We start from the raw sequence: 144,179 nt of genomic DNA on the forward strand, positions 1-144,179 counted from the left end.
AACAAATCTTTTATACGAGGTGTATGACGCACACCAAATTACTTTTACCAGCTATTTTAGCCACGTTAAAGACACCGTGTGATGTGTTGTGCGTAATCAGTCTTGATCGCCGTTCGTAAATTACGCAGAACACTTGCAAAACTCTGGCTGGTTCGATGCGTGACCACTGACCACGAATATAATTAATAGTTGGGTCATTAAGTTGGGCCACGCGTAAACATACTGAAGCCTGCTTTTATTGAAACGCGGTGTATCACGAAATTCTGAAACCTAATTATATCTTTGTTTACACTAAAAACAAAAATCAACGCCTTTGCATAACGAACTTCATCTGCTGCGATGATGTCTACCTTATTAAAACTACACCGATGGCCAGTTACTATGGTCACTTTACCAGCAGCTGCCTTTGAAGCGGTACTATAAACCGGCCAACTGGTGCTACACAAAGGCGTGTTTGAAAACAGGGTTTGGCTCTCCTTGAAGTGGTCATGTAAACTGACCCAATGGATCCTTCTAAATCTAAACATTTTACTTTGGCGTCTCGCTTCAGGGCGCGTTGGGTAGAATGAAAAGCATTCTGACCGCTGAATCCGACATATTTTGCACCGGTCACGCAAATACTTAACCGTCTGGGAGAAGTTGGGTTGAATGCACGCAAGCCACTAGAGCACGGCTTCCGATTCGATTGTAAGAGTTTCTCAGCAGCTATTGAAAGTGGCCATCTTTTTTAGCGATAATGCAACATGTGCATCGAGCCGATAACTTGAAACCCTAGAATTTAATACTGGTGGCATGGCCTAGTAATCTCATGTGTAAGCATGCGCGCCTCCATGTCGTTGATAGAAATCATTCGTCTCTTGAAACTATACATAGACGACCGAATATACTTGTCGTCAAATAGGGCTAAAAGCGAATTCGTGTTTTTGCTATAGAGAAAACAAAACGCGAAAAGATAGCACGATTGTGTGTTAAAAATAGCGCAACCTTTTTTAAATTGATGTTTAGTGATGCAGAGAGTAAAATATCTTACTCTGCGTCGCAAAGATGTACTGAGAATTTTACCTTCAACAATATACTGATTTTCTATAATGACTAACTAATTGCTTCGAAATAACACATGTGTGTTTGCACCTCCCTCTCTGTGAATAGTTTTCTAATGATGCGAAACATTAACGCAGTAGAAAGATGATAACTAATTACTCGGAGGGATAATTGGGGACTAATTGGAACGATATTAAATGTTACACATCGATATTTGTGACTTTTTTTGCCATATTGATTGTTACGTATACCGGACTGGCAAGGGTGTTGCTCAAATGCTTAAGAGGTGCTTACTTAAAAATGTTACAGTTTAGGCTTCCAACGAATCAAAAAACCCTTTACAATAGGGATGTATATAGGATGACACCAGGCCATGCTCTCCAAACTATATTTTAGGTCCGTTTTTTACGAATTGCCCGTGAACAGTTTACGTTGTTTATTTGTGCAGCCATACAAATGTGGGGTTATTGGTCTTCACAACTTGTTTTCTAAACACCTTTATAAATACTAAAATATTATGCAAAATGTGTTTCTTTTGTGTGCTAACGTTTCACATCTGAAATAAATTTTTTGTCAATTTAAACCAAAATACGCCTAAACATTTTTTCGCGTTTTTCGCCAAAGCTTTGTAGTTAGACTGCACGTCGGTGTCACATTTTCGACAGATAGCAACGGGTTTCTTTCAGTATACTTTTTTTTTTTTTTTATGTAAAACTAAGCTTCCCGAAGTGTATCTCACCATACATGCAGTATCTGCATAACCGCTTTTGCAACATGGTGGAATTTTGGTCGTCGATTTAATCTGTTTATCGGACGTCGTTATGTCAACGGGCTGTAACCAGTGATACACGATCCTTGTTGTTTGACTATAACTTAAAATTAATTATAAAAACGGTTGTTGTGGAAAGAAGAAACGTAGCTTAGATGTACATAAACAAAACAACTGAGACAGGACCTTAAAAGACATTAGCATACGTTGAAACGCATCTTACATTTGTTGCTTTAATTATATTAAAACACGCAAGTATTTGTCGCATGCACCCGTATGTTGCCCCCAACCAAACATATAGGTAAGACTTAAATACTAACAATGACATGCATTATACACTTTGTACTTGAAACAAGACAATAGAAAATGTTGCGGAAAAGTTTTACTGCCCTCTACTTAACGCAACAACTGAAAAGATCTCATAAAACGCGTTGCGTCAAACTTTAACTGCCAGATTTCTCGCGTTTACACATTAAAAGCAGATTATACGGCTGTCAGTCTGTTGTCACGAACTCATCGTAAAGTTTTCATAATTCGCCGTTTTTTCAGGATGCTTTAGTAGGCGGCCGTCAATTTTTATTCCCATTAATCGAAGCCAATTTATTTTCAATTTACCAGGATTTTAAATCTTTTCTGACTGCCAAGTTTGCATATTTTTGCCCAAGCCTACCTAATCCACGTTTATAGCCCTTGACTACAGCGCTTTCACTGACACCTCTCGTCTAAATATTTGCAGAGCAAATAAAAACTCAGAATGAGTTGACTATAATCCTTCTGTCGTGTGGCAGTTGGAAAACAAAGTGCTCAACTTTTTTCTAATTCAGCATTTTTAAAGGAGTTTTCAGATGGCAATTCTACTTCTGAGGTTTAAAGCCTAATATTTAAACGGCTTTAATTAATAAAAAAACAAGGGGACGCCTCCACGCCTTAAAACTAGATTTCCTATTTTTTTTATACTTATAAAATAGAAAGCTATTAGCACAACATTACTGCTTTAAAACGAAAGGGATTCAATGAACAGCCATATGTTGCAAACTACTCTCTGAAACCAAAAAAATCGTTAGGCCTATATATAGGAATTATTGCGTTGTTTATCTGTAACTAAAACTCTGGCACTTATCTAACTGTGACATTAGAGATTTGCAATGTAGCACAGCCTTGTTTCCAGTTATAGTTTCCTGTTTTGAAATGTTAAAGGAAGATTTTCGTACCAAGAACCCCGTAGGCCTTCTCCAAAACCCAAAGCATGAAGAACAAGAAAAATATATAAGCTATAGGCCTACGTTTTATTTAGGTAAATGTCCTATTATTGATGTTTGTACGCCGCACCGGCCAAACTTATTTTACCGAAACACCGTTCAGGACAGTTTTCACATACTTTCATCACTTACCGGTACCTGTAATCCATAGCCTGCATAGGCACTACAAGTTTAAATATTTCGGTTCATCCGAACGTTTTTTGTATATTACAGATATCCTATAGCTTTTCATATATTCAAAGCAGGGCTACGAAGTCGGTTAAAATAACCCGAGTCCGACTCCGGCCAAATGTGCGATTTCGGAAGATCCGACTCTAAAGCCTTTGTCTGGTGTTGGACGCAGCCTACTTTGGCGTTTAGTGCAAAGGTCTACAAGTTTAAATATTTCGGTTCATCCGAACGTTTTTTGTATATTACAGATATCCTATAGCTTTTCATATATTCAAAGCAGGGCTACGAAGTCGGTTAAAATAACCCGAGTCCGACTCCGGCCAAATGTGCGATTTCGGAAGATCCGACTCTAAAGCCTTTGTCTGGTGTTGGACGCAGCCTACTTTGGCGTTTAGTGCAAAGGTTTAGCAATTTTAAATTTTTTTTAAACATACTTAAATAAAAGAATAAACATCAGGAAACCTGCACGCGGACATCCAACAACAAACGTGTTTAACCACGCAATACTTGGCAGAGTTCGCAAAATATTGCGTTTATTGCATCAGTTTAACAGTAGGCATTTGTTTTTTCAATAAGGATTTTTCCCACGTTTGACGCAGTTTAGCACCGGGATTACGTATATCACGCTATCAAGCAGGTCTAAACAATTGCTGCTACAACCTAAAGTTTTACGTCTGAAAGTTATTCTCAATTGACAAATGTTACGGAGTTTCGTTACTTAAAAGATGTATGACATGCTTATCCAAGTGATGTGTGATATAGTCAATTATTTAGTCGTACCATTTCAAAAACATCACACAGCATTGTACTTTTGCATGTTAAATACAAAAGGCGCGCGTGCGACTTCTCGCAAAACATCTTGACGTATATGGGTAAAACGTTCTCAAACATTTATAGGGCAATAACCTGCGTGACCGTAAAAAAAAAAGTACATTGCCTTGGTAATAAAATTTCATGTGGCAAAATTTCTGCTTTATGTTTTATAGCTTTTTGCAGTTTGTTTAACCATGTAAATGGAGCCTAAGTTCGCATAATATTGCGTGTATTGCAGCGTTTTCCTCAATATTCTTTCATGAGGCATTAGGACACTTACACAGACAGCGTACAGGAACCCTAACCGAGTATAAACTACGCAACATTTGGACTGAGTTTGCAAAATATCGCGTTTATCGCAGCGGTTTGCACAGTAAGCAAATTTACTTTTCAAACGTTTTTTTTTCGTTGGATGCAGTGTGATATCTACCGGGATTATGTATTTGCTTGAATTTCGCGCAATTTGAAAAATTGATGCTACGACGTTTTTACGTTTGTTAGTAATTTTTGATGTCACTGGTTTTCGTTACGTAAAATATGCGACACGTGTTTAGCCAAGGTTGTGTGTTTAGTAGCCCTATTTTATAAAACGCAAACGTTGCAATTTGGTTTGATGTTAAATATATTTTTTTGAAATATCGACTATAACATACGGCTTCAGGAAGAGCTTTCAGGAAGCTTCAGGAAGAAGGTTATACAATGCTGGTAACACGTTATTAGTGATTAAATGGTCAGAGCGCGTTCGAGCCTTTCCTTTTAGTGACTTATTTCAGACCCAAAACGGCTTTTTATACGTTAATTTTTCATTTTTACACTGTTTTAATCAAATGCAAAAAATAATGGGAGTTTACAGAAGCCAAGAATTAAATCCTTAGAGCCACGCAGATAAGTCACATAAATAAATTAAACACGCCATTTCCGCTTTTACATAGGCTGTATAGGGTCTTACTCTGATTGTGGAAAGCATTAGGTTAACAGACTAACACACAATATGACATGATTTGAAACACATCACATGATTTGAAATTTGTATTTAGTCACACGCAGTGCAAACGTTTAGGCATTTAAGCAAATTTGTTATGACATTACAAAATTATGTTTGCATTTATGCCTCAAGCTCTCATGCTATCCGTAACATTATTTTGGGTATTTTCTGATAACCACATCTATCTTCCATAATCATGGGCTATAACATGAGGCCAGCAGTTTAACATGTTACAACGTAATGTGCAATAGTGATAAAGAGCAAACAGTATGATGGATTGTTTCATTTTATTCAACCAGACAAAATTCAGGTAGACTTCGTACATTATGATGGTTATTGTAGGTGTAATTCATTTTTAGCCAGTTAAAATAACTGATTAATATTATATTTAACCTGGGCAACGCCGGGTATTTCGTCTAGTACTTAATATTATGGCTATTATTCGTAGGCCTATGTGTAAACAGATACGACACTGTGAATTACGATCTGTTATACAAGATTCCCTAAATTACCCTTATAAACGGTTGTTTTCGTTAATCGCATCACTGCCGGTTGCAATTTGTTCTGGATTTTATATAGAAAGCAATATTGCATCAATAAATAGAACACCATTGCTTAATGCACGTATGCCGTATGAGCATTGTAGCCGTGCTGCATACCAGCAAACTATAGGTCTCAGGCATCTCGGTTAAAATGGTGACATTAGCCTGGAAATTCCACACTGCTATAAATGATTAAATCAAATATTTATATAAGTAAATTTTAATCATTGTCTTGTATTGATAGTAAATCACAATTTACAGTCTACATTAACAGAAGCATTAAGTAATTTCTGTTAATTTAATGACGAAAATGTGTACTCTGGTTATTCCCCTAAATATAACTAATAAATGGAGTTATCCGTGTCACTATAATAGTAAATATTTGATATTTAAAGTAATATTGATAATTTTAACCATTGAATAATGGATATTTTAATTTAAGAGTTTAAATTGTTATTAAAGTGATTTTAAATAAGCATAATATTATTTAAATAATATTTAATTTTAATTCAGGTGTTTGCAAACATTCTGTTATACTGGATTAAGGTTCCACACGTGTTTTGTTTTATCATGCTCGGTAGAGTATAGAAGTGTAGAAATAAATTTTCGGCGCTGGTCTAGAATCCTACCACAACGAAACACCATTTGGGTTAGGGTGCGGGTTAGCGTTTGGGTTAAGGTGGGTCAAGTATTATTATTAAACAAAGAATATAATAATACTTGACCCACCCACACCCAAACGCTAACCCGCACCCTAACTCAAATTTTGTGCGTTGATTTTAGAACTGTGGTAGGATTCTAGACCAGCGCCAAATTTTCTGTTGTTTTTAATTTAATACCGTAATTTTTTGCCAAATAATAATTATTTAGGCCATTTTTTGTATTTTTTTCTACGATTTATTTAACAAAATTTATACGATTATCAATCCAAGTTAGTTGTTTGGCGTGCAGACAGAATATGTAAATCCTACACCCCAATTTTTGTTTTGGGATACTGTTAAAATAATTGCGCTGGTCTCCAATCCTACCACAACGGGTAACACTAATTTACGGAATGATGAATGGTCGGAACGCTCACAGTATTATTATTAAATATAATAACACTTGACCCACCTTCATCCAAACGCTAACCCCCACCCTAACCCAAATATTGTGTGTTGGTTTAATAATTGTTTTAACGGGGTAACACTTAAATTAGTGAGCGTTCCGCCCATTCCGATCATTCATCATTCCGTAAATTAGTATTACCCACCACAACGAACATTAATGGTTTAGGGTGCGCGTTTGGGTATAGGTTTACCAATATAATTAAATAATAATACTTGACTCCAACACTAACCCAAATATTGTGTATTGCTTTAATAATTGTATTAACGCTGTGGTGGTATTTTAGCCTTTTTTTAGTGTTAAAATGCATGCTGCATTGGTTTATTGGTAAAGTATATCCATGCTCTTGTAAAACAACTTGATTACGGTATTATTTTGAACAGCACTATTGGCAAGTAAACAAATGTTGCGTTGAACATTAAAAAATGGAAATGGCTATTTGAACGGATCGCTCTTCGCTTGCATCAATCCGTGATTATTTTGGCCGAAAAGATGCGGGTGATCGGGTGCATTTAAGGTCAAAGAAGTGCACCCCAGGTGCACTTTCAATTTTCCGGATACACTTTAAAATTTTCCGATCCACTCTGTATTGCATACATTGCACTGTAAACATATGCCGCACAAGCATTTTACATATTTGGGTAGCAGTTCAGATTTTTTTTCGGGTTGCATTTTGAAAGGTTTAAAACAACTTGCAGGTGCACTTGCCACTAGGGTTCCTCTTTTTCCCGGATTTTTTCACTCCCGGGAAACGGGATTGAAAAATGAAACTTCCCGGGAATCCCGGGATCCCGACGAAAAAATTATACATAAAATTACGTCATTTTGAGGTTTGTATTTTTTTATTTTAGCTCCAAACATTTAATTAAGCTCATTTATGGGCGTTCTTTCACTTATGTACATGGAAAGTTATGCAAAAAAAACAAAAGAAAGAAATACTGCATACCGCATACCACAGGTTAGCGTTTGGGTGAGGGTGTGTCAAGTATTATTATGTTTATTATTAATAATAACCCTTGACCCACCCTTACCCAAACGCTAACCCGCATTCTAACCCAAATAATTTGCGTTGTGGTAAGCGGTATTTAAAGACCGTTTTTTTTTATTAATTTGTACGTTCATAACTGAAGGAGCGCCAGACCTTCTCTAATACGAGTCAGGACCGTTATTTGTGCATGCATGCGCATGCATGACGTATTTTTTTTGTTAGAATAAATTTAATTAGGTTTTTCCGCTGGTAAGCGCTAGGGATGTTCAAAGTAGAATCCCAAGGTATTCTAGAATAATAGGTTTCGAATCTAGAATAACGAATCCAGAATAGCGAATCCTAGTATATTTTTATTAAATTATTCAACCTTGATTTTGCTTGGGGAAGGGATTAATCTTAATCTACTCCAGAGGGCCCACAATCACAGAAATAAATTGCCAAACAATTTTCTAACATACGTATATGATAATAAAAAAATCTCCCATATGTTTAACATTCTTAACAAGTGTCATTTGAAGCAGTTCTGTAAACTGTAATATGTTAACTGTCGAGGTTGTTGTCAAAACTTATATTTTTGCCAATAGTGAGTACAATGAAACACTGTCCACAGAACTCTTTAGCAAATCGGTCCTGTTTTTTAAAGCATTGTTGGGTCTTAGTGCTTTTTTGACTAACATGATCTGTTATGCAGTCAAATAATGTACTGCAAAGAATACAAAGTTATTATTGACATAACGAATTCTTGACAATTACGTTGTGCATAACTCCATAACCTCGCTGAATATTGGCCTAAAGTTGACCTTAAGTAACCCTATAGCGCATTTTGTGGACGGTCAGCACGTTTTACAACGTAATATTACTTTGGCAACTTAACGCATTGCGAACTCCACACCAGACATTGCACGTTAATCGCTCGCCCAATAACGCTTGATTGGCACTTAATTATTAGACGAACGTTATCGCGAGACGCGGTAATTAGTCGCCCGAAAAAACGCTGACACTGCACTACATCGTTACATTTAAAGCAAGCGCCATAAATTGGTCGCCGCAACAACAGGCCAACTTACCACTATCTACAATTAGGCGCAACAATCGGCGGTAAAACATTAAATTATATCGGTTCCAATTACCCGAAATAAACGTCAGAATTGGATTCGAATCCCGTCTGGATTCGAATCCAAGAATTCGATATTCTACTTTGAACATCCCTAGTAAGCGCAAATAAAACAACTCAGGCAACGACGTTAACATGGTTGGTACTATTTTTTTATTTATATTAGTCAAAAACGGCAATATTTTCAAAGTTTTGCTAGGTTGCCGAATACCCGGGATTATAAAAAAAATTTCCCGGGATTCGGGATTGTTAATTCGCGGGAAATCCCGGGAATTTCCCATCGAAACATTCCCGGAGAGGAACCCTACTTGCCACGCTTTCCACAATGGCATGTTAGTGATCATATGTTGATTTGAACTACATAGTGTTTGGGTGAGTAGCCTGTTCCTTTGAAAATACAGATTTAATCCAGTCTGCTTTTATGAGACATTCATCAAGATGTTGGGTCTGCATCAAAGCACCAAATATTTTTGAAAGAGACTATTTATTTTTAGGGTTCGTCTGTACACAGAAACTTGAAATTGTGAAAAATACAAAGATATATATATATATATAAATCATAATGAAATAATTTTCTCAGTTTTACAAGTAAAATTATAAGTGTTGTAACCAAGTCATTTTGAAATGATTAAGTCCTGGTCAATTCATTTAGAAAAGTCAGTCCACGTCAAGTTATGTTCAAAAATAACAATTCAAGTCCCAGTCCCAAGAAACAAGTCATTCTAGGAAAAATAAAATGTTCAGCTAAAACAATGGTACAATTGTCTGATTACAAGCACTAACCAAAGAAAATTGTATCCATGCAATATGAGATAAATACCCCAATTTTACAAAATCATGTAAAATTAGAACACTAAATTTCAACCAAAGTCATTTCACAGAAATTTACATTTCATTTACCTTTCTCTGTTTTTTTGTCGGACACAGATAAGTTTACCCCACAGAAAAAAGAGTGCTAATAGATTTAATGCCGAATAATAGGGTTGTTTAAAGTAGATAACCCAGGTATTCTAGCGCCCAACTCAACTACTTCAGGTGGCTTCATATCCATTTAAAATCTTCTGTCTTTGGTTCTAGCAGAGCAGTAAATAGATTCTGTTCTACTGGTAGAAAATAGTATATCATCCTTTCATTCTACTCACGTTTATCAATTGGGCAATAAACATAATTTTGTCAGCAGTGGACGGGCCAGATTGGAAAGTTTGTTCACAAAAACAGCGTCTACCACAACAAAGTGAAACATTATTTCTTATAGCAGTTTGACAGAATCTGATTTAGAATAAATTAACTGTTTGGTACAACTTAAGTAGCAATGTCTAACATTTTAATTATTATATTTGTTTGTTCATAGGTAAAGTTAAAAAACCTAGACCACCCACAAAGTGTTTTGAATATCCTTTTATAATAGCACAATGGGGAAACCTGGTAAACTTAAGAGTGGCTCCAAGTTAAAGGTGAAGAAGTGGGCAAAAGGCAGCTCTTGTGTTTCCAACCCTGATATTCAGAAGCACAGAGAGAAGGCAAAGGGCCGTTTTTTTCACATGCAGCCTACAACAAAATCAAACAAAGGCCTTACCCTAGAAGCCCTTAAAATTCACGATGAGATGCAGGCAACTGGATCAACTAATGGAAAACAAACTCCAATGGATGAAGAAGGTAGTGAAGGCGGTCACACTTTTGGAACTTTTCTCAGCGGACTGTCTGACTGCACCAATGTTACATTTGGAAAAATACAGCGGTACTGGATGAACAACTCTGCACAGCACAAGGAAGTCTGTGCAGTGCTTGCTGCCATCACGGAGGTCATTCGTGGTCAGGAAGCTGTTGAATCCAACACAGCTTATTTTGCTGCCCTTGTTACTGCTTTGTCTTCTGTAGAAGAGACTGAGTCAGCGGCTGCTGTTGCTTACTTGCTTGCAATGACTTGCAAACAGGTTCCTGTTGCAGTATTAAGAGCCAAATTTGGAGAGGTTTCAAAGCTTCTGTCTAATATTTTAGTGGAGAACAGCACTGCCGATGGCAACCCTCCAACAGCTCTTATTCGCTCTGTTCTTTCATGCCAAGCAACAGTTTTAAGACAGCAGGGTAAACTTATTTGGAATGAACCTTCAACCCTAAATATGTTCCACACTATACTAACATATACTGTTCATGGCAAACCCAAGATTCGTAAAGCAGCTCACAATGCAGTTTGTAGTGTTCTCTTTGCAAGCTCCTTTACCGAAAATGACACTCAAACTGCCAAGACACATCCAGCTGCAGCACAAACATCGAAGTTCTGTGTTGCTCATCTTGAAAAATTTGGTGGGGTTTCGTCTGCACCATCTGTTTGCCACATGCTTACACTACTCGGCCGTGTGTTGCATACGTTTCCACAGCAATCACTAAAGCGCTGTTGTGAGACTATCTTAAGGCTGATGACCCTCAGTGAACCTGTCGTCAAATCTGTTTGCTTGCAAACACTGCATCACATGTTTATTAACCAGCCCATGGCAAGTAACTTACCAGCAGACTTAAATGCTCAAATTGTCTCGGCTTTATATGACTACTACCCAAACTCAGCTGACGCTCAAATGTGCCCTGCTTGGCTTGCTGTAATGGAAAAGGCTTTACTTCACTTGTCGAATTGGTTCAGCGGTGGATCTCTCCAACATGATGCCAATTCCCTTGCACTGGCCCATATACCAAAACTGATGATCACTTGTTTTAAGATGATGCTCTCCACCAGTAGAGTTGTATGTGAAAGTGCTGCCGGAACAATCAACATGTTACTTAAAGAATGTTCAACAAAGGTTTTGGATGGTGCCAGCAAAGTGAATGAAACAAAGTTTATTACCAGTTTAGTAAAACTCTTGGATGATAGTCTTAAATACAAGTTCCATGCTGTTTGGGATTTAATGTTTGGCATTATTCAAACTGCATTTAAACATGTTTTAAAAAGTAGTCATTTTGCATTTGTAAAAGCTCTCATTGTAAACATTGCTGACCTGCGAAACACTCCACAGTTTTTGTATAAAGCTGAACTAGATGCCTCATTAGGTCAAGTGGTGGAAGAAATGGGGCCAAAACTTTTTCTGCAAGCTGCTCCACTTAACATTGATGGGACAGAGTCAGATTATGACTTTCCACGTAGCTGGTTCATGCCACTTCTGAACAAACATGTTGTAAACACAGAGATTGAATTCTATGTTGATTATTTCTTACCCTTGGCTGGAAAGGTTCGTCAAAGAGCTGCTGAGCTTAAGGCACGAGGTCATAAGGTAGAAGCTACCACATATGAGACCATTCAACATCAGTGCTGGCTGCTTCTTCCTTCCTTTTGTAAGGGTGCTACAGATATTGCCAAGTCGTTTCCTAAATTAGCTAAAATTTTAGGCCAAGCTCTAACAGAACAGGATAATCTGAAGCTGTTGGTTTTAAAAGCGTTGAGGAATCTATTGATATCTTGCAAATCTTCAGAGGAAGACACAAAAGTCATGGCTAGATTTGCAAAGAACTATTTGCCACTGATGTTTAACATTTACACCTCTCCGGAATCCATGCCTGGTCTAGAAGCAAACACTGAAAAACAATCAATCATCGATGCTAATAAACAAAAAAGTCCAGAGAGACTTTCAACGTTGGAGACCATTAAGTTGTATTTAGAAATTACTGACCAATCAATAATTCAAAGCTACTTTGTTAAGGCACAAAATCGTGTATTTGATGGAGATGGTGAAAATGATGCAACCCGATTGGCATTGCTAGACCTTCTTATCAATATGGTTGCGAGAGTAACAGTTGTGGAAATTTTGTCAATCTACCAGGCTATGTTACCTATGCTTGGAAGTCCAAACCACAGCATGCAGAAAAAAGCCTACAGGCTTCTAGAGGAAATTTGTGGCTCCTCAACTGAAGAATGCCACAAGTTTATTTCATCACATTTACAGGAATTAAAAGCTTGTTTACTTGATGGTTTGGTAGCCTCTTCACCATCTTCAAAAGGCCCCCGTATAAATTGCATGGAGAAGATTATTCAACAACTAGCTGCAAACGGTGAAACTCAAAGTGAATGCATTGAGTTTGTACAAGCTATTATCCCAGAGGTTGTTATGTGCACCAAGGAAGCAAAACGCAGTCGCATTGCAGCTTTCAACTTACTTGTCTCTTCTGCAAAGATCTTTGTAAGTCTGCATAATGACAATGAAGGCTTGACTGTTTATTTTGACACACTGTTTAATGGCCTTGCAGGTGACCCAATGATGATAAAATCCACTATTCTTGCTCTTTGCAGGTTGGTTTATGAATTTAAAGACCAGTTACCCTCTCAGTTGTTGGATCAAACAATAAATAATATTTGTCTCCTGTTAGGTTGCAACACAAGGGAAGTGTGCAAAGCAGCTTTAAGTTTTATTATGGTTCTCTTTAGCATTCTTGATCGTGCCACATTGGCGCAGTACACTAAAAACATTTTGGATTCTTTACTCAACTGGAAGCCAGAAACCACACGCCATTTCCGTTTCCGGATTAAGAGACTCTTGCAACGACTTGTCCAAAAGTTTGGTTTCGAAACCATAAACTCTATGACACCACCTGCTCATAAGAAGCAGTTGCAGAATATTCGCAAAGTCAATGACCGTTCTCAGAGAACTCGGGAAGAGAGAAAGGAGTCTAAAAATGTAGAACGACAGGAGATGGACACTTTTGTCAAATCAAATCGAAAAGAAACAATTGACGAGATTCTTGCAGATTCTTCAGACTCTGAAGATGATGAACCAAAAACAAAACGTAGCAAGCAAAACAAAGAGAAAAGGGCATGGTTACAAGATTCTCAGGTTGAACCAATGGATTTGCTTGATCCAACCACATCTCAACAGGTGCTCGCAGTTAACCCAACCAACAGAAATCAGCAATCAAGAAAACCAGCGCAGTTTAAATCTGCTCCCGATGGTCGTCTTATCATTGGAGATGAGGCAACAGCAAGTGATGATGATGATGATATGGAAACAAAGAAACTGTTAACTGGTCTTGGAATTAACAAGGAAACTGCAAAGGTCGGCTTAAAACGTAAAATGTTAAGTGACAACAGTCGCAAAGGAAGTAGCGATGGATATCAGCCAGGTGGCAAGGGAATTCATAGAAAACTAAATGCTGAACCTGTGGGGTCTCAGTATCGTGCCAAGAAAAGCGGTGGCGATGTGAAGCGCAAAGGCAAGCCAGACCCCTATGCATATCTTCCGCTGAATGCACAAATGATAAACAAACGGAAGCAAAAAAAGCTATCTGGACAATATGCTGGACTTGTTAAAGCAGCGAAAAAGGGCGCAGCCGGTGGTTCAAAGCTTAAATCTAAAAGGAAAAGAAAATAAATCATTTTTTAACTCTTATGTATTTGGTGTTTTATTTGGCAAGTATTTCTTTATCTAATTAGATTTCAAAGTTTCATCTTTTTGAAAGTCAATGCACTAAAAACAGTTACTGCTACATACATTTACAAATGGTTCATTATAAAATATTTGCTCTGTTATGTCTGCTGTTTAGTTATTTATAGATGTGCCGAACCTTGCTACCATTTTTCGCCTTTTGGAAACTGCTTGTCATTTTTGTGTGAACAGCTGCTTACGCATTTTCTTCTTTTCAAATGGCATTTAAAACAATAATCATTATGTCGATTTAACAAGCACTATGTTGCAGCTTAGATTGTGTTAACATGAAATATAAGCTACTGATAATTGGATCGGGAGGAAGAGAACATTGTTTAGCATGGAAATTAAGCCAATCAAACAGTGTTTCGGAAATTATTGTATCGCCTGGTAATGCTGGAACAGCTAGACTCGGTAAGAGGTTCCATAAGTCCTGACCCAAATAGTATTATGTATATAAATTAATAATGTTATCATGTCAGAAATTGTTAATCATTTTACATATAGTTTTTTAGTAAAAAATAATAAACAAATTCTAAATGAATAAGGTTTTTTTTAGAAACTGATTTGTCGCAAACACGATATATTATAAACTTTGACGTGTCACATTAAACCACACAATTTCCTTTATAAAACAACATTATGATTGGTAAAGTTTGTTGTTAAGGTGTTACAAATGGCGTTGCATGCTCTAATCAGAAGCTTCCAATTGATGACTACGGGAAACTAGCGGATTGGTGTGCCAGCAACCATGTAGACCTCGTCATTGTTGGTCCTGAAGCTCCACTTGCTAATGGAATTGCTGATACTCTATCCAAAAAAGGTGGACAGCATGGAGATTTTTGCTGAAATAATTTTTTGTACTATATTTTTTAATAATAAAATTTATTTTTTTGCTTATATAAATAAAATGTAATTACATATATTATAATGCTTGAACATATTTGGATTTAGTTTTTATATTTTTGATTTGCCAGGAATTCCCTGTTTTGGTCCATCTTCCAATGCAGCACAAATTGAGGCCAGCAAACAATTTTCCAAAGAGTTTATGGAAAAACATGCAATTCCAACTGCCAACTTTAAGGTATGATCATCAAATTACATAATCATTAAAATAAGGAAGTGAGAACTATGCTATTCTTACATTGCCTCTTGAATTGAAAAAATACTATAATAATCTGCTAAACAGAATTGTCTTTAAAAAGCCTCATACATATTTTATTTTAACTTAGTATGAATTGAATATATATTGCAGTAAACCTTAGAGCAGGGGTGCCCAACCTTTTAGCTGTTGACGGCCACACTGACAGTCTTTACTTATTTCACGGCCACCAGTACAATTTTTTTAGAGATGACTTAAGATCACATGCAAAAATATAGAACTAAAGTATAGTCTAATCGCACGAAGCACTAATAAATTTGTATATTTGCTTTATGTCTGTGGTTTATGATTTAATCTTTTTTGTTTTTTTTCAATTACCGAAATACAGATTTTTTGTGTCTGGCTTTATAATCCTCAATGTATTCTTGCTCAATTTGCTAATAACATTTTAAGAATTACTTACACAATCTTATTGGGTTATACAAGGCTTTCTATAAAAACCACCTAACCTGTCCCATAGTTTTGCCTTAATTCCTTTCACAACTCGCATAACACATGTCTTCTCAGCTGTTAATTATGTATCATCAATTCCTATTTTATCTTTGTGGCATCACAATTAGGATTGTTATGCATCTTCTTACTGATTTTTGCATCAATCAATATATCAACTTGTTTCATCGCAGATTGATTTAATTAACTCTCCCTAAAGTCGTAAACATTTCTAATCTGCATTTAGCATATCAACCATAAACGCATGCCACGGGCACAGCCTCCATAACATGCTTATTAAAATAGTGTTAACGGCCTCACAATTATTCATCGACGGCCGCATGCGGCCGTACAGGTTGGACACTGTTGCCTTAGACTTAGAGTCATATGACTTTTTTCGCCATAATTACCTCTCGAACATACTCCAATATTCGTTGACACCTTCAAAAACACATTAGTAAACATTTCTAATATTGAATACTAATAATTCTAAAGCAGTTAATTGTACAAAAACAGTAAACGTTTAATTTGGTGAGAAAAAACTGTTAGGTACCACTATCACCCAATAACCTGCATCACCATGGTATTCTTGCTATTATTTGTTTAGCAATTAACCTAAGACAAGTTATCAGCCTAACTTAAAATGTTGCGCGTGCTAGTAAGCCAGTGCAAAATCTGTGTTTCATTATATCCATTTTTTTTTTTTTTTGTGTCAAAAAAGTATTCATTCAAGTTAGTAAACTTTAAATGCGTTTTTTTCCTTTTTAAGCAGGGGTTGTCATACTATGTTAGCTACCACAATTGTGATGTTTTTTTTGTATAGTGTATATGATGTTTTTGTCTATATAGTGTTGGTGCTACGCTTAACCTTATTATGATAAAGCTTTATAGTGTAGAGCAGCATTTCTCAACCGGTGCGCCGCGCCGCACTGGTGAGCCATGGAAGGCTCTAGGTGTGCCACCAGCAAAAGGAAAAACCTTGTCAAAACAAGTCCAAAATTAATCGAAAAAAATAAGACTTAAATGTACAAAATAACAAATAAAACTTTAATGTACAAAATAACGTTTTTAGTCCCAAACGTTTTACAAAATAACGTCTTTAGGCTGGAAGTTTTAAAAAGATATGCAACTATAAAACCCATATAATGTAAAATGCAGGCAATTTAAGAGAAATATCGGTACACCTCAAAAATTTCGCGCTCGCTCGTAAGGTGCGCAGCCACATTTTTATATGTCTCTAGGTGCGCCCCCAAGTAAAAACATTTGAAATGTCAAGGTATATGCACACAAAAAACATGACCAATCATATTCATAGTATGTATATGAATAAATTTATTATGTGCAGGTATTCTCAGATCCGATTGCTGCATGTGCCCATATCAGGTCGGCTGATTATCCTGCACTAGTGGTTAAAGCGAGTGGTCTTGCTGCAGGCAAAGGTGTAATTGTGGCATCTAATCAAGAAGAGGCATGCCAAGCGGTGAACACAATTTTAAAGGTGTATTTACTGTTTTAATTTTTTTTACTGAAACTAAAGAAATGCTACAAGCCAATAAGGATTGTTTTTCACATTTAATAGGGATTATGTATGTGATATATACAAATGTGTGTGTGTATTCTTTTGGTAAAATAACTGATAATTTACAATATCGAATAAGTTTTTCTTGAATATTTGCATTACTAAAAGTTTGAATGTGCCAAGCATGTTCCAAAAATTATGTTATACCACAACCCCAATGTGATAAATTTGTATACTTTTAAACAGTTAAAGTAATTTACATATATTTTATTTTAAATGTTTAATTTCCTTGGCAGTTAAAATATTTATGGGAGTTTTGCCTTTTGCAAAAACATCTTACATTAGGCTTTTTTAGGAACACAAGTTTGGCGATGCTGGGTCCGTTGTCATAGTAGAAGAACTTTTAGTTGGAGAAGAATTTTCTGTTCTTTGCTTTACGGATGGAGTCACAATTAAAGTGATGCCACCAGCACAAGACCATAAGCGACTTAACAACATGGACAGAGGACCAAACACAGGGGGAATGGGGGCCTATTGTCCGTGTCCACAGGTAAACATTTTGTTTTATGGAAAAACTATTTAGTTTAACTATAAATAGTTATAACAAGTCCTTCATTACTCGATTTGTCTATATATTTATAATCTCTCAATGAAGTAATGTTCGGTTCTACTTTTTGTGTCACAATCCATTTGAACCCTATCTGTCTATAGATGTACAAACAATTCTTAAAAGCAACAGGCTCAAATTTTCTATAAACTATTTTTTTCTTTTATATAGGTTTCAGATGACACCCTAGATTTCATTAAAAGAGAAATACTGCAAAAGGTTGTTGATAATTTGTTAAAAGAGGATTGCAAATTTGTTGGTGTTTTGTATGCTGGTTTGATGATGACCTCCACTGGTCCAAAAGTTCTGGAATTTAATTGCAGATTTGGAGATCCAGAATGTCAGGTAACAAAATTAAAATTTGTAGATATTTGTATTTCTTTGCATCAGAATGCATTTTTTTGTCATTTTGAAAACAGGCTGGCTGACGTCTTTCCAGTTCAGTAATCATACTATTAACTGTTATAAAAGCTGGCATTTTAAATAAAAAATACAATTTTATCTTATTTAGGAGTTATTGTTCTTTATCATATCTGAGCTTATTAGTTAAAAAAATAGTAACAGGGCTGTCTAAGGTGTAAAAAAGCATATTCATTTCAAGTAATAAAAGAATAGGCCCAGTGGGTTCCAAATAGGGATAGGCCGATATATCTGTTTACCGATAATATTGGTTGATATTCGGCTTCCACCGATGTATCGGCATTGATAAATATAGGCCGATACTTTGGGTACATAAATATGATCTAATTTTTCCTGTCAAACACATTATCCATTTTTGGATCAAAAAAAACGAGTTTTAGCTTCACGCCAAGTTAATATGCAAAATAATAGTTTAATAATTATTAAAGGTATGTAAACTAAAATGTTATTTGGATTTTAGTTTCAATTTATTCAAGTTTTGAACATTTCCCAGGTATTTCAAAAAATCTTATCGGTCTAAAAAAAATGATAGCAGTCGATCCAAACCGGGGTGTCATTTCTAATACTCAAGGGTGCCAACATTTGTCTGATTTTTTCATAATTTGGAACTCTGGTGTACGATTAGAATACAACAAACCAAATCATAATTCCTACATTGTGTTGAGTTAATGTGTCTTGTTTTAGTTGTATTTATTGCAAAATTATCGTAAAATAACTTACGGAAATTCTAGGTGTGCTAAAAGCCATTAGAGTTTGGGAATTATTGTGTTAAGACTATAACTATGCTTTCCATGTTCCAACAACTTTATTGTCATATATTCTATTTAGGTAATTCTTCCACTCCTTGAGACGGACATTTACACTGTGGTGAAAGCTTGTACTGAAGAAAAGCTTCACTTAATTGATATTAAGTGGAAAACTCAACTATCAGCCCTTGCTGTTGTAATGGCAAGCTCTGGTTATCCAGAACAATACACAAAGGGAAAGAAAATAACAGGTATTACAAAATACATGCTTGTTAAACTTTCATGAATTTGAGGCCGTCTAATTTTTTCAACTTCCTTAACATAGTAGCTTATTATTGTGCATTTATTTTTATTTTATCTATAGTTTGTTAAGAAATAACAATCTATGATTAGGTTGCTTATAGCTTAAAGTTGATATTACTGTTTATACCTACGAAGGCCACAATATTATGCAAAGCATACAATCCCTATCCCCCAAATTAAAAATGCAATTATTCCCTATTACAGCTGGCAGTTGAATTATGTTTTGATTTGAAGGTATTGATCTTGCGAATTCAACCCCGAATTTGCACATTTTTGAGGCTGGAACAGCATTATCAAGTTGTGGAAAAGAAACAGTGACATCTGGTGGAAGAGTCCTAGCAGTAACTGCTGTCAGTGATCAACTTACAAACTGTCTAGGCTTGGCATTGGCAGGAGTTAATCTGATCAATTTTGAGGGTGCAATTCATAGAACAGACGTTGGTAACAAGGGTCTTCAACATATAAATACAACAAGGTTTGTAAAGTATTACAACAGCATGGTCCAACTTCTTTTCATCACGGGCAAAAAACAATTTATTTTTATCTTGCGGGCCAATGTTTTTAAATAGCGATTCTAGGCTTATTGCGGACAAATTATACTTAGCCCATGGCAGGGTTCTTAACCTTTTTTCAGCCGCGCCCCACTTTGGTAATTTTCATATGCCTTTCACTCCCTACGAAAAGCAATTCGGCATTTTCAACTAAATATTGCTAAGACAACTTGAAAATAGCAAAGCTGTTGGCGGTCGCGCTAACCGCGAAAAAAATGAGTTTAATTGGTTGAATTGGCGCTAAACTGTAAATTCAGGAGGATTCTCGCATTGGGCACGCAATAAATTGCTCGTGCTCGACACATTGATTAAAACAGTACGTTATCTTGTTTCAAAAGATGTGACGACACACAATACAACGTCTATATTGCTAAAACATTATAGATTCAAACAACAAAGTTTGAGTCCCCCTGTTGCAAGCCTGTTGTCATATATAAAATATGGATAAAAAATAGTTTGAACGGGAGATGACTTTTATCGTTTATTTAAAGTTAGAAAAAATTGTAATTAAGTAGGGCCGTTATACATTCGATGATATGAAAACATGCCATGGCACTCAGATACTTTTGAAACATAGTCAAGAAAAGCAGAAAAACAAGATTCGCGCCAACGCAAAATTTTTTTGCAGTTTCAATGTTCAACATGGCAAAAACAGAGTTTTTGTCTACAGCGCTGTAGGAGTGGTGTAAAACCCAAACGAAACCATTAATATCATTGCAAAAAAGGCGTCCCCCTAAGATTTGCTTGGCGCCCCCCCAAATGATACATTAATTCAGTTCAACAAGACAAAACCAAACTAAAAAAATCGCAATAATTTCGCCTGTCTTGGGATGGAACAAACTTAAATTGAAACAAAAAAGTTATTTTTGGTAAATTTTCAACAGTCTACATTTTGGCAGATTTCAACATCAGACCTATGTTACCCGTATTTTGGGTACCACTGTTTTATGTGTTGATGCCATTAAATGGTATACGTTATGTTATAAAAAAGTATACCTTAATTTTCTAAATCATTGTTGTGTTGTAAATGTTGCCAAGCTTACCAACCTAATTGTATTCACTTTATGGTCCTAAAACGATTACAGTTAACTAATTTATAAAAATTTGCTAAAACGTTTTAGTGTGTTAACAGAAACCCAGAACTGACATATGCACAAAGTGGAGTGCACATAGCGAATGGTGAAGTACTAGTTGAGTCCATCAAATCAGTTGTTAAGCAAACGTCTAGACCTGGCAGCTCACCAGATCTGGGAGGCTTTGGTGGTCTCTTTGACCTATCTTTGGCTGGTTATAAAGATGCCATTCTTGTTTCTGGAACGGATGGAGTCGGAACAAAATTATTGGTAAGTTGACAAAAAATTTAGCAAAACACGTTCGAGAAATGGAAATTCCAAAGTAAGTTTTCTAAAGACTCATATTGTAAGCCTTTTGAAAAGCCACCACTGACAAACTAATCCGCAAATTTACTGATTACGACTGATTATTTCTCACTGTTTAAAAAAATAAAAAACACTGAGCATATGAAAGTCTTTAACTTCGCATAAGAGATGACTTTAATTTAATTTTTACGGTCACGAAAAAGCTGCGTCCAACGTCAGACAAACCCGTTATCTATTTAGAATAAAAATAGCTTACTATTAAAACTCCCGCAATAAACGCGATATTTTGAACTCTGTATAAATTTTGCTTGAAGTCTTAACCTTAAACGTTGCACTACATGGCGCGACAGCTACACGTTCGGTAAATATAAATTCCAATACATGGATTGTGATGTGCTTTTTGCGTTTACGTAGTATAGCCTATTATAAAACAGCAAATAAACTGGTCTTCCCTCCTACTTGACGCTGATTGTGTTTGAAGTGGGTTAACTTAGTCACCTTTTAAGGATAAGACCTGTATGGAAGCTGCATTGAATCGACTGGCGTGGTATTTATTATCGCTTATCTGCGTGACTGTAAAAATCAAATTTAATTCTTTGTCTTCTAAGCCGTGCTACCAAACTCCATCAAACAAAAAAATCCTGTTTGACAATGAAAATTGCTTTCTGTATGAAAATTGCTTTCTGTTAAAAGTGATGCATTAAACGCTGTATTTACCGGTTTAATTCTACCAGGTAAAGCACTATTGACGTTCTTCCGGCGACGTAAATGAGTTACAACCGCAATAAGCGCAATAGTTGGCGAAATTTATCTAACTTTTGCGTGGTTATACAAAATAAAATAATTCATTATACTTTGGGCTCTTCACTGTTGCTCATTACGCGTTGGGCTTCGATGTTGCATATTACGTTGTAACATGTCCCTGTAAATATGCTAGCATATTGAATTTTGCCTCGTGGATTGACCATGACCAGGGGCGTATCCAGAAATCCCAGAAGGTTTTTTTTTCAACTTTAGAATTCCCCTAATTTTCGTCTGACGTTCATTAATAATGATGTCATAAAATAGCGACGGTTATGACGTCATAAAATAGTGATTTTTAATGACGTCATCAATAGGAAAAAACTAAGTAGAAATCGCCAATAAACGTCTATCAAAAGAAAACCTTTTGACGCAAAGCAAACACGTGCGTCGTCAACCCTCCAGCCAGGCGCCAGCTGCGAAACCGCTAAGTGTGCAATCGTTAACTTCAGGCAAAAATTTAAATATGTGTGATTGATTTTGGTAGAATCATGTTTTGACTATCAACATCGCAATTGCCCAAGTTCCATCTAGGGGACTAATAGCGCTAAATTACAAGCACATATTTTGCTACCTGCAATACTCGGTTGTTATTATGCCACGATTAGCGCAACATCTGCACGGACTGTGTGCCAAGTTAGCTAAAATACAAGTCCGGTTTAGAGAAAATAAGTTGTATCAATTGCAAACTAAACACGTGGTCTTAGAATATGCCTTTTGAGATTAATTTTGCGGTAACCATTATTACATAAAAATGACGACTTTAAAACTCGCACTACAGCCACATTTAGACCACCTTTTACGAGAATCTGCTTCAGTTAAAAAGTGCAGTTGTTACACGAACATCAGATATTAGCGGAAACAGCAAACAGCGAACAATTTTAAATGCGCCTAACTCTAAACGGTGGTAAAGCGCTGATGTTAATGAGAGCAAATAGAAAGCAATCATTTGCAGTTAGGACAAGAGTATTTGAGGTTTTTACGCCGTTAGCAATGCTTCTGTTTAACTGTGTCCTTAAATTGACATACGGCTGCAGCATCTGTTAATAACTGCGTCAACACTTCAAAGCAGATGCTTGACGATGGCAAAATTGCAATATTACTTTCAAAGACCGTTACGCGAAGTTCACAGGAAACTTGATTTTTTACACTGATAATGGTAGGAGCTATTGTCGAAACAATTGATTTTATTTGGTTGATTTTATCAATCAATATGGCTTTGAGATTTTTGAAATTACCAAGAAAACCCTTTTTATTATGTTTCTAAGCAGCAATGAATATTATTACAAATTTTATCCCCGGGTCGCGTCGCTAGATTCTTTAAATTTTACATCAGTGTCGCGAGGAAAAACCCCTTTTAGAACCCTGATTTAACATAATAAAAAATCGATACTGTACAAGTATTAGCAAAGGTCCAGTGTCCAGTTAATGCAGTTAATTATTTTAAACCGTCAGATTGCAACATGTCTAGGAAGCGGTGGTTCTTTTTATTATTCTACTACAGACGCTTCGTTAAGCTGACCAAAATTGTAAAATGTCAGTATTTTTGAAAAGCTACATTCACGCTCCAAGCGTCCAGATGCCTACCGTAGTCCGCCTTTTGCGCAAAATGCTTTTGTCGCCATCTCTTTGAATGTATTTAGTCTTTCTAAAGATTTCTGTTGAAAGTTTGCGCACAAGACCTTCCGAAAACAGCAGGTCTGTTTAGGTTGCCTGTTTTATAACGTTACTTTAGGACGTCATCTTTGTACATTTTCATGCGTTCCGGGAACAAAATGATTTAGCTTTTATCCTGGTTGCCCATTTTTAGGCTCTTGTTCGTTGTTCCAAACATATACCGAAAATCTGGGGCAATTACAAAATGCCAATGGCCAAAACAGGAGGTATTTAATGTGAAACGAGGTCGATCTTTTTAATATTTCGTAATACCACAATTGCGAAAATACACCAATTTGCCATGATGAACACACCATACAAGAGTTAAACAAGGTGAAAACAGTTTATTTTTCTAGTTACACCCACCTGCCCTACACTCGTCTGGTACAGACATACTATAGGAAAATGTGTGTCACGCGAGTCCAGGATAGACAAGACCAGACTTGGACAACTAGGTAATTCTAGTTTTCTAATTCATTGAATTAGAGCAAAATGCGGCTAATTCTAATCTAATTTGGATTTTACAAAAAATGCTACTTTGTCCAACGGCATTTTTAGTCTCTCAGTTCAAAAACAGAATTTTAAAAAGCATTTTAGGTTGGAATGACTTGTATGTAATTTTTACAGTATAAAAAGCATAAAAACGTATAAAAATTAGCACACACATTTTTACCATTCACGTTCTTATAAGAAGAAATTGCGATTAAATTAAATAGGTCGTAAAAAATAAATCTGATTCTAGTTCAAATTCTAATTGAAATTTGATTTTTTAGGAATTCGGTAATTCTAATTCTACTCTAATTTGAGAAAACTCAAAACGATCTAATTCTAATTCTAATCTAATTTGGAAAAATTAAAATGCTCTAATTTTAATTCTAATATAATCTTAAAAAGCTAAAATAAATGTAGTTGTCCAACTCTGGACAAGACAGACTGTCAACCTGTTTTTCGCTATTTTGTAACGGCGTGTAGAACACTGCTCTACGTGATTGAAAGAGTTTCAAAATCGTTAAAGATGCTGTGGCGTTCAGTCAATCATGATTCCAAAAAATTGAACTAGTTTTTAGAAGAAGTTTCAAGCAAATACAAAAAGTTAAAAAATCGTTGTTAAAGACGTCCTTTCTCTCACACTGTATTCAATAACTTGAAAATACGACTGTGTAGTTTGTTAGTCTGATTTGTATTAGATGTTATGGTTTATGCTAATATTTACACCGCATTTGGTTTAAGTGACTCCAAGACTGTACGATTGTAAGTAGTGCAAATTCAGGGTTGTGTGTATGGAGAAACTGTATTATTTGGCGACCGACAGCGCAGATAGCGGTTTCATTAAAATGTCCAGAGTAATTCGGCAGTATACGTTCAACGCTTTTTTGCAGGACCAGTGCCCACTCGCTCTTCCAAAGAACACTTTGTTAAAAGAAAGTTCTAAAGACTTAATGATTTGTGTCAGGGTTTGTTGACAAATGTTTTTGAGACCTGTTACGCCTGGTGTTATCGATTAAGCATTTGGTACATGTTCAAAAAACGCCCTGAAACTTTGAAAGGCACTGTAGCCTTATTATGGAATCTCCCCTGATGTTACACCACTGCCCCCGTTTCGCGTGACCGGTGCCGACTGATGTGTGACCAACACCAAGAGCGAGCGGTCTCGGCGTTTTACGAATGAAAGCAATGTCAGACTCGAATCTGTCGATCAATGATGCAAGCGAGGCAGGTTGCAAAAACAACTATAGCGATGGCTTTCGGTGCACTGAATTCTCTCAGTGTCGTTTTTTTATGACTTGACTCGATTTAAGTCCGGAGGGCAAAATAGGTTGATAAGTCATTTTAGTTACATAACTTGAGTTAAAATAAGTGTTTTCAGTGAGTACTGTTGAATAAAATTTCGTCACTGTTATCTCAATTTTGGCACGTAAAACAATTTGCTGGCTATATGCTGCGTGTTTCTTATTTTTTTTTTGGTTGAGATATTGTTCATACACGGACGAGTTAAACAATTTAATGACTAAACGATTTATTTTCATGTCAATTACGTCACTTGGAAGTTGACCCAGATTGGAAACTTTGGATATTGCGCGCGGGAGACGATTTTGTAGCTTGAAATTGCGCGGCTGTAATAACGTTATTTGCCAAATTTACACGGCTAAATAAGAACTATCTTGACACCCCATTTGAAATCTCAGTAAACAATAATCACTTTTAACAGTTCGCTTGTCACCGACTCGAGTATTCTCATGCCGGCCTGATAACAAAAATATATTGTATTGGTGAATCAAACCGACTGAACAACGTTGAAAACAGGCGTGTAAGCTTTTACAACGTTCTTTTCAACAGAATTAATTTATTTTTCTCGTATCATCCCCGGAATAGTTGATATCCCGGTGTATATCCATTAGCGTTAAGTCGGTCAAGCGCTGTTCGCCACAGGTCGCTTTATTGAACGTTTTTATTAGCCTCAATCTCGTATAGGAACGCCCGAGCGTCTTGCAACATAGGTTAAAACGTAGGCGGACTATAGCTTCCCGCTAAACTTATAGTAAATGGCCATCTTACCATAACTTCAGTAATAAGCTATGTTTGTATTTTTCTCGCAAAATTACAGCTGAATAATTTACTAATTATACCGAGTTTAAATCGAGAGATTTAAAAGGCACGCTACGTACAATCGCCGAAATCACACTACTAATATCACAAAATATGTTGATAAATATGTTCGTTTTTTTCTCGCAAAGTTTCAGGTGAATAATTAATTAATTTACTAATTATACCGAGTTTAAATCGGGCGATTTGGAAGACACGCTTCGTACAATCGGCGAAATCACACTATTAATATCACAAAATATGTTGATAAGCATCGTTAATTTTGTTGACGACGAAGTGCACCAGTTTGACATTGAGACGTCACAGAGGCTGTTCTTACACCGCAATTCCATAGCGTTTCGCACACAATGAAACTACGTGACAATTGGACGTGGATGCATCGAGAGGTGTTTTTCTGGCGTATAAATAGACGATTTTAAACAGCCGTAAGCTTCTAAAAATCGCCGTTTTGACGTCTAGAATACAACAAACGTAATTTTTTTCTGTTCCGCCCGTACCCACTATGTTTATACCGTCCCCCAGACAACCTACATGATTTGAGTTGCTGATCATGTGACCCCCCTTAAAAACGGTCACGCTAGGCGCCTGAGAAAAATATTGGAAACCGTTGGCATGACTGAAGTTTTTCGCGTTAAAGGCTTTGAAATGCGCGGCTTACCAAGCACCTCGCAGGCCTAAGTTGCTATTCAACCAGGAAGTTTAGTCGCTTCAATTATGTCTTGACTGGGACTTTACTTGTTATTTTTTGCAAAATACTTCCACTTAATTTAAATTAACTTGGACTTAAATTAAATTAATTATTTCTCAAAATGACTCAACTGCTACTTAAATCTTTTCAAATTGACTTGTTTTCAACACTGGATTCTCCTTACTGGCGGCTTGAATCACTGTGTTAGGTTATTCTGTGTTCCGAGATTTAGTTTTGAATAAACTAAACAAGCAAGAAGCAATAACAACTGAGTAAATTAACTCTGTATAAAATTCGAAAGCTCAATGACAGTTATTTTTAGTGGCCTGCTTCTTCTTTGGAGTCTGATTATATATATATATATATATATTAGAAAATGTGTAAGTGAAAGACAGATAAAATGATGTTTTCTCATTTCTGTCTTAAATTAACAGCTTAATTTTTTTCTAGAAATTGGCAATGGAAGAGGTATTTTTAGTTGAAATTAAACAATTAGCAGGTGAACTGAAGTCGTTTTGTTATTTGAATGGACGAGAAAAAGATGTGCAAGGTTCTGCCAATGTTCTTCATCGTCTCGGAATAGCTTATCGCCAACATGCAGACAAATCTGCAGAAAGACAAAAAATGATATCTCTCATAAGAAGCGCCACCCTCTTTAAATGTGCAATTTTAAGAAACCCTGATAGCAGTCAAATGGAATCAAATTTCAAAGAACTTTGCCTGCATATTCTGAACACTGCCGGTTGCAAGATAACTTTGAGCACTTTTCAAGATGCTGTTATTTATTTTCAAACTAGAATACAAAAAATGAGAGACCAGACCAAAATGCATTTGCTTCAACTCGATCCAAAGACTGACGATGCAACCAGGGTACGATTAATCGAAGAAGTTCAGAAACAAATCTCCAGTCAGTATTCAAACCTGATGCACGATATAATGCAGTTTTGTATAAAGTCAAAATCACCTCCACCTTGTAAATTTGCCTTGATTGGAATGGGTTCGTTGGCAAGAATGGAAATCACACCTTATTCTGATTTTGAACATGCATACATTCTGGAGGAAGGTGTCCAATTTCAAGAAGAGTACTTTAAAACACAAGAGTATTTTAGGTGGATTTCTGTTATCTTTCAGTTGGTGGTTATCAGTTTTGGTGAAACCATTGTCCCTTGTATGTCAATACCTTTTATCAATGGTAAAGAGGCAAAAGAAAACTGGTTTTTTGATGCAGAAACTCCACGAGGTATTTGTTTTGATGGGATGATGTCACATGCCTGTAAATTTCCACTCGGACAATCAGCAACATCAGATAAACCACTTCAAGAACTTATTCAACCTGTTTCTGCTATGTTAAAATTAGCAGATCCCAAGAAAAACGATTACCGTTTGGCCGAAATGTTAAAGAAATCCTGTTTTGTAAGTGGGGATAAGGATGTTTATACCCAGTTTTGTCAAAATACCAAGCCAATTAGCTCCACAAACAGTTACAGGATAACAGATATGTTAACTGATTTTAATACATTTAATATAGGTCAAATTTTTTGGAAAATCCAGACCAAACAAATTATCAACATCAAACAATATATATATAGAACAATAACAGTTTTTTTAGCCCATCTTACAGATAACTTCTCTCATCATTCAACCTCATCTTTTGATAATTTGCGCACAATTTCATTTGAAGGAGATTTTGAAGTGCTTTGGATGGGTTTGAAGCAAGCAGATTTTTTACTTGCACTTGCTTTGGTCTGTGAGATTCGTTTGAGGCACTACAGCGAAAACTGTAGACAGGTTGACCATTTTGACTTTTCACCAGAAGGTGAAAGTATTTTCTTGGATTTTCTTCTGGAAAATTTTGAGTTTGACACCATTATTAGATTTTCTTTATTTGCTGTTAAGCTTCAGTCTATCTTGCATGTTATATTAGGGCTAGATAATCCTTATGAAGGTGATGAAATAACAATATTAAAAGTATTATATGTATTATGTCGCTACAGCAAATGTAAAAGAAAATGTTCCTTGTACTTAAAAAAAAAATTCAATAATACTTTGAATTTGGACTTTGCTTTGGAGAGTTCCATCAAACTTTTTTGTAAAGGTCTAGTACATGTTGAACTAGGCCAATTCCTGAAAGCATTAAAAACGTTTTATAATCTGGAAAATACAAATTATGTTGCCGCAGTTTTAGCAAAAATTGGATATATGATTTTCTACCAAAAAATGGGAAAATGGGAAAAAATAAGCCAAATTTATAAGCCCAAACTTTGGCACATTTATTTTTTATCCTTATTTAACTGGTTGTTACACTGTGCACCTGCTTTTTCAATTTCACATGTATTCAAAGAGCAAATATTTCCAAGCCTTGTGCTTAAAACAGCACAATCAGTTCGGATAAATGGACAACATTGCCTAGCCATTAAGCAACTCAAAAGCCTTAAATATTATTTACCGGTAGATAATGATTACATAAAACTGCTAACCCTTTGTATCATTTCATTCAGTGAATTTGAACTTGGACTATATCATGAATCTCTCAAAAATAGAGAAGTGTGCTTGGAATTATGTAGGAAATTGACCTTGGATGAAAATACGAATTGTAATGTTGCAGTCTTCTTTTTGGGGTCGGCCAACTGTCTTTTAGGTTTAAAAAAATTTAAGGAAGCACAACAGAACTACCAAATCGCCTTGCAAATATTCGCTAAAGCCCAACAACGCTCAACATCTGATATAACTGAATACAAGGCAAGTTGCCTTGCATTATTGGGGAAAATTGAATTGGAACAGAACAACTTCACAGTAGCTCTGGATTACCTGAACAAATGCCTTAAAGAATTAGAAACCCCCAACGAAGGCTTGCAAGGAAAACAGAATAAACACGGAACTTTGAAGATTTTTGATGATAAGTGCTTACGCAGACTAAATGACCTCAAGCAAGCAGCAAAGTCACACAGCCATAAAAGCAAAAATGCACATGCCTTTACTGCTGCATGTTACTGTGCATTTGGGAATGTGTTTAAATACCTGAAACGATATTGCCAGGCTGCAAACGAGTTTAAAATTGAACAACAAATCAGAAAGCTGCTGCCCAAGACATCTGTGAACCAACATAAAATGGCAATGTGCCTTTTGTCTTTAGCATTGTGCTACATGAATTTGGAAAAATCAAATGAAAGTATAAAATTTTGTAAAGAAGCAAAAGAAGTTTTTCCAATAAAGGAGCGTTTTATGGTAAAATGTGATGTTGCTATTGGAACGATATACCTTCATTCCTGCAATTACAAAAAAGCTCTTCACTACTTCAAGCCAGCGCTAAAAAACATTCAATCATTTTCCCAGAACGTTACTGAGGATCCAGATATCGCCATGTGTTACAAAAGTTTGGGAGAATGCTACTTTCAAACACACAGCTTAGATGAAGCTCAACAGTGTTTTTCAACTGCTCAAGAAATTTTTTATGCCACAAAAAATCCCAGATGGAAAATTCAAATCACTGATTGTGAACATAAGCTACATGAAATACACAGCCCTAGTATATTGAGCCTTTTTAAATATGCATGGATTGTAGTGTTGTTGTTGTTGTTGTCAGTCATTATTTTTTAAATTTTAGTTGTTACTATTATGTTTTGACGATATAATGCATTTATATAAATAAATTTAGTTGTAATAATTAGTATACACCAATTTGTTGCTTTATCTGTAATTATGACATTAATAAATATGTTGTATGAAACACAGTTGATGATTGTTCAAAATACATGACAGACATCTGTGTATCAGAAATAATATTTATGATATAAAGTCGATTGTAAACAAACACCAAAACCAAATTGTATATTTTTTACAGGACTAAAACAAATCATCGGCCATACTAGTAGGGGATTAAATAAGTGTAGCATTTAGGGCCATTTCAGGTGTTTGTTGAGTTGTGTATTGTCAAATGTGTACTCTTTCACACTTTAAACTCCACTTAATAATGTCAGCGATGTGTCACTTACCAAACAGCTTCCGCTGTCTCTTGAGAACAAAACATCCTGGTTTTTCACACATAATAAATGATGATTGTTCAAAATACATGACAGACATATGTGTATCAGAAATAATATTTATGGTATTAAGTCAAATGGATTTATGGTATAAGAGCAGTCAATGGATAAAGTTATAATTTGACACATTATTAGTATGAACAGTGGTGAAGATAGTCATGGGTTGAAATTAGGTTTAAGGTTGTTATTTCTGAGTCCAATCTAGTGATGTTGATGTGGGACTTTTATGTTATAGTGCCGCGATCTTCATTTTGTTTAGCAAAAAAGTGTAATCGTAATTTAATATTGTAAGATTGACTATTCGTTAGTATTTAACTTGCAGCCAAAGTATTTAGGTAGTTTGTAGGCGCAATTTTGCCAAAAAATGACAATTTTCAAGGCCGCGGTCTCTTAAAAATTAGTTATCTACTTAAACTTACTAATATGCCTTGACAATGAACTGTTTTTCGCCATTTTTTGCTGACTGTTGTTCGCTATAATTCAGTTTTTTTTATATCACGATTTTACCCCTACAAAAAGATTTATTGCGTTCTAATTAAGACATTGGCCTAAGGCAAAAAAATGGAAATCCCAGGTGATTTTTCACTTAGTGGGACTTTAGAACGATGTGTATATAATAAAGCAATTTTCTTCTTCAGCTGGCCCAGTCCTGCAACCGTCATTCGAGAATCGGCTTTGATTTGGTTGCGATGTGCGTCAACGACATTCTCACGCACAACGCCGAGCCGCTTTTCTTTCTCGACTATTTCGCGTGCGGCCGCTTGTCGCCAGATGTCGCTACCGAGGTGGTTTCGGGAGTAGCTCAGGCGTGTCGAGAAGCGGGCTGTGCTCTTATTGGTGAGAAGCAAGCCCTGCTTATTTCCACATCGTTGGTCATTGATTCATAGTTTGTCCTTAGTTATTGATGATGGTATTAAACACCCCTACCACTCTTAGCACAAAATATTTGTCTCTCAAAAACGGTATATAAGATTGCCGAATCAGTATCAAACTGTTGCCGAATTAAGAAATCGTTTTGGCTAGACATCCATAATACGCTTCTACTCGATCAATATCACCTTGTTGAAAATGAATCTATGAAAGTCAATTTGTTATAAATTCAACTCGTTTACCAACTTAAACGATTGTATAATGAACAAAAAAGATATTTGAAACGTTTAAAATGATACCTTCTTCTGTACTTCTCCTTCTTTCTGTTCTTCTGTATGAGCTTTAATATTGTTTTTACGTCTTACTACAACCTCCAACTATTATGCTCCCAAAATATCACCTTGTTTCAAAGAATTTACGAAATTTAATTTGTCATGAATTCACCCCATTAACCAACTTAAATATTTGTTTAATAAACAGCTATATTTTTGGATTTTGTTTTGGAATTAATGGTTCGTTGGCTAGTATGTTAGGTTGGACTGCCGTACTTTTGTCTAATGCTGTGTGGGTATATCTCTAAACAACTTTCGCCAGTTATATGCATCCTCCAAAATAATAACAAAACGACCGACTAAACATTTAACTTTGTGTATTACGAAATAATCCGCCCAAAAAACATGTTTTACGAGCAATGATGACTTCATATCTCGTTAATCCGCATATGTCATGAGGAGAAACACTTCCATTAAATGTGTCTGAGCTCGAACCTTTATTTTGCACTGATTGTGAGATGTTAAAAACCTCATTGGCGCTTGAAGTCAAATGTCAACCTCAACACCTCAAACCTTTTATTTATGTCAAGATGTGGTTATGTTAGTAGTTTGCAATATATTGCTCAACTCTTACTCGTTTTTGTAGTTCAGTGCTTCTTAAACTTTTTTAGTTTTGTTCACCCCGGCTAGCATCTACCTCCAAATTTTATTCACCCGTGTCTCATGATATGATAAAACTGTCTCGTTTATATATAACATCACAAAATTACTTCGGTTGTTTCGCAAGCTATCATCTATTTCTGACAGTTCACCCTTGTTCACCTCTTTTGGTTGGTTTACATCCGCAAAACTACATCCGCAAATCCGCAGAAGTTTATTCACCCTGGAGTGAACCATTCACCTGATTAAGAAACACTGCTCTAGTTCCCCCAACCCAATCTTATTTACCGCAGTCTGAATAAAAGTATAAGGTGATTTTCGCAGAGCAGATTCAACCATTGTTTTATTATCGTGTGTCTATAAAACACCTACAGGTGGCGAAACAGCAGAAATGCCGGGGATGTACCAGAGCGGCCACTATGACCTGGCCGGGTTCGCCGTCGGCGCCCTGGAGAGAGGCCGGGACAGTCCCTTGCCCCTGGTTGCCAAGGTTACCGCCGGTGACGTCGTAATCGGCATCTCGTCGACCGGAGCCCACAGCAACGGATTTAGCCTGATAAGAAAAGTCGTGGAGAGGTCCGGTCTAAGTTGGACAGACAAGGCCCCCTTTGACCAATCCAAAACTTTAGGTAAGCATAAGTGGCTTGTATATTAATCGTTGAAATTTTGTCTTGTATATAAATCGTTGAACTTTAACTTATTAGTTCCAGTTGTTCTCACAGAAACTTGTGATGTCACTGACATTAAAAAAATACCCTTTATTGTCATAAACTTATAATTTGCCAAACTTAATATTCACGCTGGAAACCCTCTTTGTCATTTACACTCAAGGGCAATTCTTTAGAGTGTTTCTTCACAAAATTCACGAAGTCCGTTAATGTCAAGCTCGGCTAACTGTCGCGTTTTATGTGGCGTCTTGAACTTGTTAACTGCTTGGGCAATGATGAATATATATCTCGTTAATCCGATTGTATTGTTGAGGAAAAACAACTTCCATTGACATATTCTGAGCTCATTTCATAGGATAATAAAAAACTTCTGATCATTTACTGCTGTAGCTTAATTCTTTTACACGTTTCGGTGTTTAGCCTAATATAGAATACAATTTTTTGCTTACTAACCAGATCAAAGCTTTGATATATTCTTACTAGGCCTAACCAAAACCTCCAAACATTATGCTCCATATGTTTGCTTGTTTTAAAACGACGTCTGTTGGCCGTAGTCATGTTACTTTGGTATATTATATATTTGTTTCTGCGAAAAGCTCGTGTTTGTAAAAAAGCATTATTCAACTGAAAATATAACATATATAATTGTTCTGTAACTCGGCGCGCCGTCCATTATTTTGCTTGAAATGGTCAGTGGCGAATAACTGCTAAATTACGCGCGAGGAAACCACGAATGCTATCTGTCTTCACACGGTCAACCGTAATATTAATATAAAGTAATGTAAGGCTATCTCTAGCAATGATCTGTATACCGGGTGCCTTCTGAAAGGCTAAAACCGAAAAATAAACTGGGCTGATCAGGATTGTAGTTCCAGCAAGCAAAGCAAGAAAAAAAATGTAGAAAAATGTAGCCTGCGGTAAGTTTCGAACTCGCGCACTGGATCTTACCGGCCTTAGCTACCAAGGCTCAGTGGGAGCCATTGGTCCCTATGTGTCCGAGGTCGTGAGTTCGAACCTCGCCACAAGCTATTTCTTTTGCCTTTTAATTTGCACTACAATCCTCATTGGATCAACTAAATTCAGTAATAGCCTTTTCGAAGACACCCGCTATATTACCATAAGCATGTCGTAAATTTGGTCATTAGTAACTTAGTCATAAATTTTGCAATAATGTATTTTGTGTTAAACAAGTATTGTGATAAGAGGCGATCAATTTTTATGGTAAGGGAATTCCACACCCGACATATTACCATGAGTAGTTCGTATCGTTGGTCAGTAGTAACTTAGTCATATAAATTTTGTTTTGTATTTTGTGTTAATGATAATGAGGCGATCAATTTATATGGTTAGGTGATTCCCTGCTGACCCCGACCGCCATCTATTGTCGCCCTCTTCTCCCCATCCTGCGATCCTGCGCAGGAGTCAAGTGCGCAGCCCACGTCACCGGCGGCGGTCTCACTGGGAACTTGCCACGGGTGATTCCCCGGCAGCTTCGTTTCGAGCTGGACGCCCACAAGTGGCAAATCCCACCAGTGTTTAAATGGCTTGCAAAAGAGGGAAATATTTGCGCAGGTGGGTGTCTAGTTTTTTTGTATGTTTTTTGAACATTTGTTGCATTATAATGTGCCTGTTGCCGTTATTCAATGTTAAGTGCCCCAAAATGGCAAATTTTGTGTTTTATTGAGCAATGATGAATTCACATCTCGTTAATCCGAATATCCGTGAAGGAAAAACAATTTCCATTAACATTTCTGAGCTCAAATTATATTAAAGCGCAAAGCAATAAAACAGAGTCCGTAATCATACCTTTTTGCCCATTTTTTCGTGCTATAATATCGCCGAAAATGTACCGAAAATAATTTTGACCTGTATACCAAACCATTTAATTTTTTTATTTTCGACTGGTGTACTTGGGTTTGTACAATCTGGGGAAGTAACCAATTTAAATTATTTTATGTTGACGTTCACCTGCAAAAAGTTCCCTAGCTTATACTTTGCTGATTTGTAAAAGGTAAATTGATGTTATGCACAACATTTCTTATGAAATCTTGTTTTATTGCAGCCGAAATGCTTTCCACGTTCAACTGCGGCCTTGGCATGTGCCTCGTGGTGGCGCCCGAGAGCGCCGAGGAAGTGCTGTCACGTTGCGTGACGTCACTGGCTCCGCTCAACCTTGACACCAGAATCGTCGGCTCGATTACACCCAGGCGTGAACACCGCGGGAATTCCCCGCAGCTTGTGGTGCGTCACATTAAGGAAGCTCTACAGTTTCCAATTGAACAGGTGAACTTAATATCTAACTCACCCCCTTACGAAAGTTATAGTTTACCTATTTGAAAGCTAAACTGTCTTGGTAAAATTTGTATAATTTGTTGGTTGTGTTTTGTTATTTTGTTCAAATAACTATCGTTACCTGGTACAAGTGTCATTGTAATGCTTTTTGAAAACTCACACAAAAAGTAGGTTTATCCAAATGTTTCAGGGTTGCCAAGTCTTTGAATTGATTTGCACTTTGAAAATTCAATAAAAGTTTTTAATAGTCTTCGAATTTATTTTATTTGCAGCCTAATTTAATGTTTAGAACGTTCCTTTGTAAAACAAACTTTTAAACTGATTTGTTATTGTGTTTACCATGGCATTTATACTGTTTGTTTTCGATTTGTATTTAAAACGTCGTGATTTAAGTTTAGGTCTTTGAAAACAATATTTTGCATGTCTTTCAATTTATTTAATAAAAACAAGTGGCAAGTGGCAACTCCTGCCAAAGGCATAGTTTACTTTTAGGCCGCCTGCCAAAAGTCAGAATTTACTCTCTTGCTTTTATCACTTGGGCAATGATGACTTCTTATCTCGTTAATCCGAAGAAAAAATGTCGGACAAAATAATCATTCTAAGTTCTGAGCTCAATTAGCGTGCCTTCAGAGACGTTTATTTGTTATTGTTAAAAAAAAATACGTTCAACTAAATTAAATAACATTAGCTTTAAGTGGTAATAAAAATATATTGATTTCATTTTGTCAATGGTACAATGTTTGATTCTGCACTGTTTTGATGGATCTTATATTTTACCAGGCTGGACAAATCGCGGCTAAAAACGGATTGTCAAACGGAGAAAAAGGATCGGGAAAACCTTTAAATCCCAAAAAAGTGGCCGTACTAATTTCAGGAACTGGTTCGTGCATAAATTGTATATTGATGCGTGTGTTACTAATGTAAACAAATGCAGATTTTTTTACTGATTTTTGCAGTGCAAAGGTTTATATTTTACTCTTGGCTTTTTATGCTTTAAATTAGTGGTCCCAACCTTTTATGGCTTGTAGCACCTCAGAAATAATAAATAGATTGCAAAAACCCTTCTTGAATTTTCGTAAAACTTCTAGAATTTTCGTATATTAATTCACTATATACTATAGTGTCACAATAAACGGACTGGAACAACACATCAACTCATACATACTGTAGGAAAATATAATTTGATTTATTGTACTGTAACAGTGGTCGGCAACTTTTTTTTTCACGGGCCCAAAGTACTATTTTTAGAGCTTTTGAAGGCCCACTACGAAAACAGTGGTGCATTCAGGATATTTGTTTTTAAGGTGAAGTATTACACGGCGCCTGCTTGAAGCCAAAAACAGTGCCATGCCGTAATGTAAAATATAGTAAAAAATGAAGAATATACGCGCGGAACGCGAAAAATTTTGCGTTTCCATATAGTTAAAGTTGGCGAAAAATATAGTTTGACAGGTACTCAGGACCACATTTGGCACGTGGGTCTGAACAACGCTGGGACAACAAAATGCAATAAATTTACGGCTATCACGCGGCCCACAATTACATAATAAAACTAAACTGTTCAAAAGTGACTCGCGGCCCACAGTTTTCCGACCACTGTTACTATAATATAATCGTACACAAAAAGTTCTATGAGGCTTATCAATTGAGAAAAAATCAGAGACGTAAAGATTTCCAAATATCTCTAGGCACCGTTCAACATTAAAAATGGCACACCTAGGGCGCCGCAGCACCGAATTCGGGAACCACTGTTCAATATAGTTACCTATTTTGCACTTCTCTTGACGTTGATTTTTTTGTATCCCGATTCGTACTATCAATGATTTTTTTTCACCAGGAACCAACCTACAAGCGTTGATTGACCACGCATTCGACCAGGACAACCCGACATACCAGATCAAACTGGTTATATCCAATCGTGATCACGTGACGGGCCTGAAGAGAGCTAAAATGGCCGGAATTTCTACTTCGGTAAGGCGGCTTAAACGAGTGGCATTTTAGTTAAATTGATAATGAAGCATCGTTTGTTACCAAAATAGTCGATGTTGTATCAGTTTTTAATTGTTCTTGCATTAGTTTTTATAAAATGTACCAACGTTTAGATAACCTACCCAGGAAATCTTCATCGGGGCAATGCAATGAGGAAAAACAATTTTTCAATTGATACAATGCCTGGCAGCGTCAGTATATAAACTTATGTTGTATCATGATTTCCTGGATTGCTATAAAGTGTTTGTAGCATGTCACGTAATTATTTTTTTACTTGTGGATTAGAGAAACACATTTATACCAATATACCACTCTGCTCTACTTAAAAAAAAGTTTGCCCACAACTGGTTTAAAAGTTGTACTAACAGTAACATTCGCTATCATCTTTTTGTGACTCGCTGTACAAACTTGTTACTACTTTGGAGCCCTGTTAAATCGCATTTCTTACATGTGAAGAATTGTTGTATTACAATTTGAGCAATGATGAACTGATATCTCGTTAATCCGAATTTTTCGTGACGGAAAATGTTTCCATTAACATGTTCTGAGCTCAGTTCAGTTCCAATATTAATTATGTTTCAAGCTTTACGTAGGAGATCGTTGTAACTACCACCAAATATACTAGATCAGTGGTTCTCAACCAGTGGGCCATGGCTCAATAGTGGGCCATAAGAACATTTGAGGTTGGCCACAGACCAATTTAAAAAAGCTAGATTTAGTTTCATTTGTGTCATTATATTTAATTTTACAGGAATAATGGCTTGGGGAGGAATTAAAAAGGAATGTAAATTTATTGTTCAGCCGCAAGTATCTCACTAATGCACGGTTGAATAAATAATATGTTTTGAAATATGTTCTGCTGTGTTTTGTTCTAAACCTATTTTAAAGTTTTTTCTTTCATAAAAATTCTATAGGGCCACAGAATTTTTTTTACAACGTAAATGGGCCACGAAAAATAAAAGGTTGAGAACCACTGTACTAGATGTTGTTTATTACACAGGTTATCGATCACAAGGCGTTTGCGAGCCGCGAAAAGTTCGATGCTGCATTAGACGAAGCTCTAATCGGTGCCGGGATAGATTTCGTGTGTCTGGCTGGATTCATGCGACTGCTTTCAGGTAAACGAACACAACTTTGCACAGTTGATAGGAAAGCATAATAAAAGATTTGTCCAAAAAAGCTAAATCGTTTTATGTTACAACCGTAATGTAGTTTTGCTTTTCAATTCGAATGTTTACGACCACATTGCAATAGAAATAAATTCTAAGTTCTATATTAATAAACTTTACAAAAAAAACAAGGTTATTGTTTGCAAAACCACCCTTGCAATCGCCATAAAAAACAAATTACATAATGCGAAAACCGAATATAAAGCAGCCACGTAATAAAATATTTAAACACAACTGGTGTAAAAATACAGTTTAAACCAGTAGTTCCAAACCTTTTTGGCTTGCGGTGCCCTACATGAAATACAAATAGTTCGTGTCACCATAACAAGATGAAATACAGCACAACAACGGTTCACAGAAACCTTCTTGATTTGTTGCACTTCACTCGTACATAAAAAATAGTACCAAGAATCTTACTAACCGACCAAAACTTTGAATCCAAAAGAATTGGAAATATCTCACGCCACCCTTGAGCGTTAGAAATGGCATTGAGCTGGTTTAAACAAACTACTTTATTTACCTCCAGGCTGGTTCGTGAAAAAGTGGCACGGGAAAGTAATCAACATTCACCCGAGTCTCCTTCCCTCCTTCAAAGGAATGGACGCCCACCGACAAGTTCTTCGGGCAGGAGTGCGGCTAACCGGCTGTACTGTGCACTTCGTTTCGGTGCGTTAACTCTTCGCGATTTTTGTTGTTTGTCGATTCTGTTATGTCGTTGTATTTGCGACTTTCTTTAAAGTTCAAACGATGTTATTGCTAGTAATTTTAGCTATATGCAGGATACTGCCCTATTCTCTTCATTAAGAATAAATTATATAGTCGTTAAGTGTAGGAAAGACAGCCGATTGCATTTGCCTGGTAATTTGCCAAAAAATCGATGATAAACAATTTGATTACACAGAGCCCTTACGTTACATATTACACACAACCATAGGCGCCGAACGTTGGTGTGCAGAGCGTTTTAGACGCCCTGGATTTTCTCGTAGGGCGTCAAAACTCCCTGGAATTCGACCAAGTTATCAATAAATGTGCAAATTAATTTCTGTATAGCACAGTCTTGGTTAACAAAAAGTGACAAAAACTTTCCTGAATTACCATAGGCACGAGGCCGTGGAATTTTATTTCAAATTATTGTTTTGTGTCGCTTTGCCCAATTCAATGGAATCTTTTTTACCCTAAAGGTGCGAAAATAAAGTTTAATAAGGCTAAATGGTTGGTACAGCGATAACAGGCAACATCTGTCATCTAGGAGCTCAACATTTTTTTAAACTAATTTATGACCAATTTTACTGTCTAGAAAATAACGCCGTGGTATTAAAAATTCGTTGCTCGTTGTTTATTCCCTGGTAGAACGGATGGGCTTTGTTTAATATTCTGTTTGCTGAAATACCATGTCTCACATTAAAAGTCCTATTTTATCGTGATCACAGGAGGGAATGGACGAAGGTGCGATCATTGCCCAACAATCAACCGCAGTACTTCCTGGCGACACGATAGAAGATCTACAAGAAAGGGTGAAGAAGGTAGAGCACAAAACCTACCCTGCCGCTTTGGACTTGTTGGCGAGTGGTCGGGCTGCGTTGAACAAGACCAAAAATACAGTAATATGGAATGACGCTGAACGCAAGCTTTCCAATGGAGACCACGTAAATTGACGGGCACTGTACAATGTAATTATCCATTTTGCCTTAGTTGTTAGCCATTTTGCCTTAGTTGTTATGTACATATTACGTGTCGTGGCATACATCTCAGTAATTGTAATTCTTTTCTCTTCGTTGTTTAATTTAATTTTTTTACATACGTACTACGTAGCATACTGTTTCATCTCAGGATTGCAATTTTTGCTTTTTGTTGTTTAATTTGTACGTAGCAAACTGCTTTATCTCCGGAATTGTTTAGTGTTACACCGCTAGTGTTTATTCTGTGCAAATCTGCCAAGCAACTATTGTAGTTATAAACTGCATGAAATATACCAATACTAAAATCATGTTATGACAAAAATAATCTTAGAACAGTAGTCCTCACTGTAATAAGTACTACCCGATTTAATATTCCTGCTTAAAACCCGTTATTTTTTTCAACTGAATTCGATGTTTAACATTGATATATTCGATTGTGTTATAAATCCTGCAATGTTTTTTTGATCACTGTATCATTTCATCTAACCACTTCATTGTTGCCTAGTTTTCACTGTGTCGTTAAAACGATTAGTACAAACATACTGCCAACTTTATGCCATTAAAATGGTATTTCATTCATATACTGTCGACGCATTTCTCAATAAAACCCACTTCGTGTTTATGTTTGGTTTACTGAAAAATATTAGTGTATAGCACGAGAATGCAGTTTCAGTAAGGACGCACGATCGCACGTGTTCCTATTAGTCATGTCAATAAAACAAGCATCAATGATATTATATCCAGATAAACTAAACAATTTAGAGATTTTATTACTGATTTTAAACATACGTTAACCTTGTAAGTTATGACGTGTCGATTTACAATTCTTGACACTCGTTTTTGTATTGCTTTGCTCGCGCTGTGTTTACGAATGGGAAACCTTAACCTGATGAAAGAAAACAACTGAAAACACGTACACCAAAAGTGAGTATTTTTGTTACTGTTTGTAACCTACGCAGCACAGATTATCCCTTACGACTAATAATACCCCTGGCCAGTTGCGCAAATTAGCCAAAGCGCAGCAAAAAATCTATCACTTAGCCGGAAAATTTGCTTCTTGCGGAATCATCTGTCAAAATTTAGAAATAAAGTAGTTCCATAAATCCCCAAAAATTCAACGTGCAATCAATTCGCATTCGCATACAATCGTGCACTTGTTAAACTGTATCAGGTATTTAGGAACGCTGTTTACGAGCCTATTAATCTCCTAGATTGGTTTATTCGTGTCTAAAATGAAATATTTAATAATGGTTGGCTATCTACGCCCAACGTGTTGTTAATTTTGTATTAGTCTGCTGTATTATAACTGACCATAAAGACATATGGTGCAGGCGAGGTAAAAAGTGTTTTTACTAAAAATAATTCTGATTCCTTTCTACATGGACAGCATATTTCATTAAAATCTCATTAAGGGTTGGCTAATTTTATCACACAAATATCGCTACTAAAAACATTTATTTAAAAAAAAATTGATGTAGCAAAATAGTATTGTTATATGCGCCGAAGCCAAGTTACTCTCCAGAAAACAAAATGGTGTCTAAATTTCAAAAGGAAGTTGACATCAAATGAAATTCTTACTTTGATATTTTATCGCTAATTGAGCAATCGTTTTTTGCGCCTAAAGAAGATAAATCAAAAATTTTTTATAGGCTTTCGAATGTTTAGTAGACAAATGCCTGAAACAATTGTACACTCAGTAAAAATCGCAAGCAAAAATACATGAACTCCTGCTGTTTTATGGTGGCTCTTGCTAAAATTAAAGTGATACCGCGTAGTAAACATAAAGACAATGCGTTTCCCGAGACAATACAGCAACGTTATTTTATTACCTTTTCTTCTTTAACATTTATTATATTATGATTAAGCCGACTTGGTTCCCGGCAAAGTTTAATGGATGTTGAAGGTGCATGACTGTAGTGTACCGGTTTGTGCTTGTTATAGTTTCAGTAATATGACTCGTTTTCTTGAATTAAACTGATTAAAATGACGACGTTCATATATACATTGACTCTAAACTAAATTTTATAACACAACTATTTAACGTTAGCCAATTTTATTACCTCTCGCCATCACAAAAACTTGTCAGATACGCGTAGCATTGCTAAAAGTAAGCCCGTTCCTGTAAAAGCGTTGTTGTGGACCAAGATCGGCATGATATTTGAGTTACCTCCTAAATCAAGTAAGACTCAAGAAACCTACTCATTCAGGTTAAACATATGCGCAAATATATAACTGAATTATTGTACTGGTCGTGGACCCCTAAATCTAGTCCAAATACCCCAAGGATTTCATGGCTCAAAAATAATACAGCTACGATTGCAAACACGTTGTCGTTTATTGTAAAAAATGATTTATAAGTCAGAAGACCAGACGTTTCCACGCTAAACAAAGGACAAATCGTAACGGTGGAAAAAGCAATAGTACAATACAGAAAAGTTTTCACAGCACGGTGAGATGGAAAAGATGGAGTCAGAACAAAGAGTAAATATAATAAATAAATAAAGCACCGAAGAAAAACAACAAATCAAAAACAATATTTAGGTTACATTGCTTAGACAAATTTTTAAATGTTTTCCTTTTTTTAAATTATAAATGGCAATCTTGTTGCAAAGAGGGCAAACTTTTCTAGTTGTTTTTTTTTAGGCTCATATATTAGTTCCGCCTTAATAATTTTTCGGTCGACAAAATCCTTTTCTTAAAACCTAATAATAATCTTCGTACTGCGAAAATAGTTTGAACATATAACCCCAGCGTGTTTACAGACTAAAAGATGTAATTGGCAAATGATATTTCCTGTGCTGTACTTTGGTGAATGCGACAGTACGGCAAAAATTGTTCCAGGATTACTTTCCAAAAAGCTGGGCAAAACAATACAGAACTATTTTAGCTGTAGCAATTTTACGGAATGTTCGTTACCCAACACCCAATGGGCCAGATATGAAACTCATAGTACTTTGATACGTGAAGCATAACAACCACAACAACTACGAGCGGCAAAATAAATAAACTATCTTTAGGAATGCCTGCAAATTGACTTTGACGATTAATACAAGTGTCTTATACAATTCAGGGTAGTTATATTGCATGGTTATTGTGCTTCATAATAGATCCCAGTTGGTACAAAAAAAACTGCAAGATTTACCAAAAATGCATCTGTATTTGTTTGCTTGTCAAAGCAGCTCATATGGAGAGTTTATATGACCACATCTGCAACTATTAATAAACAGACCAAAGTTTGTCAAAAAAAATACGTACAATGGCGGAAAACGAAAAAAGATACAAAGACCAAAGGAATGCAACAGCAGGTGTCAGGAAGTCTCGTTTTTTGGTTTTGTCTGTTGCTCGTGCAGCTTCTTAATAATAGAGTCGATCTCCTTGCGCTTGAGTTTGCACAGGTTGGGGTCGAACCAGCGCTGAAGGTCCTTAATCGGCAGAATGAAGTTGGTGATCGGGTTCTGAAAGACGAATACAGGTTAGTAAGTGGATTGACTTGACTTAGACGAAGTGTTTTCATTATGCACCTTTTTCATAAAATTGGGCTATTTATCTCTAGATTTTGCACGTAAAACACTTAGCTTGCTATATATTGCGTTTTCGTCACTTTTGAGTTGAGTTATTGCTCATAATCGGACGGCCAATTTTTAAACGATTTATATTTATCACAATAACTTGACTTGCTTGAATTATGACTAGACTCTCACTCGTTTTGGGCAACTGATGACTTGATGGCAACTGACGGACTGGGACTTGACTTGTTATTTATTAAAAAAGACTTCACTTGGTCGTAATTCATTTTAAAATGACTTGTTTACAACACTGGTTAGTGGTGTCACCGGAAGTCCCGACGTTTGATGATTCGGGCGTTTTCCTTACTTATGATAGCAACGCAGAAAAATTGCGGCCGAATACATTGAGCAATTTTCTTTTGCGTGTACAGTTCTTTGAGAATTCACTGGGTTTGGATTACTAAATCTGAACGGCAAGCGATTAAATTTATATCAGAAAGCCGAAAAAATTCACCGCGTGTCGCAGAGTTTAACTTTTACTCCACTTGTGATATTCTAATCCAATGACATTAGTCTTACTTTGCATAACAACGCACTTTATACAACAAAATTACAAACGGCAAGAAACACAAAACCCTTATGGTCTTGTTAAGCAAGGCTTAGTGCGTCGAAAAAAATCACCAAAATATTATTTGTAGACAAATTTAGCAAAAGAAAAGCCGTCGGCGAACAAACCTGGAACATTTGCTGTACGTACTGCAGCAGGAAAAGACCACAGTCGGAATAGTTATCCTGCTGTGGTACAACGGGCGTGTTCATTTTCATGGTGTGCTTGTCGAACTCGCGCGATCCGCACTCGGCCGCCTTGCGCGTCTTCCATTCAAACTTGAGGTACCTGGTTAAAGGGGCCGTTTAGTGGCGCGTATAGGTGTTTGTTAAACACACGTAAATGAAGCAGTCGATGTTTTGTGAGATGGCCTGTAATGGCCTTATGCAGGCTTTTGGCTACTTTTGGCGCTTGAATGCCAAAATAAATACAAATACCTAACAGAAATACATCATTATGTATATTAGCTATACAGCTTTATAGTGCCTTGTAGTTCGGGCATACCAACTAGAACAGGACTTTTGAATTCGGTTTCGTCTGTGGGCCACGATGCCTATTCAGATACCCGAGAAGACTTCTTCAACATTGTCGACAATAGGAATGCAAAACTGTACCAAAGTGACAATTGCTCCACTGATCAGCAACAAAGTAGATTGATTTTAACATAAACATTGAACAATGAAACATGCAAATTACACCTTTTTAACTTATCTTGCGATACTGGCTTTATAGGCTTGGTTTTCCAAAATATAGTTTAACACAACGTTCAACGTCGCACATACTTGACCGATTCACAAGAAAAACTTACTCTCGCAGGATGAGCGACGTACGCGACCGAGTCGGACCTCGAAGGGAGTCGAAAATGAGGATACAAGGCTCGCGGTACTGCGATTGTTTTTTCCTTCGTGCGGAAGGGACTTCTGCCTTGCTGGAGGGGGTGCCCCCGGTGGGTGAGGGACATGGGTGCGGGGTGAGAACGCCTTCTTTTCCAGGATTTACCCCAGGGCCAGTGTTTGTCGCAGTTGTCTCGCGAGTCGGTGGTATCGAGACTGCATTGCTTTGGTCCGGTTTGGTGGTGGGAACTGGTGCGTCTTAACAAAAAGTTGCAGACAGACTATAGGGCGAATATTTTTAACGTGGCAAAAAAGTAAGCATTTTGTCAAAATTACCAGCGTATTTTTTGGCATTTTTGCAGTTGTTTGTCTTTGAGATTAGCATTTTTTTATTTATTTTATTTTTTTTGCCCTAAAAAAATACCTGATTTGTTGTATTCGACCGGTCGTCAGTAAAAAATAAATGACTGACGACGCCAAGTTATTTAAATCGATGTTTTACTATTATGCCAAATTACCAGCGTTTTGTTTATCTTGGGATTTTTATAGTTGTTTGTCTCATTGATATGCCAAAAATGACAAGTAAGCATTTTCAAGAGATTTGCATTAACCCTAAACAATAACTGATTTGTTGTATTCGGTCGTCAGTGAAAACAACAAAAATAAAAGATTGACGACGCTAAGTTGTTTAAATCTATTTTTTCCTAATTTGTCAAAAGTTCAAACTTTAATCTCATAGGTCATTTTTCTAATTTTTCTGAGTCATACAAAACTCATAAATTGAATCATTTTAGACTACTTAATATATATATTTTTAAACCTAATAAATGTCACGGTTTGCGTCATTGTCAGGCTATAGTCGTAACAACTAAATCTGGCCTGCAGGGACGCTGGGCGAAATATGAACCACTGAACGTATACAGATCAGAAAAGCACGTACGTAAAACCTACCGCTTTTCGGAGAATCGACTTGCTTTGGCGCTGGGTGCGCATGCTTCACAAGCACCGACTTAGCTGGGACGGTGACGCGGATTTTTGCGATCTTAACTTGCAAAGTCTTCATGTGAGCTTGCGAACAGGGCGAGTTACTCTGAACAGCCTTCGACTTTAGGCAATCAAGACCAGAAGACTGTTTGATATTTCCCGAAGCGCCAATGAGTTTCGCGTCGCTAGGATTTTTCTGGACTAGGTTGTCGTCGACCGTTTTTCCGTTTTCGGCGCTCGGCTGATCCGATTGGCTGCCGGAGGTGGGAGTGGTGGGGGTGGAGGCGGTGACTTGGTCGTCGGGAGTTGGCGAGATTGCCTGGATCCTTGCGAGAGCCTCTAAAAATTTTATTAACATTGGAATAGTTTGACTTTGTTTAGATAGCTGTGGAAATTTTATATCAAAGTTTATTATTCTAGGCTTTCTGTCCAATGTCCAAATTCGTAATCAGGTAATTGATAGCGAACACGTTAACACTGCGGCTTCAACGGCACGATCAAAGAAAAAACAAAACTTCGTGATATTTACACCAATCTACCTACAAAATTCGTTTTAGTCCCTCGGCGGCCCAATATTGCCTTAATTAAAGAAAGGTATAGCGCAAAGACTCTTAATTAGTCAAAACATTTTTATTTTTATGAGCTTCGAGATTTACTAATACTAACATAATTTAACCATGTAGTCTTGTAAACAAGACATGCGTTTTCGACATATTAAAATGTATGTACTTTAAATGTTCACGCTTCTTTTTCAAACACAAAATTTACAGCCCAAGAATAAACATTAAAGTAGAACATCATTCTAAATCTAAATTTTGCGGAACCTCCCACAATGTACACCAAAGACCTTCGACAGATCAACCGAATCAGTCGGTCAAGATGCAAGCAAGTCAGCTATAAAACACTAAACCTTGGTGATGTTCGAACTTTCGGCCATACTGGAACTGTCGCCCTGCCAACTGAGCCACACAGGTTTAGAACAGGATGTAGCACGCCACGGTGTCATAGTTGATCATCGAATATATCCCCTCTGAGCTTGTGTAGCTCAGTTGTTATGGCTGGAGGTCAGGAGTTCGAACCTCACTGAAGGCTCGTTGCTTTTCTAGCCTTCCTTTTCGGTAAATCTGTCGAAGGCCTCCATTGTACATTATGGGAGGTTCCGCACTTTTTTTAGGTTTAAGAATGATGTTGTACTTCAATGTTTACTCTTAATCTGTAAATGTATGATACGCAAGCCGTTATCGTTGATCAAATAACGCTTTCAGAAGGGCTAGATCACAGTGGTTAGCTCCAGTAATGGTTGTCTTTCCTTACCAGACATGATTTGCCCGGTCTCTGCGTCCACCAGCTTTCCTCCAGTCTGACCGGGAAAGCAGACGACTGCGATGTACCAGTGCGACGCCTCGTTGATCGGAATGAAGACGAAGTCCTTCGCGAAGATGTCGACGCCGCGCGTCCACTTCATGACGCGGCGATGGCGTCGCTCGGCAGGGCTGGAAAAAAGCGCGGGAGGCTATATGACGTACTAAAAATGAACTTCTACGCTCAACAAAAAGCAGATTTATACATTAAATGGATATTTTTAGGGCAAGTAAAACGCCTAATTTGAAAGATCGCATTGCGTTTTATATTTTTTTTTTTTTAATTTTGTACTATTTTAACGCAAATGTTACTAACAAAATAACACTAAAGTATTCCTACTTGCAAAACAGACAAGACGAAAAGTTGCAAGGTAACAAATCTGGACTTATACCGAAAAATCGTTGAACATCAAATCAATCCGTAATGCTTTATTCGTGTAAAAACTTGCAGCACTGTGTTTTTAAAGTTATACAGTGGCGCAAACTTTAGAAGAGATCAGTCACTTTATGGGTTTTCAGCTAAAGGGCTGGACTGCCGTGAAGATACGATACGAACTCCCGAACTACGATAACGTGTGCCCAGTCTTCCGCTGGCAGATTTGCACCAGAATAAAACTTGCAAGAAATGAAAAGCCTTCACGTAAGTTTTATTTAAACAAACGAAACTTGGCGGCCGACTCACTTCAGCGACTTGTCCTCGCAGTGGTGGAGTGACGCCAGGTTTTGCGTAAGACGTTTGTAGAAGAAACAGCTGAATACGTGCGATCTTTCGCGGTCTCTGGCGCTCAGCATCTGTTCCATGATGTACCTGAAACAAATAAAAAAATATAAAAATTGTCAAGGCATTTATAGTTCCGGCCAGTCTTAATGAAGGGAATGTATGATGATGATATGACATGGTATCGCGATAACAGATTCGCCGTCTTCGGTATTAGCGTGTAAAATTGTTGCAGCAGTTTGCGTTAAATATTCGTAGGCATTCGAATACCCTTTTGGCACTACCGGAATAAGAATCTATTTACGGACGGGCAACCAATTTCAGTACGATTTTCAGTGCCTTAGGTGTACCTGCTGTTCTTTTAGCTTTTGGTACCTGTTGCCTATTGCAAGCTTGGTATAAATGTCACTGTCAGTTGGTATAAATTTTAATTTAGACTTGAGCGCAATGGACTAGTTATGGCGCTTTTTTAAAAAGTTTCTCCCAAACGGGGATTAAAATAATACAAATGCAGAAAAAGCGAAAAAAGTTTGAATTGGCGCAATTATTATTAACAACAAAACATAGTTTGCCAACCGCAAAATTCAAGCAAACTGTTTATCCGACAGTCATAAAATAATCGCGGACTGGCGGTTAAGACCACTGGTTTAGGTCAGTGCTGCTGTGCTATTTAAATAAGTTAAGTTAGGGTACAAAAGAGCTAGAACCTGTTTTAATTTACAATTTATTAGATTTTACGTAATAGGTACAAAAACTATTTTTCGCCAATTTCCGCATACCAAAATCACAAATAGTGCTCAAGTTATTACAGTTAATGCGCATTCGGATGGAATTGATCAATTAATTGTGTTGGTAGTTTTGACGTCACATTTTATTGTTGGCCCTAAAATATTTTTTCGAAGGAAAAAAAAATTGAGCTGTGACTTATTTAAGCTTATAAAAAACAAACGACATGACGCAGGTTTTGGCCAGCATGTTTTGTAACGTCCAAATTAACAAAAAATTATGTAGGACCAAATATTGACTTTTTGTAAAACAAAACATAGTCAGACCCGTATCTTACTTGAGGTAAAAGTCGATAATAACGTCGTTGAGGAATTCGCCGTCGTTTAGGCAGTATTGATCTTCGTTGGTGATGCAGATGCCACCTTTAGCGGGTGGAGGAGGGTAAATTGCTAACCTGGTGGAAAAAGGGGAGTGGTTTAAAATGTGGTGAGTGGGGTAACGAAGTGGAATTAATTAATTATTATTCGCGGGCAAAAATATTGACTAAACGGACTGTACCCACTCGGGGCTCTGTATCGGTCTTTGCTTGCCTTTGTTTTAGACAAAATTAGACTAAACACACGAAGATGTTTAATAGATTTCGGCTATGGAGACGAGGATAAAAAAAATTAATTAAAAGCCGAGTTGAAATTGAACGCAATGGTCAAAAAGATAGCATACACTTACTATGGAGTCCTGTAGCCAGACTTTGACAACTGGATTTATTTTAGTTTTTTAATATTAAAGTAAAATTAGAGCAATTCAGGTTGTCCAAATTAGTTTAGACATAGAATTAGATCATTTTGAGTTTTCTCAAATTAGATTAGAATTTGAATTACCGAATCCTTAAAAAATAAATTAAGATTATTCACAATCAATTTTGTTTAAATCGAGAAGTATTCTAATAAGAATGTGAATGGTAAATATGTGTGCTAATTTTGACGCCTTTATCATAGCATATGCTTTTCGGACTGTGAAAATTACGTTTTAACCAAAATTGAATTCAAATTATTCGTTTTGACTAAGTAACTAAAAATGCCGTTGGACAAGGTAGAATTTTTGGTAAAATCCGAATTAAATTAGAAAGAATTAGCCGCATTTTGCTCTAATTCGTTGAATTAGAAAACTAGAATTATATAGTTGCCCAAGTCTACCTGTAGCCAAGCAGTTGTAACTTTATTAAAGAGTTTAACGTGATCTAGAAGAGAATTTTGTGCCAAGCAAGACTTCAACAACCACCCATACGGAAGTCACTTACTGCAATCGGGGTCCGGAAAATGGTGGGTGAACGTCAATGCTTTCCGTCGCACTCTTAGAGCTGGGGTTGTGTGAAGTGGTGAACCCTGGGGCACGTGAGCGGGTGAGACGGGGAAGCCCCGGATTCGGGGTGATTGCGGCGGGCGAGAAAGAACCCTGTTGCACATGGGTGCCATTATACTTAGTGACCGAAAGTATATTTAAAATATTATGCCGTGTATTTTAAGTGCTTAAGCTCGGAAAGTAGAAAATGTATAAAAAAAATTACTTTAAACACACTAACGACCATTGAAGTTAAATTTTAGCGCGTCACAACACAGAAAAATAGAGTTGCCGTTTTAAGCTGATGCTTAATATGCTAACACAAATAAGTGACATACTTCCAGTTAAAAAAAGGTTGTCTTTCACTTTAAAATTTTGAGTATCTGTTATTTTTATAATTTACTTATTTAGGATTGATTACGTATCTTATATCATATTGGAGACATCCATCATTTCAGGACAAAGGGGCGATATGTAAAGTGACATGTTATTTTTATAATAACACGCTTTTCGTGAATTTACAGCAGAAAAACTATACGACTACAAAGCCACAGGCACATCAGCTGTACTTACATTAAGTGGGGAATTGCACGTTGTAGGTGGTCGGGACAGAATGTGACCGGATAACTGAGCCGGCTTCTGTTAACAACGCAACGTTAAAGTTGAACAAAAATAAAACAGCTGGCATAGCGGCAGTATTACAACGCACCCCCGCAATTGCGTCTAAAATAGAAATTATTTACTTAATTTAGAAGCTGGTGCAACCTTAACAAACAAAACCAAATGAAATACTAGTAGTTAGCACAATTTAAAAAGCCACCAAAAATTTTTGATGTTATTCGTTACTGTGTTAACCATCTGAATGTGTCAAAATCATTTTCGGTTACATGGAATTCCGATATTTTACTACAAAGATATATAGTCGTTCGTAAAAATCAAACAATTTTTTTATTTTTTTTTGGCAAAAAAATCTTTGTTTAGCAACATGCTTTGTTTAGTTTAGCAACATGCCAAGTTATAATGCAAAATAATAGTTTAATAAACGTAGGTAGATAAACTAAAATGTTATCTGGAATTATTTTTCAATTAATTCAAATTTCTACCATATCGGGTATCGGTTGGCAAAAACGTAAAGAACTAGGTATCGGTATCGTTGATTCTGTAACTACCGGTTACCCTTAAAAGTTTGCCGCTGTGTGAGGGCTGCACTACTTTACCTGCAAAGTTAGCTGTTTAGAAGCTTGTGTTTCCGGCTGAGTGGCTGGCTTATGAGGCGCCAGTTCCGCGCCGGCGATGGACATCTGCCTCTCGTCTGCTTGCTGGGCCGTCATAACTGATACAAAGTCCTGTCGACGCGAAATAAGAAAAAAAAACGTCAGGGACGAAAAGCCTTTTACTCGAGGAAACTTAAAATATAGTGTTGTATTCTTGATCAGAGCAGTGAAGTAATAGGCAATGAAACGAAACCAACCACGGTATAAGTAGCAAAGAAATCAATTAGCATAGCAGCACAATAGCACTGTAATCAATCAGCAATCAGCACAAGAATGCGAATAACGTAATTAAGCCGCAGGGTGCGAAACGACTACAGTACATGGCTCAAAATGCGTAATACTTAACATCTCCCCAACAAAATTACAAAGCTGCGCAATAACAATATCACGACATTAACAACAAAAACGTTGCGGAGGCTTGCGGCGTCGATTAGACCGTCGCGGATTAGTCGGACCGTACTCGGTAGTTGTCTGGGATGATACCGGTAAATCACCGGAAGGCCCGTCATCGATATGAGCGTCATCATTCACCGGTGTTGGAAGTTCACCGGGATTTTCATCTTCGGGAGATGCGTGTCGCGGACGTAGCTGGTCAGGGTATCACCTTCACAGTGACCGATCGGGGGCCGTGAACTTCCGTCACAACGGCTGGAACCCAGCGTGGGTCATGGTTGTGCTTAGGTCCAGCACGGCATTCCAACCTTGTACGAACTTTGTGCAAAGCGATGTTTTTTAGCGTTTGCGCGTGACGTTTCTCTTGATAACCGTCCTTGGGCAATGTGTGGCGGTGAAGGAAAAAGTGAGTCCACCTTTGTGCGCATCTGACGGTTATTGAGAAGTTGACTAGGAGAATACCAGTTCCCAGTCGGCGTCCTGCGATATTGCATGAGAAATTCCACTATCGCTTGCTTCGGAGGCATTCCAGACTTTCTCAAAGCCTGTTTGAAAGTCTGAACAAGACGTTCAGCTGCGCCATTTGTCGCAGCATGGTAAGGAGCTCCAGTAAGGTGAACCATTCCCCTTTCCTTGCAGTAAGTTTTGAACTCATCAGATGTGAACATCGGAGCGTTGTCAGTTACTATCGTATAGGGATACCGGAAGTGAGAAAAATCAGTCTCTAAAAGATCCGCAGTCGATTTTGCTGTAATAGACTGCGTCATATGGATGCATGGATACTTTGAATAAGCATCGATCATGACCAGCCAATTGTGGCCCATAAAGTTGATGGCATGATCCACATGTACCCGAGACCAAGGTTTTTCGGATAGAATCCATGGATGCAATAAAGATTTTGGTGGAGCATTTTGATGCTCGGCGCAACTATGACATTTGCGACAAATATCCATGATGTCTTTGTCAATATTTGGCCAATAAACCGCTGTTCTGGCCAGTTGGCAGGTATCACCAGTCGACAGCCGTACAATAAACAGCCGTAGCTGATGCTTAGTGAATCCGCAATCTGACTGTAGCGATACAAGGGATCTCCAACATCAAAATCTTTATGTGGCCACCCTTCTTGTGTATGTCTCATCACTTTGGAGAGAACGCAGTCCTTTGCAGTTTCCTTTACAAGAGCCATAGCATCAGCGGGTTTCACTTGACTACTCAAAGTAGTGATTGCACAAACCGTATCTGAATCTACGGTAGTTTCCTCCTTATCAAAAGTTGCATCTTTTCCCGCTGGTAGTCGACTAAGGGCGTCGGCGTTATTAATGTCGGAGGTTTTCCTGTACTCAATATCATAACTGAATTGGTTGAGAAGAAGCGCCCACCTCGCCAAACGATTTGCTGCGAGCGTTGGAACAGCCTTCTTTGGACCGAAGATTGTCAACAAGGGTTTGTGGTCAGTGACCAAAATGAACTTTCGGCCGTACAGGAACTGAAAGAACTTGCGAATAGCTAACACAATAGCCAAAGCCTCCTTTTGGATCTGGCTATACTTCCTCTGGCAGTCAGTCAGCGTTTTCGATATGTTGGCTATTGGTCTTTCACTTCCATCTGCAAGACGATGAAATAAAACCGCACCAATTCCTACGCTGGACGCATCGCATGCTATTCCAATGGGCAGAGTTTGATCAAAATGTGTTAGGACATTGTCTGACGTTAGGAAGTGTTTTAAACGTTTAAAAGCATCTTCCTCTTTCTTTCCCCAACTCCAAGTTACAGTTTTCTTCGTAAGCCGGTATAACGGTTCTGCAACTGTTGAAAAATCAGGGGGTAAGAACTTGCTGTAGAACTGCACGGAACCCCAAAATGAACGAAGATTTGACACATTTTCTGGTGGCGGCATATTTATGACATCATCGACTTTACTTCCTTTGGCAATGCCCTCCTTGGTGAGAACATGTCCAAGGTATTCAACTTTTTCTTGCGCAAATTTGCATTTCTCCAACCGACAACGTAGACCCTTTTGATCAAGCCGTTGAAGCAAACGACGCAAATTTTGCAAATGATTCTCTTTAGAAGAACCGCTGACCAAGATGTCATCTAAAAATACCGCCACACCTGGTAAATCGTGAGTGATGTCGTTCATTAACTTTTGGAAATAGCCCGGTGCAGAAGAAATTCCGAAAGGTAACACATTTTGAAGAAAAGCGCCTCGATGAGTACTGAGGGCTAACCTCTTTCGGCTTTCTGGGCCCAAGTCTGATCTGGTTGTATGCATCTGCCAAATCTATCTTGGTGAAACCGTGACCTCCTCCAAGTTTCTGCATTAGATCACTTGGTAACGGTAGGGGCTGGCGATGTGTCTCGAGTTGAGGATTCACAGTTACAGAGTAATCGCCGCATACCCGAACTTTACCAGATGTCTGTCCTGGTAATGGCGCCTTCCGCACAGGCACCACCGGTGTACCCCAATCATTAAATTGCACAGGCGTCCATGTGCCGTTTCGAACTCCTGCCTCGTAACTTTGATTTAAACCCTCGAGCAGAGCAAACGGAACGGGCCTTGGCTTGTGATACACCGGAGTTGGATTATTCATAAACTGCACTTCTAATTCGAAGCCTTGTAAGGTTCCCCAATTCTTTTAAAGAGATTAGGAAAATCCAGACAAATCCTCTTACATTCTGCTTGGAAATCTTTGGATGATTCAATTGCAGACACTGATCTGGAAAACGACTTGGTGGTTCCATACATAATCTTGTCCAGAGAAATTTTCAAATCACGAATGGAATCTCTTCCCAGAATGTTTAAATTGCTTAGCTTCGTTACGTAAAACGTGAGCATGCTGGTGGCATGTGAGTTAGGAACATTGACCTTCAAACGACAGCGACCAATAATATTAAGAGAATGGGCGGAAGCGGATCGATAAGCAACGCTCGTGTCATCAAGCTTCGGCCGCCCAATACTTCTCCAAACATTGGTTGACAAAATGTTGCCACCTGCAGCGGTATCGAGTTCTACGTTGACCGATTTGGAGTCGACGACTAGTGTATAAATCATTTTTGGCATAAGCTGGCAGTCAAGAGATGCCACTGACCTTACGCTCGAAATCTGCATTTTCTTGCGACATACTGCTTGCAAATGTCCTGTGCACTTACAAAAATTACACCTCGGGTTTTTTAAAACGACAGGTTGTCGCAAGATGTCCAGGCTTTCCGCACCTATAACACTTCAACAACGGTTCCTTTCGCGAATCCTGAAAACCGGACTTTCATGCCTTCTTGTGACTTTTGAGCTTGTTTACTGAGGGATCCATTTCTGCCGCGAAAACAGTTTCTTTGGCAAACCGAGCAGCATCTTCCGTCTCCGTTGCAATTTGTATAGCCCGCGAAAATGAAAGTTCGTCACTTTTTACCTTGAATACAGCCTTCAGGATAGCCTCATTGCCAACAGAACAGATGAAACGTGTCCGTAATGCTTCGTCCAAAGGGTCGGTGATAGATGGAAAGTCGCAGGTACTAGCGTCTTGACGAATACGTGCTGCAAGTTCCTGGATAGATTCCCCCGGCTTACGCTTCATATCGCTCCAAAATTTGAAACGCTCTCTTACCACGAAACGCTTGGGGTCGTACTGCTCATCCATGAAAGCTTTGATCTCGCCCAGCTTTAGGTCATTAACCTGTTTGGGTGGAAAACTCTGCGATGCCAAATTGGCCGGAAGCTTGTATACAGTACCGCTCTGAATCGTCAGAAAAGCTTGCGCTTGTCTCGTCTCGGGAACTTCATGGGCCTTGACAAAAGTATAAAACCTTGACAAATAGTCTTGCCACAGCTCCACTGTAGAATCGAACGCGCAGAAATTAGGCGTGGCTTGGGGCACGCTGTTACGGGGTGAAGAAGAACTTTCATCTAAGGATGTCTTCTTCAGTAGCGCCATCATAACTTCCATCTGTTCTTGTTGACGTCTTTCTTGAACTTCCACTTGCTTTTGCATAAATTCGAAAAACTTTTCCATCGTCAGCCTTGAAGAAGATTTTCAATAGCGTGGAGTCGAACAATGAAAGATAAAATATCCTCGTCGCCAATGTTGTATTCTTGATCAAAGCAGTGAAGTAATAATGAAACGAAACCAACCACGGTTTAAGTAGCAAAGAAATCAATTAGCATAGCAGCACAATAGCACTGTAATCAATCAGCAATCAGCACAAGAATGCGAATAACGTAATTAAGCCGCAGGGTGCGAAACGACTACAGTACATGGCTCAAAATGCGTAATACTTAACATATAGTGTTCCATGTTAAAGGACCAACCCAATGCTCCAATATAAGTGGTAATACGAGAACTAGTCGATGCCATGGTGTGGTCCTATTAGTACCAATATAAAATAAATACCTTGCGCATTTCACTCATTGTTCGCAAATCAGTAAAACTGTTTTCTTGAACAGAAACATTTTGGGAAAAAATGACAATTTGACAACCTTGCGTATTTCCCCATATAAATTGCGTCATTTAACATCGGAATGAAACGGGACTTCTCTAACATAAAATTGCTAACGTGATTTAAAACAAAGTAAAATGATTAACCATCTTCCGTGGTTAAGTTAGGGGTTTCGTAGTAGCAGCTTTGTACTAACTGTATTTACCACGCTACAAAAATTCTTGCAAATCGAACATTTCAATTCTTACCGTTGGTCGTTTCAGCTTTTTCCTTATGACCTGAAATTTGTCCATGAGATTTTTCCAGTTCATTTTGTAGAATTTCGGACACAGGTAAAATATAATATATTTGCAGTCGTCTGTGAAAGTTTAACATTAAACACTGTCGAACAACTTTTATGTTATGTTTTCTGTTTTGCTACATGTAATGTAGGGTTAAACAGGGGTGAAAATACTTTAAAAATGTTGGTCCTGCAATTGTTGTAAATAAGTCACTATGAAATGACCTGAGTCAAGGTTAAGTCGTTTTTCACTTCCAAATTAGTTGCCGTCATAGTTACAGTAAAAATATTTATTAAAGGAGTACGGTAAAATGCCTTTGAATGACTGGAAGTTCAAATAAAACCTATTTATAAATCAAAAAACAGCTCTTCTGGTAAGTGTAATTGTTAGCCAACGTTTCGGCAACCTATACAAGCCGCCTTCGTCAGGGTGAATGACACTGAACGCTCGTACAATAAATGGAAAGCAAAAAAAGCAGAAATAAACGCAAGCAACAAAACGTTAAGAAAATAATTAGCGACTGCCTCTAGGCCTTCAGCAGGTGCTTGTAGCATGCAGAAAGCATCACGTCAGTTTTGACGTTCATGGTGTTACCCTTCTTATGAATATTCCACGATTCCAAAAATAATCTTTTCCTGTAGTCTGATTCTCGTGTTATTATTGAAGCGCCACCAAAATCAATTTGGTGGCTTCGGGAAACAGCATGGTATGAGAGTGCAGACTTCTTTGCGCTGAAGGCCTAGAGGCAGTCGCTAATTATTTTCTTATCATTTTGTTACTCGCGTTTATTTCTGCTTTTTTCCTTTTTTTGCTTTCCATTTATTGTACGAGCGTTCAGTGTCAATCACCCTGACGAAGGCGGCTTGTATAGGTTGCCGAAACGTTGGTTAACAATTACACTTACCAGAGCAGCTGTTTTTTGATTTATATTACCATGCCTGGTAGCAACAGTTTATATATTAAAACTTGTTTATTAGAATAACATAATTTCGTTTTTTTTGGACTTGTGTCTAATCAAGTCTTGTCGATAAAATTTGAAGGGCATATAAGTCACTGCAAATGACTGCTTTGCTTATTTTTCGCCAAGAATGTATAATAGTATTCAAACTTATATTTGTTGAAGCAGAACTAATTCTATTTCGCTTACAAACACTATTTATTTCAACATACTGTAAGAATCCAACAATAAGCAGCATGCAACAGATCCTCACAATTTGCAACGGTAAATACCTGTTCCCCCAGGATCAAAGTAGGGAATTTTTCCAGGTTCCATTCCCAGTTGACTTCGCACATTTGGAACAAATTCCGACGCGAGGGTAATAAACATGCAGGGGTGCAAATCTTCAGGACAAATTTCCACTTCAACAATGGCAAACCAATCGATTTGAAGGATTACCTCATTAAGTGACATTGCAATTCGTTTTCCAGAAAACTAAAGAACAGATTTAACAACATTAAGTTTATGTACTAATACTATTTTTGTGCATTTAACCTTCTAAATATTAAATGACTGAAATTTATTGTGAAGCGTATGCTTCACTTTCATTCCTTAGGTTCTTCTATCTTGTTTTTACATAAAAAAAATTGTCATCCGGAGGAAGTATGCAAAATGTAACAACAAAACTGAAAACACAAAATGAAAAAGTTTTCGGAAAATAATCTTTATACAAGTGTTTACGCAATATAAAACGTCAACTGTCATCAGAAAACAGTTCTTTATTTATATGCAAGTTTTGAGGGCAATGACTATCAAATAATTAAGCAATATTGTCAAGGTATTTTTAATATCCTGAGAAACGAAATAGTTTTAACGTTTTGCAAGAAAAGTTTCTTTTTATAAATGTAAAAAAACAATAGGTTATAGGATAGCAAATAAATCGACCTGTCCTTGTGTGACACCACAGTGATGATATTGTCCCACTCTCACTGAAGTCATGGTGACTGTGATTGCCTCGTACAACCAGTGTTCAGAAACCGGCACAGTGATTGGTAGTTGTTTTGGGGTGGAAGTCAGCAATGGAGAACATCCGTTTTCCTGCAGCCCTAGGAACAACAAATACTATTCATAAATTTAAAAATTGTTGCCAAAAAAATTTGATCAAACTTTATCACATATATTAAATTATGATGCAAAATGCAGTTTTTGGCATCATAAATATTCCATTATGAATTATGATGGTACTTTGCCACAATGAATTTGACTAGTATTTTTAACTACAGGTAGTGTCAAATTGACACTGTCAATCTAGATAGAAATCGATTGATACAGCGAAGCAAAGCATTATTTTTTTTAGTTTTCCATTCTTAAAGCAGAATACTATAGATCACAAATAATTTTAAACTAAAAACATTAAAATTGCACTTTACAACTTACCATTTTGTGTAACAGGACTTTGTTGTTTTAACTTCTTTAGAGGAATTGGAGAGTCATCATCTAATCTGAAAACACTGATGAAAAATGTTTCTGTTTTAAAATACACAACATAACAAATGTTATAATTTTGTTTTGTGCATTACTGTAACTATAAATAAAACACCAAAACATAATATATTATTTGTCAAATATAAAATGAAGTTTTAATTGTGTCACTAATAACAGGCCAACACAACATGTCATAATTATAATACTCAAAAATTACTTGATTATAACCTATGTAATTACTTGGAATTGGACTTAATTGAGTTGTTGGAAGTGTTTAAAAGGCCAATCATATCTTTGTCACCATTTGTTGAAACTGCAACAAAATTACAAGGATTTGCATTGCACTTTACAACATTAGCCTGAGAGAATCTAGTAAAACTATGCGTCTGCGTTCTACTTCACTTCTACATAGTTGTAAATCAAGTAGTCCTGTTGATTGGCAAAATGGTATTTTTTAATATACAAGCTTTTAAAAGTTAAAAAAAACATACTTTACTTTAAATTCTCTCACAAATGGTCCAAAAAAGATTCTAATTTAAAAAAAATACCTCTACGTTTATAAAAAGGTTAATAAAATTATTCACAGTATGACTGGATGAAAAAACATTTGTGCTATCCAAGATAAAAATTCTATGTAGAATTTACCCAGATCAGGTGATAATTGTGCAACTGTTTCACTTTCTGATTCATCACTGGAATCCGATATTGTTATAAATTCTGAAGAATAAATAATAATACAGCATAAAATCAAGAGTTTGCAAACATACTTCATATTTTGTTGGTGATGTATAAATATATACTTCCATACAAATATAAACTGGGTAATGCTCAAGAGTGAAATGCAGTGGATGCAGAGATTTTTTTCTTATAAAACTGTTAAAACTTTACCAGGTTTATTGTGATGAACTGCGTCAGATGGTAGCATCATTCTGCTTCGTTTAACTTGAACAAAGTTTTCAGCCTAAATGTGAAACAGATTATATTGACGTAAAATCTAGCATATTTTCGAAAAAGTGGTAGCTTAAAAAATATAAAATTTTAATTTCCAGGCAATTATATACAAAAAATCTGAAAATTAGTAAACCTGAATTTTGGACAAAGAACAAATAATGATTTGTCACTACATTAAAGTCTTCAACTTGAAAAAACAGACAAGATTCTATTAGGAAACATAATATAGTAGAATGCTGACTTATTTCACCCATTAAAAAAATCCAGTTAAATCACCACACTTTCCCTATATATCACAGATACTAAAAGTAAACAGGTACAAATTTTGTTCAGCTAATGTATGTCAATTGCCCTTTTTTATTGTTATAGGAGAAAAACGACATACTGTACCATAGAGGCATGAAGAAAATTCTGAAAATCTTCAGCTCCTTGCCCGTTGCTATAAAACTTTTTGGTTTGGATTGATGAGCTGGATAAAGTGATGAGAAATAAAAACTGTTACTTCAAACTATAACATGTAACTATTATATATAAGTGTGGTAAAAGTTGACTATTACTTAATACAAAACAAATGATAAAAATAATAAAGTAAACTTACAAATGTAAAGAATAGAGTGAATTTATTGTTAACTGGTTATTGGTGCATTACCTCGGGGAAAACTTTTTATGCAGACTAGAATATAGTACCTTTTTTTGGTTTATTACTTCAAAGTAATATGGTATTATATGATATCAACAATAAGATATTAGTAGTCTGTTCCATTAAATGCGACCTTTTATGGAGTTGGTGGTAATATCTTTCGGGGGTAATTCTTATTCAATCATATTGCATGTATACAAGTTATAATGGTTTCATGTCTGTTGGTTTGCGGCTTGCGTTAAAAAGTTTTTCTTGCTGTAACCCTTGTTCCATTTTAATTTGTTCAGGATAGATTAAGAAAGCTGGACTGTTAATCTTTTGGTAGCCTAAATGAAAGACAGATTTACGTGCTAGTTGCAGGCAACTGCAGTTTTACTGTTTATGTTTTCTTTAGTAAATAGCAGGTATTGCAGAATTTATTTTACTGTGTGTTAACCAACATGTTATAATATTTAAATAAAAAATTGCTAATACAGAGAAATGTTTTCACACCTAAATTTATAAATATTATATTTAATATAATACTATTGTTATTCATTGTGCAATTACCTCAGCTTCAGTTGTATAATAACACTGGTTATTTGAACAGCAAATTTCAGAAGATTATTAAATTATGAAATTACATTATGCTGTAACTCAGGGTGGTCAAAACCCAGGCCCGACATCATTGTTCATGGCCCGCGAAGCACTGTTGAATTATTGTAATGCGTATAGTTAAGGGTTTAATCAAAGAAATAGAAGTGACCAACGATCAGCAAGCATAGGCCTACTGCAATTATTCGGTTATGATTACATTTTTCCGGTTACACTATTAAATAAAGCAGATTACTATCGCTTATCAAGTCCGAATCCAGGGGGTGACAAAAAACGCCTAATTTTTGTGATGTATTAAACCGGTTTGGAAGTCGCACCATGTCCTATATGGGACTTTTTTAAATGGCTGTTTTGCGAACTTATAAGTTATATTTGCTTTTCGTTTTCCATCTTTAATATGAGCATAACATAAAAATACAGCCCAATATAAATTACTATTTCTGCCACTTCAAAGTAAATGAACAATAAAATATGCCGCGCTTCTGGAAAGTATTGTTTTACAGCAGTGGTTCTTAACCGGGGTGCCCTGGCACTCTATAGGGCGCCATTATTGACGCTCAAGGGTACCAAAAGATATTTCAAATTCTTTAGGATTTAAATTTTTGCTCTAATAGTAAGCTACTTAAAACAATTTTTTGTGTACGATAAAAATTCCAAAAATGGGTTTTGTCAACCTTGTTGCAAGGTGCTGTTGCAATCTCGTTTATTGTAACGTTACAATTAACCACTCAGCAAAAATACGAGTAAGGGTCTGCGAACTATTTAAAATTTCTGTAGTGTGCCGCAAGCCAAAAAAGGTTGCGAAACAGTGTTTTACAGGTTTTCACTATGACTAAAGGCTGGCGCTCTCCGTGATGCAATTTTAGCCAAATTAATCTAGTTAAAAAAATTATACGCTTATAAATGCAGTAAGCTTCTTCTAAATTGAATTTTTTTCAAATACGCAATTTTTTTTCGTGACGCGCGCACCCTTTTGCCAGTTTCGTTGCCACTCGCTTCCATTTGCATACAAGTTCAACGATAGTAGCAAGTTTGTGGTCCTTATATGCCTTCAACGTTACTTTTTGACGATGCTTTGCGGCGTCATCGTTAAACTTTTCATATCCCGACCAAACGAAAATGTAAACTGCTTTATGTGGCCCGCCAAGAGTATGCAACAAATATTGTGGCCCGAGATGCTGTCCAACTTGGACCACCCTGCTGTAACTTGTAAGAGATATATTTAAATGTGGTATTGCAAATACTTATCTGTAATCGAGTTTTAGAGAAAGTATTTTTACGGCAGACAGCATGTAGGCTATTTCTTTATTTTAAGTAGAAGAGATCGTTACCATACCTTAGTCATTTTACTACATGACAGAGCTTGAGATAACAAGTAATGCAATGTTTGTTTAAGTAATGATATGTCAAAGTGCAAAATCGCTTTGTCGGTATAAAAAAAAATATATATATACTTTGATCTTTTAGCTTGCATAGATGATGATCCCTGAGCTGAAAGCCGATTTCGTCCGAGCTACAAATAAAAGAAATCAACATACATAAAAAAATATTTTGAAATTGTGCTGCAAGTTATATCAAAGTGAAAAAATATTAATAAAATTTGTAGTGAAGTTTCATAGACAATTCCATTCATCTGGACCCAAATTAGACCAATTAAAACTAAAATTTAAACCACTCTATTTAAAAGAGCATTTCGTATAATAACCATTCAAATGAATTATTAAAACCCAACATACAATAACACCTAGCAGGATTAACCAACATAAATCACTAAATGGTAGAATTGGTTGCAGTCAGCCACTTACAAGTTTAGGTTTTTCAATTGGTCTAAACTTTCCGCAACATCGTTGTCCCACCAATTTGGATGTGACCCCACAGTTTCCACAGAGTTGTTGTTGTTGTGGAACTTTGTTTGCATATACAACCTTAATCAAATAAAGACAACTTTATCTTATGAGTTAACACACAAACATTCATACACATATATGTAGAGCTGTGATTTAGCCTTTCAGAAGTCATTTCTATGGTCAATTTGAATGACATGCATATGATAGTACACAATGAGCCTCCAAGGGGCCAACTGAAATGTGAAATCAGTCGACAATTTTTAATGCAAGCAAAATCAAGCTAACAACGATTTCAAAGGGCTAGAATGATTTGTATCCACATGACAATTAATGTTTCCATGAATTTTTATGGCTCTGTAAATCCCTTCCATATGAAGTAATGCATATGATAAGGATGCAGCATGCAATATGGTTGTTTTAGATATGGCAGAGGTCTTTAGTTTAAACCTCAACATAATCTGGGCTAAATCTTTCAAGTGTTCATTAAAATCCTCCATTGATGACTGATGGTGTACATACATATACACAAAATTACAATACAAATAAATATAAACAGAATGTGTTTGGGGCAATATATATATATATATATATATCAATATTAATGAACTATTTATTTCGCACATTAAAATTTTACATAAAACAGTGACAGTTTTTCAAACATAATTTTATTAAAAAAACAAGCTACACTATTGCATTTGCCAGGGAGTAAAACCATTTGATTCCGTTCAAGTTAGGTTCAGGTTTAAGGAATTTTACGGAACTTGGTTCAGGTCCAGTTTCACTTCGAATAAATTTAACTATGCTGGTTCAGTTCCAGTTTGAATAAATTCATTTTAAAATCAGTTTTTAAAGTTCATGTTCAGATACATTACTAGTTGTTTTAAACCTTAAATTGTGGGTCAATAAACATAGAGAATATTATTGACTCCCTAAAGTTGGCATAAAATTACATATTGTAAAATCTTGAAATTCTTACGGGCTTGACAACTGTTATTGGCGATTGGTAGATAACCACGGGCTTGACCTGCACAAGTTGCGGTCTTGCAACGACATTCACATTAGGTTGCCCATGGTTGTTTTGCATTGTTGGAGAAGCAGCAACTTGTTGTCCATTAACGACATGTATAACACTTGCTGAAGGTAAAGTTATGATGTTGCAAAAATTACTTGAACAAATTATGTTGGAAGGGGAAAGCTGGTACTGAACAGGTCGAGGAACTGGCGGTCCTGTAGAATAAATGTATATGTGGTTCAACCTTAATCTGCATACTTTAAATTGAATGATATTGTCAGAAAACTGCGAACTTTAAATCTATAAACACAGGTCAACCCAATTTATTTTAACTAACCAAATTCTACAATATCCAATAAATGTATGCTTTGAATCATACCATATGCAAGAGTTTGGAAGTAAGAAGTATTTTTTGCAGATTATAGCTGTTCCAAGTAAAGCAATATTTTTATTTGGATGTATACCAAAGAATGACCTTACCTACAAGAACTTTAGGTGACGAAATGTTGCATTGATTCTCGTTCATATTAAGCAAAAATAATTTGAAATTATTTTTCAAATCATTGAAGAACACAAATACCAGTGCAAAGTCTTGAATGAAAAGTATTGTAATTCACAAAGTTTGAATTACCTAAGTAAATGCATTCAGTAATCTAGGAACACAAATGTAGTTATATTTGAGATATAAACTAATTTATGTATATATTAGAGAAAGACGAGTCTTTAATAGGCCACTATGAAAACTATGACAAGTACAACCGTGAGTTTTTGTCAACAAACAAACCTGCAACCCAATAAATTAATATGCACCTAGTTTTTGATTTTGACAATAAAAGACAAACCCTACTTTTAAGTTTACAAAATACATTTTAGGAAAAATAGATTTTTTTTGTGGAATATAGGTGTGTAAGTCAATATTTTAAGGGTGCACACTAATTGCTTTAAAAAAATCTCAGGTGCCGCAGAATGCAGATGGCAAACCGGTATAAAGGGCAAAGAAGGTTTAAACAAAACATTTATTAAATTAGAGAAGTGGTTCTCAAATTGTGTGCTGCAGCACACTAGTGTGCCTCAAGAGTTTTTAAAAGTGCCACAAAACTTTTTGTGCTTTTTGAACATAACTATTTGAATACAAATATGCATACAGGCAAGCATGTAATACTTGAATACACCACATGCACTTAGAAACTGATAATATTAAATGCTAGTTACCTATAACCTTGACATGTATTAAGGGTGATTGTAAAGTTTTTAAATTATTATTTTGTAGAAATGTGTCGCAAATGCTTTTTAATCCTTAGTGTGTCGCAAGCCAAAATACTTTAAGAAACACTGATTCGAAGTTTTGAAACACGCAGTAAACTTTGGAAGACACTCTTAGCCCAGCTCACTCATTTACTGAGCTTCGAAGTTTGCACTACTGTAACCGGATCTGCAAAAAACACGATTTATTGCTAAAGCCGTTTACATTAGTGGAAATTTCGAAGTTCGGTAAACAGCTTTAGCAATAAATTTTGTTGTAATTTGCAGATCTGGTTACAGTAATGCGAATTTCAAAGAAGAATGATGGGTTGGAAGACTTTGGCGCTGGTCTACAATCTTACCACGATAAACATTATTTGGGTTAGGGTGTGGGTAGCGTTGAGTTTTTGGTTAGGTTAAGCAATATTATTAAACAATAAATACAAAAACTTGATCCACCCTCACCCAAACTCTAACCCAAGGGTTCTTAACCCTTTTTTCCTTATTACCCATTTCTGTCCGGATCAAAGTCCCATTACCGAACATCTAATTTTATCTATTTTGCTATTTTGCCATACTAAAAATATAAAACAACGTTAATCAACAAAAACAACATTTAATGTGAAGAACGACTTCAATAGTGTCAGTGAGACATTCAATTCTAAAAATGATAAAATATCACTTTGCATGTTTAGTTGTTTTAAACCGAGTCAAAACATCAAAAAAAGTAACAAAGAACTTTCCACTTACAGCAGTGACACTGTTTGTTACATCTACATTTCTAAATATTCTGGTTCAGCTGATTACCCACCCGCTACCCTGAAATTACCCACATGTGGGTAATTACCCATAGGTTTTGAACCGCTGCTCTAACGTACACATTAAGCCCGGGTTTCTTAACCATGGGTGCGAGAACTGTTCCAAGGGGGTGCAGGGATGCTGGATCAGACCGAAAATGTATTACTGTAATTCATTTCTTTGCTCAGTTTATTGTAAACTAACTCACATTTTGGAATAGTGTTATTGTGTTATCAGTTACTTGTATTAAAATAAAATTACCATGGTTTTGTTATTTAAGCAATTCTAGAACGGGGTGCAGGAATTGATGTGCGATTTGAAAGGGGTGCAGCAAGGAAAAGGGTTAGAAACCACTGCCTTAACCCAAGCAATATGTTATGCAAAATAAGGTACTTCTTTGTTGCAAACTAATTCTTTAGGTATAACCGTTTTCACAACTTCAAATTTCGAACTTCGGGGTACGGCTCATTCTTTTTTATATCGAAAATGGATCGGTATACCAACTTCGAAGTTCAGTTTATTTTTTATTAATAAGGTAATCAAAACGTTTATAACTTGTTTCTGGAAAATATAGCTCACTCACAAGTCACAACAGTTTGAAACGATGTGAATAACAATGGACTCTGTGTAAGAGGGGGATTTACCTTTGATGGAGTTGGTCCACAAGGGTTATTTATTATGTGTCTTGTAAGCAAGGTAGACTCAGTGTGTGGCACTTAACTTTTTTAGGCACTTAACTTAACACATCTCCTATAGACATGTGTTTATGTTTTCCTGGTTCATATGTTGATTGTGATTTGATTTTACCGAACATATGTTGCGTTACAAATAAATATTAAGTGTGTCTCTTGTAGCGTCACGCAGGATTGATAACGTCAAAATTTAATTCAATAATCAATATTGTTCAATTTCAAAAAAGTTACAAAATTAGATAAATGTTACAAAATTAGATAAATGTTCTTCTTCTTGGTTATCTTCGGAGATCGTGTAGAGGTTTTGGACTTTGGAATTATGACAGCTTGTTCCGCTGGATCGCTTATTCAGTCTGGCCGGTTATGACGTCATGACGCCAGCCAGTGCATATTTATAAAATTATCATTATGTTGCTAAAAGCGCTTTGTCAATTGTTTAGACTTTTCTGTATTTTTGTAGCGTGTTGTCACGAAATTTAATTACCGCCAGCTGATATGCGTTATTTAAGCGCTGGCATTTGAAGCCTATTTAAGCGCTGGCATTTGAAATAAGCAGTCCTTTCAACTGTTTACTCGCCAGATCGCGTACGTTACGATGGTAAATTTATTGTACAATTGTAAGTACCTGCAGAGTACCGTTTCTCGTTCGTTTGCAATAAATATTCTTTTATTGTCTAACCCAACCTGGGCAACATAAGGCCCGCGGACCGGCCCGCCAAGCAATTTAATTCGGCCCGCGGCTTATTTCCTTAAAATACATAAGCTAAGCGAAAACAAGGGCGAGTTTCTAAATGTTTGGTTGTAAAACACTTTTTCCAGGAACGGATCTGGTCATCACCCCGCTAAATTCGATTTTTAGCCTGTTTCATAGAATACAACGGAAATTGTATTAGCGCTTCGCGCGAATCTCTTCTGTCTTTGTATGTTCCATGCGATTTTTCGGCAACTTTACAGACAAATAGCGTCCTATGCACTATGGCACTCTTTCCAAAGAAAGTTCAATTAGCCCAATATTTATTTTTTTCCCGCTTCGGTCGAAAGAATTCCGTCTTTAAAATATGAACGATATCGATGCAGTGTTGTAAACAAGTCATTTTAAAACGACTTAAGTCCCAGTCGAGTCATTTGAAAAATAATTTAAGTCCAAGTCAAGTCATTATGAGAGCAAGTCAATTTCAAGTCATGTCTTTGACATAAAATTAACTGTTAAACTACTAAAATTGGTAAACTCGTCCGATCATAAGCATTAATTTAACTAAAAAATAACACAAACGGGCGCTAAAAGTGTTCAATGATACAGCGCTAAAAGTGTTCAATGGGCAAAACTTGAGATAAATGTTAATAAAAAACACTTAATTTAATCCAAAGTTATTTGACAAAATGACTCAAGTACAAGTCAAGTCATTTGTCCAAAAGACCTAAGTCAAGTCAAGTCATTTTGGTCAAAATACTTAAGTCAAGTCAAGTCATTTAAAAACTGTGACTTAAGTGCACTTAAGTCAAGTCAATGACTTAAGTCATTACAGCACTGTATCGACGTTTTTCTAATATACCGATTCACATATTTTGTCAACCTAATTTAGGTAATGCCATGGTATAAATTTCTCCCGATTTATATCGTCTTTGCAATATGGCCGCTGCACCGCAAGTAACACATCTGTCACTAAAGGCCTCAAAAAGCAAAAAAAAGTTTTCTGTGCGAAATTTTTACGTTTTTTAACCTTAACTTTTGTGTTAACACAACTTGATAAACGCCAATATATCAAACAATGTAGGCCTACACTTTTTGACTGTGCTCAGTGCGTCACACCTCCCTTTAAATCTAAATTAAAGTTTGCATTGTATTTTTTTTATTTTAATTTTTTTATTAATAAAGTAAATAGCGAAAAAACGAACAAGAAAAAGCTCTCAAGCAGCTAACGTTGGTCCCGGGGGTCCGTTTTACCCCGCCTTCCCCTATAAACAAGTCGACAAATAGAGAGAACATCTTAATCGAAAACTTTGTGGTAATTATAAATGTTTCGCGGAAAACTTCATTTGGTGCTGGTTGTAAAGCTTATATATTCCTACAAAGTGTGCCAATTAAGTGTTAGGTCAGAAAACCTAACAACAGAAATGATAGTGTTCACTCCAAGAATACTTTCTTTAGTGTTCGTCGTGATTCTGCAAAGATCCCACCAACAAAAGCTTATATTAATATAGCCTATGTCTTAGGCTATTTGTCTTTCCCACGAAAAAGAAAAACAAATATTGTTGTAGAACTTATGCCCACATAAAAACAGTTAAGGCCCTCTGGGAAGGTGCGTAATATTTCACGGCTCCTAACAAACGATTTGAAGAATGAAATTTAGTTAATGCCTTTCAAGTAGCCTACAATAGTTTTCAAAAGTGGCTTTAGTCAGTAGACTACTGCTTTGGCACTTCCATTAGTAGCCTACTTGAAATAAGACCTTCACTTTTTTCGAATTTTATGGCACTCATTAGGGATGTCCCACAATATTCAATCGGTGATCAGTTTTTGTTACGATACTCGGGTGCACGGGGCGCATCCAGGGGGAGCCGCGCCCAACCCCAACCTGTATATAGCTACTTAAATGCAAAAAATTTCGCGCTTCGCGCCAATCTGGGTTGCGTAAGGTCAAGACATTTTTTAGAAATTTGTTTTCGTCCAAAGGCGTCGTGCGTTTCATCACACCATCAAAAATGGGGAATTTGGCAACTGAAACAATATAAAGGCGGTGTTTCGCATTGCGCCAATCGATAACATCTTTGTAATGTAGGTTTTGTACGTACTAAAACTCACATATGCAACTTAAAACTTTTAAAGTAACACCTATACAATCTAAAATTGTTAACAAGTGAACGAACTGTAGGCCTATATAGGCTAGTGTTCCAAAGGTTACTTCTTTATGACGCCGCGTTTAGATTAACCTTGTGACGTCACGTTATGACGTAACTTTGTGATATCCTCTATGAAAAAGTTTCATGACCATACTCAAACAAATATTTTTAATCCGCGCTTGCTTGGGTGGTATCAGTCCCGATCCGATGCTAGGTTTATATGGAAATTTGAGCAATGATTTGCGATCTAACGAATATAATTCTTCCTTCAAAAGTAATTTCGTGCAAAACCAGAAGATTTAGAAGCAAATTTCTACTAATAATTTGGAAAGATTAGCCTTCATCTATTTTGGTTTTGTTATCGGAACATGGTAGTTTAAGCCAGGGGTCCGCAAATACGGGGTCGCGACCCCAATTTGGGTCGCGGGACCATTCAGTTTGGGTCGCGAAAGCCATATTAATAGAGGCCTATATTTTGTGCTTGTTAATAGAGGCCTATATTTTAAGTTTTCTAATTGTTTCCATTAGTTGATTAGTACACTGGATTGTAGGCCTATACAAGATAGCCGTCTTACTTTGAGCGCGACTAAAATTGTCAGCCCCGTAAAAAAGTCGTGAGTGTTCGTTCGATCCAGATGATGGCAAAGAGCGCTTGCAATCCAACACTATTTTGGCCATTACCACTCCAAACTGATCTGCTTACCGCAATCTGGGTTTACTTCTTGGTATATGTTTTTAAAAAACTTTCTTTTATTTTTTATCCCGTTTCTGTAACCAATGCGTCGTAAGCACGTTTATTGTTCTCTTCGTTACATCGCGTCTTAAAAGAGGGGTCGGCAACCTTCGGCCCGCAGGCCGGATACGGCCCTCCAGTGAAAATCAGGAAATTTAATACGGCCCGCCGAGAACTTGCTGAGTTTGGTCTGGTCCGCGACTTGGTAAAGGTTGTCGACCTCTGTCTTAAAATTTATACTGCCCAAAAATCCTTAGATGCGAGCCTTATAATGTTGAGTTTCCTAAAACGATTGCGACGAGACGTCGGGCATTTTTATTGATTCGCGTCAAAAAATCATTACACACCTTAATTTGCCAGTAATTATTGCACTAAGAAAGCGCAATAGCGGACGCGGGTTGAAGGGGTTATGGCGGGGAATTGGTGGGGCTGCAAGCCTGCAACCAATATTGGTTGCTAAATCATATTTGTCATCCGAATGAGACATTAAAAGTAGTAAAACTCAAGGCTTCTTTTCAGTTGTGTTACAGAACCTTTTCTCTTTAAAAACGCATTACATATAGATCTGTATTAATGAATAGAAACACAATAAATTACTGTGTTTTTTTAGCAAAGCTATTTTGTTAAAAAAAATCGAAGTATTTGGGTCGCGAGACCTCGGTACTAGAAATTTTGGGTCGTGCCAAAAAGTATTTGCGGACTTTAAGCAACGCCTTATACAGGCGTTGGTTTAAGAATATCGGGTATTGGTAGGTGATGGAATGCAAAGTGTTGTATATTTTTAGCTTACCTTGGTTTGTTAATAATAAAGCTTTGGCGGTGGCAAATTTGGTTGTGTAAAAACTAATTGATCACTCAAGCTGCAAGCATCGCACGACGCACGTGCGTTTTGTAAACCATACGTCAAAAAGCTACGGAGGTAATAAAATGATCCAAGATCGCGAACACGAGAAAAATCCTTCTAATCCAAGAATTTAAAAGCGATATCCTGATCAGTGTTGCCAGATTGGCTTTTTTGACGCCAAATTTGCCAAATTTGGCTCTTTTTGAACATGGTTGGCGTCAGAAAATTCACTTAGCTTTTTGGCTTTTTTTCTGGCTTTTTTGTAAACGCTTGCTAAAACTAGTCAAATTGCATAGGCCTACTTTTGTACTACCAAAACTTTCGTTTTGTTCTAAGATATTTTGGGACTCTTTTTCTTTTGTTTTGGTACGTAGAAAGTAACACAACAAAAATCTACAAATTATTTGGGTTAAAGTGCAGATGTGAGTTTTTTGGTGGGGGGCAACTTGAACCAAATCACATGATATGTGTTGCGATATGCGGTATTTCTAGATTTTGCGTTACTTTCTACATATTAAACCGCAAGAGCCCCAATATTTTACACATTTGAGAAAATGGCTCGTACTTAAATTTGAAGTATTGGTCGCTTAATCCGTTCAGTGACAAGGCCCGCTTTATTACTTTTTAGCAGACAGCAAAGGGTTTAGAAATTCCTCACTTTAGGGTGAGATCATTAAACGAAATATTTTTCAATATCAAACTTGTCAAAAAAATATTAAATTTTCAGCCTAAAGGTTATAATTATGATATAACTTAGCTTTTCCAAAAATTAAAATTTTTATTTTGGTTGGTATGTTGTGAACATGGTACGTGTTGAACCTAACAGGCTATTTAATATCATACAAATCAACTTATAGTATTATTTATAGCCTTTTATGTGTTTTCAATATATTTAATTAATGTTTGGCTTTTTCTGGCTTTTTTTCATCCACGGTTTGGCTTTTTTTTATTTTAATCTGGCAACCCTAATCCTGATGAAGTGATGATATAGTTGGGGTACTTTTTGAAACAAAAGTTGTGATTTAATTTGCGAAAATCCCAGGGTTGCCAGATTGGTATTTATAAGGCCAAATTCCTCAAAGTCCGTTGGATTTGGGTTTTTTTAATTTACTATAAAAAATGCATAATAATCAATATTTCTCATATATCGTATAATCTTACAAGATGAAACCATATTCACCATTGTTTAATACATGTTCTATACTGGTTTTATACTCGTATTTTCAGACTGCGCTTACCCTCTAAGCAAGCTTAAAACTCATCAGCTAGAGTTTTTTCACTTGCTATTTTTCGAGATACTTTCAGAATTATCTTTGCTACAGTTTATTAAAATTCCTTACAAGTCGTAAAATATTGATAAATATGAGTATTATAGACATTTTGTTTGAATTATAATGTCAACGCTCAAAACTAGGTATACAGAAATGTAAAGTGTTTACTTTTGTTTGACCAGTAGTCTAACACAACCGCAGGGCATGCTTTCAGAAATTCAGTTGTTGAGCAATACAAGTGATTTGTGGTTGTGCAATTTGGTTCCATTCAAATTCGGTTATTGTGATGCTTTTTGAAGTTATGAGTAAATTTATGATTACATGTCCTCGCGGCCTTTTTTGTCTAATATTTTCCTTGTTTTGGCCTTGTATTATTTAGCTTAAAGACCTTTTGATAGTCTGGCAACCCAGGAAGATCTTCTTATATTGTACGGCTGCAGTTGACTCTTTTATTACTTGGGGAAATGTCGGATCATGAAGATGACTTTGATGGGTAAGTAACATTGTAGTATATGTGATCCAGATTTGAAACTGGATTTTTCGCGGGGGAGACGCAGCTTGAAATTGCGCGGCCGTAATAACATTATTTGTAAAATTTGCACAGCTGAAAATGGAGTACTATACTGAAAACCGTTAGCGCTAAGAGTTTTTTTTGCTTTTAAGCTGACTGTATTTTATGTTGATTTTACATAAAATGCGCGGCTATGACCGCAGCAGAGCTTGTAAAATAGTCACAAGTTTTTTGTTCTGTAGTGCTATATTTACTGCCGCACAAGTTTTAAAAGTGACCGTATTACGTTAATTTTTTTTCACAAATTTTAGCATCATAAATATCTTGTTGGATAATGTCTAAAGTTTTTATTCAGGGATGACTGCGTCAGCGTATATGCTAAACAATGAGGATGCACTGTCAAGTGACAGTATATTGGATGTCTTTCCATATTAGTTTTTTTAATATATATTATTCTGAAAATTTAACTTTGCTATAAGGAATGTATTTAATGTACACTCTGTTTTTGCTTTTCACTGTGCAATTATGTTTTGTTGGTTTAGGGTAACAGTTTTTATTCCATAGTATATGTTTATTGATTTATATTTGTATTTAAATAGCATGCTAATGATAACACCAGTAAAATATACACAATCTCACCATTGAGTAAATAGTCCTGTTGAACTCTTAATTCTACCACTTTGATAAACATTTTAACAATTTTAATCGTATTAGTCCTGCAAAATTAATTGATTCACTTTTAAGTTTGTTTAGTTTTTCAAAACTCAGTTAAGTGACAAAAACATTCAAGCGATGTTTGTATATATTTTTGAAATTTGCAGCTAATTGTTTCATTGGTTGACTTGAGTTGTGTTATAAAGATATGCCGATGATGGAGGTGATATGGAAGATGTAGGCGAAGGAAATGAAATGGAAAATGCTGACGGCGGTGAACAGAGAGTGGAGATTATGGATGCACATGGTAAATTTTTTTCATTATTATATTGAATATTGTTTTTTTTAGTTTATGACACAGCTGATTTAAAGGTAACATTGCTGTGCCAGTCATGTCAATGATGCATTTTGCTTTGTCTTTCAACTATGTTGTTTAGTTATTCATATCTTAATGTCTGGTGAATACATTCACTATGTCTACTACAGGGTTATAAAGAGTGGCAAATAGCCTTAGAACAGGGGTGTATCCAGAAATCCAAAGGGGGGGTCCCGAATTTTCAACTTAGGGAATTACCGTTTTTCCGTCTGACGTTAATGACGGCCTAATATAGTGACGGATATGACGTCATAAAATAGCGATTGTAATGACGCCAAAAAAATCATCAGAAACAGCGGATTAACGTCCAGCAATTAAGCGAACCTTTAGATACAAAGCGAAGATGTGTGTTGTCCACACTCCTGCCAGGCGTCAGCTGCAAAACCACTTAGTGTACAATCGTTAACTTCAGAAGAAAAACAAAAACAAGACCTTGAAATATATGTGATTGATTTTGGTAGATCCAAATACGGGACTATGTTAAATTACAAGTATGTCTGTCGCCAAAATACAAGCATGACTTACACCATGGGTCAGCATCCTTTTTCTAGTCGAGGGCTAAAACCAAACTCAGAAAGGTATTTGTGTGCCGCACAAAGTGTTAACTAAGGATTATGTTATTGAAATGTTAGAACAACTGTGAATCAGGCGGGCCTCACATTTATTTTGCGCTTAAAAACGTGTTTAATTACAAGGAGACAAGTGTTGGCTCAAATGGTAATCTAGTTCAATGTAAGTTAACCTTTTTAAGTCGGGGCACACCTGACAAGGGAAGCGAGCCCAATTTTTTTTTTGCTATAACGGCATTTCGTTTAAATTTCTTTTAAGTTTTTATTACATTGCCGAAAAAATATGTCCAATATTTTTGAATACATTTCCGTTTGTCCACAACGCACTTGGCAGCCTTCCACGACACAATGGTAAAGAAGTGCTGATCTAGTTTAAAAGACAGCGTCGCATTAGTTTAAGACGCATGACTCAATTACATTAAAAAAACACGCATCTTCAGACAAGTTAAAAGCAAGTTAAACCCTGACAAAAACAAACAAAACAACGATAACGTCACTTACAAAAAAAGGGGTGGGACCCAACCCCCAACCCCTGGATACGCCACTGCCTTAGAATAACTGTTTGAAAATTAGGAGTATTCAAACGTATCAAATCTAAATTTTTTAATATTTGTTGGCAAAATGTTTAAAAGACCAACGTTCCAAGGCTATTGTTGTTTTACATAAGTGATTGTTTATAGATATACAATCTACTGTTTTGTTAAATTCATTTGAACATAATGTGATATAGAACTGACAGAGTGTACCTAGGTAACTAAAAGAAAAAAAAATATATTATTACTGTTTTTTTAAACAATCTTATCATTACTTTTTAATTTAAACCAGACTTTGGCCTGAGATAAAATCATAATTAGCATTAATTTCATATTATAAATGCAATATGAGCAATATTGGACTCAAATCACTCACTAGGAAATAAATCGAAAAGGGTCTATGACTCATTTTGCAAGTAATATCCATTTTTAAAACCTAAAAACGTATATATCTTAACATGATCTGTGTGCTTACTTTGAAAATGGTAAAATTGTCCATGAATTGAGGCTCCTATATTCTGTGTGCCAGTTTTAGTTATAATATTTATAACTGGTTTGTTGCAGTTTTCTATTTAAAATATTGATTCAGTGTTTTCTTTTTAATATAGAAGTTGGAGCCATTGCACCATCGAAAAGAATAACTACTCCTTACCTTACTAAATATGAAAGGGCCCGTGTGCTTGGGACAAGGGCCCTTCAAATATCGTAAGTTTATTAGTATATTACTAATGATATACAAAAAAGTTAGTAAATTAAGGTTTTTCTTTTGTTAGCATGAATGCTCCTGTAATGGTCGAACTGGAGGGCGAAACCGACCCGCTCCAAATCGCAATGAAGGAATTAAAGTAAGGAATTATTTTTAAAAACTGATTTTCTAAATATATTTAGTAGGAGTTGTAGAAAATGTGTCTTGTTTATATTATATCTTGTAGAGGCCCTTAACAGTTTAAAATTGTTAGAACAAACCCAACTTAACCTAATTCAAGGTGAAAGATATCACTTATAACAGTATGCTTTTTAATGAATAGAAATATTTTTATACTATTAAAACATGTCTTAAGTCGAATGTTTTTATAGTATAATGTCCATTTATTGAAAAGTGAGTAATTCCAGAAAATAAATTTTTGTATTTTATGTATTTTTTTTTTGAACTGCTACCACTAGAACCCAGTACAAAGTTTGCAAAGAAAATTACAGTTGTTTGTTCCAAGCAAGCCTCATTTATGTTTGCCTGTTTTCAATATTCAAGGGAATTGTTTATCTTTAATGAAATTTTTAAATATGCTTTTAGCATTTTGGGCATCAAAGACAAAAAGCGCCCTGTATATTGTGGCACACTTTAAATGAAAGCATTGTAAACTTTTTTATTATAAAGATGTATTTTGGCGTTCGATTGAATGTATACCATCTCTAAAATATGCACACAATTTTAGTATAACGATTGTTTGTAATATTTCTTCACAGTGGTTCTCAAAGTATGGGTCGCGACCCAAACATTGATCGCGCGGGGTCAAAAAATGGGTCGCTCTATGGTGATTCAATCCTGCGCAAACTAACTTTTTATCTTTCATTTTTCAAATATTTTCAATTCAATCATAACTGAAATATTGCATCATAAACTTTTCACGTGGCTTCAAATTTGTAACCTAGATTATTGCATCATAGGTGGTTTTATGAACGTTTTGGTGGCAGCCAGCTACAGTATCGCCATAGCCAACTAGACTAGCTGCTAAGAAAGCTTTTAGTCACCAAACAAGCCACGCTGATATTATAAAGCAAAAAATTCAGTTTCACCAATTACACTAAAAATAAATCAATCATTTGTTTGTAATCATTCATTGCTTCATATAACTGTGTACTACATCATAGAACTGTGTACTACATCTGGTTGTCTGTGTCTTTTTCTATTTCGTGCATATCAGAAAAAATACATTTATTTTTTTGAGGCTTGGGTCGTTAGATGCTCCTAAAACTCAGATTTGGGTCGCCCTCAAAAAAGTTTGAGAACCACTGTCTTATTACATCCCCAGTCACGATTTTCCCCATTTTTAATCCTCATTTTTTGTGTTTCGCCCGTTTTATACCCCGTCTTTTTCCAATATGCCCCTTGTATCGTAATTTCGCAAGTAACGCATTTGCAACTTAAAACCAAGGTTTTGCTGCTTGAAACCAAGACGCTCGCTCGAAGAACTGAAAAAATTACCATGCCAAGTTTTTTATTGCTATTTGTTTTGCAGGGCAAAAAAGATTCCAATAATTATTAGGAGGTACATGCCCGATGGAAGCTACGAAGACTGGGCGATTGACGAGCTGATAATAGAATAAGAAGCAAGGCCTTGTCCTCAGGACTTCAAACGTAATAAACCCAAGTGCTGTTGTCGAGGATTCCGTAGTGGATGTACGGAAAAAACAGTTTTACGCGCGATGCGAAAAGTAGTACTTTAAATAATTTGTACGCGATTTGATGGTGGATACTTCTTTTCAATGACCGCACTGCAGGTTGTTCTGTATGTTTTTGTGTCACATTTGTGATTTTTCGAAATGTTTCAGTCGCGCAAAACATCTATGAGAACTTTGATTGCACGCTTGTTATTTTTGTATCAGACAATATGTTTTCTTAAATGCTTCAGGAAGGAATCTGTTTTACTAGAAGCACTCTTGCAGACTTGCTTTCCATATATAATTTATTGTGTCATGACACAGATATAACATTCGTCTTTGATACATAGTTCACATTTGTTTGCTTGCATGCAAACCTCTTATTCATCATAGATAGGCAAAATTTTGATTTCACTAAAAATACCTGCAAAATATTTTTTTGTGCTATAGCGCTGATTCCATAGGTAATGCAATTTATTAAGCTGCCTTTTCAAAGAATATCGTTTACTTAACGACTTCCAATTTCTAGAATAGCATCCGGCTTTTGCACTTTGTCACCGGCCAGCGAGCAACACGGTGCTGCCTTTAAAATTGTGAATCCAAGCTAATCACCTTCTTCTTTTACTATTTAAATTACATTTAAATAAATTTTAAAGTGACTTAATTCGGAAAGTTTACAGCAGCTGCGACGCACATCCCTCTGTGGTCAATCTATTAGTCATTTCCTACAGTTAAAAACACCACGGCTTACGTAGATGCGCAAGCGTTTGCTTGCTTGCTGAAACGGGCTTGTGTAGAGTGCTACTGCGGATAGCCAAGCTGGATGAAGGCAAGTGCAGAGGCTAATTGACACCGAAAAACAGCCATGCTGAAGTATGGCTACAACTCTGAAGGTAAGACAAGCTTTCGTTGCTGGTATGATTCATTATCTGTGTTTCCGGTGAAGAGGGCGCCCTCCTCATGTTACGAAATGTAGGTTATTCCAGTATACATGTTATTTCAGGAAGGTGTATACTATGTTCAGGTTTTTGAAAAGATTTATTTTTGAAACCTGCGAATATAGAAAGAACAATGTTTAAGACGTTTTCAAATATTGACTGCATTGTTTCAAAGAAAGCAGAAAAGTTTGTTCGATGGCTGTTCAATTCAATTGTTGCCTGTTGGGAAACACGTGACATGACGTCACACCGGCTGACAGCAATCAAAATAGCTCGCGACTCGAGTTAAAGTATAGACTTAGTCTTCCGACTTTCGTGTAAGTGTAACTGACAAAAGTTGAAGTGGTCCTAAATTATTCGCAGAAGCGGAAATATTGTACCGGTACCTCGCCAACACGAGAAACGTGCCTTCAATGATGCGAACAGCAATCGTGACAAATCAAGTTTAGACAGTTCTTCTGAGTAGCCATCCATAGATGCACTAAAACGCAGCATAGAGACACTAAAAACTACTTTTATATTTTAAGCAGTATTTAGAAAATAGTGATTGTGTATGCTTACCCTAAGATGTGTAGAGCTGTTTATAGCTGGTGATGTCTACCTACTAAGGTTAAATGTAAATTGCATGTCACATGTCACGAATCGTATAACCGCAAGGTCAGTTTGGTAAGAATGTTTGACTAAATTTTTAGTATCAGGTCCACTATATTCTTAGGTATAAACTTAAATCGTTTCTTAAGAATGAATGTTCGGTTAACGTTTATTAAGCATGATAAATCCATTGCTTAATTATCTTCTTGAATTTTAATGGCTCAGTAGGCCTAATCGTAGCCTACACTATTCTTTGCCCAAAAAAACGATCGTCAATCAATTTGATTGCCAGCTTATACATTCGAGTCCGTGATTTGGCACTATGAGGAAATCAGACACGCATTAATCTTCAAAACCAAGAGGTTTGAATTAGTGTTTGTATACCAGCGGGATGTCAAACTAAACTTGGCTGGATACTATTCCAATATTGTAAAAAGCAACTCTAAAGAGGTACAAATTTTTCGACTGGTGTGGCGAGAGTTTACGTATAGTAATGTTTTGGTTAGGATTTTCTTTACCAAGTAACAATTAGAGAATGTGATTGGTCTCCAAATGTGAAAGTAGACATAGCAAAACTTTGTTCCCATTTTGCCAGGGCATCTATAATCGATTTCGTACTGCCGTTTTTCGAATCTGGACGCCAAGTCGAGACGAAGCAGAATCAGAAAGCGACGACGACCCCGAAAACCCTTTGCAAGAAATCTCGTCGCGTTACGAAAGTACGGCGGCAGGCCCGTCAGTGCCAAGGCTGCAGCTAAACGACAACGACTTTGCAGACGACTGTACATTGGTCGCCAGCACCTCGTCAGCTACGTTGCCCAGCGGCATACTGCGTATCAGCAACGGCAAGTGGGAACACTCCGACAGAACCTTCTTTCGACGCGGCTTCTCCAAGCTCCGCAACAGCACCGAACAGTTGCGCAAAAAGTCGCCGAAAAAGATGGCCGACATTCGAATGAGCGACAACAAGACTATTCCGACGTGAGTAATCTGTCTCTATGGTTTTGTGTAAGGATTCTACACAGATTTTAAACTGTGGCCATATAGACGTACGACGTACGTAGGTAGAGCACGGGCCGTCAGCCTGTGTCATATCTACACTAAGGATTTTATGTGATATAAAAGCAGCTTTTAGGTAGTTTATTTAGTTTAGGAAATTACACGTTAGATTAAGCTATTGCGTCTGTGGCAAGTTATATTCCCTCTTTGTCCCATTAAGTCTAACTATAATATACCAATTGGAAATAAGAATCAATGAATTTGGGTATTTTATAAAATAATATACGAGACGATTAATTTAAATGTACTTGGTTAATGGTCTGTATAAATATCACTTCGCACAATTGTTGGTACTCAGTAGACCTTGTAGCCTATGCCAGCTGTGTGGTAATGTTGTAATAGTAACAGTCGAGCCCACAGCATAGTTGTAGCCAAAAACACACATTGTAAGCCAACGCGGAAATGCGCAACACGTCACTATACGTTGCAGCTGGTTTCGGCGACATTTTCTATTCACACTAAAACTTTTGCGCGAGTCATCCCGCGTTTTCAATGTAAACTTTGTCGTGATTTTACTCATTAAGCGATAAGAAAGCTATTGAGGAAACTTTACATGCTCCCTTTTTGTATGTCGTGGATAATGTAGTTGTTTATCTCATAATTAACGAGCCGTGGGCTTTCTAAGAGTAGACAAATGAGACAACCAGACTCCCATAACCCTGTGTCAACATATATCGCTTTCGCTTTATCTGGCACCCCATAAACATTCACATCCTATCTATTCCCATGTACGCCGGATGAACTAACGTTGTATGAACAGATAAACGCGCCTCGAGAGAGCTCACCAGACTTGAATAAACGAAGAAGTAAAGACTTTCGCTTCAAAAACTCTGCTTACTGGCTTGACGAGCCATTTCGTAAACGAATGGTATCACATTTAGTCGATGTAGAGACAAATTGATTTGCTAATTCGTTAAATGTAAGTTTTTTGCGTTTGGAAATCTCTCTTTTTATTTCTTTAACGGACCGCGTGACTCAGCCTTAAACAATGCAACCAAAATATATTTGTATTATGCCTTAACATGAAGCTCTTGAAAGGTATGGTTCGATTCCCTGTATTTCAATATTAAACGTGGTTTATGCTTGTGCTGAAAATCCTTCGATTTGTTGCGCACAGTTCACTGATGAGTTTCCCCTTGCGATGACGTTGCAAAATGCCTGGTCTAATTGATCAGTTTCCCAAAGTACTTAGGCTGCACATGGCCATACGACTTAATTACAAGTCCACTACAGCAGTGCTTTCCAACCTTTTTTGGTTTGGTGAACCCTTAAAGTTTCTGTGACGAACTCATGCACCCTGTTCACTTAAAAGGTAACCTGAGGTAAAAAGCGATCTGAACAATCATTATTCTTAAAAATGTCATCATGTTAATTAAACCGAGCGGAGTTGCCGAAGTTTTAATATTGTCTTTGAGAGTTTCGTACTGGTGCACACCATGCATATTTTGACGCACCCTAGGACCTAGGTGCAGCGTGCACACCGGTTGAAGAGCACTGCATTACAGCCTGATGCAACAAAAAAACAAAAAAAAAAAAACACGCCATATGTTTTTTTCTGATAAACGGATATATTTGTTCGCACAGGGAAAACTTTCTGTCAAGATTAAACGACTACAACACGTATTGCGAAGGCGGCCCGGAGAGATTGGCGAAGCGGCAAAACAGAAAAGGCGAACTTGTGGTGGAAGGACTGCTTAATATTTACTGGGGATTGCGAACCGCTATTCGACTACAGGTAAAAAAAAAGCTTCTCAAAGGTTGTTCTCTTTCAAAACTTCTCTTGACTTACGGCTCTGGCATTTATTGACATTTTCATCAAACGACGATCTAAAAAGAAGCATTAGTCTTGTAGCCTTGTTGAAGTGTTTCAAAATGGATAGGTTTTTGTCAACGCATACTTTTGGCGTGCCAAACTGGTTTTTAAATGGTATCAAGGCTGAGAGGGTAATTGATAGCTTTTTGTCGTGATAGGGTATCTTCCGGGTGTATACCGGAAAACTGGTTGTTGTTGCGATTTGTAATCCGCTTGGATATTACGCTGTTCGGCGCCGACGTATCAAAACTTAAAATATTTGTTATTTTTCCGCTAATATTAAAATTGGGTAAATATTTATTTTTTGGGCGATGGTCCTTTCCTCTATTATTATTGACCGTTGTTATTGGCCCTACTATAGTTTTACAAACATCCACCACCTAAAGCATAATAATGTATCTATATGCAAATTAACCTAGACTAAATATTACTGCCCGTACATTACCTTCTATGGTCTTTCTGCGGTTTACATATAGTTGGCATTTGCAAGGCACGCTTTTCGCGTACCGCAAACCGCCAATTAAATGTCATTTAGGCAACTGACCGCGACATGCAATTAGCCTAACAGATCTTCTTTCGTTTAGAAAATTCTTAGGCGTTTACCTACGCCAGTGGTCTCCAACCTGTGGGTCGCGACCCCAAGCGGGGTTGCCTGAAATTTTTCTGGGGTCGCCATAACTTACCATATTTGTGCTGTTTTAGTACGATTTACGCATATTTTTTTTAACGACGTCACACCAATAAACGTGACCGAGTACATAGCATAGACAAGCTTTTCTTTCCTCTTCATCCGGGATTCTTAAACTGGGGTCCATGGACCCCCTGGGAAAAATAAAACGGTTTTACAATGACTATATTAAGACTCCATGTAACTTTCACATTTTTGGACCGAAATCAGCAGATTTATGAAGTCTATTTGTATTGTGACGTAAATTTATAACGACACTTTTAAAATTTATTTGCCTTTTATTTTTGCCTTATACAAAAAATGTTAGGGTACCGTGGTACAAAAAGAACCCCTGTTCTACATAAAATAGGTGTTTAGCTCTTGAGAGCTGCTGAAAAGATTTCTGCAAATGAATATTTAATTTTGAACTTGGATGCAATTAATTTACCCGACTCCGTCCAATTTTGTGAGTTAACTACACTCTTCCCGTTTTCAACCACATGCCCTTGTTTAACGAAATTCAGCGCAATGAGCATATTAAAACCGAAACGTCGTAATCGCTTGGAAATAGAGCATGAGGGTTATGTTTATGCAAAGTGGAGCCGCGTTTTCAAAAATTGGTGGATATCATGCAGGTGCAACAATCACGCTAAATGCAATTTAGCGTTCAAATAAATTGAAATTTGTTCGTTCGTGTTCTAAATTCAAAGTCATAATTTAAATAACACTTGCTAAAAGAAATCATTTTGGAGCACACATATTCGCTTGATTTTTTAAAAATCATAATGTAGAGATAACCGAGTTTCGCGCGAAGCGTGAAATATTTTTGCATTTGGGTTGATAAAATAGGCAAGAAATTAGGCACAGGAGAATTGATACTGGACATCCTAAACACTGTTCCAGGATTATTTAAAATATTTTTATTCCTATCTGAAAACTAAAGGGGGTCGCAATGTAAATTGTGATTCCATTTTATTTAAATTGGGGTCGCTTATTAAAATGGCTGGAGACCACTGACCTACGCGCAATCACCTAACTTTTTTTCTTCTTCATATAAAACGTATAATAAACACTTAGTGACCTAAAAAATCTAGGCAGCCATGAGGAAACAGTGTTTAATTTTTGACAGCTTGCCGACGACGACGAAAAAATCCGGCCTCGGATTTTCGGAGGAGGAAACTCGTCTGGTGGCGAAGGGTAAGCCATGATTTCATTGTTATTGTGAGTCTGGCGTATATACTATCGAGACATTATGAAAACAGAGCAGTAATTAATATCATAATACTATTGGAGGTAGAAAATTGTTAAATTTTCATTTACAATTTAAGCTATATAAAGGGCATACAATGCTATATACACACTTTTAAAAATGACTAAACGTAATGATTAAAGATTATATTTTTTCTAGAATTGGTGAAAACGGAAAGGACTCCAGTGGTAGTAAGTGTTTCATATACACCATTACATTTCACGTAAACTCACGGATCATCAAGTTAATTTTCGCATTACATTCAATTTATTTTAGTGAAGACAACTGTCAACCAAGCTTATATTTTATACCGTTATTATACCTATAGGTTTAGATCTGGAAAATGCGATTTGGGGAAAAACGCGACAACGACGAACTGAAAAACGTCGGGGTGCATTGAGGTTAAAGGTGCCAGACTTGCATTCGACAAAAGGTTGGTTTACGTTAGCGTTAAGGCGTAATGAGGTTCGTTACCGCGGCTCTTTTATGCTATTCTGTTGAATTAACAACAAAACATTGATAATTATCGGCGTAAACAGCAGTATAGGCGTAAAATTTCACATTTTCCATGTGATTTCGTGTCGAGTTATAATGCTGCATTGGTATTGCTTGTATTTTTCCAACTTGAAGAGACAAAAGTCGTAGGTATTTCCAAAGGACGCGTTTTAAGTGGCTACAACCAGTAGAGGCTTTATTTTTAAAGGTAGAGCTCTCTAAAGTTTGGTTGCAGTTAAAACAATGTAAGAAACTTTGTTTGAACTTTTGTAATGGGTAGGCTTGCCATACGTCCCGGTTTAGCTGGGACAGTCCCGGTTTTAAGGCCTTGTTCCGGTGTCCCGCCCGGTTAACCAATTTGTCCCGGATTTTTCAATTTGAAATTTACAAAGAAAAAGTAAAACACGTAAAAACTCTTGAATTAGTCATTTACCAATTCTTTCTTAAAACTAAGTAATACTTTTTACTTTTTTAGTTTTTAAGGCTGCCAAGCAATTTTTTTTTAATCTAAATTAACTATTTTTCGAGCGGGTCTGTTACCGCGGAAAATTCAGATAGAGTTTGCAAAGTTTCGCATTTAATGGGCGGTTTTAATCGAAACCAATTTTCAGTTTCAAACGAGATTTTACTTACGTTGGACGCAATATGGTACAGCGATTACGTATCTACTTAAAGGTTTTACGTTTGTGAGTGGGTCCAAAAGCCTACATACTTTGTTTTATTGTATAAAAAAAACTGTTTAAAGATAGTGATTAATCTCACAACACTAAGAATTGAATATGTTTCTTTAAAAATTGCTTTTTGGTTACATACTTTGTTGCATTGTATAAAAAATATTAATAGCAATTATAGCTGCGTGGAAATAAAAATCAAAGTAGGTATATTGCCTTAATTAAAGTTAATTTCTTTTAGGTTTAAGAACTTCTTAAAGTATGTTACTGCGCAAAATTTAAGTAGAGTTTGCAAAACGTCGCCATTTAAAGCGGCGGTTTAAATCGTAAATCAATTTTTTTTAATATTTAATAGTTTTAGGAGGCCAGCTTGGTGGAATCTTACATTTTGTTTAACCTATGCTTAAGAATGATTTGGTACGGGGAATTCGAATTTGTTATGGAGACAGCGCCGTTGCCAACATGTACGGCCTAAAATTGTTGCTGCTTTCACGAGTGCCGCATCCTACTTTAATTGTAGAAAGTATTTACTGGACTCATTGTATTCACAATACAGAGCATTTCGGTTACAATTTAAATTACTTGACAAACCACCCTTAAAAATACCCCCTGACAAAATATAAAATAACCTCAACCCCGTTAAGTTAATTAGTTGCATTAAATTATTTTGTATTAGGTCTACATTCCGGATTTACGTTTCTAAAAAATGGCAAGCCTAGTAATGGGGAAATTTACTATTGGCTTAACATCGTGTGTTTCGAAGTCAAAAATTTAGGCTACAACCCGGAAATGTCACAACTCTACCATTTCTAGCTGTTAAGTTTGTCATTTGCATGTTTTCCACTGTACGTCCGTTGCATTAGCACACACCATTGCATGGTCACTATTCTTTGATGACAATTTCGGTATGTATTTTACAGCCAGACCACAAAACTGAATGTACATGATTTGATGGATCTGTTTATTTAATGAAGCTGGTTACAAAGTAACAACCGAGAATTTACAAAAGGTTAAATGTTTGTTCAATTGCCAGAATTGATACAAATACACTATTGTTTGCTTTGACAGGTTGTACATTACTACAATGTTTTTTTAAAAAATCACGAAATTGTAATACAGCACTCAATCTAATAACAGTATAACAACCTTTCACGAATTTAGTAAACAACAACGCGCTTTGATGATTATAAGTTTCAAAGTAATATTATAATGTTGCTTCCACTGTGATTATTTTTTTTATTTTTTCTGCAACATATTTAGTTGTTAGTTCGGCCCTTTTAAATACCAACCTCGGAAGGAGTGTTGCTTTTGGGTTCTTTTATTTAAAATTAAAATAGTGTAAAATTGGTTATCATTCAAGTATCCCATGCTTTTCGTTTAGCTTAAGAAAAACAAAAATCAAATTGTAGTTTTTACTTTCTATCAACAATTCCCTCCACATTAGGGATAACGTTTTAACACAGTCTTTACTATTTTCCTCATGTTTAATTATTTGGGTCCGGTGCCTATATTTTTGGCAGCCCCAAAACTATCTCTTTGCCACTTCGAAGTAACGTGGTCCATTTAGAATATTCGTAAGCAAAATAAGCAAAGTTACTTCTTGAAGATCATGGGAGTGGAGATGAACCGGAAGTAGATGACGTCGAAGGCGGTTTAGCTCGCACAAGCAGCGTCATCATGCGGAAGAAAGGAACGCGGAATTTAAGGCATCGAGCCTCCATTAACGGACACGCGTACAATTACAAGGTTAGTGTTAGTTTTACGCGTGTAGATGATGCTATGCCATAACTAGAAACGAATTAGTGTTAATTAGGTTTACTTGGTTCTGTCGAATTTAAAAGTTCAATGATTGGTTACAATCTGTTCCGGTTCTATACTTACTTGTTATTTAAATTGGCGAAAGCAGTATTAAGATAACTTTAATTTTCGTTTAAAAACGGGAAAAAATGTCCTTTTTACTCGTAAAACCAACCAAAATCAGTAATCTAACTTTGTTGTAGCGAGGTACCAAACGTCGCAACATGCATTTCTAAAACTCAAAAAATAAAATAAACTTGACAAGCCTTCATCTACCGCCTTGTGTTATGTTAGTTTGGATTAGGAATATAATATATGTTGTTTAACATTTTTCTCTAATGCTAAGTTTACATAAATGACAAGTCCATGTTAAAAAATATTAGGGCTCCTAACATGGACTTAAAAGAAAAGAAACACTTGTCTGAAATAATCTCAAGAAATAGGCTTAAAGGTCTTTTGCTTTTCCAGACTTCAGTATTCACTCCAGCCTTTGGTTCTGTGACGAAAGTTCGCGTGACAAGCCAAAACAACGCGCAAACCGTGATCGCGAAACTCTTTGCCAAGTTTCGCGTCGAAAATTCTTCCGAGGACTTTTCGCTTTACGTGGTTAAGGAGACGGAAGGTATATATATATATGCACCTGCTCCGGTTTTGCACGTTTTTGAAAGTGTGTCGACTGTTTTCATTAGATGCACGGCATTTTTCAAGTCAAAAATCCTGATCACCGTAAATTATAAACCTATATACAAAAACTTTTGTCTACAGTACATATCTTAGAACTGCATTTAAAAGTTTTGAACTGCGTAAATGATAAAAGTCTAAAAATTATTTCTTATTTGGCTGCAGCAGTTTTAACTTCGCATTAATTTTTGTGTTATTTTAGTTGAATATTCGAGCCTCTTTTAAGTTCAGGCATATTTTAATTTAACCCAGCTTACGTGTGAATGACGTTAGTCGTCATACAGTTTTGTAAAATTGGCTAGGATTTCTTGTAAGTTAAAATTTTAGTCTGACAGCAGTGTTGTAAATAAGTCATTTTAAATTGACGTAAGTCCCAGTCAAGTCATTTGTAAAACAACTTAAGCCCAATTCAAGTGTTTTTGAATAAATAACAAGTCAATTCCCAGTCCAAGTCATCAGTTGACAGTTAATAGAGTTGGATTTGCTGCGAAAATAAATTTAATAAACATCTATAACTATAACCATAAAAAAAACATTAAAAAACACTTTTTTTAATAAAAGAGCGTCGTGAGCTGCCCGGCGACGAATTTCCTCTCATCAGCCGAGTTCTGGTCGGACCTAACGAGAAGCTGGGAAAGATCTTCCTGCAGGAAAAGAAGATGCACAAAGAGATCAGCCCGGAGGTATGACGTAAATATGATTTCAATGAAGACAAATGTTCCTATACGCCAGGGTTGATATTGAATTAAAATTTGCACTTGTCAGTCGGGCTGCGGAGTCGGACTCAGGACTCGATTAAAACCAAATAAAACTACCCGCCCCGAGTTACAAGCCAATATTGAGTTTGCCCAACTATTAAATGCGTATAGGACTTTTTATCATGTTAAAACAACTAAAACTCGTTTAAAAAACGAGTGAAAATGTATGAACAGACTTCGTAAAAAATATATATTGCATATACTATGCCTAAAACAACGGGTTTTTAACTTTAAATTTCACTTTTTATATACATGTCAGATTGTCAGTGGAGCAGTGATCGACAAGCACAAACCTGTTTCTATTGCAAAACGTCGTTTGATGCATTTCATTTTTAACCATGTTTGATACGCTTTTTTAATTCGACTTTGTAGTTTCGTGTAGGCCTACTGTTATATATTTCGGCAATAGTTATATGGTTCAGTGTTTGGCATTTGAGATCATTTGTCGCAGTTAAAATCGACTCCAATATACGTCTGATAACAACAATTAGCTTTAGCTTTTAGCTTTTTTAGTCACTGGCCAGTCGAGCAATTGGATGTTAAAAGCATTCAGAATCTTAACTCCCGGTTCCTGGGTATCAAAAAATATTTTCCCTGTTTTCGTTTAACTGTTTAAATTCGCTAGACCAACTTTTTTGAGCCATGGAACACTTTATACAGGGAAATAGTTTTGCGGAAAACTTTTTACGAAAGTTTATAAATAACGGTTTAAATTAAACAACGGAAAAATATTTTTTTAATTCCGTTTTATTAGTGCGATATCTAGACCTGTTTGGATGAGAACAAAATATGGCATTGTGGTTGTATTCTGGTTACTTCCGCAGCAACAGTCCCTCGTAATAAAAATCCTATATTATTACACACCGAGTATTACTGTTACGCAACAATAAAAAGGAAATCACGATTGAAAATTCTAACTGATGGTGGATAGTTACTTTTATAAAACATAACTTATTACGCCGATTGTTTAAACCAGTAACATGTGATCCCTATCCAATCATTCATTATTTTTGCGGAAAACCTGACAAGGCTGAAATCTTTCACTCAGCACTAGTGTTTCGCGAAACAACGGTTGAAAATCACTGCACTATAGAGTGACTAATTGTAAACCTATTTTGAAATAGTGTGCATCCGTCTTCAGATGAGTTTAGATATAGCAATAAATTATGCACAACGCATCATTTTTTTAAAATGCTGCTTTTGTTCTTTACCTCGCGCAATGCTGTACAGCCATTTTAACTGCTAATTTACTTCAGGTGGCGCAATACATCAAGCTCGACTCTCGAATCTTGGGAGTCTTTCTTACTAAATTCTCGGAGGAAGAAGACGCTCAAATTAAACGGATGAAGAAAAGGTATTATTGGAAACTTTTTGACAACACCCAATGCCAAACTGATTTTAGAAATGTAAACGTTTGGAAAATACACTATGCTCCATTCGACTGTGGTAAATCATAAAGCAAAAGCAAGACAGGTGTTTTCATATTCAATGTTGGACTGATCACGAACCACGCCCATTATATTTACCAACTATAGCTGCTTTTTGTTTGTTGTCGTTCTTATCACTTTTTAGTTTTGAACGTTGTTTCGCGCATTCTAACTCTTTTTGGGGGAGGTCATTTTACTTTGCGTCTTGTTGGCCGTGTGTGTCATTGCCTGATAAAGGCTTTCTGAATAGTTAGCCGAAACGTTGGATAAATAAATAGATACCAGAAGAACTTATTTTCAGTATCTGATTTTTAATACAGTTTTCATTTTCAAATTCTGCACACTTTATTCTCTTATTAAATTGTAGCATGTATAAAAATTAACAATCAACAATATCCTTGTCAGATAAGGCATGTATCGGCATTAGAGATACGATAAATGGTGTTTCGTGCAGAACAATATTATAATCTGTCATGTGCAGCACCAATGTTTAAAAATGTCGCCTTTGTGCAGATTTGATTTCTACCGCAAGATGCTTCGCAAGCGAATAAAGGAACTGAAGCAAGAACAGCAAAAGTCCTAATCCACCGCACCGTGACGTCATATGTACTCTTGCTTGACCTTGAACCTGGGGTCGAACTTGGAGATGACGTCATGATCTTCGGGTCGTTGTTGGCGTGAGCCGACGATCACAAAGATCGAACCGATGAACCAGAGCAGTCCGAACGCCAGACAAATCTGCGACGATCAGACAAATGAAAGCTACTTTTATTAAGTGAAAGCCTTTTTTTATTTCGCGAAAAATGTCTAATAAGGGTATATAATGGCTGTTTGCCGTGCGACTGCAAGGAAACATTGAGATTTTAACACATCTTTATGTCCTGAAAACAACAGGGCAGTAAAAATCGAACACATCATTTTAGAAACTGTGAGTAGCAAGGTCTGCTGACAAATGTGTTTAAATTTCAAGAAAAAATGCGCCAAATAGGCAACGGCTTCGTTTCTTACACATGTTTATTACGCAGATTGACCCACATAATCGATTGTACAAACCCTGAGCGATTTAGCCACCCCGGCACTCAAGGTAGTTTTACTAACCCTTTCAAACCAATTTTCAAAGGCGAAGTGCGAATACACACAAAAATTATTGTAATATGGGCCTACAAACCTGTGTAGCCTCACTGATACTATAAGCCAAAACGTCATTTCTTGGACCAATCGGGGGTGGAGAGGTCATTACATCTACCATGAACCAGCACGCAGTTGCTATAGTGCACATGGCTGAAAAACAAACACTTTTACTTTACATCAGTATAGTTTATACTTATATTATTGAACTTAATTCTTTGATATGCAATATACTCTATGACCTTTATTTTTTTAAATCCCGTTGCTTCTTCTGTGCTATTTGCAAATCGTTTTTACGTTTGAGTATTTAAGTTGCAACATTTCTGTACGGCGTTTAACGCAACAGGAAAAAAATATCTCGGCGAACATTTTCTATTGAAGCCATCTTCTTTATTGTTTGCGTGCAAAACAACATACTAATTTACTGAGAAATTTTGCGTATTCTTCAAGTGCGTGACTTGCTGTTATATCGAAAGAATTAAATCTACGAAATAATATTGGTGGTGTAAAACTGACAAGTGGACTGATAACTAAGTTTACCAATGGCTGGATTTATGTCAATGTAAAGTTTTAGTGTTGTGGTTACTGGTATGGATAACTGATTTCATTATTTTGCGTTTAAAATTTTACCGATCTAGTTCCTTGTCCCTGCACTATCATTAACTTAAACAGGATTATCTAACTTTGCTAGCTTCTTGGGCCACAATAGTATTCGCAGATTTGTCGTGGACAGGGCTGGATTAACCATTAGGCAAAATAAGCCTGTGCTTAGCGAATCCAGGGAAAGGGGGCACCATAAAACAATTATTGTCGGATTTACAATAGATTTGTTATATATACTCTAATCATTTTTAGATGACAGATTTAAGGCAAAATAAGCGCAAATTCATAATTTATACAACTGTTTTTAAAAACTAATATTTTTAGTTGTTAAATAGTTCAGAACTTTAGTAAAATTGAGTTTTGAAGATAATCTGATTCAAGGTGGAAAAATGTTTTTGATCTTATGTTTATATTTAAATGAGAGAAAAACATTTGCGCAAAGCACAACAAAACACATTTGTATAGAGTTTGTGTGGAAAACTTCATTAGAGAATGCGAAGTGTTACGGCCCTTCGAGCCATTCCCTCAAAACGATCTAACGCGCACCTAAAGGTAAGCAAGATTCGCGCGAAGCGCAAATGATTTTGCATTCCAGTTTAGTTAAAATACACAAGCAACAAATAGTTTCGGGGGACATTGTGCTTGTACCCGCCTTTTTGATCCGTCCATGACACTCGTAAACAATTAAATACGACAAGCTTTGGATCACGACCAAATAATTTAACTTTATACATTGGCTGTTCATAATTTATTAGGCCTTGATTAAACCTCTTAATACTAAAAATATTTAGGAATCACTTAGTTTAATGATGCTCGTGGGCCACAAATAATGATGCCGCAAACCAGATGGGTTTGGACCGGCCGAAACTAAATAAACTTTGACAAATAGATAAAGTTGCTAAAGTTGCCACGATAACAAAGAATACACTTAAAAAATCAAATCAATTCCAAAATCAAATCAACAGGCAATTTACGATGTTCGGTCGAATGATTTACTTTTATTCACTGATTTCGCTCTAAGAATAATCACCATGCGACGTTTGTCGGGCATTCTCGTGGTTATTGCATAACAATGCCTAAAACAAGCAGAGGTCAAAGTTGGATTGTAAAGAAAACATGCCTTCGAGCGCGTAACTAAGGTAACCCAGCGTGTTTGTAAACTTATCGGTTTGCACGGAAGGCCGCTTCTCACCACTGTTGTGCTCAAAACGCACGGCAAGCGGTGGTTGGAAGTCTCGGAAGGCAGCTATTCCGCCGACGCGTCACAACAAAGCGTCCTAAAACAGCATACGAAGGCGCAAAGATAACACGGGGCAGCCACCAGCCGTCACATTTCAAACAATTTGGCAGGGAAATGATCTTCGAGTGGCAAGTGCGTCGCCACGTTTCGGAAAAGCCCTCAAGGCTTCTTCTCGGAAGCCGCGTTTTTTTAGTCCTTTAAATTTTATTGCCACTTGTTGTCTTTGCTCTTTTTGTGTCGCCGACGAAGGCGGCTTTGGGTCATATGCGGGTAGGCACGACCCCTGGCCCTAAGAGCAACTTTCGAGCGATAAAGTTGTGGTTATGCGTATTAAATGATGCGCAGCAAATTCAGGTGTGGTGTACTTGACTTCATGGTAAAACTATTTCCGCTTTTATTTCATAAATTACCTTAAAACACTAGAGAATCTAAGGGCGACTGCAATCTGTTCCAAAAGCTACAGAAAAACTCTCCAATAAGCGTTAAATGCGACAAAATTTTCCAAATTATAACATTACGGCAAAGCTAAGCGATTTTTCCTAAAATATTTTCTCCATTGCTGATTCCACCAGACTAAACAATATCCCATCTCATGCGGGTGATGTAAGTGTTATATCTTCGAAACCGCGTGTACAGCAGGGCCCTAATAGCAGGTTGCATAAAAGGCAAAGTGCGTGTAGTAGCAATATAACGACTGTGCGAAATAATATTTGGGTAGTGTTTCTCTATCTACCTGACACGAGGAACATAACCCCGCTTAAGGATGCCAGTTTCTCCTTGGTCCTCCTGTTGTCCGGCCCAATCTCCGTGCACTTAAATCCAAGCAGCGTGAGAAGTCCGGCCACAAATCCGTTGAGAATGGCGAAGACAAGCAGACTCCGACAGGCGACGATTACCGCTGGTGAAACAGAAAGGCAAAGTCTTTCGGGCAGTCTGGATTAAGTCAGACGAATCAGCGGGAAAGCCGAATGTGGGCCATAAACAATCAGTCAATGCGCCACGCCGTGCGGCGACTTAAAACCACAGTGCACGATAACTTGTCCTTTCTCAAAGGGATTGTTTGGTTTATCCGTCTGGATTGGCGGGATAAGTTTATGGGTTTAATCGGTAAGAGTAAGAGGGTTGGGCAACGGTTAGAAAAGTTTAATTGGACTGGGTAGACTGCAGGCTGCCGCTGGACGCCGCAGTCTATGCAACACATGTGTCGAAAAACTTATTTTAGTTATGTACTAAATAAATGAATTTATACTGACCCAAAAGCTATAAACAATCTATTCTATAGACTGTATAATGTGGGTCAATTCCAATGCTTCTTCCTAATACGAAATGCTTTAAATTGCAGCCTTTCCCGACCCATGGTTACGACTGCAGTAGTTCACTTGGATAAATCTATTGATTTTTAATCTGAGCACGATAGTTTTCAAATACACAAAATAAAGTCGCATAAACAATATGACGACGCGCCTAATGTTATACCCATTTAAACTTTTATTGTGTCACTGTCTTATATTTTTGGGGAGGGGCTTACCAATAGTTGAATGAAGAAAATCGGGTCGGTGTAAAGCCTCATTGTTATACTTACGTTTAGTTTTGGGGTCGCCACAAACAAGTGTTTGATAAACAGTGCTCTGTTGTATATTGAGAAAATCAATATTTCTTATAAAGGTTTCGATAGCCAACTTGGACTTTGAGTTTTACGAAGGTGGCGTAAAATTGCTTGACCAATTGCTTTAGATGCGAAACTTAACGTCTTTGGTCTAGGTATCTTAGAAAAACGTGCAAACTCCTAAATCCCAAAATTACACAATTCTTAACTTTATTCGCACACTAGATCTAATGTGTCGGTTCCATGAACCCGTCCAAACAAAATGCATAAAAAGTAAGCGCAATATACTTTAGTCTTTCTTGTCTGAGTCAAAATCACAATCTTTTATAAGTTCTAGTCATTAATAGAGAAATATATTTCTAAAAAAGGATGCTGGATTCACGAAATATATTTCTTTATTAATGACTAGAACTTATAAATGACTGATTTCGACGGAGACAAGTCATCATTAACGTGTAAGGGCGAGGAGATATCTTCATATTTTACAAATTCAGTTTGCCATACTAAGCGCAACTCCAAAACTCATGCTACAAGTTACAAAACTCATGCTACAAATAAACCAACTCACGACTGAGAGAGGACAGGGGCCCAGATATGGGGGTGCACTGCTTCTGCCCGGACGGCCAGACCTGGCAGTTGTCCCACAGTCCGGCTATGTTGCTGATCGTGTCCAGGGCCGAGTGGTGTAGGCCCTCCTGCGAATTGGATTTCCACTTGTGCGACAAAACCACGCCCACCGCGGCACCCCACGAACCCATGCTGAGAACCCAGCCTGGCAAATTGACATAAGGGTTAACGGGGACGCTTCTTAACCTACGGGTCAGGCCTAAACATTGATTCAATGTTTACCATTAAAATATATAAAAAACGAAACCATTTATAAGCCATAAACAGTGTTAAGAAAATTCCTTTAAGTAAAATGTGCCTTAAGATTTACCATAATATGCGTTTAGCAAAAAAATATTTAAAGTTTAATAACTCCTTCCAAACAGGAAAGTCTTAGTGCAACAACTTTTTGAGAATATAAGTCAAAAATGGTTAATTTTGAACATCTCAGTACAGAAGCTGTTTCAAGACTTTTACCATTACCCCTTCAAGGTCCTATAGCAAACAGTTAACCGTAAATGTCTTTAGGAGCATTTTTTATTAAGATAATATGTTTTGTAAACTGCTATCCACCTACGATACCCGAAAATGACAAACAAATGCATCTTTATGACAAATTTACGACGCCCAAAAACCACCATATCTGAAAAAATTTAGTATCACTAGAGAAAAAAACACAAATCAAGTTTTAATTAAACCACCTTCGAGAAACTAACATCATTTAAAATTTGAAAAGTCGAGGTAATAAAGAAACGCTTTTAACCAATGCTTTAACATCAACATAATAGTGAATTGTTATTTAGAAAGTAGACATTCTCACCAATAGCTTGAATTATTGTTTTTGCCATTTCTTGTCCGTCGCTGACACCACACAAAACTCGACAACTAAACTTTCGCTCCCTTCGACCAATACGTTAAAAGAGTTCAAGCGTTCTTCTTTTCTCTCTGCAATAGTGGAAACTATAGATATAGGACAGTCGATATTATGTGGTTCTCAACCTTTTTTTCTTTCGTGGCCCAATTTCGATGCACAAAAATTCTGTGGCCCAATAAATTTTTATTAAAGAACAAATTATAAAAAAGGTTGAGAACAAAGAATAGCGGAGAATACATAAAAACATATTATTTATTAAACCGTGCATTAGTGAGATACTTGCTGCTGAACAATCCACTTACATTTCATTTACATTGCTTCTCAATACCTCCCCAAGCCATTATTCCTGTAAAATTAGGTATGGTGACATAAATGAAAATAAATTCTTCAATAAATCTAGCGGTCTGTGGCTAACCTGAAAGGTTTCCATGGCCCACCAGTGAGCCATGGCCCACTGGTTGAGAACCGCTGATCTCAAACTATCCGTAATGTTCTACTACAAATTTAACATAAAATAAAGATATAAAGTGTTGCCAACAGACATATTAAAAACCAAAAACAGCTTCTCTTGTAACATTGTACTACGAGCGGTCGACGTCATTCACCCTGAGAAATGCGACTTGAATAAGTCACGGAAATGTTGGAGAAGAAATTTAATTACCAGATGAGCTGTTTTTGATAGATGAAAAGCAGAATGAAACGAAAATATCAGTAAGTCATTTTATCGCCATTGTTATAAAATTTTAAGTTTCTGTTTTGTGCAATAACAGTTTTTGGGCCAGACATTTCTTATCCTGTCCAAATATAAGATACTATGGTAGTATTGGTATATATAACGAAAATATATCTCACCGCTATATTTTTTCACTGCTATCGTGGAAGTCGGAGACTGATCAGACAATTCGTTTGTTAGTTAATTAACCAATAATTGCAAACTATGTTTTCGCTACTGTTGTAAAATCTTACCTTTGTATATTGCGAAATAATATTTTGAAATAGATATCCGTTTGCTTGGTCCAAAATATATATAGCCTACAATTATAGAGATGGTAATTAACGAAACAACTATCGAAACAAAAGGATGGCATACTGCCACGTGCAGTGCCCATTCGGATGTGTTTGAAGGCGTCTCGAGACACTTACAAGGAAGGGGCCGTACGCTATTCCTATCCATAACGCTCGCTCTATCCATCGCGTCTACAAGAGAACATTTCGGGGTGGGAGGTTGGCTCTCGACCGAGCGCGAAGCATCGGGAAAGCATATGTGGACGTGCGTTGTGACGTAACTCCGTCTTGCGCGTGTGTAGATTCACCTATCGAAGTAGATCCGCCAATCAGCGATCGAATACCGGACAGAACGAACCATCTCACACATCCACTGGAAACATCTGTATGGATGTCTTTATGCCGAGGCATTACCAGTATGTTTTTATTTGTGGCTTTTACGAAACTTAATGAGCCATAAATCCGCCAACAATACACTGAATTACAAACTTAAATGATAACATAAACAGACATTATTTAAATAATTGCTGGATTTTGATTTCGGTCGCTTATAGACATACACAATGTTAATCAATATATTTATCTCGCCCGTCGCTAACACCACACAAAAACTCGACAACTTAACTTTCGCTCCCTTCAAGCACCTCATAAAAATGGTGCAAGCGATTTTCTTTTTTTCGATGTTATCGTGGAAAAACTAGATAACTAAAGGACAATCCATATATGGAACTGCAATTTGTTTTTTAATATTTAGTTCTTTTCGCACTACTAAAGTAAACTCAAATATTCTACTTGGCTATGGTTTTAACAAAAAAACATTGTAAAACGAAAACACCGATGAGAAAATTAGGTTGTTAGTTAGATAGATAACCAATATTATTAAATTATTTTTATAGTTTTATTCGCACTTTAACTACAGTAATCTGTAATGCCCAAATTAATAAATTAATAATTTTGAGCCAGTTTTCCGTTACCTGCATGGTACATATATAAGATAGTTTATACTCTTTTAGAGATAGTAAATAAAGAAACAATTATCGAAATAAAACAAGGGCATACTGCCACGTGCAGTGCCCATTCGGATGTGTTTGAAGGCGTCTCGAGACACTTACAAGGAAGGGGCCGTACGCTATTCCTATCCATAACGCTCGCTCTATCCATCGCGTCTACAAGAGAACATTTCGGGGTGGGGGGTGGCTCTCGACCGAGCGCGAAGCATCGGGAAAGCATATGTGGACGTGCGTTGTGACGTAACTCCGTCTTGCGCGTGTGTAGATTCACCTATCGAAGTAGATCCGCCAATCAGCGATCGAATACCGGACAGAATGAACCATCTCACACACCCATTGGTAACATCTGTATAAAGGTCTTTATGCCATGGCATTACCAATATGTTTTTATTTGTCGCTTGTACGAAATTTAATGAGCCACAAATCCGCCAAAAATAAACTGAATGCAAACTTACACGACAACATGAACAGACATCTTTTAAACTATTAGCTGCATTTTGTTGTCAGTAAACTAAAAGACATATTAAATTTTATTTAAAACAAAAAACAAAAAAACAATCAATTAATTTATCTCATCCGTCGCTGACACCACATCAAAACTCGACAATTAAACGTTAGCTCCCTTCAAACAACACGTAAAAATCGTGCAAGCGATTATGTTTTTTCGCTGTTATCGCGGAAAATGTAGAGAGCTATAGGACAATCAATATTTAGAACAGCAATATGTTTTTCAATATAGTTTTATTCGCACTTTAACTACAGTAATCTGTAATGCCCAAATTAATAAATTAATAATTTTGAGCCAGTTATCCGTTACCTGCATGGCACATATATAAGATAGCCTATACTCTTTCAGAGATAGTAAATAAAGAAACAATTATCGAAATAAAACAATGGCATACTGCCACGTGCATTGCCCATTCGGATGTGTTTGAAGGCGTCTCGAGACACTTTTAAGGAAGGGGCCGTACGCTATTCCTATCCATAACGCTCGCTCTATCCATCGCGTCTACAAGAGAACATTTCGGGGTGGGGGGTTGGCTCTCGACCGAGCGCGAAGCATTGGGAAAGTATATGTGGACGTGCGTTGTGACGTAACTCCGTCTTGCGCGTGTGTAGATTCACCTATCGAAGTAGATCCGCCAATCAGCGATCGAATACCGGACAGAATGAACCATCTCACACATCCACTGGGAACACCTGTATGAATGTCTTTATCCCAAAGTAGTTGCAATATAATTTTATTTGTGGCTTGTACGAAATTCAATGAGCCATGAATCCCCATAATTCCCACCTATGCCAAATGACGTGGTAAGGTTGCTGAACACTTACAAATATTCAACTCATATATTACTCAAAACAGCTTCTCTGGTAATTGTAATTGTTAACCAACGTTTCTCTTTGTGATTTTTCAAAATATTCGTGTATTTGTTGTTCTACATGCGTTTTAAAGTTTTGTCCGATAATACCTTATCGGAACCAATACCCGACGCGTGATAATTTCGCAACTTGATTTCACCTTAGAAGGTGAATTTATCGAAAAAATAGCAGGTTAGCAATTGACGGTAGACAACTTTCTCTGGGCTTGAGGACTTTCAAAAACAAATACAGTAGTGATGATCAGGTCAACGACATCAAAACAAATGAAAGTGAACCCGATCGCACATTGTTAATGACCTTTAGACTTTGATTTATTTTATTGTTGTGACAACAGTTTAGGTAGTGAAAAAAGATAAAAAACAACAAGACAACTGCTATAGTAAGTTTATTAAAATAACATTATTTAATTTTTTTGTAGGTTTTGCAGTGGTACAGCTTCAGTACAGCCACTTGGTTTAACAACAATAAATGTAAGCCTAATGTTTTTGCGCAGAACAATGCCAAGTATTTGCTGCATCCCTTTTTGCCAGAATAGGCCACCAACACATACCATGTTTGCTGTGCCGAATAAAAAAATGTCATGGAACAAAGAATTGGCAGAAAATTTAAGTCAGCGTGATAATAAAAATATCAAACAACCTTACCAAAAGCACTTCACAAAAGAGGATATTATTAAAAGTTTGTATAAGCTATATATATATTTTCAATCAGACGGTTATTTTATATCATTTGCTATTGTTACCATAGTCTTTCTCAGTGGCATTCTGTTTATATGTCGTTGATCAGGTGTAATGCGAAGCTCTATAAATTTTAGGAATGTATTGCACAAAAAATGAACAAAAATAGAATGCAAAGTAGTTTTACGCCTAATATTTTATCACTTCTTCTTTAAATTCGTATATTCACTATGCCAGAAGCTAATAACGCATTATATGCAAATTGAGCTCATGGGCATTCTGCAGTGTCCTTGGAAGACCATTGATTTGCCTTACTTTCTTAAACGGGGACGTGTTGTTACCCTACCATTATCTTCACCGTTGTACTCACACAAACCACAAGAGATAGCTCGAAAGAAATGCGGATTGGACATAGTCAACTCAGGGTTGCCAGATAGTAAAAAAAAATGCATGTAAACAAATGCAATAAATGGTCATGCTGGTACATGTTTTTTTTTTAATTTTTCGCTTTTTGATATTTTTTTGTCAGTTTTTCCGTTTTTCTGTTAGTTTAATATAACACTTTAGTTTAATATAACAACCCAAAAAAGCCTAACAAAGCTAAAGTTCATTTCGATTTTTTTTTTGAAAAAATAAAATCCAAAGGGGTTCAAAAAAGCCCAAATTTTCAAATTTGGCTTTAAAAAATCCTAACTGGCAACCCTGAGTCAACTCAAGAAGCTGAAATAGAAATGTGTAATGATGAAAATTGTATAATTATGCAAACGTGTTTTTGGATCATACGGGGTACAAAAGGGGTACAACGGGTACATAAGGTATTATATGTAATAACCTTTGCAAAATAGTGATAATGTGTGCTTGGCAGAGTTGACAATTCGTAGAAAAACCTATAATGGCAATTGTAAATTGGATTGAGGTATTTACCTCTTTTAAAACTATCCCTATTGTTGAAACAGGAAATTAAGTAGTTTTGTTATGCCGTTATTTAAAAAAAATGTTCACTAATTAATGTTGTTTTCTCACATTTAATACTGACTTAATTGGGCTTTACAAGCACAAAAAACAATTAGGGTTGATGCAAATTTCCCCGGTACTTTGCTCCAAATTTCCCTGGTACTTGTTTCCAGAGTTTGACTAATAATGATTTTTTTAGGTAAGTAACTCAGAATTTTGTGATGTTGGCACATCCACCCTGAATTAGACAATAGCGCACGGTTTTTCGACCCCCGTTGTATGTCTTCAATGCAAAAATAGTAAACGCAAAAAAGGGAGATATTGCCAACTTTGAACCACTGGTCTAAACTGTTTTTCTGCCTCTTACATAAGGCATTAGTCAAGCAAATGTCCTACCTACCATTATGAATTAAAAAATGTAACAAGTTTAGCGGACCACTTTTGAAGCTTTGGTTGGCTGCATGTGGTATATATAGGTGTACTTTATATAGTGTTAACCAGTCGGTGTTAACTACAGAACAAGAAAAAACTAAACAAAATATAGTATCCGCGTATGCCAATTTTACAAACAGAGTGCCAATATTTTGATTTTTGATACGACGCTCGGCTTTTTACGTGTGCCTGTATGCTTTTATTCTTGCTATGCACAAGTAATACTAAAAAAATCGACTATAGTGTTATTTTCTTAATTTAATGGTTGTTTTAATGCAGTATTTGTAAAAGATTTGACTGTAATTTCCGAAAAGTTTGTTAAATTCTGTAGTTTTTCAAAGATTCTGTGACGTCACAAGCGACTTGAAACAATGGATTTTCGCCAGGGCAAAGTTTTTGTTTACATTTTTTGTCATATTCGTTCAATGTCTTTTGTCGGGAACGACAGAAATTTATGGCAGAAGCGAAAGCTATGATTTTTATTCGAATCGACTCGAAACTGTTAGCGCCCTTCAATGGGTTGTTCGGCATTACGTTCGAACCAGAGCAGCCTGCGAATGATTTCCAGGCTTTGCAGAAATGCTTCTATTCAATGGTCCCTGACTCATTGGAGAAACTAAAGACCAACCCGGCTTTTAACATCGCTATATTGTTGGTCAGTGTGGTAATGTTTATCGCACTTTTCGAGGGTGGATGTGTTCTCGTGGAAAGGTAAATATGTTTCCAATTAACAAACTTTATATTTATTGAAGTGTTTTTGTTTCGATAGCCATGTAATTTAACATAATCCACACTTGAGTTTTAACAGCTATCTTACAACGTTTTTTTTTTCAACGTTGTTTAGGTTTGTATCCTTTCTACGAAGAATTGTGCGTTCGAGGAACGCTGCACTTGAAAAAGGCTTGAAGGTAAAGCATAGGTTACACCAGTATTTCAGTTGATTGATCGGAATAGCTGCATTAATTTAAGTTTTCTTTAAAAAAAGTAAAAATGAAATTCTGAAGTTGTAGGATGCGGCTGAACTGCTGAATGCGATGTTTGCTAGATAGCCTACTGAAAATAAACCTTATCTATATACTAGGACAGTGGTCGGCAAACAGTGGGCCACGGCCCAAATGTGGACCGCAGGCCGCGAGCTATGTTTTATTGTTTTATCATGTAGTTGTGGGCCGCGTGAATGCTGTGCATATATTGTATTGTATTTGGCTACGCGTTGCTAAGAATTATTATATTGTCTCACCGTGGTTCAGGCCCGCGTGGTAAATAAGGCAATGTGAGTGCCTGTCAAATATATTTTTCAACTTTAACTGTAAATTTTCTTTGCGATTCGTGCGTATATTATCGTTTTATAGTAGGTTTTATACATTATGACATTGTTTTCGGCATCAAGGCGCCATGTAATATTTCACCCTTTCTTGGTGTCCACAACCATAACGCTGTGTTGCTTAGATTTCCTCCAAATACAATTTTTACCAACATTTATCTAGTTAATGTATTTTTTTTATTTAACATTGTAATATTGCTATTGTATCGTGAGTAACTTTTATCCAGCTTTCACTACATGGTTAACATAATGTATTCATGTTATGTGTTTCGTTCGAACTTTTACGTGATTGTGGCTGCCGCCATTCCGCTGTGGAAATGCTATGGTTTTAATCTTTTATGCATTAATGCTTCTAAGACCGTGGTTCTCAACCTTTTTTCTTTCGTGGCTCATTTAAGTTGCAAATAAATTCTGTGGCCCAATACACTTTTTTGACAGAAAAAATGTTAAATAGGTTTAGATTGAACAAAACACAGCAGAACATATTTCAAAACAGATTATTAATTCAACCCTGCATTGGTGAGACACTTGCGACTGGACAATAATTTTGCATTACTTTTTAATTCCTCCCCAAGCCATTATTCCTGTAAAATTAAATATAGTGACACAAAAGAAACTAAATCTAAGTTTTTCAAATCGGTCTGTTGCTCACCTCAAATGTTCTTATGGCCCACTGGTTGAGAACCGCTGGTCTAAGGTAAACACTTCGCCACCTGGATTTTAGCTTCATTTTTGCGAACGAGTTCGTTCAATACAACAGGTGTTTCTAAGAACAATTGTTTCATGGCATAACTTTGTGACGTCATTTTAATGCCTCCAATTCAAAACAAATATCCTGGATTCGCCGTTTTGTAGTTGTTTTACGTAGCGGGCCTTCAATAGCTTTAAAAAAGGGTATTTTGGGCCGCGACAAATAAATTTGCCGACCACTGTACTAGGATATACGACTGTTTTAACCTATGAGCCTCATTTCATATAATGTATTGCAATACAATACTGCACAAAACTACAAGCAAAATCGTAACGTCGGCTTGTAAAAAGTGGTGGAAAAAATGTAACGTCGCCCTTCTGTCTCAAATACCTCTACATATTGTAATAGTCTTGTTTTTAATGACAGAATTTTCTGCGAATTAACATGCTTAATTGGGAAAATGCTACATTTATAAACCAAGCAAACATTCATTTTAATTTTAAAGAACTATAACCCTTAGTAATGCCCTTTTTTACGTTTTTGCGTAAGCCGTTGCTATGACTAAGCTTTCAATGTATGAATACCATTTTTTGTTACCTGTAAGTGTCTATTTCTAAGTTTGTTAATTTGTGCATGCAATATTTTTTCACAAAGATTTCAAACAACCCAAACAACGATAAGTTGCTGACAATTTGCATTCCGGCAAGAAAGAAATTCGAAAATATAGGATTGCGAGGTAATGGGCTTGGTTGAACACCTTTTCAACCCATCTTTGTGTATTTATAGGTCTACCAAATGTCGCCGTGAAGTCCATTGCGAAACCTTCTCTCAAATTACCATTCGAACCGTTCCTGTTACCTGCTGATATGGTTGTGTTTCTTCAAACAGGGTTTCCGACCAATGGACCACGCGTACTTTTCATCATCACCTCTGACATGTTTGAAATATTCCTTGCTCACTTAGAAAGGAATGTCTTGACCAAGTCTGAAGCTCTTCTGACTAAATTAAAGCAGAGTAGGGTACAGGATTTCTTAACCCCATCGTATGTAGGTTCACCGATTCTCCCCCTATGCTCAGCACAGAGCAGCCCAACTATCCAGGACGTGTCTAAATCACCGCAGCAGGTCTTCATTTATTGCACGATTCAACCTGCCAAATCCTCTGTAAAACGCCCAATTACTCAAACCTGCTCAACCCAGACGATTAACTCAGTAAGAGCACAATCCCTATCCGTCGGAAGCCAAACCTTTCAGTTTGTCACAACGCCAATTCCAACACAGACCATCAAAAAATGCTTCATGCCCGCCCGTATCCAAACGGTTAATCCGATCCTCAAGTCAGTTCCAACCCAGACTTCCCAATCTGTTGGCAAACCCGCATCCACACAGACCTCTATTTCGACAACCGCCCCTGTTTTCACTCAAACTATTGGACATGACTCGAAAAGTTCACTTGCTGTGTCGACTTCAACTCAGACCTTCCAACGTCCCATGCTCTCAGCGTCAATGTCTAGTCATACTTCCAAAACTGTTGGTATCACTCTTTCCACCCAGACTGTACCAGTCGTTAGTTCGCCTTTAAGCACACAAACAACTCAAACTCAACCGGATAATGTACTACCATCGGACAATGGAACCCTACAAAAACGACAAAGCACAACCACATTCACCCAAACTATTTTCGGAACTGTTCGAATGTTGCCGGCGCTAAAACCCAGGTCGAAGTTCAACAAAGGAACACAAACTACTACTCTTCCTGCAAGGGCTGGTACTTCGAAGAAAGTAAATAGAACTGACAAATCTTCCGTAGTGGCAAAAAGACTGCGCCCAGTACTTAGTAAGTCCCATGTTGTCGTCACAAGCTATCCAGGATCAGATGAACTGGGAGGATTCCTTGATCCTGAACATGAATATTGGCTTCAGAAATGGTCCAAAAGGAAGCACCCTTTTGTAAAAATTCCAAAATTCAGCAATAACGATATCATAAAGGCGATTAACAAATTGCCCAATGAAGAAAGCGTTGGAACAACTCCCACCGAAGAAGATTGGGAGAGGTATTACCAAGAGGAGTTGGCGGAACAGGCAAAAGAAGACGCACAGCGAATGGCACAGAAGGCATATTGCAAAAGACAAGACATAAATTCCTTCCGTAATCTCAGAGATACAACGAGCAAAGATACACTTCTTGTAGTTGAAGACATTATGAAAGCCATTAATCAACTACCAAAGAAAAAACACGTTCGCCAGGCCCCCACAGAAGAAGACTGGGAGCGTTACTACCAAGAGGAGTTGGCAGAGCAGGAGAAAGAAGACGCACAGCGGCTGGCGATGAAGGCAAGATCCAAAAAATCAACAAAATATAGGTCTTCCTTTCCGTCAAATCTTGGGGAGACACCTAAGACAAAAAAACCTACTGCTGCTGGATGTCACTCCAAATTGCGCACACCAAGCACAATCAAGACAGCGATAAAAGTAAGCACTTCTCAGTTGACAGCTGCACCCACCTCTCGAAAAGCACCCGAAGGTTCTCCTTCTAAACTTTGTCCACCTACAAAACTTAAGGCACCACACAAAGTTGATTCTTCCTCGAAACTCCGTGCGCCGATCAATCACAAGGCTCAAATTGTGGTAAAGAACCAGTCAAAGCTGCGACAGCCAAGCAAGTTAGAACGACCGGTGTTCAAGCGTTGTGGATCCAATCATCAGATTACAGGGAAAGACTTGAGTGATGCGCTTAAAATGATGCCCAAGATTAAGTCGTCTCCGATTTCCGAGTCTCCAACTTTTCATGATGCACAAAAAATCGATGAGAAAAAAGAGAAAGATTGGATGGCAAACATGCAGAGAGCCTTGACAAGGGAGAAGTTGTTCAGGATTCAAGATGACCCAGAGCATCGCTGCACCTCATCCTCGGTCGTCGGCAAGATGAGAAAGCCAACTAGGATGAGAAGAAGAATTTTGGAAAAGGTGGATTTCCTGGATGAAATAAAGGAACTGGCGGAACCTTTCAACCTCGTCCCATGCGTTTCCGGTGGTGCACGGCGGTTAGGAAAAATAAAGGTAAATCATTTTCATTGATTAGTTCTTATTCAATATTTTGTATTGTGTTAAACTCTTACTTGATTTACAGCCAGACGATGCCAGCTTTTTCGATCTGGAAACACAACTGCTGGATTTCGTTGACGGATTTACCAACGACCTGCCACTGATTACAAACGAAGATATCCGCCATTTGTGCGATCGAACCCCGCGCCTATACAATATGACTGACGCAGAAGAACAGGAGGTGGAAGCTTGGCTGCACACTTACAATATCCCTAGTCAAATGCAAGTCGATCCACTCATGTTTTGAGTGATATATTTCTCTAAAGACAATGTGATTGCACGGATCACAACCATTCGTCCGGCGCCGAAAAGACGCTTAAATGTTTATTATTTTGTATTTCATGACTTTTTTAATAAATTTTATATATATATTTATGTCGGTATAGGTTATTTATTAGAGAATTAGGTAGACGACGAAAAACAAGCATTTGTCATTCGATTTTATTTAAAGTTCAGACCGCAGACTGTTGTGTTACTCTTATTGTGATATTTTAGTTACAAAATATAGCATTTGGATGTACGTTTGGTGCGTAAACCTCAAACTAAGTGCAACATAATTTTTTGGTTGATACTTAATACATCACGGGAAAAGTGCCAGAAAATCCCCCGAAAAACGACGAGAAAACACACAAGGTGTTTTACACGTCATCCACATTTGGTAAGGCCTTAAAAATTACGCTCAAAATTGCTCTTATATTAACGAGTATACTGAATATAAGAAAAAAGACTAAATACGTCCAACGCGATAAATTGAGTTGATGAAAGCATTAGAGCGTTATTAACAAAATAAATGGTATATATATCGTTAATTTTGTGATTTAGCGTTGTTCTCGGTCAAACTCGTGCAAAAATAGGGAGCTGAAATCCAAAAAATGCGTAAATTTAGTTTAAATTGGCAAAAAAGGAAGGTCGAACGTGCAATTATTTATATAGCGCCTTTGGTTAAATAGATTTGCATAAAACAAGCAAAACGTACTGATATAAGTGATAGAAATAAGTTAGAAAGCATTAACTTGGTAACTTAATAATACAATGAGGAACGTCGCTATGAAACAACTATTTATACTTACATAGAATAATTGAGGTTACAGTCGTACTGGTCATGCTCCAGTCGAATTTGCTTACATGTATGGCACGAGTTGTAGACAACCTTGAGTTAGTAATTATAACGCTAAAGTGTAGGTCTACTTAATACTTAAACCGTGTTTATTCCGAAAACAGGTTTGTCTTTTTACATAATTTAAAGCCTTTAATGACGAAAATTATACTGAAGGGAATGGATCAGTGGTTCTCATAAACAAGTGTCTAGTTTATGCAAATTAAATAACAGAATCAAACGAAACTTTTACACGTTGGTTTTAAAGGCTTTGTTTGTAAAAGAAAATAACTTTTGTTTTAAGTTTTTAAAATTTTATATTTATCTTTGAAAATATCCCTCGGCATCCCGGTTGGTATCCATCACTGTAACTATTATACTTTATTAGGTTATCCGAAAAAATGCCTCTGCTAACCGTAAAGCCTCTAAGAAAACTTGGTTCTAACGCACTTATATTTTAACAGACTTACAAATAAATGTGTATGAGTGTGTGCGTATGTGCGTGCTTGCTTGTGCATATGTCTCTTTCCGTGCGCGCGCGTGTGTGTGTTCGTGGTAAGGTAAAAACCGTGGTCGCCAGAAAGGTCAAAAATACGAACGCGCGTTACTCTTGGAGTGATAACAGTTCATGTTGTATGTGATAACAGAACACGACAATTTCTTGTCGAGATCTCCCCGCAACAACAGGGCTTTCACAATTTCCATGGGTAACACGCCAGTTAAAAAAGCCTGCCAAAATGGTAACTTTTCGTTTTTTTTCTAAGGGCTCTGACGTGCTCTTACATTCAATGAACCGTCTCACACATCCATTCAGAATACTTGTATAAGGGTATTTATGCTGAGGATAACCAATGTGATTTATTTGTGGCTTTCACGAAATTCAATGAGCCATAAATCTATCGCCAATAAATTAAAATACAAACTTAAATGATAACATAAACATATATTTTTTTAAATATTTGCTTGATTTTGTTGTCAGATATTAAATGGACATACTAAATGTTAATCAATAAATTTATCTCGCCCGTCGGTGACACCACACCAGAACTTGACAACTAAACTTTAGCTCCCTTCGAATAACACGTAAAAATGGTGCAAGCGATTTTTTTCGCTGTTATCGCGGAAAATGTAGAGAGCTATAGGACAATCCATATTTAAAACAGCAATATGTTTTTCAATATAGTTTTATTTGCACTTTAACTACAGTAAACTGTAATTCTCGACAAATATTTTAAAATAAAATCGTGACAAAACAAAAAGACTGATCAGATAATTCAATTCGGTTGTTAGTTAGATAACTGATATAAGTAAATTTTTTTTTAGCATTTTGATAAAATGTTTCCTTTTTATTTTGTGAATTAATAATTTTGAAGCAGTTATCCGTTACCTGGTGCATATAAAAGATACCCTATACTCTTTCAGAGATAGTAACTAAAGAAACAACTATCGAAATAAAACAATGGCATACTGCCACGTGCAGTGCCCATTCGGATGTGTTTGAAGGCGTCTCGAGACACTTTTAAGGAAGGGGCCGTACGCTATTCCTATCCATAACGCTCGCTCTATCCATCGCGTCTACAAGAGATCATTTCGGGGTGGGGGGTTGGCTCTCGACCGAGCGCGAAGCATCGGGAATGCATATGTGGACGTGCGTTGTGACGTAACTCCGTCTTGCGCGTGTGTAGATTCACCTATCGAAGTAGATCGGCCAATCAGCGATCGAATACCGGACAGAATGAACCATCTCACACACCCACTGGAAACATTTGCATGGATGTCTTTATGCCGAGGCAATACGTATTTAGTTTTATTTGTGGCTTTTACGAAACCTAATGAGCCATAAATTCGCCACCAATAAACTGAATTGCAAACTTTCATGATAAAATAAAATAGTCATCCTTTAAAATATTAGCGAGATTTGTTTGCCAGTTTTTAAATGGACATACTAAATGTTAATCAATAAATTTATTTCGCCCGTCGCTGACACCATATTAAAACTCGACAAATAAACTTTCTCCTCCTTCGAACAATATGTAAAATGGTGAAAGCTTATTATTTTGACGTTACCGTGGAAATTGTAGATAGCGAAAGGACCGTCAATATTTAGAACAACAATTTGTTTTTCAATACAGTGTTTTTTATACCCTTCAACTGCAGTAAACTGTAATGCTTTACAAAAATTTTGACATAAAAAAAGAATAAAACTAATGTACTGATCAGATAATTTGGTTGTTGGTTGGATAAACAACAACAGTAAATTAGTTTTTCGCCATTGTTATAAACTTTTACCTTTATATAATGTGAAATAATAGTTTTGAAGCAGACATCCGTTAACTGGTCGAAATGTAAGATAGCCTACTATTTCAGAAAAAAGAAAAAAACGAAGCAATTATCGAAACAAAACAAGGACATACTGCCACGTGCAGTGCCCATTCGGATGTGTTTGAAGGCGTCTCGAGACACTTTTAAGGAAGGGGCCGTACGCTATTCCTATCCATAACGCTCGCTCTATCCATCGCGTCTACAAGAGAACATTTCGGGGTGGGGGGTTGGCTCTCGACCGAGCGCGAAGCATCAGGAAAGCATATGTGGACGTGCGTTGTGACGTAACTTCGTCTTGCGCGTGTGTAGATTCACCTATCGAAGTAGATCAGCCAATCAGCGATCGAATACCGGACAGAATGAACCATCTCACACATCCACTGGGAACACCTGTATGAATGTCTTTATCCCGAGGTAGTTGCAATATAATTTTATTTGTGGCTTGTACGAAATCCAATGAGCCATAAATCCCCATAATTCCCACCTATGCCAAATGGCGTGGTAAGGTTGCTGAACACTTACAAATATTCAACTCATATATTACTCAAAACAGCTTCTCTGGTAATTGTAATTGTTAACCAACGTTTCTCTTTGTGATTTTTCAAAATATTGGAGTATTTGTAGTTCTACATGCGTTTTAAAGTTTTGTCCGATAATACCGTATCGGAACCAATACCCGACGCGTGATAATATCGCAACTTGATTTCACCTTAGAAGGTGAATTTATCGAAAAAATAGCAGGTTAGCAATTGACGGTAGACAACTTTCTCTGGGCTTGAGGACTTTTTGTCACGTGACAAAACAAATACAGTAGTGATGATCAGCTCAACGACATCAAAACAAATGAATTGAAACTCACGTCACGTGATCAAATTTACGTGTGCACCGTCACGGTCTGATTCAGACACCTCTATTGACCAGTGAACCCGATCGCACAGTGTTTATGACCTTTAGACATTGTTTTATTTTATTGTTGTCACAACAGTTCAGGTAGTGAAAAAATATAAAAAACAACTGCTAAAGATAAAAAACAAATGCTAGTAAGTTTATTAAAATAACATCACATTAGTTTGGATTTTATTTAATTTTTTTGTATGTTTTGCAGTGGTACAGCTTCTTTGGACATAGTCAACTCAGGGTTGCCAGATAGTCAAAAAAAAAATGCATGTAAAAAATGCAATAAATGGTCATGCTGGTACATGGAATTTCTCTTTTGTGGCAATTTTTCTCAAGTTTTTTTTTTTTAATGTTTCTTGGCAATTTTTCGCATTTTGATATTTTTTTGTCAGGTTTTCCGTTTTTCTGTAAGTTTAATATAACACTTTAGTTTAATATAACAACCCAAAAAAGCCTAACAAAACCAAAGTTCATTTCGACTTTTTTTTTGAAAAAATAAAATAAAAAAAGGGGTTCAAAAAAGCCCAAATTTTCAAATTTGGCTTTTAAAAATCCTAACTGGCAACCCTGAGTCAACACACTAAGCTGAAATAGAAATGTGTAATGATGTAAATTGTATAATTATGCAAACGTGTTTTCGGATCATACGGGGTACATAAGGTATTGTATGTAATAATCTTTGCAAAATAGTGATAATGTGTGCTTGACAGAGTTGACATTTCGTAGCAAAAACCTATAATGGCAATTGTAAATTGGATTGAGGTATTTACCTCTTTTAAAACTATCCCTATTGTTGAAACAGGAAATTAAGTAGTTTTGTGATGCCGTTATTTAAAAAAAATGTTCACTAATTGATAGTTGTTTTCTCACATTTAATACTGACTTAATTGGGCTTTACAAGCACAAAAAACAATTAGGGTTGACGCAAATTTCCCCGGTACTTTGCTCCAAATTTCCCTGGTACTTGTTTCCAGAGTTTGACTAATAATGATTTTCTTAGGAAAGTAACTCAGAATTTTGTGATGTTGGCACACCCACCCTGAATTAGACAATAGCGCACGGTTTTTGACCCCCGTTGTATGTCTTCAATGCAAAAATAGTAAACGCCAAAAAGGGAGATATTGCCAACTTTGAACCACTGGTCTAAACTGTTTTTCTGCCTCTTACATAAGGCATTAGTCAAGCAAATGTCCTACCTACCATGATGAATTAAAAAATGTAACAAGTTTAGCGGACCACTTTTGAAGCTTTGGTTGGCTGCATATGGCATATATAGGTGAACTTTATATAGTGGTAACCAGTCGATGTTAACTACAGAACAACAAAAAACTAAACAAAATATAGTACCCGCGTATGCCAATTTTACAAACAGAGTGTCAATATTTTGATTTTTGATACGACGCTCGGCTTCTTACGTGTGCCTGTATGCTTTCATTCTTGCTATGCACAAGTAATACTAAAAAATAAACTATAGGTGTGTTATTTTCTTAATTTAATGGTTGTTTTAATGCAGTATTTGCAAAAGATTTGACTGTAATTTCCGAAAAGTTTGTTAAATTCTGTAGTTTTTCAAAGATTCTGTGACGTCACAAGCGACTTGAAACAATGGATTTTCGCCAGGGCAAAGTTTTTGTTTACATTTTTTGTCATATTCGTTCAATGTCTTTTGTCGGGAACGACAGAAATTTATGGCAGAAGCGAAAGCTATGATTTTTATTCGAATCGACTCGAAACTGTTAGCGCCCTTCAATGGGTTGTTCGGCATTACGTTCGAACCAGAACAGCCTGCGAATGATTTCCAGGCTTTGCAGAAATGCTTCTATTCAATGGTCCCTGACTCATTGGAGAAACTAAAGACCAACCCGGCTTTTAACATCGCTATGTTGTTGGTCAGTGTGATAATGTTTATCGCACTTTTCGAGGGTGGATGTGTTCTCGTGGAAAGGTAAATATGTTTCCAATTAACAAACTTTATATTTACTGAATTGTTTTTGTTTCGATAGTTATGTAATTTAACATAATCCACACTTGAGTTTTAACAGCTATCTTACAACGTTGTTTTTTTTTTGCAACGTTGTTTAGGTTTGTATCCTTTCTACGAAGAATTGTGCGTTCGAGGAACGCTGCACTTGAAAAAGGCTTGAAGGTAAAGCATAGGTTACACCAGTATTTCAGTTGTTTGATCGGAATAGCTCCATTAATTTAAGTTTTCTTAAAAAAAAGTAAAAACAAAATTCTAAAGTTGTAGGATGCGGCTGAACTTTTGAATGCGATGTTTGCTAGCTAGCCTACTGAAAATAAACCTTATCTATACTAGGACAGTGGTCGGCAAACAGTGGGCCACGGCCCAAATGTGGACCGCAGGCCGCGAGCTATGTTTTATTGTTTTATCCTGTAGTTGTGGGCCGCGTGAATGCTGTGCATATATTGTATTGTATTTGGCTACGTGTTACTAAGATTTATTATATTGTCTCACCGTGGTTCAGGCCCGCGTGGTAAACAAGGCACTGTGAGGGCCCGTCAAATATATTTTTCAACTTGAACTATATGTAATCGCAAATTTTGTTTGTGATTCGTGCGTATATTATCGTTTTATAGTAGGTTTTATACATTATGACATTATTTTCGGCATCAAGGCGCCATGTAATATTTCACCTTTTCTTGGTGTCCACAACCATAACGCTGTGTGGACTTACACTCCCTACAAAATACAATTTCTACCAACATTTATCTAGTTAATGTATTTTTTTTATTTAACATTGTAATATTGCTATTGTATCGTGAGTAACATTTATCCAGCTTTCACTACATGATTAACATAATGTATTCCTTTTATGTGTTTCGTTCGAACTTTTACGTGATTGCGGCTGCCGCCATTCCGCTGTGGAAATGCTATAGTTTTAATCTTTTATGCATTATTACGTCTAAGGCAGTGGTTCTCAACCTTTTTTCTTTCGTGGCCCATTTACGTTGCAAATAAATTCTGTGGCCCAATAGATTTTTTTGGCAGAAAAAACTGTAAAAGAGGTTTAGAACAAAACACAGCAGAACATATTTCACAACAGATTATTAATTCAACCTTGCATTAGTGAGATACTTGCGGCTGTTATTTTGCATTACTTTTTAATGCCTTCCCAAGCCATTATTCCTGTAAAATTAAATATAGTGACACCAAAGAAACTAAATCTAACTTTTCTAAATTGGTCTGTTGCCCACCTCAAATGTTCTTATGGCCCACTGGTTGAAAACCGCTGGTCTAAGGTAAACGTTTCGCCACCTGGATTTAGCTTCATATTTGCGAACGAGTTCGTTCAATACAACAGGTGTTTCTAAGAACAATTGTTTCGTGGCATAACTTTGTGACGTCATTTTAATGCCTCCAACTCAAAACAAATATCCTGTATTCGCCGTTTTGTAGTTGTTTTACGTATCGGGCCTTCAATAGCTTTAAAAAGAGTATTTTGGGCCGCGACGAATAAATTTACCGACCACTGTGCTAGGATATACGACTGTTTTAACCTGTGAGCCTCATTTCATATAAGGTATTGCAATACAATACTGCACAAAACTTCAAGCAAAATCATAACGTCGGCTTGTAAAAAGTGGTGGAAAAAATGTAACGTCGCCCTTCTGTCTCAAATACCTCTACATATTGTAATAGTCTTGGTTTTAATGACAGAATTTTCTGCGAATTAACATGCTTAATTGGGAAAATGCTACATTTATAAACCAAGCAAACATTCATTTTAATTTTAAAGAATTATAACCCTTAGTAATGCCCTTTTTTACGTTTTTGCGTAAGCCGTTGCTATGACTAAGCTTTCAATGTATGAATACCATTTTTTGTTACCTGTAAGTACCTATTTCTAAGTTTGTTAATTTGTGCATGCAATATATTTTTACAAAGATTTCAAACAACCCAAACAACGATAAGTTGCTGACAATTTGCATTCCGGCAAGAAAGAAATTCGAAAATATAGGATTGCGAGGTAATTGCTGTGGGATTTTATATTGATTGTTGCCTTGGGCTTGGTTGTACACCTTTTCAACCCATCTTTGTGTATTTATAGGTCTACCAAATGTCGCCGTGAAGTCCATTGCGAAACCTTCTCTCAAATTACCATTCGAACCGCTCCTGTTACCTGCTGATATGGTTGTGTTTCTTCAAACAGGGTTTCCGACCAATAGACCACGCGTACATTTTATCATCACCTCCGACATGTTTGAAATATTCCTTGCTCACTTGGAAAGGAATGTCTTGACCAAGTCTGAAGCTCTTCTGACTAAATTGAAGCAGAGTAGGGTACAGGATTTCTTAACCACATCGTATGTAGGTTCACCGATTCTCACCTTATGCTCAGCACAGAGCAGCCCAACTATACAGGCCGTGTCTAAATCACCGCAGCAGGTCTTCATTTATTGCACGATTCAACCGGCCAAATCCTCTGTAAAACGCCCAATTACTCAAACCTGCTCAACCCAGACGATTAACTCAGTAAGAGCACAATCCCTATCCGTCGGAAGCCAAACCTTTCAGTTTGTCACAACGCCAATTCCAACACAGACCATCAAAAAATGCTTCATGCCCGCCCGTATCCAAACGGTTAATCCGATCCTCAAGTCAGTTCCAACCCAGACTTCCCAATCTGTTGGCAAACCAGCATCCACACAGACCTCTATTTCGACAACCGCCCCTGTTTTCACTCAAACTATTGGACATGACTCGAAAAGTTCACTTGCTGTGTCGACTTCAACTCAGACCTTCCAACGTCCCATGCTCTCAGCGTCAATGTCTAGTCAGACTTCCAAAACTGCTGGTATCACTCTTTCCACCCAGACTGTACCAGTCGTTAGTTCGCCTGTAAGCACACAAACAACTCAAACTCAACCGGATAATGTACTACCATCGGACATTGGAACCCTACAAAAACGACAAAGCACAACCACATTCACCCAAACTATTTTTGGAACTGTTCGAATGTTGCCGGCGCTAAAACCCAGATCAAAGTTCAACAAAGGAACACAAACTACTACTCTTCCTGCGAGGGCTGGTACTTCGAAGAAAGTAAATAAAACTGACAAATCTTCCGTAGTGGCAAAAATACTGCGCCCAGTACTTAGTAAGTCCCATGTTGTCGTCACAAGCTATCCAGGATCTGATGAACTGGGAGGATTCCTTGATCCTGAACATGAATATTGGCTTCAGAAATGGTCCAAAAGGAAGCACCCTTTTGTAAAAATTCCAAAATTCAGCAATAACGATATCATAAAGGCAATTAACAAATTGCCCAATGAAGAAAGCGTTGGAACAACTCCCACCGAACAAGATTGGGAGAGGTATTACCAAGAGGAGTTGGCGGAACAGGCAAAAGAAGACGCACAGCGAATGGCACAGAAGGCATATTGCAAAAGACAGGACATAAATTCCTTCCGTAATCTCAGAGATACAACGAGCAAAGATACACTTCTTGTAGTTGAAGACATTATGAAAGCCATTAATCAACTACCAAAGAAAAAACACGTTCGCCAGGCCCCCACAGAAGAAGACTGGGAGCGTTACTACCAAGAGGAGTTAGCAGAGCAGGAGAAAGAAGACGCACAGCGGCTGGCGATGAAGGCAAGATCCAAAAAATCAACAAAATATAGGTCTTCCTTTCCGTCAAATCTTGGGGAGACACCTAAGACAAAAAAATCTACTGCTGCTGGATGTCACTCCAAATTGCGCACACCAAGCACAATCAAGACAGCGATAAAAGTAAGCACTTCTCAGTTGACAGCTGCACCCACCTCTCGAAAAGCACCCGAAGGTTCTCCTTCTAAACTTTGTCCACCTACAAAACTTAAGGCACCACACAAAGTTGATTCTTCCTCGAAACTCCGTGCGCCGATCAATCACAAGGCTCAAATTGTGGTAAAGAACCAGTCAAAGCTGCGACAGCCAAGCAAGTTAGAACGACCGGTGCCCAAGCGTTGTGGATCCAATCATCAGATTACACCGAAAGACTTGAGTGATGCGCTTAAAATGATGCCCAAGATTAAGTCGTCTCCGATTTCCGAGTCTCCAACTTTTCATGATGCACAAAAAATCGATGAGAAAAAAGAGAAAGATTGGATGGCAAACATGCAGAGAGCCTTGACAAGGGAGAAGTTGTTCAGGATTCAAGATGACCCAGAGCATCGCTGCACCTCATCCTCGGTCGTCGGCAAGATGAGAAAGCCAACTAGGATGAGAAGAAGAATTTTGGAAAAGGTGGATTTCCTGGATGAAATAAAGGAACTGGCGGAACCTTTCAACCTCGTCCCATGCGTTTCCGGTGGTGCACGGCGGTTAGGAAAAATAAACGTAAAACATGTTCATTGATTAGTTCTTATTCAATATTTTGTATGATGTTAAACTCTTACGTGATTTACAGCCAGACGATGCCAGCTTTTTCGATCTGGAACCACAACTGCTGGATTTCGTTGACGGATTTACCGACGACCTGCCACTGATTACAAACGAAGATATCCGCCATTTGTGCGATCGAACCCCGCACCTATACAATATGACTGACGCAGAAGAACAGGAGGTGGAAGTTTGGCTGCACACTTGCAATATCCCTAGTCAAATGCAAGTCGATCCACTCATGTTTTGAGTGATATATTTCTCTAAAGACAATGTGATTTCACGGATCACAACCATTCGGCCGGCGCCGAAAAGACGCTTAAATGTTTATTATTTTGTATTTCATGACTTTTTTAATAAATTTTATGTATATATTTATGTCGGTATAGGTTATTTATTAGAGAATTAGAGAGACGACGAAAAACAAGCATTTGTCATTCGATTTTATTTAAAGTTCAGACCGCAGACTGTTGTGTTACTCTTATTGTGATATTTTAGTTACAAAATATAGCATTTGTATCTACGTTTGGTGCGTAAACCTCAAACTAAGTGCAACAGAATTTTTTGGTTGATACTTAATACATCACGGGAAAAGTGCCAGAAAATCCCCCAAAAACGACGAGAAAACACACAAGGTGTTTTACACGTCATCCACATTTGGTAAGGCCTTAAAAATTACGCCCAAAATTGCTCTTATATTAACGAGTATACTGAATATAAGAAAAAAGACTAAATACGTCCAAGGCGATAAATTGAGTTGATGAAAGCATTAGAGCGTTATTAACAAAATAAATGGTATATATATCGTTAATTTTGTGATTTAGCGTTGTTCTCGGTCAAACTCGTGCAAAAATAGGGAGCTGAAATCCAAAAAATGCGTAAATTTCGTTTAAATTGGCAAAAAAGGAAGGTCGAACGTGCAATTATTTATATAGCGCCTTTGGTTAAATAGATTTGCATAAAACAAGCAAAACGTACTGATATAAGTGATAGAAATAAGTTAGAAAGCATTAACTTGGTAACTAAATAATACAATGAGGAAAGTCGCTATGAAACAACTATTTATACTTACATAGAATAATTGAGGTTACAGTCGTACTAGTCATGCACCAGTCGAATTTGCTTACATGTATGGCACGAGTTGTAGACAACCTTGAGTTAGTAATCATAACGCTAAAGTGTAGGTCTACTTAATACTTAAACCGTGTTTATTCCGAAAACAGGTTTGTCTTTTTACATAATTTAAAGCCTTTAATGACGAAAATTATACTGGAAGGGGATGGATCAGTGGTTCTCATAAACAAGTGTCTAGTTTATGCAAATTAAATAACAGAATCAAACGAAACTTTTACACGTTGGTTTTAAAGGCTTTGTTTGTAAAAGAAAATAACTTTTTTTTTAAGTTTTTAAAATTTTATATTTATTTTTGAAAATATCCCTCGGCATCCCGATTGGTATCCATCACTGTAACTATTATACTTTATTAGGTTATCCGAAAAAATGCCTCTGCTAACCGTAAAGCCTCTAAGAAAACTTGGTTCTAACGCACTTATATTTTAACAGACTTACAAATAAATGTGTATGAGTGTGTGCGTATGTGCGTGCTTGCTTGTGCATATGTCTCTTTCCGTGCGCGCGCGTGTGTGTGTTCGTGGTAAGGTAAAAACCGTGGTCGCCAGAAAGGTCAAAAATACGAACGCGCGTTACTCTTGGAGTGATAACAGTTCATATTGTATGTGATAACAGAACACGACAATTTCTTGTCGAGATCTCCCCGCAACAACAAGCTTTCACAATTTCCATCGGTAACACGCCAGTTAAAAAAGCCTGCCAAAATGGTAACTTTTCGTTTTTTTTCTAAGGGCTCTGACGTGCTCTTACATCCAATGAACCGTCTCACAGGGATAACCAATGTGATTTATTTGTGGCTTTCACGAAATTCAATGAGCCATAAATCTATCGCCAATAAATTAAAATACAAACTTAAATGATAACATAAACATATATTTTTTTAAATATTTGCTTGATTTTGTTGTCAGATATTAAATGGACATACTAAATGTTAATCAATAAATTTATCTCGCCCGTCGGTGACACCACACCAGAACTTGACAACTAAACTTTAGCTCCCTTCGAATAACACGTAAAAATGGTGCAAGCGATTTTTTTCGCTGTTATCGCGGAAAAAGTAGAGAGCTATAGGACAATCCATATTTAAAACAGCAATATGTTTTTCAATATAGTTTTATTTGCACTTTAACTACAGTAAACTGTAATTCTCGACAAATATAGTGACAAAACAAAAAGACTGATCAGATAATTCAATTCGGTTGTTAGTTAGATAACTGATAAAAGTAAATATTTTTTAACATTTTAAAAAAATGTTTTCTTTTTATTTTGTGAATTAATAATTTTGAAGCAGTTATTTGTTACCTGGTCCATATAAAAGATACCCTATACTCTTTCATAGATAGTAACTAAAGAAACAACTATCGAAATAAAACAATGGCATACTGCCACGTGCAGTGCCCATTCGGATGTATTTGAAGGCGTCTCGAGACACTTTTAAGGAAGGTGCCGTACGCTATTCCTATCCATAACGCTCGCTCTATCCATCGCGTCTACAAGAGAACATTTCGGGGTGGGGGGTTGGCTCTCGACCGAGCGCGAAGCATCGGGAAAGCATATGTGGACGTGCGTTGTGACGTAACTCCGTCTTGCGCGTGCGTAGATTCACCTATCGAAGTAGATCCGCCAATCAGCTATCGAACACCGGACAGAATGAACCATCTCACACATCCACTGGAAACATCTGTATGGATGTCTTTATGCCGAGGCAATACGTATTTAGTTTTATTTGTGGCTTTTACGAAATCTAATGAGCCATAAATTCGCCACCAATAAACTGAATTGCAAACTTTCATGATAAAATAAAATACTCATCCTTTAAAATATCAGCGAGATTTGTTTGCCAGTTTTTAAATGGACATACTAAATGTTAATCAATTAATTTATTTCGCCCGTCGCTGACACCATATTAAAACTCGAAAATTGAACTTTCTTCTCCTTCGAACAACATGTAAAAATGGTGAAAGCTTATTATTTTTATGTTACCGTGGAAATTGTAGATAGCGAAAGGACCGTCAATATTTAGAACAACAATTTTTTTTTCAATATAGTGTTTTTTATACCCTTCAACTGCAGTAAACTGTAATGCTCTACAAAAATTTTTACATAAAAAAAGAATAAAACTAATGTACTGATCAGATAATTTGGTTGTTAGTTGGATAAACAACAACAGTAAATTAGTTTTTCGCCATTGTTATAAACTTTTACCTTTATATAATGTGAAATAATAGTTTTGAAGCAGACATCCGTTAACTGGTCATAATGTAAGATAGCCTACTATTTCAGAAAAAGAAAATAACGAAGCAATTATCGAAACAAAACAAGGACATATACTGCCACGTGCAGTGCCCATTCGGATGTGTTTGAAGGCGTCTCGAGACACTTTTAAGGAAGGGGCCGTACGCTATTCCTATCGATAACGCTCGCTCTATCCATCGCGTCTACAAGAGAACATTTCGGGGAGGGGGGTTGGCTCTCGACCGAGCGCGAAGCATCGGGAAAGCATATGTGGACGTGCGTTGTGACGTAACTCCGTCTTGCGCGTGTGTAGATTCACCTATCGAAGTAGATCCGCCAATCAGCGATCGAATACCGGACAGAATGAACCATCTCACACATCCACTGGGAACACCTGTATGAATGTCTTTATCCCGAGGTAGTTGCAATATAATTTTATTTGTGGCTTGTACGAAATTCAATGAGCCATAAATCCCCATAATTCCCACCTATGCCAAATGACGTGGTAAGGTTGCTGAACACTTACAAATATTCAACTCATATATTACTCAAAAAAGCTTTTCTGGTAATTGCAATTGTTCTCTTTGCGATTTTTTAAAATATTGGTGTATTTGTTGTTCTAAATGCCTTTTAAAGTTTTGTCCGATAATACCGTATCGTAACCAATACCCGACGCGTGATAATTTCGCAACTTGATTTCACCTTAGAAGGTGAATTTATCGAAAAAATAGTAGGTTAGCAATTGACAGTAGACAACTTTCTCTGGGCTTAAAGACTTTTTGTCACGTCAAAAAACAAATACAGTAGAGATGATCAGGTCAACGACATAAAAACAAATGAATTGAAACTGACGTCACGTGATCAAATTTACGTATGCGCCGTCACGGTCTGATTCAGACACCTACTATTGACCAGTGAACCCGATCGCACATTGTTAATGACCTTTAGACTTTTTTATTTCATTGTTGTGACAACAGTTCAGGTAGTGAAAAAAGATAAAAAACAACAAGACAACTGCTAGTAAGTTTATTGAAAAAACATTACATTAGTTTGGATTTTATTTTATTTTTTTGTATGTTTTGCAGTGGTACAGCTTCAGTACAGCCACTTGGTTTGCCAACAATAAATGTAAGCCTAATGTTTTTGCGCAGAACAATGCCAAGTATTTGCATCCCTTTTTGCAAGAATAGGCCACCAACAAATACCATGTTTGCTGTGCCGAATAAAAAAATGTCATGGAACGAAGAATGGGCAAAAAAATTTGAAAAAGTTATCCTAAGTCAGCGTGATGATAAAAATATCAAACAACCTTACCAAAAGCACTTCACAAAAGAGGATATTATCAAAAGTTTGTATAAGCTATATATATATTTTCAATCAAGAGATTATTTTATATTATTTGCTATTGTTACCATAGTCTTTCTCAGTGGTATTCTCTTTATTTGTCGTTGATCAGGTGTAATGCGAAGTTCTATAAATTTTATGAATGTATAGCACAAAAACTGAACAAAAATAGAATGCAAAGTAGTTTTACGCCTAATATTTTATCACTTCTTCTTTAAATTCGTATATTCACTATGCCAGAAGCTAATACGCAATATATGCAAATTGAGCACATGGGCATTCTGCAGTGTCCTTGGAAGACCATTGATTTGCTTTACTTTCTTAAAAAGGGTGTTGTTACCCTACCATTATCCTCACCGTTGTACTCACACAAACCAAGAGATAGCTCGAAAGAAATGCGGATTGGACATAGTCAACTCAGGGTTGCCAGATAGTCAAAAAAAAAAAAAAAAAAAAAACTTGCCTCAAAAAGAGACAAAAAAAGCCAAATTTAATAAAAACCCTAACAAGCCTCTGCTTGTAAAAATGCAATAAATGGTCATGCTTACATTGATGTTCTCTTTTTGTGGCAATTTTTCTCAAGTTTTTTTTTAAGTTTTTTTGGCAAATTTTTTTTTTGGCAACTTTATGCGTTTTGAGATTTTTTTGTCAGGTTTTCCGTTTTTCTGTTAGTTTAATATAACGCTTACGAAATTTTTGAATGAAACCCAAAAAGTCCTAACAAAGCCAAAGTTCATTTCGATTTTTCAAAAAAAAAAAATAAAATCCAAAGGGTTTCAAAAAAGCCCAAATTTTCAAATTTGGCTGTAAAAAATCCTAACTGGCAATCCTGAGTCAACTCACTAAGCTGAAATAGAAATATGTAATGATGTAAATTGTATAATTATGCAAACGTGTTTGGAAACATTTCGGATCATACGCTTATAGCAAAAACCTTTAATGGTAATGGTAAATTGGATTGAGGTATTTACCTCTTTTAAACTATCCTTATTGTTGAAACAGGAAATTAAGTAGTTTTGTGATGCCGTTATTTGAAAAAAACTGTTCACTAATTGATAGTTGTTTTCTCTGTGATGCCGTTATTTAAAAAAAACTGTTCACTAATTGATAGTTGTTTTCTATTTAATACTTGACTTAATTGGGCTTTACAAAGCACAAAGAACAATTAGGGTTGATGCAAATTTCCCTGGTACTTTGCTCCAAGTTTCCCTGGTACTTGTTTCCAGACTTTGACTAATAATGATTTTTTTAGGGAAGTAACTCAGAATTATGTGATGTTGACACACCCGTTGTATTTCTTCAATGCAAAAAAGGGAGATATTGTCAACTTTGAACCACTGGTCGAAACTGTTTTTCTGCCTCTTACATAGGGCATTAGTCAAGCAAATGTTTATAGCAAATAATTGCTGCTGTCCTACCTACCATTATAAATTAAAAAATGTAAGTTTAGCGGACCACTTTTGAAGCTTTGGTTGGCTGCATATGGCATATATAGGTGTACTTTATATCGTGGTAACCAGTCGGTGTTAACTACAGAACAACAAAAAACTAAACAAAATATAATACCCGCGTATGCCAATTTTACAAACAGAGTGTCAATATTTTGATTTTTGATACGACGCTCGGCTTCTTACGTGTGTCTGTATGCTTTTATTCTTCCTATGCACAAGTAACACTAAAAAAATAAACTATAGGTGTGTTTTTTTCTTAATTTAATGGTTGTTTTAATGCAATATTTGTAAAAGATTGACTGTAATTTCCGAAAAATTTGTTAAATTCAGTAGTTTTTCGAAGATTCTGTGACGTCACAAGCGACTTGAAACAATGGATTTTCGCCAGGGCAAAGTTTTTTTTTACATTTTTTGTCATATTCGTTCAATGTCTTTTGTCGGGAACGACAGAAATTTATGGCAGAAACGAAAGCTATGATTTTTATTCGAATCGACTCGAAACTGTTAGCGCCCTTCAATGGGTTGTTCGGCATTACGTTCGAACCAGAGCAGCCTGCGAATGATTTCGAGGCTTTGCAGAAATGCTTCTATTCAATGGTCCCTGACTCATTGGAGAAACTAAAGACCAACCCGGCTTTTAACATCGCTATGTTGTTGGTCAGTGTGATAATGTTTATCGCACTCTTCGAGGGTGGATGTGTTCTCGTAGAAAGGTAAATATGTTTCCAATTAACAAACTTTATATTTCTTTAAATGTTTTTGTTTCAAAAGTCATGTAATTTACCATAATCCACACTTGAGTTTTAACAGCTATATTACAACGTTTTTTTTTTTTTTGAAACGTTGTTTAGGTTTGTGTCCTTTCTACGAAGAATTGTGCGTTCGAGGAAAGCTGCACTTGAAAAGGGCTTTAAGGTAAAGCACAGGTTACACCAGTATTTCAGTTGTTTGATCGGAATAGCTGCATTAATTTAAGTTTTCTTAAAAAAAAGTAAAAACATAATTCTGAAGTTGTAGGATGCGGCTAAACTTTTGAATGCGATGTTTGCTAGCTAGTAGGCCTACCATATGTCCTCTTTTAGGAGGGTTTGTCCTCTTTTTACAAGAAAAGTAAATGGTCCTCCGAGGACGCTCAAAAATGCCCAAATGTCCTCTTTTTTCGCATTTCGAGTTAGTTGATATAGTTTCAAATTTCAACTTGACTTTTATAGGCGAGACGTTGTATTTATTTCCAACAAATTACTGTAGCCATGAAACATGCTAAATTGCTGGTTTAAAGCAGGTTTTCCAACAAATTGCCCTATCAGCCCCCACATTAAAAACTTTACATTTTGCGCGGGAAGACGATTTTGCTGCTTGAAATTGCGGGGCTGTAATAACGTTATTTGCAAAATTTGCACGGCTGAAAATGGAGTACTATACTGAAAACTGTTAGCGCGACAAAAGTTTTGCGCGGTTGACTACGCACTGTAACTGGATTTTACATGAAATGCGCGGCTATGACCGCGGCCTCAGTGTTACTGTATGGCAGGCTATGTTCTTATTTCTTACAGAAGCTTGTCTAATTAGTCTATAGCAGGGGTCGACAACCTTCGGCCCGCGGGCCGGATACGGCCCGCCGTCTATTTAACAAACTAGACACGAGTCCATTTCACATACTTTTTGACTATTTAACTACGTAAGTGCAAAAATTTTCGCGCTACGCGCGAATTATCTTTATACATTCAGTTAGTTTACGTCCGTGGAAGGCAAACGGAATACGTATTCTAAATTTTTTGACATATATATCGCCCGGTCTTAAAACGTTACCAGATACTGAATTAGGTTAAGCAACAAAGTTATCGCGTTTCTTCAAAGTAATTTTCTTACACTTTTAATTAGTAGTATAGATGACAACGTGTGGACTCGAATTTTACACCAGACAAACGCTTTTTTTCGCGCTTAGCGCCAACACTTTACTGCCTCCTTAAATGTAATTAAACACGTCTTTAAGCGCAAAAAAGTCCGAGACTTGATTGATTCACACAGCGGTTTTACCATTTTAATAACACTATTTTTAGTTAACTTTTTGTGCGGTCCGCAGAGACCTTTCTGAGTTTGGTTTTGGCCCGCCACTAAAAAAAGGTTGCCGACCCCTGCTCTATATAGCATACATTTAATTTCAATGATATTTTGTGTAAACAATTTCATGATCTCGTTAAAATGATCATTCCTCATTGGCTAAAGTTAAAGGAACCGCAAAGTATTCATGGGATGAATCTGAAAAATAAATTTGTTTGTTGTTTTGGAAAGTTTTGACTGCAGCTACCAAGGAAATGTAAAGCATCAGCAAACTTAAACTTAACAATTCTACTTCCGTTTTACTTGCCAGAAAAAATGTCCTCTGTTTTATCATGTAGTTGTGGGCCGCGTGAATGCTCTGCATATATTGTATACAATTTCTACCAACATTTATCTAGTTAATGTATTTTTTTTATTTACCATTATAATATTGCTATTGTATCGTGAGTAACATTTATCCAGCTTTCACTACAAGATTAACATAATGTATTCATGTTATGTGTTTCGTTCGAACTTTTACGTGATTGCGGCTGCCGCCATTCCGCTGTGAAAATGCTATGTAGTTTTAATCTTTTATGCATTAATACGTCTAAGGCAGTGGTTCTCAACCTTTTTTCTTTCGTGGCCCATTTACGTTGCAAATAAAGTCTGTGGCCCAAAACATTTTTTTGACAGAAAAAGCTGTATAATAGGTTTAGAACAAAACACAGCAGAACATATTTCAAAACAGATTATTATTTCAATCCTGCATTAGTGAGACACTTGCGGCTGGAATTTTGCATTACTTTTTAATGCCTTCCCAAGCCATTATTCCTGTAAAATTAAATATAGTGACACCAAAGAAACTAAATCTAACTTTTCTAAATTGGTCTGTTGCCCACCTCAAATGTTCTTATGGCCCACTGGTTGAGAACCGCTGGTCTAAGGTAAACGTTTCGCCACCTGGATTTAGCTTCATATTTGCCAACGAGTTCGTTTAATACAAAAGGTGTTTCTAAGAACAATTGTTTCATGGCATAACTTTGTGACGTCATTTTAATGCCTCCAACTCAAAACAAATATCCTGGATTCGCCGTTTTGTAGTTGTTTTACGTAGCGGGCCTTCAATAGCTTTAAAAGTGTATTTTGGGCCGCGACAAATAAATTTGCCGACCACTGTACTAGGATATACGACTGTTTTAACCTGTGAGCTTCATTTCATAAAAGGTATTGCAATACAATACTTCACAAAACTACAAGCAAAATCATAACGTCGGCTTGTAAAAGTGGTGGAAAAAATGTAACGTCGCCCTTCTGTCTCAAATACCTCTACATATTGTAATAGTCTTGTTTTTAATGACAGAATTTTCTGCGAATTATCATGCTTTATTCGAAAAATGCTACATTTATAAACCAAGCAAACATTCATTTTAATTTTAAAGAACTATAACCCTTAGTAATGCCCTTTTTTACGTTTTTGCGTAAGCCGTTATGACTAAGCTTTCAATGTATGAATACCATTTTTTGTTACCTGTAATTGTCTATTTCTAAGTTTGTTAATTTGTGCATGCAATATTTTTTCACAAAGATTTCAAACAACCCAAACAACGATAAGTTGCTGACAATTTGCATTCCGGCAAGAAAGAAATTCGAAAATATAGGATTGCGAGGTAATTGCTGTGGGATTTTATATTGATTGCTGCCTTGGGCTTAGTTGTACACATTTTCAACCCATCTTTGTGTATTTATAGGTCTACCAAATGTCGCCGTGAAGTCCAATGCGAAACCTTCTCTCAAATTACCATTCGAACCGTTCCTGTTACCTGCTGATATGGTCGTGTTTCTTCAAACAGGGTTTCCGACCAATGGACCACGCGTACATTTTATCATCACCTCCGACATGTTTGAAATATTCCTTGCTCACTTGGAAAGGAATGTCTTGACCAAGTCTGAAGCTCTTCTGACTAAATTAAAGCAGAGTAGGGTACAGGATTTCTTAACCCCATCGCCTGTAGGTTCACCGATTCTCCCCCTATGCTCAGCACAGAGCAGCCCAACTATCCAGGCCGTGTCTAAATCACCGCAGCAGGTCTTCATTTATTGCACGATTCAACCTGCCAAATCCTCTGTAAAACGCCCAATTACTCAAACCTGCTCAACCCAGACGATTAACTCAGTAAGAGCACAATCCTTATCGGTCGGAAGCCAAACCTTTCAGTTTGTCACAACGCCAATTCCAACACAGACCATCAAAAAATGCTTCATGCCTGCCCGTATCCAAACGGTTAATCCGATCCTCAAGTCAGTTCCAACCCAGACTTCCCAATCTGTTGGCAAATCCGCATCCACACAGACCTCTATTTCGACAACCGCCCCTGTTTTCACTCAAACTATTGGACATGACTCGAAAAGTTCACTTGCTGTGTCGACTTCAACTCAGACCTTCCAACGTCCCATGCTCTCAGCGTCAATGTCTAGTCAGACTTCCAAAACTGTTGGTATCACTCTTTCCACCCAGACTGTACCAGTCGTTAGTTCGCCTGTAAGCACACAAACAACTCAAACTAAACCGGATAATGTACTACCATCGGACATTGGAACCCTACAAAAACGACAAAGCACAACCACATTCACCCAAACTATTTTTGGAACTGTTCGAATGTTGCCGGCGCTAAAACCCAGATCAAAGTTCAACAAAGGAACACAAACTACTACTCTTCCTGCGAGGGCTGGTACTTCGAAGAAAGTAAATAAAACTGACAAATCTTCCGTAGTGGCAAAAATACTGCGCCCAGTACTTAGTAAGTCCCATGTTGTCGTCACAAGCTATCCAGGATCTGATGAACTGGGAGGATTCCTTGATCCTGAACATGAATATTGGCTTCAGAAATGGTCCAAAAGGAAGCACCCTTTTGTAAAAATTCCAAAATTCAGCAATAACGATATCATAAAGGCAATTAACAAATTGCCCAATGAAGAAAGCGTTGGAACAACTCCCACCGAACAAGATTGGGAGAGGTATTACCAAGAGGAGTTGGCGGAACAGGCAAAAGAAGACGCACAGCGAATGGCACAGAAGGCATATTGCAAAAGACAGGACATAAATTCCTTCCGTAATCTCAGAGATACAACGAGAAAAGATACACTTCTTGTAGTTGAAGACATTATGAAAGCCATTAATCAACTACCAAAGAAAAAACACGTTCGCCAGGCCCCCACAGAAGAAGACTGGGAGCGTTACTACCAAGAGGAGTTGGCAGAGCAGGAGAAAGAAGACGCACAGCGGCTGGCGATGAAGGCAAGATCCAAAAAATCAACAAAATATAGGTCTTCCTTTCCGTCAAATCTTGGGGAGACACCTAAGACAAAAAAACCTACTGCTGCTGGATGTCACTCCAAATTGCGCACACCAAGCACAATCAAGACAGCGATAAAAGTAAGCACTTCTCAGTTGACAGCTGCACCCACCTCTCGAAAAGCACCCAAAGGTTCTCCTTTTAAACTTTGTCCACCAACAAGACTTAAGGAACCACAAAAAGTCGATTCTTCCTCGAAACTCCGTGCACCGATTAATCACAAGGCTCAAATTGTGGTAACGAACCAGTCAAAGCTGCGACAGCCAAGCAAGTTAGAACGACCGGTGTCCAAGCGTTGTGGATCCAATCATCAGATTACACCGAAAGACTTGAGTGATGCGCTTAAAATGATGCCCAAGATTAAGTCGTCTCCGATTTCCGAGTCTCCAACTTTTCATGATGCACAAAAAATCGATGAGAAAAAAGAAGATTGGATGGCAAACATGCAGAGAGCCTTGACAAGGGAGAAGTTGTTCAGGATTCAAGATGACCCAGAGCATCGCTGCACCTCATCCTCGGTCGTCGGCAAGATGAGAAAGCCAACTAGGATGAGAAGAATAATTTTGGAAGAGGTGGATTTCCTGGATGAAATAAAGGAACTGGCGGAACCTTTCAACCTCGTTCCATGCGTTTCCGGTGGTGCACGGCGGTTAGGAAAAATAAAGGTAAAACATTTTTATTGATTAGTTCTTATTCAATATTTTGCATAGTGTTAAACTCTTACTTGATTTACAGCCAGACGATGCCAGCTTTTTCGATCTGGAACCACAACTGATGGATTTTGTTGACGAGTTTACCGACGACCTGCCACTGATTACAAACGAAGATATCCGCCAGCTGTGCGATCGAACCCCGCACCTATACAGGATGACTGACGCAGAAGAACAGGAGGTGGAAGCTTGGCTGCACACTTGCAACATCCCCAGTCAAATGCAAGTCGATCCACTCATGTTTTGAGTGATATGGAGATATTTCTCTAAAGACAATGTGATCGCACGGATCACAACCATTCGGCCGGCGCCGAAAAGACGCCTAAATGTTTATTATTTTGTATTTCATGACTTTTTTAATAAATTTTATATATATATTTATGTCGGTATAGGTCCTTTATTAGAGAATTAGGGAAACTACGAAAAACAAGCATTTGTCATTTGATTTTATTTAAAGTTCAGACCGCAGACTATTGCGTTACTCTTATTGTGATATTTTAGTTTCAAAATATAGCATTTGTATGTACGTTTGGTGGGTAAACCTCAAACTAACTGCAACATAATGTTTTGGTTGATACTTATTACATCACGGGAAAAGTGCCAGAAAATCCCCCAAAAAACGACGTGAAAACACACAAGGTGTTTTACACGTCATCCACATTTGGTAAGGCCTTAAAAATTACACTCAAAATTGGTCTTATATTAACGAGTATACTGAATATAAGAAAAAAGACTAAATACGTCCAAGGCGATAAATTGAGTTGATGAAAGCATTGGAGCGTTATTAACAAAATAAATGGTATATTTATATATCGTTAATTTGGTGATCTATCGTTGTTCTCGGTCAAACTCGTGCACAAATAGGGAGCTGAAATCTAAAAAAATGCGTAAATTTAGTTTAAATTGGCAAATAAGGAAGGCCGAACGTGCAATTATTTATATAGCGCCTTTGGTTAAATAAATATGTTTTAGCGGTAAAATTGATCCGGCGGTTTTCTGTTCGCATTTCGCTGCCATAGGATCAATAAGTCAAGACATTAAGCAGTGTTTCTTCCCACAGTTCCGCTCAATCATCGTCATCCGTTGCGAGTTTTTTGGTTTTTTTCGCTCTTCGCTCCGCCACGAAAATTAGGTTTCGTCAGGTGAAACTCACCTCCACTGTCACGAACCATTTGTCTGTTCCAGACGATCCATATTAGAACTGTCGATAATGTAAGTCATGGGTTTCGTGTTAGCTGTTATAAAACAAGACTGTTCCAAGGGTTTTACTGGCGGTTTTCGAAACTGTAGAATCTCCGTTTTTCAAGCCAATTTTTTTCATTTTTGACACTGTCTTGAATGCGGAAATGAACCACTTGCTTGTGCAATTTAATTATTCAATGTCAACGTCAGAATACAACCGAAACTTGACTAAAACTATGAGTCGGAATGCGACCTGAATCCGTTAGAATGATGGGTAAATGCCAGAATAAGATTTATCATGTTATCTAACCAACCAATACCTGTCTTAACCAAACTTGAAACCCAAACAATGCACATACAGTCCAGAAAGGCCGGTGCCTAAACTGCGGCTCCCCATCGTCCCATATCTTATATCCCTACCAATTATTTAGGCAATTTAAAACTTATTCCGAAGTGCTTTTGACTTATGTCTATAGGTGAAAGACTTATTCTGTCGGGTTAAGGTCTTATTTCTTCATAAATATTATTGCTCATTTATTTTATTATATGTCGTTAATCCTAATACTATTGTGTTATATAAAATCCCACTGTAGACATTGTTGTTTTATAGTGTTTATTTAGACTCGCGTTGTCAATTCGAGGTTAATATTTTTGCACTCGACCGCTCACCTACTGCAATAGAGTACAATTGGCTTCGGTCGAGTACTGAGTAACATCTACTTGATAAAGCAAAAATGGGTTATGTTCGTCAGACCACTGGGCACAATTTGTTGATTTGCGATAAATGATCTTAAAAGCCAAAGATTGCAGACTAATTTTTAATTTGCCCCTTTTTTTTCAGCGTAAGTAATTTGCCTAATGTTGCTGCTATCTACCGTAGAAACGTTCACTTGAAATAATTTGTCGAAATACATGTTTTACCTCGAATGTGATCGTGAGACTAACACATGGTATTGTAAAGAACGACCTTACTTAGCATAACGACTTAAAATATAGGCTATATTGTCTAAGGTGCCATTTTTTAGATCTGCTTTAACCGTACATTTTTGTACTTACTTAATCTAACGCCATTTTCCTATCACCTTCGCCGCACGCAACTCTATTCCATTGTTAAAGCGATGTCATATTTTACCTTTTGTGACAACTTATTTTCATCAAAATAAATTTTGAAATTGCTACCCGCGTCTAGAATACTAGCAACTAAATTACTTTTTTGTGGTAAACGTTGCCCACCTGCGTTTTGACTTAAATTGAGTTCGCTTTCTAGAAGATATTTAATTTTTTAAGCGACTGTTTTATAATAAAACGATTGTTGGTATTATTTATAGAAAAACATACTTATTAACTACTGTCTAGCTTTAATTCAACATAAATAACAACACGCTTTCCTAAACAACTTTTTTTAACGTTCTGTTATGATTCCTAGAACAAAATATATGAGCTTTTTGTCGAAGATTAAAACCTCTACATTTTACGTGCGTTTTCTTCTATAAGCCTGGATTCCTAGAAGGTACAACACTTCAGCTTATCGAAAACTACCCTTACCTAATTAAATTTATTTTACTTGGTGTAATCATAAAAAATAATACAACTTAAAACTTACAAAGAGTTTCTTTTGCACGAGGTTGACCGGAATGAAAAACGCTTTTATAAAATGTCAACAATATAATTAATCATATATAACATTTTCCGTTAACGCCACTCTTGGTTATATGATTTGCAATTCTGCTTTAGGAGGACTACTTTTTAACTCAAAGCTTGCGTCAACTTTTTGTTTTGTATAACTATAAGAAGAAAAAAAATGCAACTATATTGTGGAGTTTAACCTCTTGGTTACAAAGTTGTAAAATTACCTCAAAACAATACGTATAATACGCTGCTTTCCATAAAGGTCTTTTCTATTTATTCTATGATTTGAAAAATATTCCTGGAAACTCTGGGTTCACGCACAGACGGTACACTTGAGTATCGTACTAAGCAGCTCATTAGAAATTTCGGTCTCGTATAGGTAATAAAAAAAGTCATTTTATTTATGAAATATCAAGAATAATAATGTTATTAGGCGTGGCAAAAAAGGTAGTTCGTATATATATATTTACCTGTAATCCTTAAAATTTTAGTAATTTATGATAATAGTTATATAGCGATTCCACTAATCCAGCTTTTTAAAATAATTATGATACTGCATAATTATAAATTACAAAATTGTTTTAACCTCTACCTATTTTGTTTTGCTTTCATTTGTGAGTGCACACATGCTGAGGGATTACAAATATAATTTTATTTGTGGCTTTCACGAAACTTAGTGATCCATAAATCCGCCCACAATAAACTAAATGCAAACTTACACGATAACATGAACGGACCCTTTTTAAACTATTAGCTGCATTTTTATAGTCAGTAAACTAACTTGAACTGTAGTAAACTTTACTTAAACTGTAGTAAACTTGAATGCCCGGCAATTATATTGGCATAAAGTCAGGACAAAACGAAAATGCTGATCAAACAATTCCGTTATTAGTTAGATGTTAGATAATAACCAATATAAGAAAATTATTTTTTCGCCATTGTTATTAAATGTTTTCTTTTTATGTTGTGAAGTAACAGATTCTAGGTTGACATCCGTTGCCTTGTCCAAATATAAGATAGCCTACAATTATAGAGATAGTAAATAACGAAACAAGTATCGAAATAAAACAATGGCATACTGCCACGTGCAGTGCCCATTCGGATGTGTTTGAAGGCGTCTCGAGACACTTTTAAGGAAGGGGCCGTACGCTATTCCTATCCATAACGCTCGCTCTATCCATCGCGTCTACAAGAGAACATTTCGGGGTGGGGGGTTGGCTCTCGACCGAGCGCGAAGCATCGGGAAAGCATATGTGGACGTAACTCCGTCTTGCGCGTGTGTAGATTCACCTATCGAAGTAAATCCGCCAATCAGCGATCGAATACCGGACAGAATGAGCCGTCTCACACATTCACTGGAAACATCTGTATGGATGTATTTATGCCATGGCAATAGCAATATAGTTTTATTTGTGGCTTTTACGAAACCTAATGAGCCTTAAATCCACCAAAAATAAACTCGGGTAGTTTTACGAGGTCTTACTCGAGTCCCGAGTCCGACTTCGCAGCCTTGTTTAGAACAATAATTTGCTCTCGACCGAGCGGGAAGCATCGGGAAAGCAAATGTGGACGAGCGTTGTGACGTAACTCCGTCTTGCGCGCCTGTAGATTTGTTTGGCCAAAAATACTGGATCCTCTACTTGACGGCCTGTCGGATGCCTGAACATTACACGAGGCGTCTACTATAAATGTATTAAATGCAGTCAACGTAAATAAGAAATTTTAAAGGCGAAAACGGTATGCGGCCAGCGACACAAGATGAATCATGAATCCGCCACCAATAAACTGAAATACAAACTTAATTGATAACGTAGACAGACTTTCTTTGAAAGAATTGCTGGTTTTGTCTGCAGTCGTTAATAGACATACAAAATGTCAATCTATGAATTTATCCCGCCCGTAGCTGACACCTCATTAAATCTCGGCATCTAAATTTTCGCTCCCTCGAACAACATGTAAAAATACTGCAAGCGATTTTCTTTTTTACTGTAATCGCGGACAATGTAGACAGATAAAGGGAAATCCATATTTAGAATTAGAACAGCAATTTGTTTTTCAATATAGTTTTTCGTTGTAGTTTAACAACTGAAGTACACTCTAATGCTCTACAAAATTTTTGACAGAAAAGCAGGATAAAACGAAAATATGGAACAGACAATTTGGTTGTTAGTTAGTTAACCAATTACACCAAATTATTTTTTCGCCATTGATATAAAATGTTACCTTTTTGTGTTTTGAATTAATAGTTTTGAGGTAGACATACGTCACCTGGTTCAAATATAAGATAGCCTACTACTATTTTCAATAAAACCATGCCATACTGCCACGTGCAGTCCCCATTCGGATGTGTTTGAAGGCGTCTCGAGACACTTTTAAGGAAGGGGTCGTACGCAATTCCTATCCATAACGCTCGCTCTATCCATCGCGTCTACAAGAGAACAATTCAGGGGGTTGGCTCTCGACCGAGCGCGAAGCATCGGGAAAGCATATGTGGACGTGCGTTGTGACGTAACTCCGTCTTGCGCGTGTGTAGATAAACCTATAGAAGATCCGCCAATCAGCGATCGAACACCCGACAGAATGAACCATCTCACACATCCACTGGAAACATCTGTATGAATGTCTTTATCCCGAGGTAGTTGCAATATAATTTCATTTGTGGCTTGTACGAAATTCAATGAGCCATAAATCCCCACAATTCCCACCTATGGCTAAGATGTGGTAAGGTTGCTGAACACTTACAAATATTCAACTCATATATTAGTCAAATCAGCTTCTCTGTTAATTGTAATAGTTAACCAACGTTTCTCTTTGTGATTTTTCAAAATATTGGTGTATTTGTTGTTCTAAATGTGTTTTAAAGTTTTGTCCGATAATACCGTATCGGAACCAATACCCTACGCGTGATAATATCGCAACTTGATTTCACCTTAGAAGGTAAATTTATCGAAAAAATAGTAGGTTAGCAATTGACGGTAGACAACTTTCTCTGGGCTTGAGGACTTTTTGTAACGTGACAAAACCAATACAGTAGTGATGTTCAGGCCAGCGTCATAAAAATAAAGGATAGAAACTCACGTCACGCGATCAAATTTACGTGTGCACCGTCGCGGTCTGATTCAGACACCTACTATTGACCAGTGAACCCGAACGCACATTGTTTATGACCTTTAGACTTTGTTTTATTTCATTGTTGCGACCAGTGTTTTTTTTAAGGTTAGGTTTGGGTGACCGCTAAGTAGTTTTAAGAGACCGCAAGTGTTTCATTTAAATACCAAAATGTTGTCCAAAATTTAGGAAACCGCTGGAGAAATTTGACCGTTTCGGTCCCCCAAAACACATTAAAAAAACACTGGTTGCGACATCAGTTCAGGTAGGTAAAAAAGATAAAAAAACAACAAGACAACTGCTAGTAAGTTTATTAAAAAAACATTACATTAGTTTGGATTTTATTTAATTTTTTTGAATGTTTTGCAGTGGTACAGGTTTAGTACAGCTACTTGGTTTACCAACAATAAATGTAAGCCTAATGTTTTTGCGCCGAACAATGCCAAGTATTTGCTGCATCCCTTTTTGCCAGAATAGGCCACCAACACATACCATGTTTGCTGAACCGAATAAAAAAATGTCATGGAACGAAGAATGGGCAGAAAATTTAAGTCAGCGTGATGATAAAAATATCAAACAACCTTACCAAAAGCACTTTACAAAAGAGGAAATTATCAAATGTTTGTATAAGCTATATATATATTTTCAATCAGAAGGTTATTTTATATCATTTGCTATTGTTATCATAGTCTTTCTCTGTGGTATTCTGTTTATATGTCGTTGATCAGGTGTAATGCGAAGCTTTATAAATAAATTTTAGGAATGTGTTGCACAAAAAATGAACAAAAATAGAATGCAAGTAGTTTTCCGCCTAATATTTTATCACTTCTTCTTTAAATTCGTATATTCACTATGCCAGAAGCTAATAACACAAAATATGCAAATTGAGCTTATGGGCATTCTGCAGTGTCCTTGGAAGTCCATTGATTTGCCTTACTTTCTTAAAAGGGTACGTGTTGTTACCCTACCATTATCCTCACCGTTGTACTAACACAAACCACAAGAGATAGCTCTAAAGAAATGCGGATTGGACATAGTCAACTCAGGGTTGCCAGACAGTCAAAAAAAAAAGCAGGTAAAAAATGCAATAAATGGTGATGCTGGTACATGAAATTTCCTTTTTTCTGGCAATTTTTCTCAAGTTTTTTTTTAATTTTTCTTGGCAATTTTTCGCTTTTTGATATTTTTTGGTCAGTTTTTCCGTTTTTCTGTTAGTTTAATATAACACTTTAGTTTAATATAACAACCCAAAAAAGCCTAACAAAGCTAAAGTTCATTTCGATTTGTTTTTTTTTGAAAAAATAAAATCCAAAGGGGTTCAAAAAAGCCCAAATTTTCAAATTTGGCTTTAAAAAATCCTAACTGGCAACCCTGAGTCAACTCACTAAGCTGAAATAGAAATGTGTAATGATGTAAATTGTATAATTATGCAAACGTGTTTTCGGATCATACGGGGTACAAAAGGGGTACAAGGGGTACATAAGGTATTATATGTAATAATCTTTGCAAAATAGTGATAATGTGTGCTTGACATTAAAGAGTTGACATTTCGTAGAAAAACCTATAATGGCAATTGTAAATTGGATTGAGGTATTTACCTCTTTTAAAACTATCCCTATTGTTGAAACAGGAAATAAAGCAGTAAAAAAACAATTAGGGTTGATGCAAATTTCCCCGGTACTTTGCTCCAAATTTCCCTAATACTTGTTTCCAAACTTTGACTAATAATGATTTTTTTAGGAAAGTAACTCAGAATTTTGTGATGTTGGCACACCCACCCTGAATTAGACAATAGCGCACGGTTTTTCGACCCCCGTTGTATGTCTTCAATGCAAAAATAGTAAACGCAAAAAAGGGAGATATTGCCAACTTTGAACCACTGGTCTAAACTGTTTTTCTGCCTCTTACATAAGGCATTAGTCAAGCAAATGTCCTACCTACCATGATGAATTAAAAAATGTAACAAGTTTAGCGGACCACTTTTGAAGATTTGGTTGGCTGCATATGGCATATATAGGTGTACTTTATATAGTGGTAACCAGTCGGTGTTAACTACAGAACAAGAAAAAACTAAACAAAATATAGTACCCGCGTATGCCAATTTTACAAACAGAGTGCCAATATTTTGATTTTTGATACGACGCTCGGTTTCTTACGTGTGCCTGTATGCTTTTAATCTTGCTATGCACAAGTAACACTAAAAAAATAAACTATAGGTGTGTTATTTTCTTAATTTAATGGTTGTTTTAATGCAGTATTTGCAAAAGATTTGACTGTAATTTCCGAAAAGTTTGTTAAATTCTGTAGTTTTTCAAAGATTCTGTGACGTCACAAGCGACTTGAAACAATGGATTTTCGCCAGGGCAAAGTTTTTGTTTACATTTTTTGTCATATTCGTTCAATGTCTTTTGTCGGGAACGACAGAAATTTATGGCAGAAGCGAAAGCTATGATTTTTATTCGAATCGACTCTAAACTGTTAGCGCCCTTCAATGGGTTGTTCGGCATTACGTTCGAACCAGAGCAGCCTGCGAATGATTTCCAGGCTTTGCAGAAATGCTTCTATTCAATGGTCCCTGACTCATTGGAGAAACTAAAGACCAACCCGGCTTTTAACATCGCTATGTTGTTGGTCAGTGTGGTAATGTTTATCGCACTTTTCGAGGGTGGATGTGTTCTCGTGGAAAGGTAAATATGTTTCCAATTAACAAACTTTATATTTATTGAATTGTTTTCGTTTCGATAGCCATGTAATTTAACATAATCCACACTTGAGTTTTAACAGCTATCCTACAACGTTTTTTTTTCAACGTTGTTTAGGTTTGTATCCTTTCTACGAAGAATTGTGCGTTCGAGGAACGCTGCACTTGAAAAAGGCTTGAAGGTAAAGCATAGGTTACACCAGTATTTCAGTTGATTGATCGGAATAGCTGCATTAATTTAAGTTTTCTTTAAAAAAAGTAAAAATAAAATTCTGAAGTTGTAGGATGCGGCTGAACTGCTGAATGCGATGTTTGCTAGCTAGCCTACTGAAAATAAACCTTATCTATACTAGGACAGTGGTCGGCAAACAGTGGGCCACGGCCCAAATGTGGACCGCAGGCCGCGAGCTATGTTTTATTGTTTTATCATGTAATTGTGGGCCGCGTGAATGCTGTGCATATATTGTATTGTATTTGGCTACGTGTTACTAAGATTTATTATATTGTCTCACCGTGGTTCAGGCCCGCGTGGTAAATAAGGCACTGTGAGGGCCCGTCAAATATATTTTTCAACTTTAACTATATGTAATCGCAAATTTTGTTTGTGATTCGTGCGTATATTATCGTTTTATAGTAGGTTTTATACATTATGACATTATTTTCGGCATCAATGCGCCATGTAATATTTTACCTTTTCTTGGTGTCCACAACCATAACGCTGTGTGGACTAACACTCCCTACAAACAACAATTTCTACCAACATTTATCTAGTTAATGTATTTTTTTTATTTAACATTGTAATATTGCTATTGTATCGTGAGTAACATTTATCCAGCTTTCACTACATGGTTAACATAATGTATTCATTTTATGTGTTTCGTTCGAACTTTTACGTGATTGCGGCTGCCGCCATTCCGCTGTGGAAATGCAATAGTTTTAATCTTTTATGCATTATTACGTCTAAGGCAGTGGTTCTCAACCTTTTTTCTTTCGTGGCCCATTTACGTTGCAAATAAATTCTGTGGCCCAATAGATTTTTTTGGCAGAAAAAACTGTAAAAGAGGTTTAGAACAAAACACAGCAGAACATATTTCACAACAGATTATTAACTCAACCCTGCATTAGTGAGATACTTGCGGCTGTAATTTTGCATTACTTTTTAATGCCTTCCTAAGCCATTATTCCTGTAAAATTAAATATAGTGACACCAAAGAAACTAAATCTAACTTTTCTAAATTGGTCTGTTGCCCACCTCAAATGTTCTTATGGCCCACTGGTTGATAACCGCTGGTCTAAGGTAAACGTTTCGCCACCTGGATTTTAGCTTCATATTTGCGAACGAGTTCGTTCAATACAACAGGTGTTTCTAAGAACAATTGTTTCATGGCATAACTTTGTGACGTCATTTTAATGCCTCCAACTCAAAACAAATATCCTGGATTCGCCGTTTTGTAGTTGTTTTACGTAGCGGGCCTTCAATAGCTTTAAAAAAGGGTATTTTGGGCCGCGACAAATAAATTTGCCGACCACTGTACTAGAATATACGACTGTTTTAACCTGTGAGCCTCATTTCATATAAGGTATGACAATACAATACTGCACAAAACTACAAGCAAAATCATAACGTCGGCTTGTAAAAAGTGGTGGAAAAAATGTAACGTCGCCCTTCTGTCTCAAATACCTCTACATATTGTAATAGTCTTGTTTTTAATGACAGAATTTTCTGCGAATTATCATGCTTTATTCGAAAAATGCTACATTTATAAACCAAGCAAACATTCATTTTAATTTTAAAGAACTATAACTCTTAGTAATGCCCTTTTTTACGTTTTTGCGTAAGCCGTTGCTATGACTAAGCTTTCAATGTATGAATACCATTTTTTGTTACCTGTAAGTGTCTATTTCTAAGTTTGTTAATTTGTGCATGCAATATTTTTTCACAAAGATTTCAAGCAACCCAAACAACGATAAGTTGCTGACAATTTGCATTCCGGCAAGAAAGAAATTCGAAAATATAGGATTGCGAGGTAATTGCTGTGGGATTTTATATTGATTGCTGCCTTGGGCTTAGTTGTACACCTTTTCAACCCATATTTGTGCATTTATAGGTCTACAAAATGTCGCCGTGAAGTCCATTGCGAAACCTTCTCTCAAATTACCATTCGAACCGTTCCTGTTACCTGATGATATGGTTGTGTTCCTTCAAACAGGGTTTCCGACCAATGGACCACGCGTACATTTCATAATCACCTCCGACATGTTTGAAATATTCCTTGCTCACTTAGAAAGGAATGTCTTGACCAAGGCTAAAGCTCTTCTGACTAAATTAAAGCAGAGTAGGGTACAGGATTTCTTAACCCCATCGTATGTAGGTTCACCGATTCTCCCCCTATGCTCACCACAGAGCAGCCCAACTATCCAGGCCGTGTCTAAATCACCGCAGCAGGTCTTCATTTATTGCACGATTCAACCTGCCAAATCCTCTGTAAAACGCCCAATTACTCAAACCTGCTCAACCCAGACGATTAACTCAGTAAGAGCACAATCCCTATCAGTCGGAAGCCAAACCTTTCAGTTTGTCACAACGCCAATTCCTACACAGACCATCAAAAAATGCTTCATGCCCGCCCGTATCCAAACGGTTAATCCGATCCTCAAGTCAGTTCCAACCCAGACTTCCCAATCTGTTGGCAAACCCGCATCCACACAGACCTCTATTTCGACAACCGCCCCTGTTTTCACTCAAACTATTGGACATGACTCGAAAAGTTCACTTGCTGTGTCGACTTCAACTCAGACCTTCCAACGACCCATGCTCTCAGCGTCAATGTCTAGTCAGACTTCCAAAACTGTTGGTATCACTCTTTCCACCCAGACTGTAGCAGTCGTTAGTTCGCCTGTAAGCACACAAACAACTCAAACTCAACCGGATAATGTACTACCATCGGACAATGGAACCCTACAAAAACGACAAAGCACAACCACATTCACCCAAACTATTTTTGGAACTGTTCGAATGTTGCCGGCGCTAAAACCCAGATCAAAGTTCAACAAAGGAACACAAACTACTACTCTTCCTGCGAGGGCTGGTACTTCGAAGAAAGTAAATAAAACTGACAAATCTTCCGTAGTGGCAAAAATACTGCGCCCAGTAGTTAGTAAGTCCCATGTTGTTGTCACAAGCTATCCAGGATCAGATGAACTGGGAGGATTCCTTGATCCTGAACATGAATATTGGCTTCAGAAATGGTCCAAAAGGAAGCACCCTTTTGTAAAAATTCCAAAATTCACCAATAACGATATCATAAAGGCAATTAACAAATTGCCCAATGAAGAAAGCGTTGGAACAGCTCCCACCGAAGAAGATTGGGAGAGGTATTACCAAGAAGAGTTGGTGGAACAGGCAAAAGAAGACGCACAGCGAATGGCACAGAAGGCATATTGCAAAAGACAGGACATAAATTCCTTCCGTAATCTCAGAGATACAACGAGCAAAGATACACTTCTTGTAGTTGAAGACATTATGAAAGCCATTAATCAACTACCAAAGAAAAAACACGTTCGCCAGGCCCCCACAGAAGAAGACTGGGAGCGTTACTACCAAGAGGAGTTGGCAGAGCAGGAGAAAGAAGACGCACAGCGGCTGGCGATGAAGGCAAGATCCAAAAAATCAACAAAATATAGGTCTTCCTTTCCGTCAAATCTTGGGGAGACACCTAAGACAAAAAAACCTACTGCTGCTGGATGTCACTCCAAATTGCGCACACCAAGCACAATCAAGACAGCGATAAAAGTAAGCACTTCTCAGTTGACAGCTGCACCCACCTCTCGAAAAGCACCCGAAGGTTTTCCTTCTAAACTTTGTCCACCTACAAAACTTAAGGCACCACACAAAGTTGATTCTTCCTCGAAACTCCGTGCGCCGATCAATCACAAGGCTCAAATTGTGGTAACGAACCAGTCAAAGCTGCGACAGCCAAGCAAGTTAGAACGACCGGTGTCCAAGCGTTGTGGATCCAATCATCAGATTACACCGAAAGACTTGAGTGATGTGCTTAAAATGATGCCCAAGATTGAGTCGTCTCCGATTTCCGAGTCTCCAACTTTTCATGATGCACCAAAAATCGATGAGAAAAAAGAGAAAGATTGGATGGCAAACATGCAGAGAGCCTTGACAAGGGAGAAGTTGTTCAGGATTCAAGATGATCCTGAGCATCGCTGCACTTCGTCCTCGGTCGTCGGCAAGATGAGAAAGCCAACTAGGATGAGAAGAATAATTTTTGAAGAGGTGGATTTCCTGGATGAAATAAAGGAACTGGCGGAACCTTTCAACCTCGTCCCATGCGTTTCCGGTGGTGCACGGCGGTTAGGAAAAATAAAGGTAAAACATTTTCACACAATATTTTGTATGATGTTAAACTCTTACTTGATTTACAGCCATACGATGCCAGCTTTTTTGATCTGGAAACACAACTGCTGGATTTCGTTGACGAGTTTACCGACGACCTGCCACTGATTACAAACGAAGATATCCGCCATTTCTGCGATCGAACCCCGCACCTATACAATATGACTGACGCAGAAGAACAGGAGGTGGAAGCTTGGCTGCACACTTGCAACATTCCCAGTCAAATGCAAGTCGATCCACTCATGTTTTGAGTGCTATGGAGATATTTCTCTAAAGACAATGTGATCGCACGGATCACAACCATTCGACCGGCGCCGAAAAGACGCTTAAATGTTTATTATTTTGTATTTCATGACTTTTTTAATAAATTTTATATATATATATGTATATATATATGTCGGTATAGGTTCTTTATTAGAGAATAAGGGAGACGACGAAAAACAAGCATTTGTCATTTTATTTTATTTAAAGTTTAGACCGCAGACTATTGCGTTACTTTTATTGTGATATTTTAGTTTCAAAATATAGCATTTGTATGTACGTTTGGTGCGTAAACCTCAAACTAAGTGCAACATAATTTTTTGGTTGATACTTAATACATTATGGGAAAAGTGCCAGAAAATCCCCCCGAAAAACGACGAGAAAACACACAAGGTGTTTTACACGTCATCCACATTTGGTAAGGCCTTAAAAATTACGCTCAAAATTGCTCTTGTATTAACGAGTATACTGAATATAAGAAAAAATACTAAATACATCCAAGGCGATAAATTGAGTTGATGAAAGCATTGGAGCATTTTTAACAAAATAAATGGTATATTTATATATCGTTAATTTGGTGATCTATAGTTGTTCTCGGTCAAACTCGTGCAAAAATAGGGAGCTGAAATCCAAAACAATGCGTAAATTTAGTTTAAATTGGCAAATAAGGAAGTCCGAACGTGCAATTATTTATATAGCGCCTTTGGTTAAATAAATATGATTTAGCGGTAAAATTGATCCGGTGGTTTTCTGTTCGGATTTCGCTGCCAGAGGATCAATGTGTCAAGACATTAAGCAGTGTTTCTTCCGACAATTCCGCTCAACCAGTGTCAGCCGTTGCGAGTTTTTTGGGCTTTTCGCTCAGCCACAAAAATTAGGTTTCGTCAGGTGAAACTTACCTCCACTGTCACAAACTATTTGTCTGTTCCAGACGATTCATACTAGAACTGTCGATAATGTAAGTCATGGGGTTCGTGTTAGCTGTTATAAACAGGACTGTCCCAAGGGTTTTTCTGGCGGTTTTCGAAACTGTAGAATCTCCGTTTTTCACGCCAATTGTTTTAAATTTTGACACTGTCTTGAATGC

At 36.9% G+C, this 144,179-nt stretch overlaps 6 protein-coding genes across 8 annotated transcripts; 4 read left to right on the top strand and 2 right to left on the bottom strand.

Moving 5' to 3' along the window:
- Positions 1-10,146: 10,146 nt before the first annotated feature.
- LOC146138300 (RRP12-like protein) lies at positions 10,147-14,454 on the top strand. The gene has a single exon (XM_083394249.1). The coding sequence runs from the start codon at positions 10,202-10,204 to the stop codon at positions 14,135-14,137; it is 3,936 nt and encodes a 1,311-aa protein (XP_083250375.1). The 5' UTR covers positions 10,147-10,201; the 3' UTR covers positions 14,138-14,454.
- On the top strand, positions 14,455-41,307 carry LOC146138301 (trifunctional purine biosynthetic protein adenosine-3-like). 2 transcript variants are annotated; one of them, XM_083394250.1, is made up of 18 exons: positions 14,455-14,605; positions 14,859-15,014; positions 15,169-15,275; positions 17,128-17,280; positions 17,657-17,851; positions 18,080-18,253; positions 19,157-19,325; positions 19,612-19,852; positions 21,061-21,271; positions 31,735-31,933; positions 33,273-33,527; positions 34,896-35,138; positions 35,629-35,849; positions 36,639-36,738; positions 37,696-37,829; positions 38,848-38,965; positions 39,543-39,682; positions 40,447-41,307. In XM_083394250.1, exons 1-18 carry the CDS (start codon positions 14,479-14,481, stop codon positions 40,669-40,671), a joined length of 3,168 nt encoding a protein of 1,055 aa, XP_083250376.1. In that variant the 5' UTR covers positions 14,455-14,478; the 3' UTR covers positions 40,672-41,307. The 2 variants fall into 2 exon arrangements, with proteins under 2 accessions (XP_083250376.1, XP_083250377.1); XM_083394251.1 differs by having other exon boundaries at positions 34,917-35,138.
- A 1,726-nt stretch (positions 41,308-43,033) lies between these two features.
- LOC146138302 (uncharacterized) lies at positions 43,034-65,257 on the bottom strand. Its single transcript, XM_083393501.1, has 22 exons — positions 65,094-65,257; positions 64,578-64,828; positions 63,560-63,679; positions 63,209-63,267; positions 60,911-60,989; positions 60,458-60,530; positions 60,215-60,286; positions 59,810-59,882; positions 59,522-59,595; positions 59,030-59,190; positions 58,378-58,579; positions 57,115-57,224; positions 51,986-52,114; positions 51,342-51,407; positions 50,728-50,882; positions 49,768-49,884; positions 48,669-48,794; positions 47,940-48,118; positions 46,593-46,964; positions 45,617-45,899; positions 44,937-45,096; positions 43,034-44,150 (listed from the first exon to the last, which is right to left on the bottom strand). Exons 1-22 carry the CDS (start codon positions 65,137-65,139, stop codon positions 44,004-44,006), a joined length of 3,054 nt encoding a protein of 1,017 aa, XP_083249627.1. The 5' UTR covers positions 65,140-65,257; the 3' UTR covers positions 43,034-44,003.
- An 8,241-nt stretch (positions 65,258-73,498) lies between these two features.
- Positions 73,499-78,002, top strand: LOC146138303 (DNA-directed RNA polymerases I, II, and III subunit RPABC2-like). The gene is made up of 5 exons (XM_083393656.1): positions 73,499-73,527; positions 74,406-74,506; positions 76,289-76,382; positions 76,451-76,522; positions 77,915-78,002. The coding sequence occupies exons 1-5, from the start codon at positions 73,499-73,501 to the stop codon at positions 78,000-78,002; spliced, it is 384 nt and encodes a 127-aa protein (XP_083249782.1).
- Positions 78,003-78,861: 859 nt separating this feature from the next.
- Positions 78,862-91,753, top strand: LOC146138304 (ras association domain-containing protein 2-like). 2 transcript variants are annotated; one of them, XM_083393628.1, is made up of 11 exons: positions 78,862-78,949; positions 80,181-80,566; positions 82,229-82,379; positions 84,254-84,321; positions 84,533-84,564; positions 84,702-84,806; positions 87,146-87,285; positions 87,805-87,958; positions 88,579-88,700; positions 90,032-90,129; positions 90,716-91,753. In XM_083393628.1, the coding sequence occupies exons 1-11, from the start codon at positions 78,932-78,934 to the stop codon at positions 90,783-90,785; spliced, it is 1,344 nt and encodes a 447-aa protein (XP_083249754.1). In that variant the 5' UTR covers positions 78,862-78,931; the 3' UTR covers positions 90,786-91,753. The 2 variants fall into 2 exon arrangements, with proteins under 2 accessions (XP_083249754.1, XP_083249755.1); XM_083393629.1 differs by lacking the exon at positions 84,702-84,806.
- Positions 90,803-96,233, bottom strand: LOC146138305 (claudin-19-like). The gene is made up of 5 exons (XM_083394561.1): positions 96,206-96,233; positions 95,348-95,551; positions 93,907-94,071; positions 91,371-91,483; positions 90,803-90,940 (listed from the first exon to the last, which is right to left on the bottom strand). Exons 1-5 carry the CDS (start codon positions 96,231-96,233, stop codon positions 90,803-90,805), a joined length of 648 nt encoding a protein of 215 aa, XP_083250687.1.
- Positions 96,234-144,179: the final 47,946 nt, after the last annotated feature.

Source organism: Ascidiella aspersa, chromosome 7 (assembly GCF_963924565.1).
Source record: "Ascidiella aspersa chromosome 7, kaAscAspe10.2, whole genome shotgun sequence".
Classification (NCBI taxonomy): Eukaryota; Metazoa; Chordata; class Ascidiacea; order Phlebobranchia; family Ascidiidae; genus Ascidiella; species Ascidiella aspersa.

Bases quoted from the DNA above. Each gene is read 5' to 3' on its own strand.
- LOC146138303 (XM_083393656.1), top strand. From the start codon at position 73,499: ATGTCGGATCATGAAGATGACTTTGATGG. The intron at 76,383-76,450 runs GTAAGTTTATTA...TTCTTTTGTTAG, and splicing joins ACAAGGGCCCTTCAAATATC to CATGAATGCTCCTGTAATGG. The intron at 76,523-77,914 runs GTAAGGAATTAT...TTTGTTTTGCAG, and splicing joins ATCGCAATGAAGGAATTAAA to GGCAAAAAAGATTCCAATAA.
- LOC146138300 (XM_083394249.1), top strand. From the start codon at position 10,202: ATGGGGAAACCTGGTAAACTTAAGAGTGGCTCCAAGTTAAAGGTGAAG.
- LOC146138302 (XM_083393501.1), bottom strand. From the start codon at position 65,139: ATGAACGAGAATCAATGCAACATTTCGTCACCTAAAGTTCTTGTAG. The intron at 58,580-59,029 runs GTCGATTTATTT...TCTGTTCTTTAG, and splicing joins GTGGTGTCACACAAGGACAG to TTTTCTGGAAAACGAATTGC. The intron at 52,115-57,114 runs GTAAGAATTGAA...TCGCGTCGACAG, and splicing joins AAAAGCTGAAACGACCAACG to GACTTTGTATCAGTTATGAC.
- LOC146138304 (XM_083393628.1), top strand. The intron at 82,380-84,253 runs GTAAAAAAAAAG...AATTTTTGACAG, and splicing joins GAACCGCTATTCGACTACAG to CTTGCCGACGACGACGAAAA. The intron at 87,286-87,804 runs GTTAGTGTTAGT...TTGCTTTTCCAG, and splicing joins GACACGCGTACAATTACAAG to ACTTCAGTATTCACTCCAGC.
- LOC146138305 (XM_083394561.1), bottom strand. From the start codon at position 96,233: ATGGCAAAAACAATAATTCAAGCTATTG. The intron at 95,552-96,205 runs GTGAGAATGTCT...TCAATTTGCCAG, and splicing joins AACAATAATTCAAGCTATTG to GCTGGGTTCTCAGCATGGGT. The intron at 91,484-93,906 runs GTAGATAGAGAA...TTTGTTTTTCAG, and splicing joins GGTTATGTTCCTCGTGTCAG to CCATGTGCACTATAGCAACT.
- LOC146138301 (XM_083394250.1), top strand. From the start codon at position 14,479: ATGAAATATAAGCTACTGATAATTGGATCGGGAGGAAGAGAACATTGT. The intron at 18,254-19,156 runs GTAACAAAATTA...TATTCTATTTAG, and splicing joins TTGGAGATCCAGAATGTCAG to GTAATTCTTCCACTCCTTGA. The intron at 35,850-36,638 runs GTGAACTTAATA...ATATTTTACCAG, and splicing joins TACAGTTTCCAATTGAACAG to GCTGGACAAATCGCGGCTAA.